This window comes from Lampetra fluviatilis, chromosome 56 (assembly GCF_964198595.1).
Source record: "Lampetra fluviatilis chromosome 56, kcLamFluv1.1, whole genome shotgun sequence".
Classification (NCBI taxonomy): Eukaryota; Metazoa; Chordata; class Hyperoartia; order Petromyzontiformes; family Petromyzontidae; genus Lampetra; species Lampetra fluviatilis.
The window spans coordinates 2,657,298-2,801,476 of NC_136330.1; the positions used below are offsets into that span (position 1 = coordinate 2,657,298).

At 46.4% G+C, this 144,179-nt stretch overlaps 2 protein-coding genes across 3 annotated transcripts in view; one reads left to right on the forward strand and one right to left on the reverse strand.

Moving 5' to 3' along the window:
* The first annotated feature begins 11,272 nt into the window (after window positions 1–11,272).
* On the forward strand, window positions 11,273–88,137 carry MRE11 (MRE11 double strand break repair nuclease). Its single transcript, XM_078880099.1, has 19 exons — window positions 11,273–11,554; window positions 13,531–13,663; window positions 18,988–19,148; window positions 23,574–23,661; window positions 28,150–28,291; window positions 31,807–31,921; window positions 43,044–43,229; window positions 44,832–44,997; window positions 55,652–55,732; window positions 58,614–58,740; window positions 68,206–68,309; window positions 71,070–71,240; window positions 76,737–76,796; window positions 77,594–77,786; window positions 83,895–84,005; window positions 84,386–84,459; window positions 85,358–85,440; window positions 86,222–86,315; window positions 87,712–88,137. The coding sequence occupies exons 1-19, from the start codon at window positions 11,544–11,546 to the stop codon at window positions 87,736–87,738; spliced, it is 2,127 nt and encodes a 708-aa protein (XP_078736225.1). The 5' UTR covers window positions 11,273–11,543; the 3' UTR covers window positions 87,739–88,137.
* A 24,919-nt stretch (window positions 88,138–113,056) lies between these two features.
* The window catches only part of GPR83 (G protein-coupled receptor 83), a 51,732-nt gene continuing 20,609 nt past the window's right edge, over window positions 113,057–144,179 (reverse strand). Inside the window, exons 3-6 of one of the 2 annotated variants that reach the window (XM_078880100.1) lie at window positions 139,980–140,113; window positions 135,715–136,351; window positions 129,225–129,271; window positions 113,057–116,763 (exon numbers count right to left, since the gene is read on the reverse strand). In XM_078880100.1, coding sequence (XP_078736226.1) covers window positions 116,757–116,763; window positions 129,225–129,271; window positions 135,715–136,351; window positions 139,980–140,113 — 825 coding nt within the window. In that variant the 3' untranslated portion in view covers window positions 113,057–116,756. The remainder of the gene's footprint in view (window positions 116,764–129,224; window positions 129,272–135,714; window positions 136,352–139,979; window positions 140,114–144,179) is intronic. The other variant, XM_078880101.1, reaches the window with a different exon arrangement.

Below are 144,179 nucleotides of genomic sequence, written 5' to 3' on the forward strand. Positions count from 1 at the left end.
GTGATCAGCTGGCAGTGTGATCTGTGATCAAGCGGCTTGGGTTCCCAGCACGTTGCGCTAACCATCCCGCGGAAGCTATACTATTTGCTATTTAGAGTTCATCAGGTAAAGCCCACTGAGCTATGTAGTAGCTTTTTTCAGAAGCGACCTGTCTGTCACAAATGATAGCTCATGGAAATGTTTCGCAGTCAAATACTGTAAACACGTCGATTCTAAATGTGGAGGGAAAAACCGGAGGACCCGGAGGAAAATCCACGCGACCACGGGGAGAAAGACACGCAAACTCCAAATATACAGCAGCAGGCGTCAGGGTCGGGATCAAATCCACGACCTCCTGCATACCAGGCGAGGTAGTCAACATCTCAGCACTGTGGCACCCCACGGTGGCTAAGCAGGCGGTGAGCCTGGATAGTGCTAGATGGGCGACCAGTACCATGCTGGTTACAGGCGGATGCGGCTCTACGGGGTGGTTAGCCGAGGGCAGTGCAATGAAGGAAAAAAAAACACACGTCCATTGTAGATCTTAAGTTTTCGTGACTGAAATGTTCCATACTCTTTAGTTCTTTCGGTAAAGTCACGTAGGTATAAAATAAAATAAATTTGTTTCTTGCTGTGGTTGTCCCACCTGATGACGGAAGCTTGTGTTGCTTCCAAAACGTCGTGATTTAATTTATTTTTGATTATTTTTATTTTATTTTATACCTACGTGACTTTACCGAAAGAACTAAAGAGTACGTCCATTGTACTGTACTTTCTATGTTCCCCCAGAAAGTTGATAATCCAATCAGTTGTGACTGAATTCTTGCAAGCTGCAGCTCTACAAATCCTGGTCTCAAAGGCGCACGGTACAAAAATAATATGTTCACCACGTCTATACTCGCTGAATTCTCAACCAACCCGCTTGGTGAAGTATGACCAACGTGGTGAAGTATGGTTAAGTAATCCCTCTGTATTCGCATGTCGTGGGGAGTAGGCCTTCACATCACAGGGCTGTGCATGCATAACAGATTTATAGCCTGTCATGCGAAGGATCCCACTCTCCTTGCACAGAGGATCAACCTATTCACTCCTCGCTGTGGCTGCCGTTAACTTTCATGGTTCATTGCCTCGTTCTTTATGGCTACATTACCACAGTCATCGGAGCACATGCATGCGTCACACGTGCTTTTTTTAAATTACTGCGTGTAAATGTTAATCTCTCGTGTCATTGGACTTTTACAACCAGTCAGATCATATGTTTGTGTAGTTATCAAACTGAGATCACTGCCAGCTGCGTTGACAGTGGTGCGCAAACACAAATTGTACGTATGTATGTTGAACATCAATCGGACGAAGCCAACAGCGCTAATCGGAGGTGCGGGGGAAGGACAACAAACTATGGGTCTCTGTGTGAGTCTATGGGACTCTGTGTGAGTCTATGGTCTCTGTGTGAGTCTGTGCATCTCTGTGTGAGTCTATGGGTCTCTGTGTGAGTCTATGGGTCTCTGTGTGAGTCTATGGGTTTCTGTGTGAGTCTATGGGTCTCTATGTGAGTATGTACGTTGAACTTCTTTCGCACCGTACGTAACCAACTGTGCTAATCGGAGATGCGCGGAAATTACAAGATACCAACGCCAAAAGCAGTTCTAAAAAAATAAAAATTAGTTTTCAATCTGGATTTAAAAGTGCATAACGCCAGTCGCTTCCTGATATCGGAAGGAAGAGCGTTCCAGACGGCCGCAGAGGCGCATCTGAAAGCGCGCTGTGCCCGTCTGTGTTCGATGGCGGGCCAAAAGCCGCTGCTGCTGCTAGGATGATCGGAGTTCCTTGTGCACCGCTGCCAATTCAACACAATTCGACACACTCCGTGACCTTAAAGTGAAAATATTAAAAAAGCTGAAATGCTGAGCAACTTCCCCCTCTTCTAGATTTGAAGCTTTTGTGACTGCAAGGATTAATACTCTTAGTTTTTTCGGTAAAGTCACGTATAGATAATAATAGAAAATCACGACGTTTCGGAGGCAACACAAGTCTCCGTCATCATTCATTTTTTCTACCTACGTGACTTTACCGAAAAAACGAAGAGTATGATTCCTCCCCCTCTTCATAGCACAGGGGTGAATGTTTGGAGTTTTTAGATTGATGAAGGGTGCCAACCCTGTGCATAGTACAAGAACTAAGTCGAGGTAAGGCAAGCTTATTTTGTGTAGCGAGGTGCGAAGAACTCAGGAGACCAGGATAGCGGAGTCTCATGTGCAAGGGAGACCTGGACTTCCGAAATAATATTGTACAGAAATAAAGAAAAAGAAACAGAGAGTAAAAACAAACAACTGCATTACAGAAGAAATCGAAACGCTGCGGCACGTGCCGGCTGTGACGTTGGTATTACGCAACATCGCCGGCAAGCAAATAGCATTTAGTCCCTAGTTTTCATGGAAAACGTGATTTTTCAGTCAACAGTAATAATGGATTTCCATAGTGCAACCGCAAGATGCACCTCATATGCAAATCTGGTATCGAGAAACTTGATATGAAAATAAAAAAATGCTAAATCAGTCTAGTAAACAAGTAAAATTATCATTTCAAAGGCTTGCAATCCTTTCAGCTTCATAACTTTGATCTGTTCCCTCGAGCTCAGCCATGCAAGAGATCAACACAAAACCAGTTATCGTTATTTTTTATTTCATTTCAAAAGAGGTGCAGTAAATGTGTAAGGTACTGAAATGAAATATCCTTCAAACGCGAATAAGACGTGAAGCCATGCAATAAAAATACGAAATGTTTTTTTTTTTCCGCGCGCTGTTGTGCGCCTCTCCCAATCAAATTAGGAATTTTGGGTTGCTCGTTCTTTCGGATTGTGCGGGGAATTGGAGCTTGCATCGGGGGCACTGCAGACAGCCAGTCTGAGGTATTAGATCGGAGCCCTTGGTGACCTCCTTGGTGGAAGTGTTCTCGCGGTTTCCCCCTTTCTCGGTCACAAATAATAAAAGGCAAAGGCGCAACAGCCCCCTGCAATTGCCCCACTCACGCCACTGCCGATGGAAGGGGGTCCTCCGCTCTCTCTCTCTTGAATATCCCCCCCGCACCCCGACGTTGTCAGGTCAGCTCAGATGTCTTAGAAGAGGTATGAGGACCCACGCTTCACCTCAGCACACGTGACGAAGCTGCCGATCGACTGAGTGTGACGTACCCATCGATATTGCTCGGTGGACAGAAGCGGGGGCTGGGAGGGGCAGAGGGAGAGATTTAGGCGACTTTATAATAAAGGTTTTTTTGGGGGGGGTTTAGATCGCGTAAATATAAATGCGTCATATTCTTGGTTCTTTCGGTAAAGTAACATAGAAGGGAAAAAACTATTAAATAATAAAAATATAAAACAATAAAATGCTCACGACGTTTCGACTGCAACACAAGCAATCATCATCAGGTGTGAAAACCACAGCAAGAACATTTTCTTGAGAATTTTATTTTTTTATATTTTTTATAATTGTATTGTTTTTTCCCTTCTACGTGACTTTACCGAAAGAACCAAGAATATGAATCCCTGCAGTCACGAAAGCTTTAAATCAAAATATAAATGTGTCATTAAACCTGCCACCACCCGACGCAGCCGATTAGCAAGGTTTTGTCAAGTGAACCCACAACATTTACAATTTGAGTACGACGTTTTGCTGGTGATAACAGCCAGCTTCATCAGGTGATTTTCCATAATTGTTAAGAAGGTGATGTCACCAGGTGTGAAGATCAGAGGGGGGGGGGTTAATGTAGTCATATAAATTCCAATTGATTACACGACTAAATTAACACCCCCTTTGAGGGTTTACTCTCCAACGCTGCGGTGTGCTGAAGCCGTAACTAATTTGTACGTTTTATTTACGTGACAAACCTTACCGATTGGCACGCGGCACGACTGGATGGATGGCAAGGGACTTCCCGACCCCTCGATGGTTTTTTGAAGTTGTCTCCCCGTAAGCACCACGGAAGTTCACTCAGAAAATTCAGTGCTCTCAGCAAAAAGACAAAGATCCACCTTATAGCCTTAACATATTGTTTGGGCAAGTGCCGCTGTCAGCGTGTATTGCACCAATTAAGTCCGACGACAACGGCACACAAAGGGGTGGGTGGCCAACGTCACGCCCGGCCGCCTTTGTCTCCCTTCATGGTGATGTTTACACACCGCACCAGGTACACTCATTTTAGGCTGAGTCGACCTAGGGGAAGCGCCACTGCTACCCCCACTCCCGCATCACTCGGCACAGATGGGTGGTGGCGGGTTAACGACACATTTATATTTAGGCCATCTAACCAAGAGATACAGGGTGTTTCAAAGAATTGGACCCGATTTGAAATCGCTATATCTCTGCAACCACGAACCGCCCATGAATGAAACTCTTACCACTTGAAAGGGCGGGGCATAGAGAGGGCGGGGCGTAGAGAGGGCGGGGCGTAGAGAGGGCGGGGCGTAGAGAGGGCGGGGCGTAGAGAGGGCGGGGCGTAGAGAGGGCGGGGCGTAGAGAGGGCGGGGCATAGAGTTTCAAATGATTACCGCTCGATGCCTCTCCCAGCGCACAAACAGCCCCTAGCCTCAGTCATTCGCAAGACACGCTGCCTCACCGTTGGATAGGTCGCATGGGACCCCCCCCAAGACTTGGCGCTACACTCTTGGCCCCCAAGATCCCCAGACATCACCGCACCCTGCGACTTTTTCTAGTGGGGATACACGTCAAAGACCCGTGGTGTTTTTGTGCCACAATTAGCGACTAATCTGGATGACCTCAAAAACAGAATCACGGCAGCGGTGACTTCAATGGAAGAAGACACTTTGAGAGGCGTTTTGGATGAACTCACCTATCGTCTCGATGTTGTCCGTACAGCAGGTGGAGGGCACATAGAGCATTTATAAAATGGTTAGTAAAACTTGATAACTCATTAAACCGTTTGTAACTTTTAGTGTAACTGTAACATGTTGCCATCGTGAAATATACTGCTTTGAAATTGGGTCCATAATTTTCAAACACCCTGTATATTGGCCGCGAAACCCTACATGGAGGGATGATGGGCTGATTCAACCTCCAACCAATGAACGAATACATTTTATATATTCTTGGTTCTTTCGGTAAAGTCACGTAGAAGGGAAATAATATAATAATATAAATACCATGAGAGGTTCGTTCATGAGGCTATTCACATATACAAACACAGAGACAATTTCAACCGAGAAGATGGATTCTGGCTTAGCAATCATTGGAAGGATTTGATAAACCATTTCAGGTCTTAATTGATTGTGTTCACGCTTACGTGACTTTGAGGCCGCATTCCATTTTCTGCTCCCCCCTCCTCTTTTCTGAATATAGATGGACTCGTCCATCTGACCAACTGCCAAATCGCTGTCCTTGGTGCTGACGTTAAGACAAACCGCCACTTTTTTTTCAAATGTTCTTGCTGTGGATTTCACACCTGATGATGATTGCTTGTGTTGCAGTCGAAACGTCGTGAGAATTTTTATTGTTTTATATTATTTTATTATTTCCCTTCTACGTGACTTTACCGAAAGAACCAAAAATATGAATCCCTGCAGTCACGAAAGCTTTAAATGAGAATACATTTTAGGTCGCACTCATTCCACACAAAGTGCTTGCCACGAATGAACCACACAAATGAACCTTGCTGATCTTGTCAAGCTGCATAAACCATCACGCGAACTCCGGCCACCATCACAGCAGCAGCTTTTCCCACAAACATGTGTGGTTGCTGCAGACTTGATGCCTTGCAAAAGGTATCTCTTTGGTGTTTGAACATCTTAACACCTCCTGTTTTATTGCCAGAAAGGGTAGAACCTATTCTTACTTTTCATAATTTTGATACATGAAAAAGAGGTCCCATAGATACATCGAACAAAGACGGTCACCATATCGCGCGTTTTTAGACGCGTTTCTGCAGCCGCCTGGAATTGCTCTTCCCTCCGATATTACGAAGCCACTGGAGCTTTGCACTTTTAAAATCATGTAGATTGAAAACTCATTTCTTTATAACTGCTTTTTCTGTTTAGTTTGTTGTCCTTCCCCCGCAGCTCCGACGAGCTACATACGGTGCGAAAGAAGTTCAACGTACATACGTACGTACATACAACCAGGATTACCCTCTGATTGCGAACCACTCGCTCTACCGTTGAGCCGTCTCACAGGATTATGGACGACGCACACCCTGAAATGAAATAACCCACTGGCCCGCCGTAAGGCCCCTTTTTCCCTGACGTAGCCTTTGTTTTCTGACCCGGCTCGAGGGGGAGAAAGTGCAACAGGATGAATCACCCAGCGGCTCGCTGTAAAGCCATTATTTTTAACTGGCTGCCATTTTATCCGCACTCACATCCATCAAATCGTACGGCAGATATGTGACAAACTGTGGTTGGGTTCTGGGTATTTGATGATAAAAGCATGAAATTTGGTCGCAGCTAGCGGAGGTACCAATAAAGATGTTTTTGGCACCTAAAACCATGCAGATTGTCCTGTGGTGACTTTGGCAGCCATAAAAAAAATAGCACTAATAACTGCCAAGAATGACATATTTGTGATGTCGTTTTTAGTGAATCTTACACTTTTCATTTTTTGATATTTCTGTTTTAGAAAGCAACAATAATAATGATGATTGTCCACACTGCCATGACGCTCCTGGAGGCTGACAAAAGCAAATCTCCCACATGCGACATACACACAGCCTGAGGTTTGATTATATAGCCAAGCAAATAAACATGCTCTAATTTCAAATGTGAGTATTTTGTTCACGAACATCCATTGCTGAACGCGTTTAATGTAATGCTTAGGGCAGACACAATGGCCATGATCTATCCACTGATGTACGAAGGCAAGGCACCCGGCACACTGTTTAGAAAAACCCACAACCTGAACTGCGTGCAGTATAGCTATGAGGTATGAAGTTACAGAAAATTGAACGAGCCCTTTATGGCCCAGGAAACAACAGTAACATTTCTGGCTCTATACAAAAAGTGGCAAATTTCCAATGACAATTTGTCAATCGTAACACATTTAGAACTTGCTCCTCGTCAACTAAAACCCGGTTTTGTATTCAAACAAATTCTGAGAGCCGCATACAATTTCCTCAATCAATTTTTTAATTCTACTTATTCCGTGAATTATTGTTTCCAGTTTAAAAACAAAAATCTGTGTCTTCGCGGTCATTACAAATATCAGTACCGTTTATAAACATCAAAAGGCTATTGCACAAAACGTCGACCATTACATACCATTAAAATGTTTAAGGACACAGTGTTTGTGACGAGCGTATTGATTCCCAAGAAATTAAGAGCGTCGTATTTAATTTTTTTACATCCACGTGTAACTTCAGCAGCATAATACGAATCTTGAAACAAGCCGGCGGCAACTTGCCAACGCTGCCGCCTTCGTGGGCCAGGTGGCTCTTGACGTGAGAGCCGTTCAGCTCAATAGGCCTTGCCTGTCTCAATTAGGGTCCTGTGTCTGATGGGACAATTCAAATCGTCGCTTTGAAGAAATTATATGAAAGCTGAGCAAAAAGCTTGGTCATCTGCGGACGACGACACTATTATTGCACGAGTACCACAGGTACCACTCGCCTATGCTGACTCTTAATTGTGTGCGTTATATGTTATAAATATCATTCAATTTCCTAGAAAGCTAATCAGTGGACATGAATGGGCCCGATCATGTCTGATCTCCGAAGCCAAGTAGCTTTGAGCCTGGTTAGTACCTCGATGGGAAATTATCTGGGTGTTGTAGACTTGCACTGGGAGGTGGTCATTCCAGAAATGGGTTCTTTAATCGATCTGTGCAAAGCTCTGAACACACTGTGCGCAGCAGAGCTTTGAGGATGTTGAGTGTTAGTGCAGAGGCTTACACAACGTACTATGAAACCGACAACTTGAGTTAAATTCCTGTCTGTCGCTAACATAATTAGCACGGCTGCCTACATACGGTGTGAAAGAAGTTCAGCTTATAAACATACATAATAGTAGTAGGTTTTTACCCTTTTAAACTGGTACAAAACTGACACCTTTATTCAAGGCATCATGTTTGCAATAACCACAACACAAGTAGTCAAAAAAGCAAACAAAAAGAAGCAACTCTGATAATGATAATAATATGCACTGTCCTTGAAGTTGATTGGTCCACACCCGAGACGGCTTTCTTTAGAGCCTAGTCCCCATTGGTGTTGGACCAGATGACACCAGAAGGCCTTATTATTTTATTACTTCCCTTCTAAGTGACTTTACCGAAAGAACCAAGAAGATGAATCCCTGCAGTCACGAAAGCTTTAAATCGAAAATGATCAGAGTTGCTTCTTTTTGTTTGCTTTTTTGACTACTTGTGTTGTGGTTATTGCAAACATGATGCTTTGAATAAAGGTGTCAGTTTTGTACCAGTTTAAAAGGGTAAAAACCTACTACTATATTTTGCCACTGGTAAAAGAGATCTCATAGTGTAAACATACATATTGTGCAGAGCTTTCTACGTGGACTTCCTATGGGTGCTCTGGTATTATTTCTTAGCATGAAGATTTCCTGAAAAAAAAAACAGGACAGGTCACAAACCCTTCTTTAGTCTCCCCAAGACTAGTTAACCAAACCAGTGTGGTTGAATATGGTAGGTAAAAATAAAACAATCCTATTACCAACACAGTGACTGGAAAAACACATTTCTGTTGTTGAGATGTATTCCCAGCGATGAAACCAATGGGCTGTCACATTGATAATGAGCGTGAAATTGGACCTCAATGAAAAATTAAGGAAGGAAATTACTTTGATTTGTCACTCAGCTTCATTCACAATTCCCAACGCATTGCTTTGATGTTTTCCCCATAGGCAAATTAGCGCACAATAGGACGTAATTTTTGGTCTCTTATATTTCCTTTCAACAATCATGACTCAGTTAAGATTGAGCACTCGTTTGTCGTGCAGACACATGTAACTATAGATACGTAATTACAGTTTACTGCTGCAGTTATGGGTAAGTTTAGAACTTTTCATTTGGGACACAATTAGCGGGGATAATACAACTCATCCACCCCATGTCGTACATGGACCCAGACCAAACGTTGCACTTTGTTGCTACCATCTGTGCTAGAAAAGCTTGAGATGTACCAAGATCTTCAAATTGATAATCAAAGTTAATTATGCAATTATGATGATTGCTTTTGTTGCGATCGAAACGTCGTGATTTAATTTATTTAATTCTATACCTACGTGACTTTACCGAAAGAACCAAAGAGTATGGATCCATGCAGTCACGAAAAACTCAAATCTAGATTGAGGGGGGGGGGGGGTCAAAAATCGTCCAAAATCGCGTGACGTCATTTATGGACGGCCGCCAACACGGCTGTGAGATATTTACACATTTGTTGCGTCTGTTCAAAACTTGTGGTTTTCCAGCCCACGCTATATTTCATTATTTACAGATTTGATTGAAGTCTCAAAACCAAAACTGTAATATAACGGGGTCTTTAATGTCCTTTTTTTTTTCAACAGAGTCTGCGCTTGGGCAATTCTCAGAATAAAATTATCCGGTAACTCTGGTGAGAAACAACTTAAGTTTAACATGTAGGCTCGCAACCAATACTAACCATAATGGAGGTTTTTTGGGGTTAGATCGTGTAAATATAAATGTGTCGTTAAACCCGCCACCACCCGACACAGCCGATTAGTAAGGTTTGTCACGTAAACAGAACGTGCCAATTCGTTACTACTACAGCACACCGGTGTGTTGGAGAATAAATCCACAACACATTCATGGCTTTATATTCTTGGTTCTTTCGGTAAAGTCACGTAGAAGGGAAATAATAAAATAAAATAAGGAAATATTATTTTATTATTTATTGTTTTTTCCCTTGTACGTGACTTTACCGAAAGAACCAAGAATATGAATCCCTGCAGTCACAGAAGCTTTAAATCAAAACATTCATGGCTGCCGCCTGATGAGGCTGGTTGTAATTACCAGCTAAACGTCTCGAATTGTAAATGTTGTGGTGGGTATTACTCTCCTACGCACCCGTGCGCTGAACTAGGTGGTGGTGGGTTTAACGACACATTTATATTCACGCAACCCCACCGTTCTATTCTGGAGAAATGAACTATTCATTAATTCCAGATGGCTCAGCAGTACACCATGACCTGTCCATGCTTTCAGTTCTACCTCGTGTGCAACTTACAGGGAGGGTGTGGTCCAGATGTCCTGTGACCCAAATTTAAAAAAAAATATATTGTTTAAAAGTGAGATTTATTGAATACAGAAATTGATATGCAAAGTGAAAAACAAATGTGAGGATCAATTAATTGGGCAGGGGGGGGGTGTCACAAGACATCTGGACCACGTTGTGTGTGGGGGGGGGGCAACAAGGCGCAGCCCTGCATTTGCTAACTCGTGCCCCTGCTGGCGGAAAGGGACATCCACTAGAGCAGGGAGTTGTAGACGAGCCTCTCTGGAGGGTACATTGGTCTACTCTTCCACGCGACCATCATCTGCTTCATCAGTGTGTTGTGTTGCGAATGATTGTTGTGCATTTGAATAAGGGGCCGTCTATAAATGACGTCACGCGATTTTGGACGATTTTTGACCCCCCCCCCTTATCGTCACACGGCGTCACAAAAAGTCAGACCCCCCCTGAAATATGACGTCACAAAGCTCCGCCCCCCCCCCCCGCCAAAAATAAAACATGCTTCAAATAGCTTTAAACTATTAAATGTGCCGCTGCACTCTGATGTTGTAGGAGAAAACATGTATTAAAAAGTCTATTTAATTAAGTAGAACGTGTTGTCTATATTTATTTAAAGTTGCGCATTTTGATGTGACGTCATCTTTCTCAAACCCCCCCCCCCTCGTCACACATCGTCACAAATGTCTAACCCCCCCCCCCCTTAGGTGCGTGACGTCATTTATGGACGGCCCCTAATTGCAATTGCCCTAAAAAAAACTTTGCCTCATTATATGCATATTTTATACATTTAAGGCTGCCGTATTTATCGACGGATGTGTTGTATTATTGTATGACGGCCACAGTTGTATTTGTTTGCTTTTACGAAACGCGATCTCACTGCTCTGCGGCTTCCGTAGCGGGCTTCGCTCTTGAGACGTCTCTCGCAAATACCCTACAACGGATTAGCATAGAGGGGTCTCCCCCCACTCGGCCATTGGTCAGAGCCGACCACGTGGCGGTGGCAGCGTGGCGCCCGATTGGCTCGTTGCGCTCCCCCCCGTCCGTTCCCGCGCTTTTTGCTAAACCACGTGGGAAATCTAAACCGCGTTGCGCGCCCCCCCTCCACCGCTCAAAGCCAAACGGGAAATTCGAGCAAAGTTTGTCGATTTGTACAATTATCGTTAAAACATTTAAACATTTAATTTTATTCCCCCCCCTCTCTCTCTAAACCGTACTACCTGAAGGTGTTTTGCAAACCGGTGAAGAGAATCGTGTACGTTGTGCACCCAGTATGTGTTAGGCTCCTCGTCTTGCGATTGACTGGCGGTGAATGAATTGTCAACACGATTTTGGAAGATTTAAAGAAGCGGGCTTTTACAATGGGCGACGCGTAAGTTTCTCTCGTTACCGGCGATGCTCACGATTTCTCTGCACCGCCTCAAGGCCTCCCACGAGTCGTTGCCACGATCTCTGGCCCTCGATAGTTGCAGCAATTCCACGTCTCGCTCCTCATACCACGAGACTGACCTCATACCACGTGACTTACCTCATACCACGTGACTGACCTAGCTTCTCATACCACGTGACTGACCCCGCTCCTCATACCACGTGACTGACCCCGCTCCTCACACCACGTGACTGACCTCACTCATACCATGTGACTGACCTAGCAGCTCATACCACGTGACTGACCTCGCTCATACCACGTGACTGATCTCACTCATACCACATGACTGACCTCGCTCCTCATACCACGTGACTGACCTCGCTCCTCATACCACGTGACTGACCTCGCTCCTCATACCACGTGACTGATCTCGCTCCTCATACCACGTGACTTATCTCGCTCATACCACGCGACTGACCTCGCTCCTCATACCACGTGACTGACCTCGCTCCTCATACCACTTGACTGACCCCGCTCATACCACGTGACTGATCTCGCTCCTCATACCACGTGACTTATCTCGCTCCTCATACCACGTGACTGACCTCGCTCCTCATACCACGTGACTGACCTCGCTCCTCATACCACTTGACTGACCCCGCTCCTCATACCACGTGACTGATCTCGCTCCTCATACCACTTGACTGACCCCGCTCCTCATACCATGTGACTGACCTCGCTCCTCATACCACGTGACTGATCTCGCTCCTCATACCACGTGACTGACCTCGCTCCTCATACCACGTGACTGACCTCGCTCCTCATACCACTTGACTGACCCCGCTCCTCATACCACGTGACTGATCTCGCTCCTCATACCACTTGACTGACCCCGCTCCTCATACCATGTGACTGACCTCGCTCCTCATACCACGTGACTGATCTCGCTCCTCATACCACGTGACTGACCCCCGCTCCTCATACTACGTGACTGACCCCGCTACTCATACCACGTGACTGACCTCGCTCCTCATACCACGTGACTGACCTCGCTCCTCATACCACGTGACTGACCTCGCTACTCATACCACGTGACTGATCTCGCTCCTCATACCACGTGACTGACCTCGATCCTCATACCACGTGACTGACCTCGCTCCTCATACCACGTGACTGACCTCGCTCCTCATACCACGTGACTGACCTCACTCCTCACACCACGTGACTGACCTCGCTCCTCACACCACGTGACTGACCTCGCTCATACCACGTGACTGATCTCGCGCTCCATCTCCAGATGTTGGACATAGGCTTTAGGGCGGGCAAGCTTTCCAGGTTCCATCGGCCTCAGAGTGCAATGCGCTCACCGCTTTGCTTATTCCGCTCCACACCATTGTACATATATACACAGTAAGAATAACTACTGTAGCTGCATTTAATTGAAACGTGTTCGATGTTATACTTTGTTGTTGCTGTTTCCCTTCTCTGCATGAACTTATCTTCCTATTTTAACGGATGATATATACAGTAGTGCCTTATCCAAGGCAAAGATTTAACAGCGGTACAACAACATGCGAATGTAACGGTGCAGACGAGGTGAATGAAATAGATGAGGAAGCAATGGGGGGCCAATCTGTGATACGTGAATTCGGTGACAGTGAAATTCATGACAGTGAATGACGAATGAATTGCATGAATGAATGGGGTTAATGAGTGAAAGCCGTTTAATGAAAATATGAAGAGGGGAACAGTGACGGTGGTGGTTATGAGGGGCGAAGATTAAGGGGTCGTGGGGTGAGCAAGGCAACAATGCATGTGAGTTGTGAGGAGTGGGACCTTAGCGAGCGAATGCGGAGGGGGAGGGAACAGATAGAGAGAGAGAGAGACAGCAAAGATTGAGAACGTAGTTGAGCGAGAAGACACATCAACTCTTTTCACAATGCTCTCACGATGTCCCCCAACCCACCCCTCTCCCGTAGAAATGAAGAGGACACGTTTAAAATATTGATTGCCACCGACATCCACCTGGGCTACATGGAGAAGGATGCAGTGCGTGGCAATGACACGTTTGTGACGTTCGACGAAATCATGGAGATCGCGCGCTCAAAGGACGTACGTACACCTCACGGCCGTCACAGCTTCTACTCGTGCCACAAACACACCCCGAATCCCCTCACAGGGCCGGAACACATTCCTGCGGAGGGAGCTGGTAGGAACGTTGGGTTGCTCGGTCAATGGCCAGGGTCAACGGCGGCGTGGTGTATTCCGCAAATATGCCCGACTGCGAGGGCGGGCACAAGCCGGCGTGAGTAGGTTAAACGTTGAGTTTTATAAGGGCACCACGGAGTGAGCAGCCCCTCCCCACCCATATCCACCCCTCCCACCCCCTACCCAGCCCCACCCACCCTCCCCACCCAGCCCCTCCCCACCCTCTCCTCCCCACCCAGCCCCTCCCCACCCTCCCTCTCCACCCAGCCCCTCCCCACCCTCCCCTCTCCACCCAGCCCCTCCCCTCCAATTTTTGGATGCACGACAGACGGACACAATAATCCCCTCTGGGCTGGTAGAACCAGGTGGTTCCTACCAGTATTAAGGTTCTTGTAGACCCTAGGCACTTGTTTTTCGCAGGCCTCCAGTGATTAGTTTCTACAGCTGGTACTGCTGCTGCTGCTGCCCCATGTTACAACTACCGTCGCTGTCACTCGATTGTTTCACGCGTACTTCGTCCGTAGGACAACAACGCCGCTTTATCTTCCTTTGCACCCTCAATTGAGAATGAGATTGTGCGAAAAATTATATTTGAATATGTTTTTGCTAATTTTGCAATGAAAAAATAATGTTCATCTCCGGTGTTAATTTCTCTTACCTTATAAAAAAAACGATTGACATGACTGTGCCTAAATTTTTATTTAAAGCTTTCGTGACTGCAGGGATTCATATTCTTGGTTCGTTCCATTTAATGGGCGCGAGTCTTCTGCGCTGGAGCAGGAAAGTGTTATCGCGTAGAGATCTGCGTAAAATGCATATTTTTGGATTATCCGCGATTTTGATATTATCCGCGGTCGTCCTCCCCTTCATTAGCGCGGATAATCCAAAGTCTACTGTACTCAAATTTGGACTAGAATTAATTGGTATTTAAAGGTTGTTTCGGTTATAAACCACCTCTTGAGTTTATACGATTTGTGGAAGAGATGGTAAGAGCCCATTTGTACAGATACCGCCATGACTCTACCTCAAGTAACTTCAGTTACTACCAATATTATCCATAATATAGTTTTTTGTGGTTAAATTACGTAAATATAAATGTGTCGTTAAACCCGCCACCACCCGACACAGCCAATTACTAAGGTTTTTCACGTAATTTAAAACATGCCATTTCATTACTACTTCAGCACACCGTTCTGTTGGAGAGTACATTTACAATTCGAGTAAGACGTTTCGCCGGTGATTACAACCAGCCTCATAAGCCGACAACCAGAGTTATGGGGAAATCCTCTTTCGGTCTTAAGTGACCTCGCATTACATTTCAGAGTTGAGAAACGCCGATTCGGGTCAACTGCATCAGAGGTCAAGAGCTCAGGCCTGGCACCGTTGAGATTCTGGGTTTCTGTCCAACATAGACATGTGATTAATAAGCGGTTCTCAAGCGTAGTGGAATGGATGGCAAGTTAAGTTTAAAAGTACAAATTGCACAGCATCAATCGTTACACTCTCAACAGGTACCCATTTACGGCTGAGTCGACCTTGAGAAAGGCCCAGGACCGGTTCTCCAATGCCATTTAAAAAAAAATCTTGATTTTGATCGAAGCTCTGATTCCAAGCTCAGAATTCATAAACCGAATTGATTGCCATTCCATTTGCACGGTGAAATAGGACTACCCACATATGCTGTTTTGTTGGATGGGGAGAAAGCCCACTTTGGCGTTTAGAACCCTTTCATGCACCTCTGGAAGGCTCCCATATCAGGACCCTCAGGAGGCTAAGGTCATCGCAAATGACTGCTCACATTCACTGAGTTTCCCGTCGCTTTGTGCTTGTGATGGTACCATTAGCAATTACGATTCAAAGCAGCCCCTGCAATACATGGCTTATAACTAAAGCCAAAGAACAGAACGTGTGTGAGAGAAAGCCCACCGGGGGAGAATGAGACACGAAGCCGCACAGTGTTCATTCTCTCTCCCTCGAAGAGTAACCACACTTTACCCCACCACACGTGACCTACAAATTGACTACACTGGTTGTGTACTCATTTATATTGCTGAGGTTTTTAGTACTTTTATATCTCTCGGAGAAGAGATAGCGAACGGCTCGGAGATGACCGACAAGCGGCCAGAGACGAGCGGGAAAGGTAGCCGGGCGGTGAGCGGAAGCCAATTTCCCTGCCAGTTACTTACCCAGGGAAGCCCCATGAGTGCGTGTCCAAAGACTCTCTTAGGAGGGGGTCCTGCTTTGGGATGTTTAGTTGTTTGGCATGTGTTGTACCCCTGAGATAATGCCGACAGTGCTCCACGTTGTTGTCTCCTGGTCACCTTACAGCCCCGCGCCTACATCACATTACCAGGCGATCCACTGGTAGAAAGCCAGCCACTCATCCACGAATTAACCAGGCTCAAGCCTGCTTACCTACCCAGATATTGGGGGGATCAGCCACATTTATGGTGATTGTGTCATACGCAAGTATTATTGAGTGAAAGCAAATGAGTTCTCGTTTTATTGTCCTCCCCGTGGTCGCGTGGATTTCTCTCCGGTTCCTCTGATTTTCCCTTCCACGTTTATAGCATTTGGCTGCGATAAATTTACACATGAAAAGCCACTTAATTGAGCTTTCATTTGTGGCCAGTTGCTTCTGAAAAAGAGCTATGTAGCTCAGTGGGGCCTTACCTGGGGAAATAAAAAGGGTAAAAAAATACAAAATATAATATTGATGCCAGGAAGAATTGAGTAGACGCCCCAACCATTTCCTTCCAGTTGTGAGTTGGACACTGGCTGGTTAAGTTCGAAAAGAAAAAGTACGCAATAAATATCTTCATCTGCTTTCTGATCAAACACTACGTGCGATCCATCACAATGAACCTCGTCCGGGGACAGAAATTGGTCTCTTCCACAAAACGGAGCCACCGATTTTGTTTACTTCAACAAGGAACGCATGGCCCATTCACTCTACAACCGGTTCCAGTTACACAGTTTGGCAATAGTGATGTAAATAAATGGATAAGTACAAGAGAGAAGACATACAATTGCACGAGTGCTCGGAAATTACACCACCTTGCAGCTGCACACGGAGAGCAGCAATTTGGCTGATTTCCCAATTTTCCTGGCAAAAGACTTTTGATATAATTTATTGGCTTTATAACGGCTGGACTTAAAATTCCTGAACATTCAAAGTGCTCTAACCCAGCGTGTGATGCCGATTTATATTTATTACGAGTGCATAGCCCTGCAGTTTTTGATTAGTTATTTATCATGATAAGTTATTGTTTCAGAACTAAAATACATTAATACAAGTACATTTAACAATGTCAGGCAAACTCCAGTGATTTTACATAGTATGTATGTTGAATGCCTTTCGCACTCTACGTAGCCAACCTTGCTAATCGTATGTGCGGGGAAACTCTGCTTCGATAACGGTGCATCCCCGCAAGTTCTTGCTTATTCTGCTGCTGGCTGAAAGGGCCTCAATTATAGGGAACTCTAGAGATAGTCCCTCTAGATCAGGGGTTGGCAACCAAATTAACAAGCAGAGCCATTTTTTTCGAGTTCGGAAAAAAAAGTCCTTAAATAAGAGCTGCGCGCGGCTACGGAGCTGCAGGTTGTCGACCCCTGTTCTAGATGTCTGTAAAGTAACTAGAGAAGTTACACTTTACCCCACCACACGTGACCTACCTTTCGACTAACTGTTGTGTACCCATTTCTATTGCTGAATTTTTTTTAATTATTATTTTTGCTTGTGCACCACTGGGTGGACAGTGGCAGAGGGATTTAATAAACTTGGCCCATTGTTTCAACTGACGCGCCGCCGGGAGATCGAACCGGCAACTTCTTCCGTACCGTACAGAGCCAACTGCGATTATTGGAGGTGCGGGTAGGACACAACAAACTAAACACAAAAAACTGTTCTAAAAAAAATGTGTTTTCAATCTAGAGGATTGAAAAGTGCATTGGTCTGGTGGCTTCCTAATAACGGAAGAAATAGCATTCCAGACGGCCGCATTATAATGCAAAATATACACAACTTTAACAACCCGATTTGAAACTTGTTGATTATCACTAGGTAAAGGGAAAGGCCAGAGGGGATAAGCTATTATATGCAAATGCATTCCCTGCTTGTGAAAACTGACACATTTAAGCCATGGAGCTTGTTTTAGTTCTTCTCACTTTCAATGTGATCATTATACAAGTCAACTGCTTAAGGTATACCTTTGGAATCCTTAATTACCATTCTGAATTTGATTTGACTTGGCAGCTGCAAAATTGTGTTTGTGCCTCCGTTTCTGAGTCTGTCTGAAGTTGTTACACGGTGACAATTCTCTGCCTCTTATGATTCCGAATCAAGATTATTTTTCAGGTGAATGCCTTTCCCTAGATGATGAGTGAATTATTGATGTTGTCTTGTCATATTTGTTTTGTTTTTTACGTGCATTGTAATGTTTGCAGATGAACTTTCATGAATAATATGCAGTTTTTTTTCTTTCCGGGCCGTCAATATTATTCAGTCATTGTATAGTTTCAGTGTGTGACAAAATTTCCCAGAACCCTCCTGGTTCTCGTCAGATCTCGGAAGCTATGCATCATCGAGCCCGGATTCTGCATGGGTTGCTGTGACCGCTGTGACCGCTGTGAATACCACGTTGTTGCAGACTGCTTTGGAGCCGTGTGGTGTAGGGGCCAGAATAGCATTGTTCGACTGTACTTACGATGCTCCCACTTAGGAAGCCACTGGAGCTTATTAAGAAAGCCACTGGAGCTATGCACTTTTAAATCAAGATTGAAAACTGCCTTTTGCGTTTAGTTTGTTGTCCTTCCACCCACACCTTCGATTAGCACGTTGGCTACGTACGGTGCGAAAGAAGTTCAACATACATACATACTCTTCTGTGCTTCCCACCATCACCCAGCAGCATCAACAGGTCCCCCACTTTCTTGATCGGCGGGCCGCGTGTGGTGGGCTAAAGTGTGGGTACTGCCACCTCCAAGACGTGTGGCTGGCGTGAAAGAGTGGACAAAGGCACCTTCTAGAGGGGCTGTCTAGAGTTTATCTGAGTTATGGATATTCGTACGCTGAACTTCTTTCATACAGTACGTAGCCAACCGCGCTAATCAGAGGTGCGGGGCAAGGACAACACCTGTGGACAACAGTTCTGCCAGCAGTGGCACGAGCAAGCAGTTGCAGTGCTGCACCTCTATCACCTTTATCAACAGTGTCGTGTTGCCCGCAGGTGGACTTCGTGCTGCTCGGCGGAGACCTGTTCCACGAGAACAAGCCATCCCGCCGGGCGATGCACGCCTGCATGGAGACGCTGCGCAAGTACTGCATGGGCGACCGCCCCGTCACCTTCGAAGTGCTGAGCGACCAAGCGGTGAACTTCGGCGGGAGCAAGTACGCGGCGCAGACCTTGCATCGGCCGACATCGCAGTTTTGTCCCTGGGCTCGTAAGCAGCGATTGGTGTCGCCTACTAAGGTGGACCCATCATCGTGACGACACAGATGTGGCATCGGCCGAGATCACAGTTTTGTTCCTGGGCTCGTAAGCAGCGATTGGTGTCGCCTACTAAGGTGGACCCATCATCGTGACGACACAAATGTGACATCGGCCGAGATCACAGTTTTGTCCCTGGGTCCCCAAGCAGCGTTTGGTATCGCCTACTAAGGTGGGGACCGATCATCGGGACCTCTGGTGCGGGGCGTGTTGGTCGCTCGACTATGGGGGGTTTTCGCGGTTCGGCTCCAGCAGGCCACCCCCGGTCGATGCTGCGGCTGTAACGGCCGTGGGACTTTGAGCGCCGTTTTCTGTTTCAAGGTGGGACGTTGGGGCATCTTGCGACGTCCTTGGAGCAGGAGCGTGGCGGCGGTGACGGCGTGGTCCAAAGTTTTGCCAGGATTTAAACGTTTGCTTGAGACGGATTTAATTGGGAAACAAGAGGCACTTGTTTCTCCTTGTTTGCAGTGAAAAAAAAACTTAGCAGGGCCCACCCAAAAACGAGCCTTGACACTCAGTCAGGTTTTCCCGAGATAAATGAAGGGCATTGTTATTACTACTCAGTCGTGAGAGCATTTGTCCTCCTGGAGGCTCAGCTGACTTTGGCAACTGCATTGCTTTAGGGGTCCGACAACCTCAGAGCAGAGTCGCCGCCCCAAGCCACCAATTTTAGGTGACGTTTCAAAGTGATTTTCTGCTCAAATTGATCATTGAGTTGGTGCTTATCTTCCGTTTCCAGGCTTAAGCCAGTGGTGGAAATTCTGCATTCCTATAGCAGGGAAGAGCTTATCCATAGGACTGCTACCGTTGACCTGCTCACAAGGTGGTACTGTTTTTTTAATTCCTCCCCCGAGGGATGATGGACTGAGTTAACCCCCAACCAGGATTTGAATTTGCGTGCCTCCAATTGTGAGCCACTCTGCCTCCTACTCACTTTACCGCCGAGCCTCCAGGCCGGTGATGATTATTCCCTTTTTTTTCCTTCCCCATTTCCTCGGATTTCAGATAACAAAGTTTGCTGGCAAAGTGCAGCATTCAACGGCAGCGCGCTTTCAATCGTTTAAGCGTCGGGCTCGCTGTCCCGGTCTCCCCAGCGAGTGTGACGGGATTTGGCCGCTGATTGTGGAGCGGAGCGGAACTATTTTCTCTCCGGTCCTCCTGAGCCTAATTTTCTCCAGCGCCTGAGCACAGGAATGTCTCTTGTCAGCATCTCGCTGTCATCAGTTTACAAAAGATTTGGATTTTATTTTTTCCGCACGATCCTGCTGTACGGCTATTTATAGTTGTACATGAATTGGACACTTATTGGTGCCAATGTCTTGCCACTTTCTTTGACCCAATGCAACGTCGGCACTTCCTGGCCAAGCACGTTGTGCTTTCACTACGTTGTCCCCACCTGAAGAAGGACGCTTGTGTTGCGCCCGAAACGTCGTGATTTAATTCAGTTGTTTTCATTTATTTTATTAGATTTTTTACCTACGTGACTTTACCGAAAAAATAATAAAAACAAAGAGAATGCATTATTAATACCAATGCTTTTTAATCACTGGTATTACAGTGATTACGTTTATGGAATAGTCGTTGCGTTATTCGATGCCAGATTAACGTGGTGACACCATGAATATATGCCGCCCCGACTGGACATCTGTGAAAACGAGCTTTATAGCTCATCGGATTCCTCCAGGATAAAAAATCTAATTCTGATTGTGAATATGTTCGCAGGGCCCTTGTGTAAAATCTCACAATCTGAAAGCAACTCTTTTATCAGCAACTGGGCCCTCCCACTCATCACAGACAAGAGGAGTTAGACAGATGTGGTTGATGGTACTACTTCAAGATTGGCTGATGACATTGTTTTTGGTTTGGAAATGTTCACCACAAGATTGATTGGAATCACTTGGAGACTTTTAATTTGCAATTTTATTAAGGGACTTTATGTTGTTGTCTTGGTGTGGTCTGGGACTGTTCTTGATGTTGTTTTGCTGCCTTGCCCAAGCTTGGGAGTCGGTGTACTTGTGCAATTTGAAGTTATATACTTCATCTGTTTATCTTCTTGGTTCTTTCGGTAAAGTCACGGAGAAGGGAAATAATAAAATAATAAAAATTAAACATAATAAAATACAATTCTCATGACGTTTCAGCCACAACGCAAGCAGCCGTCCTCAGGTGAAGAACAGGGCTGTCGGAAAGACAGCATCTGAATGAACACCACCAAGCTTGGCAGCGTATATTTAAGCTGGGTTAGAGGAGGAGGGAGCCTTGACAAAGGAATTTGCATATAAACATAGGAATTTAGCATATTTATGGCAAATACAGATATGGGATTAGTCACTACTTGTGAAATGTGTAGGTGATGGGGGGGGGTCTCAAAGTCATATTATGCTCGTGTATTATGTATTATTTTATTATTTCCCTTCTACGTGACTTTACCGAAAGAACCAAGAAGATGAATCCCAAAAATTAATCTGTTTATTTTTAGTGATTTGATTCCTTTTCCTATACTTTCCACTGATCGTTTTTTTTGTTTTTAGTTTTTTTGTTGTTGTAACATTCTGTCCTGTCCCTTCTGTGACAAAGAGCTTTGTAGGTTATCAGATTTCTCTAGGATAAATAAAGATGCTGATGCTGACGTCAGGCAGCAGAGTAAACGTATATTTGCCAAAGACATATGGAAGTAACAAACAGGAGTCTTCAATGTATTCAAAGTAGCAAACGAAAGACTGGAATTCTGGAAGGCAGCAGGTGTCTTCTATTCATGCTTGGATCATTGAAATAAGGTGGCCCAGAGATGCTGATGCATCTGCATAAGCTGAAGCTGAAAAAGATTGGGGAACAATTTTCAAGGTTCTGGGGAAGTATTTTATTCGCATACGCTTGCATTATTCAAGTGTACGGCTACATCTAGGGAAATATGTTTACTAAGCCTCCCAGGAGAGGTGCTTACCAAATATTTGTCCAGTAGGATCAATAAATAAATAAAAATCGCCGGCCTGGAAATGCAGTGGTTAACTGAAGCTTCATTTAAGTGTCAGGCAACTTACGAAGGTGTTTTGCTAATAATATATATTTTCATAATATAGTATGATGGTACGAGTATAATGATATTATGGCATGAGAGCATATCCCGCACATTTGCGTGGGATACACATCTGGGATGGAGGTGGAGGGTGGGGTGGGTGGAGGCCGTGACATCAGTGCGACGCACGAACCTGGTTTAGCGCTGTTGGACGCTGATGACGTCACCGTGCAGACTTACGCGGTGATGTCACCACACACGCACGGCGGGTGGTGACGTCACCATGCAGACGTACGTGGTGATGTCACCACACACGCACGGCGGGTGGTGACGTCACCATGCAGACGTACGTGGTGATGTCACCATACACGCACGGCGGGTGGTGACGTCACCATGCAGACTTACGCGGTGATGTCACCACACACGCACGGCGGGTGGTGACGTCACCATGCAGACGTACGTGGTGATGTCACCATGCAGACGTACGTGGTGATGTCACCATGCAGACGTACGCGGTGACGTCACCATGCAAACGTACGCGGTGACGTCACCATGCAGACTTACGCGGTGATGTCACCACACGCACGGCGGGTGGTGACGTCACCATGCAAACGTACGCGGTGATGTCACCATGCAGACGTACGCGGTGACGTCACCACACACGCACGGCGGGTGGTGACGTTACCATGCAAACGTACGCGGTGATGTCACCATGCAGACGTACGCGGTGATGTCACCATGCAGACTTACGCGGTGATGTCACCATGCAGACGTACGCGGTGACGTCACCACACACGCACGGCGGGTGGTGACGTCACCATGCAAACGTACGCGGTGACGTCACCATGCAGACGTACGCGGTGATGTCACCATGCAGACGTACGCGGTGACGTCACCACACGCGCACGGCGGGTGGTGACGCCACCATGCAGACGTATGCGGTGATGTCACCACACGCGCACGGCGGGTGGTGACGCCACCATGCAGACGTATGCGGTGATGTCACCATACGCGCACAGCGGGTGGTGACGTCACCACACGAACACTCGTGGGCACGGCACCCAGCCAGACAAGAATTAATCAGCCCAGGTAGCCAGCCAGCCAGCAAACTTTTGTGTAATATAGTATGTAAATGGGCAAATTGTTGGTTAAGAAAGATGATTGTTGTAATGACTTATTCAGTTGTTACCAGCTTTTACTGCTCCGAATGAACTAAAAAATCGAGCAAAAATTACGTTTACCATTTGCTGAAAAAGCGATTTAATTGTGTTTGATTATGGAACATGCTTGTTTCTCTTATTTGTTGCAGGTTCCCTTGGGTCAACTATGCGGATCCAAACCTGAACATCTCCATCCCTGTGTTCAGTGTTCATGGGAATCATGATGACCCTACAGGGGTAAGACAGCGTCTTACGGAAATACGCGTGTGAATTTAAACGTACAGAACGAGCGTTATCAACCTCGTCACGAAACGTTTTTGAAACCAGGTCATCCGAGGTTCCAAAAGATTCCATGTTGTTTCGTCGCATCTCAGTGGGTTTATTTCACCTCCTGGTTAAATGAAGGATTCAACAACAACAGCACCAAAAATTATCCCCCCCCCCCCCCCCCCACATAAAAAGTAAGCATCAAAATTAGCATCATCTGCACATTAATGCAGTCACCAAAGTTGTTTTCCAGAAAGATTGTGAATTTGTACAAACTCTGGCCTAAATTGTGCATTTTTTGCACAGTTGCTGAACCACAAAGCCCAAAAGGCCCATCACATCAAACGGCCAGCAACAAGCGGCACTGTTGTGTAATAGATAGTTGAGTTGAACAAGGTTATACGAAATTGGAAAAACAGAGATGATGTTGAAAAATAGACATAATCTTTCGAGCGCTTTGAGCAAACTGCTTGCAGACGGGAACTTGAAAGTGACGATTTATACGAGCACGTGGATTACATCCACTGAAGAGTCGTGTTTCTTTCCTTAAGTATGCGCCGAGTGATGTATTGGCCAAGGAGTAAAACCTGGAACTTCCACCTTGTGGTCTTGATCATCATCAATCATCAGTCATGGTCAGTCCACTGCTGGATGCAGTTGTCCCCAAGCTTTTACCATTCACTCAAATGCCATAATGTAACGAACCACACAGCACCTGCACACCAGCTGATTTATCCTCTGTAGATAAAAAAATAGCTTACTATTAAAATTCCTTCCCTCTATTACTGCTAACCCTACTCCCTCCCTTTGATGCTGCTAATCCTGCATACTGCATAATGCATGGGCATAATATGACTTTGAAACCCCCCCCACCTCCTACGCATTCCACAAGTAGTGACTAATCCCATATCTGCATTTCCCATAAATATGATAAATTCCTCTTGATATGCAAATTATTTTGTCAAGGCGCCCTTCCCCCTTCCAACCCAGCTTAAATATACGCTCCAAGCATGGTGCTGTTTCATTCAGACGCTGTCTCCCCGACAGACCTGGTCTTCACCTGATGACGGCTGCTTGCATTGTGGCCAAAACGTCGTGAGAATAATTTTATTATGTTTTATTTTATTATTTTTATTGTTTCCATTCTACGTGACTTTACCGAAAGAACCAAGAAGATGAATCCCTGCAGTCACGAAAGCTTTAAATCGAAATTTAGACCACAGCAATTTGAGAATCCACTTCTGGACGAAGACGTTCCCATGCCATTCATCGGCCGGTCACTGATTTCGTTTGACAATGCTTCACCACGCTGGTCGTTGCGAGTTTGTGAATAGTCGGTGGTGGGGTGGTCGGGGCGCTGGACTGGTCCAGACTCGCTTGACGTTAGCCAATGTCACGAATCAAATCAGGTCGTCTGGGTTCATAACACCGTGTGCCCGCTGCTCTACCAAGTCTTATCATACCGCTGTATCTTATCCCACGGGTAATCTGAGATTACCCACGGACCAATCTTTCACTTCGTTTTCTCCTCCGGGGGCAAGGGGACCTTTGCTGGCTTTGCTGGCTTTACTGTTGTGCGTGGATGCCCCGGATAATACACTTTTTTTTTTGCTTTAACTTCATCAATCTCATCTGCGGGCTTGTGCAGGTGAGATCGGAGTTGGACAAAGTTTTTTCTATCAAAAAAAAAATCATCCATTACAACTTTTTCATCCACGGCTGTGTGTGTTTGTGTTCACACCCTTCCCGTTGACGGTGAATTTGTGTGGAATAGGAGGAGGCTTTTCACGAATGAAAATATGGATTGCGAATTAAGCTCACCCTGCAGATACGATTGCCACAGATAAAATGATGTTCGTTTGTCAACCCACTCTTGTCAATCCACTGCTGGAATGAAGGGCCCTCCCTACGCCATGCGGGTTATGGCTTTAATATGTTTTTTAACCAATGCATTACCACACTGATCAAGTTCAATTGTCAAGTTGATTCTGTTAAACCAGGCAAGAACGCTTTAAGAGACCAAGAGTCTCATTTGCAAGGTTGACCGGGGTCACCGAAATGTGACAATGCAAAGTTGGTGAAAGCACAGAGTGTCAGACGTGGCAGCATAGGGGTACAGTACCACAATTTATTTTGCTGCGTTGCCATCTGCTGCCACCACGTAGCCCATCCGCTTACAACATGCTGCTGCATATGGTTGGTTACCCATCCAAGTGCTATCCAGGCTCAACGCAGCTTAACTTCTGCGAACAGACTAATCGGGACGCATTGCTAGTGATTCGGGCAAATGCCAGTTGGGGTTTATAATTAACATTTCGATTTAAAGCTTTCGTGACTGCAGGGATTCATCTTCTTGGTTCATTCGGTAAAGTCACGTAGAAGGGAAATCAATACAAATAATAAAATATAACATAATAAAATGATTCTCACGACGTTTCGGCCACAACGCAAGCAGCCGTCCTCAGGTGAGCTAATCTTGCATAATGCACGGGCTAAATATGACTTTGAAAACCCCCCGCCCACCTCCTACGCATTTCACAAGTAGTGACTAATCCCATATCTGCATTTCCCATATATATGCTAAATTCCTATTGATATGCAAATTCCTTTGTCAAGGCGCTCTTCCCCCTCCAACCCAGCTTAAATATACGCTTCCAAGCCTGGTGGTGTTCATTCAGACACTGTCTTTCCGACAGACCTGTTCTTCACCTGAGGACGGCTGCTTGCGTTGTGGCCGAAACGTCGTGAGAATGATTTTATTATGTTTTATTTTTATTATTTTATTATTTCCCTTCTACGTGACTTTACCGAAAGAACCAAGAAGATTTATAATTAACAGTTTAAACACAAATAAAGGGCAACGTTGATTTGCATATATCTGATCAGACCAAGCGTCTGCTGGGAGGCATAAGTAAAAAAAAAAGTATTATATTCACTGGCAGTGTTGTATTCTGGTGTTTGTTTGTTTATTCTCAAGGGCAGTGCACTTTGTTAATTGCCGCTGCACTGGGATAAACTCCCACAGTAATGATGCCCCCAAGGAGCTGCATGATGCTACGTTTGCATATCCCACAATTGATTGTTTAAAAAAAAAACTCGTTCTCTGGCTAACCCTTACCTAGCCTCATGAGCAGCAATGAAATTGCACACGCACACACACACACACAGCAAGCGCCAGACAGATATTGCTTGTGACGTAAGTAAATATTGGCAGTATCGCTGGAGTGTATGCCTCTGTGTCGCGCCATGTCGGCAGTGTTATTGCGTTAAAATCTCGGTCAGGGGTTGATTTGGCTCCTCCATTCCTCCAGGGTGGATAATGTGAGAGTGTCAAGACGTCAACAGTGGTTGTTCTAAAGAGCCTGGATCACTGCTGTATTTAGGCACCCCCTCCCCCACCCCATGCTCTTAAGCAAGCTAGTGCATTGCTTCGATTTCAGGTAAGAGGCCAACTTTAACAAGGAAGTGTGCATGGGCAGCTGGAAGGGATGATGGCCAGTGGTCGAGACTAACAAAGTCGCAGCCAAAGGAGGGAACGCCTGCAGGGTTGCAGGGATGGAATCGGCACGTGGGCAGGAGCCCGATGGTTTGTTGCATCGCAAGACCGTCACACAGCAGTGGCTTGATCATGGCTGCTGATGATGAGACCGACTGATGGCAGCAGACCAACTGATGATAATCATAGCCTCGTGTTTAGCATGCACACCGAGTCATCGTTTATAATGGGCCACTTTGATTAAATTACCGATTTGTCTTCAGGACTGTTTGACTCCATTACTTGCAAAAGAGTAGTGCAAATTGTACCGCAGCTGAAATCCAGAAAGCAAAAATCCCGTACTTTATAATTGTCCACAACAGAATCCTGCATAAGTGTCGCTCGTGTGTTCAGTGCTGCAAAATGATTACCGGCGCAGCCTGGTATGAATCTTTGCTGCTGTTAGAATTAAACTTCGATTGTGCGATCTGTGGCGCAGAGATCAGAGCCCTGAGCTTGGACCATTAAGTTTCGAATTCAGGTTTCGTCCGCCTGTGATTAAGCCGGGTTCTCAAGGGTAGCAAGTTGATGGTGTCTGCCCAATCACCAATAACTGCACAAAAGCCATCGCGTTACATGTGGTTCTATACTTAAGTTAGCGAAGATCCAGGTCTGAAAATGTGAATATTGGTTTGACGGTCATGCGACAAACAGTACAATGATGTGGCAGAGTGGGTTGGGAAAGCGCTGCCCTCAACTCTGTGTGCACCAAAGGTTCACTTGAAGGGGTCTCAGAGGCATCCACGTGATATCCCATTGCCGTCAGTCGTTGCCTAAGACGAAGGGTTTCTCTTCTCTGCGTGAGATCTGGGTGGATTCTTTGCTTGGTGACACGACACCGAAAGCAGAATCGAAATCAACTTGGGACGGAAAATGACAAGAGCTTCACATAGCAGCATCACGTGGTCTCTGCTTGTGTTCAGGCGGAAGGGCTGTGTGCGTTGGACCTACTCAGCTGTTCCGGACTCATCAACCACTTTGGCCGGGCGACGTCCTTGGAGAAGATTGAAATCAGCCCCATCTTGCTGCAGAAAGGCTCCACCAAACTGGCTCTCTTTGGATTGGGTAAATGCACACGGCATGTACACACTGATAATCAGAATGGTATCTACGGTAGGCTCTCGATTATCCGCGCTAATGATGCAACGGATAGCTGCGGAAAATTCGCAATCGCGGAAAATCCAAAAATGTAACTATTTTCCGCAGATCTCTGTGCCAAAAACCACTCATCGGTATCAATAAAATTACTCAAAATTAATCACAACTGACGATTAAACCGCACGCAGATAATCTAGGATTGAAGCTTTTGTGACTGCAGAAATTATACTCATTGTTTTTTTCGAGTGCGGTCACGTATCTAGAAATAAAATAAAATTTAAATTAAATTTAATTAAAGAAATCACGACGTTTCGAACGCAACACAAGTGCTTGTGTTGCGTTCGAAACGTCGCGATTTATTTTTATTTTATTTATTTCAATGTTTTTTTATTTCTACATACGTGACCGCACGCAGATAATTGAGAGTCTACTGTATTTGTGTTTCGATGATCTGCTCTCCTTATGCCGAGGAGTCTCCAAGCACTTGACACGCGATGAGTGACACGACTCATCTGTTGTTGAGGTTGGGTGGCTCGTGGGGGTGGTGGTAATCGGCGTTGTACTGTACTTTATATGGTCCACTGCTATGCTCCCAAAATTCGCCAAGCCACGCCAACACAATGCGTTTTAAGTGTGGTCAAATAACCCCCACGACCCGCGTGGCAAGGGAAGGCCCTAAGCCAGCTGTGAATTGTAAACAAGGCCGCACAATGTGCACACGTGCAACATGCGCACGCGTGTACGCGCCGGAGGTGCGCAAAGCTATAAACGATGCACCGTTGCATCTTCCAATTTTCTCATTCAAGAGCCGCGATTGTAAATGAGATGCGGTTGCATTTAGACGATTTATAAATTCAAGATTACGTGATATAAACGGACGCATTTGCAAATGAGTAACCCCTGAAATAAATGGTAATGAATTGCGATTTCATCAAATAATCTCTGCACTTTGTTTTGAGTCCCGCTATTGATGTGGCTCATTATTTTTTTTGTGTACTTCGGCTGAATACGTAGCGTGTACCTGCTGTTCTTTCGGGAATAATGTATTCCGCGCATTTAACATAACCATTTTGAATACATGCATTACTCTGCCACCACTTAGGGAAGTATATACACATTAAAACAAATGTCTGGCTGGCATATAGCTCGAGTGAAGGTTTAAAGGGTAAAGGATTGTCGATAAAAACTGCATTGTGAGATGATTGTTGTAAAAAGCATGCGGTTACTGTTGACAGAAACCCAAGCCCCTTGTGCAAAGTTTTCCCGGTGTCTCATCTGGTTTGAACTTGAATCTTGAATTTGTTTGAGCTGTGCCAATGCACTTTTTTCTTAGATGCTCCCAACGCAATTGAAGTTCATGCCATATATTTTTCTTCCAATATATTTGTGATATCTTTATGATGGAAAAGTCGGTTCAATTCATTCGTTATAAAAATAAGAGTGCGCGATTTTTGTGGTTCAGCGTGTGGGGTTATTGGAGTACTTTAGGCATTTAAGCAGACAACGCCTAAAAGCCAAAGTGATTTCCGGCTCAAATGTCTACCAAGGCATTGATGCTCCTCTCCTGTATGCAGCCCTGAGCCAACGGTGTAAATTCCACGTTCCCATGGCAAGGGCGAGTTTAACCATAGGACAACCGTTGTTGCATTCCTCGCAAACTCGTACTCATTTTATCAACCTCAGCCATGATGGGCCTGAGTCAACCCTCCATTCAGAAATCCGATTGCCTCAGGGTTACTGGAAGCCAATTCTAACATGTTGATGTTTCCAGCCTGCACGATCTCTGTTTTGTCTGTTTTCTCATCACTTATAGAGAGTTACAAGTCAGTGATTGTTGAAATTGGGCACAAATACATGTTCCCAGCCGGTACATACTTTATCTCCTGTTCAACTTCCCATCACTTACTGAAAGTGATGGAATTGCAAAGAAACCGCAGTTTTCAGCCTTCACACACTTTTCCATCTGAACGATGTGATAACCATTTTCAGAGAGCGTTAGAATTGGTTAGAGATGAGCTCATGGTGTCTTTGATGATGTACCTGCACAGCAGCGCTTCTCAACCTGTTTCATTCCATGGCACACTTTCGAGCATGCCCAATCTTCGCATCACACCGAGTCAAAAAAAAACTATCGCAACTTTCTGTGCTATTACTCTGCCGTGAATGAATAAATGACTTGATGAATTATACAGAACGGGATGAGAACGTTTCATGGGCAATCTTGATTTGAAGCTTTCGTGACTGCAGGAATCCATACTCTGGTTCTTTCGGTAAAGTCACGTAGGTAGTAAATTAATAGATCACGACATTTCGATCGCAACACAAGCAATCGTCATCAGGTGGGACAAACACAGACAGCAGGAGAACTGCTGATGATGGTTGCTTGTGTGTGATCGAAACGTCGTTTCATGGGCATTCAATAATTTCATCTTGGTTTTATTTGTGTCAATCTGTCTTTTCACCTTATTCTGAGAATATATTTTGCTGCCTTATCCAATTTTCCCCTTTCTCCTCCCCACACCCACCACAACTCTTTAAACTCACTTTGCAATTTCCTCAAACCTGCCTCTTTTTTTTCCCTGACCACCTGTATATTTCCCAAGATCCTAAGTTTTTCCCCTATTATATTTGTCTGCTTGTCTTTCTTTTCGGATTGTCCTAATAAAAATGATTCTCTCTTTCCTTCTCTTCACCTCTCACACCTCCACCGCGACCATTTTATTTCTCCTGCGTCTCGTAAATGTTTTGCTCTATGTTCACCGAAGCATCCGTGCGTTGTCCAATCTCCTTAGTTTTATCTCTATTTCTTTTGCATGTCTGCCTGTCACTTTTTACCCTGGCCTGCGAATGTATTTTGTTGTCAAGCTCATTCACGGTTCTGGCCTTCCCTCTGCTCGCCTTCCATACAACAACTTCGAAGAAGCTTGACCCAATTTATCAATGATCGATGGCTTGTGCATCAGATCTTATTTATTCACGATGTACTTACAAAAAAATCAGCAGACTACCTGCTGGATCTCCTCACTGTTTAGAAGAACAAATGTATCCTAAAGTCCTCGCTCATTTATCAGCTTCACATTCCTTATTGCCGTACAAATACTGGAGGAAGGGCCTTTGCTGTTGATGCCCCAAGGGTCTGGAATGCTATCGCCAATAAACTGGAACTTGGATCACTACCTGTGAGATCTGCACTCAAAACTGCTCTTGAGGAGCTATACCTAATAAATAAACTTGAAATTAAACTAAATAAACTTGACGGTGACATTTTTCATCTCATAATAAAAGTTATATTGGCTTAGATCGTGTGAATATAAATGCGTCATTAACCCACCACTACTCGCGATCTAACCTAAAAGAACTTTCATTATGAATAATATCACTCGCGAAAGCTTAAGTGCTTTTTCATCATCCCACCTTCGTGTTGCTGACATCCGACTCCTCTCTCGAACCCCCCCCCCGCACCCCGCTGCGTCTTGGCCCAGGTTCCATTCGTGACGAGCGGCTCCACCGCATGTTTGTCAAGGGCGACGTGCTGATGCTGCGGCCCAAGGAAGACAAGGACGAGTGGTTCAACCTTTTCGTCATTCACCAGAACAGGTGACGTTGACCGCCGAGCTATTTGAGCTTTTTTTCTTATTCTGCTCTGCATCTTAAGTTGAGTCGAGTTTGTTCTGTTTGACACCAGAGGCCAGGATGAGTTTCATTTGCAACTGTGACCTGGGGTATTTGTCATGCCAGTAGGCGATCATCGCCCCTCTACTGACAGACTCATGCCCCAGGTGATTCTTGCAATTGAGACTTTCCTGGTCTCTCGGCATCCTCACCTGGGTAAATAAAATGTATGTATGTTGGAGTTGACACCTTTTGCAAGGAATCATGCTTACATTAACCACAATACTTGCAGTCAAATGCAAACAAAAAACAATACTCTGATAATTTATGCATTGTCTTTGAAACTGATTGGTCCACACCAGAGACAGCTTTCTTTAGAGCCTGGTCTCATATGGTGTTCGACCAGATGACGCAAGTATTGTGGTTAATGTAAGCATGATTCCTTGCAAAAGGTGTCAGTTTTGTTGCCAGAAAAAAGGGGAAAAACCCTATTAGTATATTTTGGTACTGGCAAAGGAGGTCCCATGATATATTGGAGTTCTTTCGCACCGTATGTAGCCAACCGTGCTAATCAAGCTTGAATTGACTACACGGATCACCGGGTAAAACATGTTACCTTGTTCGGCAACAACCACACAACATAGCGTCACGCATCTACATCTGAGACACTTTATTGCAATGCGACTTTGTCAATCCTCCGGCGCCTCCATGAACATACAATTACATGAATGCTTACGCCAAACTTGACCATTTAAGGAGTGTGTCCAGCAGCTGAACAAAACGTCAACGAAACAGGAGAATAAAATATCGAAATTACAGGAGAAATGGGGAGAAAAAGAGGTAAAAGCCGCGTCGCGACTTCAGTAAAAAAATGCATTTGGTATCGGACGGAAGAGTATGTATTTTTTTAAAAATATACTACATCCTCTGCTGAGCTCTTGTATAAATCCATGTCGGTGAGTACTTCAGAGGACGTTGGACCAAACCTTGGGATTTAAACTCACGGTGGCTGGTTCAGCCCAGAGTTGTAAGCATGCTCATCATCATGGCAATTTTTCTGCGGTCGGCAATATGATTTCTTACACAGCCTTCATGGAGATTTGTGCAGGAAATCGCCTTAAGTGCAGCAAACATTAAAAAGCTGGTGGCGTCATGATCATATGCAAGAGTAGATAATTTTGTGGGTTTTTTTAAATAACCAAAACATGTGAAATTTGCCAAATTACCAGCAGTGTCTCTAGATGGCTATAGATTGGCTCAAAACCCGTGTTTATTCTAAACGTGGAGAGGAAAACCAGAGGACTGTGCAACCACGGGGAGAGACACATGCAAATATCCAGCAGCAGGCGTCAGGGTCGGTTTCGAACCCACGACCTCCTGTATACCAGGTGAGGGAGATAACATCTCCATTGAGTGATTGACACAGAGCATCTTCGCCATTCACCCACCTCGCTTCCATGCATCTCATATTGCGATGCTGCCGCAAGACATGAGTAATGAGGTCAGATAATTTGACAAAAAATTTAATCACGTTTACTCCTGGGTGATTTAAAGTTGAAAACTGCCGTAATAATCTCTTTTTATAGGATTAAGTTTTAGACTTCATGAAGGACTGATATGGTGATATTACGGTGTTATGATATGACTTTTGTATATGGGATGAGTGGCATTATTTGTTCCTCTTTAAACCTGTAAATCCAACATTAAACTCATTGGCCACTGCCAGTTATACTCAAGTAAATCTCAACACTATTATATTCGTATTTTGAACAATGGTGGGAATTCATATGATTAGTATTAAATTTTGGGCCAGTAAATGTTCTTATGTTAATTCAATGTTTTTTCATGTGTAGGGTTGTTACGGGAGGGCTGTAGGTGCATGGGATCCAACGGGGAATAAACACAGTGGGCGGAGCTCCGGGAGTACACGGGGGGGGTGCCCGCAGCGACGTCCGCATCAGGCAGCCTGGAGGGTTGTGATCCTGACGGGGGGTATAAAGGGGGAGGACAGAGAGAGCTCGTGGCTGAGTCTGGGAACGAAGGAGGAAGAAGGAAGATCTGCTAGTTAGAAGCCCTGGACTCCCCTCGACGCCGCCCTTGTAAGGGCTGCGGAGGATCGAGCCAGAGGCGTGGTTCCGTGAACCAGGGTCAGTACCCTGGGACTCCGGAGACCGTAGCCCGACTCACCAGTGTCGGGCCAGTTAGCCTCCCCTAGCCCGTTAGTGGAGGACTTGGGGTTAGGTCAGGATTAGCTAGGGTGTATCCCCAGTTATCCGGGTGAGGGGGCCGCTACCCCCTCTAGTGCTGTCCTGTACCGACAACTTGTAATAAAGATACGTGTGCCTCAACCTGGGTGTCCAGCGTACTTACCGGTACTTCACATGTATAGCTGTTTGCCAATCCACTGCTGGATGAGGGCCTCCCCACACCATGTAAATTGTGGTGGTTATTGTGGTGGTTATATGACCATGCTAAATTCCTCTTGATATGCAAATTCTTTTGTCAAGGCGCCCTTTCCCCCCCTTCCAACCCAGCTTAAATATATGCTCCAAGCATGGTGCTGTTTCATTCAGACGCTGTAGCCTTGACAGACCTGGTTTTCACCTGAGGACGGCTGCTTGCGTTGTGGCCGAAACGTCGTGAGAATTATTTTATTATGTTTTATTTTTATTATTTTATTACTTCCCTTCTACGTGACTTTACCGAAAGAACCAAGAAGATGAATCCCTGCAGTCACGAAAGCTTTAAATCGAAATATATGACCATACTTCACAAAACTGGTCAGCGCGGGTTGGAAACAGCTGAGACCATATACATGGAGTCATAGATTACAGAACAGCAATGGACTTTGCTGCAATGCCAACTACTAATGAACTCTGCCGCAGCCAATAACACCTGTTTGATGCATTGGATGGTGTTGACCCCATCGAAGCATTTGCCAGGCACAACAGGGCTTAGTTCTGAGGTCTGAGGAGGTTGTGCCATCGGTCATTGTGCCCCATTGCATTCTGATTGTGACCGCTTTTTTTTCAAGGGTTGTAATGGCAACGAATTAGAATGCAAGCACAGCCCTCTACTCTGCGTACACAGGAGTTCAAGAGCTCTTGCAGGATCTCAGCAAGTCGATAATTAACAGGTGGGCTGGAGCAAAGACAAACACCCCTTGATAGCCTTTCATCGACTGTTCTGCCAGGTACTCATTTCAGGCTAAGTTTGCATAGGGGAGGGTCCAGGACCGGCTGAAATATTCACCACTTGTTATTGGTCGTGAGCGAGAATCGTAACTCGGGTCGCCAGGTTCGTAGCGCAGCGCGCAAAACCGCTGCGACACTGCTCCCCATAACGTGAAATATCGCACACACATGCAATCAAACACTTTGCAGGTGGATGGCATGCATTTGTGAAACTCCATAATCGGCTGGGTTGTGAATTGGCCAGGCGATAGTAGCACAGACAGTAGGTTTTTGAATCCTCTGCTGAGCTCCGAGTGTTATTCTCTCGTACGTGTGGTGCGTCTCTTGCGGGTTTCTTGCCACGTGGATTCAAACACTGCTTCATGGAATTGGATAAGCATCGCAAAAATGCAGCTCCACCCTCCTTAAAACGAGTCTGTGGGATCCATTGAGACTTCCATCGGTAATTACCTGGCATTATTATCGGTAATTGCAAGCAAGAACATGCACATCAACATAAACCCACACACAATTGATCGTATATTTAATTGTCCCGTTATGTTGTGTACTTTCAATTAAGGTTGCCTATCTGCCCACATGGCAGCTGACAATGATGCCCTGGTTCAGCTGTTCTGGGCAGGCTGACATTGCCGTGCGCGGGGTTGGGGAAGTGAGCGGGTTTGGGAAAATAGGTAGGTAGGTTCACTTGGGAGGGGGGGCTGGCGGGGGGATTTGTTCGAGTGTGCAATATTGACTTCGTGAAGAATCTTGCACGTACGTATGTTGAACTTCTTTCGCACTGTACGTACCCGAGCATGCTAACTGGAGGTTGCAAGGGAAGGACAACAAACTAAACACAAAAAGCAGTTTTAAATAAATCAGGTTTAAATATAGATTTTAAAGTGCTTAGCTCCAGTGGCTTCCTAATATTCGAAGGAAGAGCGTTCCAGACGGCCGCGGAAACGCATCCGAAAGTGCTTGATGCAGTGTAAATAGAGCAACAACTATAATTTTACATTGAGACGGTTGATTCAGACGATGGCGTCAGGCGTAGCGGAGTGTATCTCTGTGATGATTCCCCTCCCTCCTTCGTGTTTGAACCGGGCATGGAATCGTTATTTGTTCCACAGTCTGTTCCGCAATGGAGAGTTACAAATATTCCATGTGTGCATCAAATGTAATATTTTGTGCATCAAATGGAATATATTTGTGTGCGAATATGGCTTAGGGGTTCTGGCCCCAGCAGCTTCGTTGAAGATGTAAGCCAGAGATATTCTCACTCTGGGTCTTGTTCGAGTTGTTTGTGAGTTCTTGTGAACTCCAGTCGGGATATCCCCAGGAGCACACAGCCGAGATCGAGGTTCGTGCATAAAAGGGCACCATCGGTAGATCTTAAAGACCACGAAGGGGCCCGTACGATTGAATTAGCTACCGAATATGAAGTGACTCTAGGGCTCGTTAAGGCCTCAAATGCGAGCAACGTGATATGAATTTCCACTCGTCTAGAGACACGAAGCCAACGCGTATGACGCGGTAACATATAATCAATATCTAAATTATATACCATGTTCTCCAGACTTTAAGATGCTCTTGAAATTAAGACGCACCCCCAAAACGTCTGCCCGATGTCAATAAAGCTTTACGCAACTGGATTGTGAGATGCACCCCCAAACTTTTTGCCTCTAAGGTACAAGATGAAAACAACGTGTGTTTTGTATTTTAGAAAATAACGATAAATGAATTCTCAACAATCCTAAGCTAATGGCTTTCCAATCTGGAATTGGGTTCCACATAATGTTATTTGGCTTGATGTCCCGACTAGGTTGCTGCTTCCATCAGCAGCTGAACTCAGTTCCTGATGAAGTTTTCAGGTACAAATTACGATACATCAATTCTCAACAACCCTATGCTAATGGCTCTCCAATGTGGATTTGGGTTCTACCTATTCTTATTTGGCTTGATGTCCCGACAATTTGCCGCTTCCATCAGAAGCTGAACTCAGTTCCTTGCGAGGTTCACAGGGCGTGGTAAATGCAACGGAGAGCTGTATGCAGCACAACCCTGAAGACCTTCGCAAGTAGTAGTACAACCCCTAAGCTGACGCTCATTTCTGTTGTCTATGATGGCAATCTGTTCAGGAGATAAATGCCAATGTTGAGGTCTGCTAGCCAGGGCGAGAGGGTTTAACATAGGAGAGTTTTTGCGTAGGTTTTGCTACTCTGTTGAAGGAGCGCAGACTACGGTGGTCCATTATGTGGTACATTATGTGGTCCGTAGTTTCGGTTGCTTGGCCGCAATCGCACGACTGTCGCTTGTGTCTTTAAATTTTCTATTTATGAAGAAGATAAAACCACGTGTTGAATAACCTGGAGGGAGTCTGCATTTGAAGACGCTCTCCGTGTAATTGATGAAAATAACTTTTAGTTCCTTATTGAAACGTTACATTTATTATTTCACGGCTGAAACTCTCTATCCTAAATGGTTTTATGATGAAAATGCAAAGAAATCTAATCAAATATATGGAAAAATAATAACTGTGTCATCATCCAATCACACTCCATCACCCTTACATTTTACCCGTTGGTTTGATGCTCACATTTTCAAAGAGGGATGGAAGTACATTTCTAATAATTTCCTTAAAATGTTAAAACTCTCTTCTTTGTGCGCCAATAATTTGCCCATCGGAGCTCGATTCGTGGCTATGATTGACCATCAGTGGGGCCAGGACATTGCACAGTAAATGTTCATCGCAGAATTCAAATTGTGCGCGTTCGGATTGAATGTGTCATCCTTCCGCCAGTCCCAGATTCTGAGACGCTTTATATCCAATACCCGTGGTCACTATCGATCGCGCGCTTTCAGATCCGCTTCTGCGGCCGTCTGGAACGCTCTTACGATGTTAGGAAGCCGCTGGAGCAATGCAATTTTGAATCTAGATTGAAAACGAATTTCTTCAGAACTGCTTTTTGTGTTTAGTTTGTTGTCCTTCACTCGAACCCTCCGATTAGCATGGATGGCAGCCTACAGTACTAAAGGAGTTCAACATACATTCATACACGAACGTGATGAGCAATCGTTTGTTTTTATTTATATGTTTTTTGGACAAACAAATGATCACGTTGATCAATTATCTGCTCGCCTTTACACTTGCCAGCGACGTACTAGCAGGCATGAGGATAAGAACCGGCTGGGTCATCTTTTCAGGCAAAAAAGTTATTTCCATTAGGTCCATTGCTTTATATCTGCTAACATGCACAGGTGCCAATTACCATTGGAGAGGCACAAATTGATGAGTAACGTTTTAGCCAAAATGTCATTACCGGCGCTGGTCAAGTGGAAGCTAATTTTGGGATAATTTTTTGTAAAGACTAAATCAATTAAAACCTGCAGTTAGGACATAATTTTACAAACGGTTGAATAAACACCCAGCAGGGATGCGCACGTCTTTGTGTTTTTAAATCGTCATTTTCATCAGTCACGGTCGATCCACTTTCTGAGTGAAGGTCTCACTAAGCCGTTGCCACCTCTCACAATCCTGCAATCTAACTAGTCCATCCAACACCTGCGCACATGATCTGATTTCATTGATTCTAGATTTGAAGCTTTCGTGACTGCAAGGATTCATACTCTTAGTTCTTTCGGTGAAGTCACGTAGGTAAAAAATGAAATTAAAATTAATAAAAAATAAAAACAATAAAATCACGACGTTTCGGAGGCAACACAAGCTTCCGTCTTCAGGTGAAACTGTCACAGCAAAAAATCGGTATTAAGTAGAGAGAAGTCCCAAGAGGTACGACCTTATATACTGATTAAGGGGGGAGGAGCCAGGAAGGGCCGCGGGAGAGGAGGTGTTGTGAGATGGTCAGTACTGCTGCTGGAACTGAGCTTTTGTAATGTAGATGGCATATGTAGATAAGCCAGCTAGGATTAATCCGCCTTTTGTTATTCTGCGTGCCCTGGTGGGCACGCTCTCTCGGGCGTATTCTGTTCCCTTGGCTGTCGCTCGCGTCACTAATTCCTGACCATCAGCCCTCATCCCTTCTAGCCACCACGTGGCCCTGCCCAAAGCACGCTCACTTTTCCTTTTCAGTTTGAATTATGCCTCCAAACTTGTGACTGTTCTCTAACGCATGCCCTTCTCTTTCTGTCTCTATCGGTGTATTTCCGAGGATGCTCCTCTCCATGTTTAGAACACATTCCTGCGGGGGGAGCTGGTAGGAACGTTGGGTTGCTCGGTCAATGGCCAGGGTCAACGGTGGTGTGGTGTATTCCGCAAATATGGCCGACTGTGAGGGCGGGCACAAGCCGGCGTGAGTAGGTTAAACGTTGAGTTTTATAAGGGCACCACGGGGTGACCAGCCCCTCCCCACCCAGCCCCACCCTCCCCACCCAGCCCCTCCCCACCCTCACCTCCCCACCCAGCCCCTCCTTCCCCACCCAGCCCCTCCCTGCACGACGGACAGACGGACACAATAATCCCCTGTGGGCTGGTGTAACCAGGAGGTGCCTACCAGTATCAACATTCTGATTCTGATGCTCCTCTGTGCACTCTTGAGCATTTTCCCCATGTTCTTTGGTTGCGCTGACAGTGTCACAGCTGATAAAAAAAACTTTTTTTCGCGACAATTTTTATCTGTTGCTTTTTGTTCAGTGCTTCAATTTGTTCGAACTTGCTTTTGTCTGTTGAAACGATTTTCGATTCCATTGCACATTCAGTGGCTGTCCCAAGTGCACATTATCGTCTGTGGGTGTTTCATTGTTGACATGTGGTGATTCTTGTATATGTACATATAAAGCTACACCTTTTAGAGGTGGCCAAGTGATATCACAACTCAGAATTCATGGGTTTAAAATGTGAGCGGGATATCGAACCCTGGTGCCTCGCGATTGAGTCAGCGTCTCGCAATCGGGAAAAAGCGCACGTTCAAATTCTGGTTGGGTGTTTTTCCTCGGCCCCGTTGTCCGTCCCTCTGTAGTTGATGAACAAGTGCCACTTTTGTGCCGGAGTCAATATTGTTTGCCCTATTGATCGACTAATCCTCCATCATAGGAATGTCGAATTTCCTCCACTGGCTCAGAGCCTCAATGCTCAGCAGAAAATGACTTTGACATTTTTTTTACTTTAACACAGGGATTAAAGAAAATCGACAGCTTCTCCATGCGCGAGCAAATTCTCATCTCCTAAGATGGCTTTAATCCATCCTGTGGTGGAAATTCTCTATTTTCGCGTAGGTGGTTGCAGTTGTGTTGTGTAGCTGCCCCGAACTCATCCGAGCGCATTTATATATTATTATTATCACCACTCGAGAAGTTAGTCTCTTCGCAAAGGCTGAAGATAACGTTTGAGGATATAGTCCCCAAGGAACAAGCCGGGTACAGGAACGGACGAAATGTCCGCGAGCAAGCGACATTGAAGACAGGCTTTGAACGTCGTCCCAAAACAGGGGCAGCGTTCGATGGCCTCTCTTCGGCAGATGATACCTCATAGCGGAAGGGTCTGCCGCTGCAACTTGCGACGGACCGTGCCTTTGCCGCCCGACAATCCGACTTGTCGCCGACGTGCCGAGCCAGCGATAGTTCACCGCATCTATTTCGGTGAAGCGGCCAGCGACACACGGAGATTGATAGCCGACTCCCGGTAAGAGCCGACTCCCGCAGGGATCTGCTCTTGCCCCGGCGCTGTTCAACCTCAACGCCGGCGGGCATTCCAGCAACATCCTTCCGCGGGTTCACGTACGTGGACGGCGCCGCGTGGCTGGCAACCCAAGCCCCTGGACGAGAGAGGACACTGGGAAAGTCCTCGAGAAAGATGTCCAAAAATCGGAGAGGCGTACTTCAAGAAGTGGCACCGCCATAAGCCAGACAAAACAACCTCGTTGAGGAGCTGACTGTGAAAGCGCCGGGCCTTGTCTCTCCTACGTGGAGCCCCCGCTAGACCACCCTCGAAAGACAACATTGGGAGAAGCACGTACACCTTGCAGCCGCGGGATTGACAAATAACTGGCGGTTATTGTTATTGTAATTTTTTTATTAAGTTCTTGAATTAAACTTGGATCGCTCAAATGCGGCTTGGTCAAAACTCTCATATTTTTGGCAATAAATGTTGCACGACGCTACTTTCTATATTGATATTTGTCACGTTAGTTATGCATGAAAAAATTATTCTGATGAATTATGCATGTGCGGGTCTGTGGGTTTCTATGCATGCATAACTCATGAGACAACAGACAAGCGTACCGATGGTGAACAATGCAGAGGTCGCAAACGGGTTTTGATTCCTTACCCGTACCCGTACCCGGCCGCACCAGAGTCGCAAACGGGTACCCGTACCCTACCCGATACCCGGCTACCCGTACCCGGCCGGGTATCGGGTAGGGTACGGGTACCCGATTGAGACCTCTGGGATGAAGCCATGTTGCAGGCGCGGGTGGGTTGATTCTATGAACTTAAATTGTGAGAAGAGACAAGACGTTGGGAAATGAGTGACAAATGGTTACTCACCAGTGACTCACGGCCTACCCGTACCCGTACCCGGCTGCACCAGGGTCGCAAACGGGTATCCGTACCTGGCTGGGTACGGGTAGCCGGGTATCGGGTAGGGTACGGGTAACGGGTACCCGATTGCGACCTCTGGAACAATGTCAGCACCAGAGGAGTACTTCAGCACTGCTAAGATTTTGGTTTTAATTCTTAGCACTCATCCAAAGCAAATCACATTTCCTGAGATTAGCGAGTCGGATGTTATAATTAAACTCACAAACTCACGGCCAATCCGCCCACCACCTTTACAAGTGGGAATTCTTGGAAAGCCTGGAGTGCATGGGTCTCTGTGTGAAATCGCACAGTATTGTATGACTATGAACTCTGTGTGAGTCTGTGGGTCTCTGTGTGAGTCTGTGAGTCTCTGTGTGAGTCTGTGGGTCTCTATACGAGTCTGTGCGTCTCTCTGTGAGACCTCACTAATTGTGAACCACTGCAAACTATGAAAATTAACTGGATGCAATGAATCAATCCACCACCAAATTAATTGAAGCAATGTCCTGGTCTAAACTAATCAGGACATCGACTTATGAGTTGCTATTAATCCATCCGTACGTGAATAAAGATGCATGTCACAAATTATGACACAAGGAGACTACATGCCTCCGTTGAGGAGGAATGATTGCCCTGTGAAAAAGTGGCTAATAGTCGGTTTCCAGGAACCAAAGCTCTGGGATGTCATCGTGACCCATGCATTAATTTTGTTACCATAGCTTTGTGGGAAAGGATCCATTAGTGTGAGTAATGCAGATTTGTATGCATGCACAATGTGTAATCTTGCACCCTTTTATGTGTGTGCAGGCCAAAACCACCGTATTTCAGAGTCCACTCTGTCCGTCTGTAAATGCACGGAATGCAGGTGTCTTTTAATGAAAGGTGGTAAACACCAAAGTTGTACCCACGATTTTATCTCTACATCACAGCGTTTGATTCTGTATAGGAATCCAATTTAGTTTATTTTTTATCTTGTTGGTCATGTGGTCAATGTGGGTCTTCAAAGACATTTTCGAGTCCAGGATAACGCCGAGATATTTAAAGTTGACAAACTGCTGATTAAAGTGCGCTGACCACGATGCCACCGCTCCAAAGACAAAGTTCAGCCTGTTGGGGCAAGTGCTGTTAGCGAGTACCTATGAAGGCCCGCACGGAACATGAGGAAGTGGGTGGCCAGCACCGCACTCCCGACCACCTTTACCTCACCAGTGGCAACATTTACAACACACCACACCAGGTACTCATTTGAGGCTGAGTCGACGTAGGGGAGGCCCAGAACCAGTTTAGATAATCGCCACTGGCGTTAGCCGTGAGCGGTAATCGAACTCGGGTCACCAGGTTCGTAGCGCAGCGAGCTAACCGCTACCCACCCACTTTCCCACGCACGCACACACACACAGGTCCAAGCACAGCGCCACAAACTACATTCCGGAGCACTTCCTCTATAGCTTCCTGGACCTGGTGGTGTGGGGCCACGAGCACGAGTGCCTCATCAAGCCCGTGCGCAACGAGCAGCGCTTGTTCTACGTCACGCAACCCGGCAGCAGCGTCGCGACCTCCCTCTCTCCCGGCGAAGCAGTTGCCAAGTGAGCGGCGTTCGGCGGACGCGTGCACAACAACGACAAATATCCCCTGTGCAGCCTTAGACTGTTGGGGGTAAGTGCCGTTAGAAAGCGGCACCTGCGAAGGCTGCCCACGGCGCACGAGGGGGTGGGTGGCCAGCACCACGCCCGGCTGGCCTTGTCTCAGAGGTCGCAAACGGGTTTTGATTCCTTACCCGTACCCGTACCCGGCCGCACCAGGGTTGCAAACGGGTACCCGTACCCGTACCCGGCCGGGTAAGGGTAGCCGGATATCGGGTAGGGTACGGGTATCCGGTACCCGATTGCGACCTCTGCCTTGTCTCCTCCATGGCAATGTTTACACATGGCACGAGGTACTCAATTGAGTCGACCTAGGTGAGGGTCAAAACCGGGTTTGGGTTGTTGTTGGTCGTGAGTGGGAATCGATCCCGGGTCGCCGGGTTTGTCACAGACACGCGCACACGAACAGATGCGCACAAACGCACACACGTCCCCATAGGGAGAGAGAACCCCATAACCCAAGCACGGCTACCCATAGCACATCATCATTAGCCTTTTAATATAGCTAAAGGCAAAAGTGCACCCCTGCCATTGCTTGGTCATGCATCTGCCGGCCAATGGGCCTCTACCAGATTGCACTTGGCCTACTCTTCCACACTGGCCAGACGTCTTGGAAGAGGTGGGCTTACCCACACTTTAACCCACCACACGTGACCTTCCGATCAACAAACTGGTGACCTCTGGATGGCAAGTCCAGTGTACTGGCCGTTACACCCCTGTGGCAGCATTGCAAAACTGGTTCATAGTAATCAAAGCTGCATGATGTAGGGGGGAGCAGGGAGAGCTGTCGACAAATGACTGCTGGTGTACACACGTGTGCAAAGCATGGACTAAATGACCCTTTAAGCCACAACTTTAACATGTTGCGGCTTCAAAGATTCGTTGGTCTATGATAATCATAAGTAATATTTGTGATGCCAAATGTATGTCTTTATGAACGTATTGGCGGTACACCGGTGTGCAGTTCTAAATAATAATTAGAACGCTTACAATTATTTTATTTTCTCACCATTCGCAACCCCGCTCAGAAAATCTTGTGGGGTCGTGCATTAAAATCAGTTCTCGTGATGTCGAAGCAGTTGTAAGACGAATGTCAGTTCAAATTGTGATTATAGAGACTGTTTTATGAGGACCCCGGTGTGTTATGCTGCACCGGTGTACCGCCAATACGTCCGTATGTTGAACTTCTTTCGCACCGTACGTAGCCGACCACGCTAATCGAGGTGCGGGGGAAGGACAACAAACTATGGGTCTCTGTGTGAGTCTATGGGTCTCTGTGTGAGTCTATGGGTCTCTGTGTGAGTCTGTGGGTCTCTGTGTGAGTCTATGGGTCTCTGTGTGAGTCTGTGGGTCTCTGTGAGTCTACGGGTCTCTGTGCGAGTCTATGGGTCTCTGTGTGAGTCTATGGGTCTCTGTGTGAGTCTATGGGTCTCTGTGTGAGTCTATGGGGTGTCTGTGAGTCTATGTATGTTGAACTTTTTTCGCACCGCATGTAGCCTACCGCGCTAATCGGAGGTGCGAATGATGCTGTTGCGTCTTTTAAAGGCACGTGGGCATCCTTCACGTGCACGGGAAGCGCATGAACCTTCAAAAGATCCCGCTGCAGACCGTTCGGCAGTTTTACATTCAGGATGTGGTTCTGCAGGACACAACCATCAACCCTTCTCACCCCAAGGTCACTCAGATGATTGAAAACTACTGTTCTGAGAAGGTAAATCTGGTTACCCATGCAAACCGTAGCCTCCGTGTGTGCTAACTGCTGACGGGAGTCTGTCTGCTTACCTTACGTAACCTTAAATTTCGATTTAAAGCTTTCGTGACTGCAGGGATTCATCTTCTTGGTTCTTTCGGTAAAGTCACGTAGAAGGGAAGTAATAAAATAATAAAAATAAAACATAATAAAATTATTCTCACGACGTTTCGGCCACAACGCAAGCAGCCGTCCTCAGGTGAAAACCAGGTCCGTCGAGGCGACAGAGTCTGAATGAAACAGCACACGAGCTTGGAGCATATATATAAGCTGGGCGCCTTGACAAAGTAATTTGCATATCAATAGGAATTTAGCATATTTATGGGAAATGCAGGAATGTGATTAGTACTACATATGCATGTGCATTATGCAGGATTAACAGCATCAAAGGGAGCTGCAGTTGCTGCTGCTGCAGTTGCTGCTGCTGCAGTTGCTGCTGCTGCAGTTGCTGCTGCTGCAGTTGCTGCTGCTGCAGTTGCTGCTGCTGCAGTTGCTGCTGCTGCAGTTGCTGCTGCTGCAGTTGCTGCTGCTGCAGTTGCTGCTGCTGCAGTTGCTGCTGCTGCAGTTGCTGCTGCTGCAGTTGCTGCTGCTGCAGTTGCTGCTGCTGCAGTTGCTGCTGCTGCAGTTGCTGCTGCTGCAGTTGCTGCTGCTGCAGTTGCCCCTGGACATTTTCTTCTTATCATGGGACCTTTTTGCCAGTATCAAAGTATGAAAAATGAGAATAGATTTTATCCTAAAGTCGTAATAGGGTTTTACCCTATTAACTGGTACAAAAACTGACACCTTTATACAAGGGATCATGTTTGCAATAACCACAACACAAGCAGTCAAAAAGCAAACAAAAAGAAACAACTCTGATAATGATAATGATATGCACTGTCCTTGAAGTTGATTGGTCCACGCCCGAGACGGCTTTTCTTAGAGCCTAAAAGCTGTCTCGGGTGTGGACCAATCAACTTCAAGGACAGTGCATATCATTATCAGAGTTGTTTATTTTTGTTTGCATTTTGACTGCTTGTGTTGTGGTTATTGCAAACATGATCCCTTGTATAAAGGTGTCAGTTTTTGTACCAGTTGAAAGGGTAAAAACCTATTACTATATTTTGCCACTGGTAAAGGAGGTCTGATAGGGTTTATCCTTTTTGGCAATGAAACGGACAATGCATATATTATCAGAACCTGTTCGTGTGTATGTGTACCACACACACGTGTGGTTAATGCAGACGTGTTTCCTTGTTTGAATATCTTAACGCCTGTTTTATTGCCATAAAGGGTAAAACCTATTCTTATTTTTCATAATTTTCTCTCCTCTCTTCTGCATGGGTTTCTTCCCATCGCTAAAAACAACGGACATTGTAACTGCAAAAAAATAATTTGTGTCTTTGTAGAAAATATAAATAACAAAGTGTATCATTTTTTTCAAAGAGTTGTTTTCGGATGGCTAATGCATTGGGCACCACAGCAAAATCTACTTGATTTATGCTGTGACCTTTATACAGACAGAAGGGGGACTTTACATTTATTTACAATACACATACCTGTCAACCCATATGATTTATCCGTATTCTTGTACAGGGAAATTGAGTACAACATTATTTTTTGTGTTTCTCCCTTGTAATGGTTTTTTGTAGGATGAATGATGAGAATTATAAGGTCATGGGGTGCCCAATAAGGTCTCAATTTGTCTGTAATAAGGTAGGCACTGATAAGCGGTTGACAGGTATGAATACATCACACTCCGTGTTGATGAGATTTAATTGGCTAGAGGATCTAACATTTGTTACTTTGCTTCTTCATGCCTCTGGTCATCCTGGGTCAGTTAGCTGTGCCCGTCGTTAATTGATTGAGTGCCGAGTCGAACGGCCCCGCAGTTAATCGAGTTAATTGATTGAGTTGACGGGATTCTCTTCTTGGGCACGCACAATCCATGAGTGCACCTGGTTCTCCACGGGGGCTCCAAACTGTCGTTAGTGGGGAAAAAAAAGGGGCCTTTGGAATCCTCCTTACCCATACTTCCCATTACAAAATATCCCTTCTCATTACGCCCAACGTTGCGATCGCGTTGCCCTTCAAGGTTTCTCTCCTCCACTTAGGTCTGTGAAACGTCCCCCACAATGCCCCCCTTCCCCTCCCGCCTTGCCCATTGGCGTCACCCCAGCCACTGGCAAGACCCCTTTTTTTGTTGTACGCTTTTATTGAACATGCACCGTTGTCTGTTTATATTCTTTCAAATCTTTGACGCCTAATATCCTCGGATCTACGAAGCCGAACGAGCTGAAATGTTCTACACTGACTAGTCTCGCACGACAATTCAAGATTTCATTAAACAAAAACGGTCCAGGTCCCGCCGGTCCTGGGCCTCTTAACATTTGTAACTTTACGTAATTAATGCTAATCAATTCCGCCCCCCATTTTAAATCACAAATGGTCGCGGGCAGCATAGATGTTTAGTACAACTGTATTTGAACACAACAGGGCTCCTGCAGCCCTATGACAACCTGTTTGTGCATGGTGGACATCCCTTCTAGGCACTGTCCAGGCTCAGAGCTGCTTGGCTTTCGAGGACCGACCAGATCGGCCGCATTTCAATTCGGGGTGATTTGTTCATCGGCGGCGTTGAGGGTTATGGTGTTGCTGTTCTTAACAGTTAACACCTCGCGGTGCCGAGATGTTAATTACATCGCCTTTTATACAGGAGGTCGTGGGTGCGATCCTAACTCTGCCACCTGGATATTTTGCATTTGCTTGTTCTCCCCCTGTAAATCCGCTATTCGATTTGTATATACATAGCTAGAGAGATGCAAAGTAATTTGATTGCTTTGTTGAACTTCAACATTACATAACCTTGCTGTTTGCAAATTACCATAATTTACGTTCAAGTCTTATTTAAGTAAATGACTATGATATAACAAAAGTATTTTAACACAAATGCTACTACTATCTCTACTCTTACCTACTAAGTTGCCAATTTAAATGATTAAAACTTTTACAAAATGTGCATGTTGCCAACCAATTAACTTCCTTTCAGTTTGAAATAGCCGTTGAAAATTAAATTTAAAACAATACAAAAATAGAAACAAACTAGTTGTTTAATGCACACACTTTTATTTGCACTCAAACGTAGAAATTAATTATTTTGACCCCAGAATTAATCAAATTTGATGTTCTCAATAAAAGTGGGTGGCTTGCATAATACAAACAGAATATGGCGAAAGGAAACCACCCACTTTTATTCAGAACATCAAATTTGATGAATTCTGGGATCAAAATAATGAATTTCTACGTTTGAGTGCAAATAAAATTGTGTGCATTGAAATTTTTTTTTTTTTACCAATTAAAAAAAAATATTTTTTTCCTTCTGCCTCATCGTGGCTCTTCCTCTCTTTTTCCTGCAATCTCCCCGTTCAAAATTCTGTACGATGCTTCCCTCCACCGCACCACTTGGCCCAGTGCGGCCCCGGAAGACAGCGTCTCTGTCGGGAAGACAGCGTCTCTGAGACCTGTTCTTCACCAGAGGACGGCTGCTTGTGTTGTGGCCGAAACGTCGTGAGAATTGTATTTTATTATGTTTTATTTTTATTATTTTATTATTTCCCTTCTACGTGACTTTACCGAAAGAACCAAGAAGATGAATCCCTGCAGTCACGAAAGCTTTAAATCGAAACCGAACAAATATGTTGCTCCGGTTAATCCGAAATCCACATGACCGCCTCTACAGTACAGGAGTTGCATATCTTTACAACAGTGGGCGGAGTTTAATTGGTTTTGATTGGCGTGGCTCTGCTATCCACTTACTGGGCAGGCGTTTTTTGCGTGGGAACGGGAAAGTGTTATCACATAGTGATCCGCGGAAAATTGATATTTTTGGATTCGCGATTTTTAATTATCCACGGCCACCCTCCCCGTCATTAACGCGGAAAATCGAGGGTCTGCTGTATTTGCTATCACCGTCATCATTAGCCATGATCAGTTCACTGTTGGATGAAGGCCTCCCCAATTGACTGCCACCTCTCAACATCTTGTGATGCAGCAATCCATTCAGCACCTCACCACTCCCATCTCCTCGGTGGACGTAGTCTTCGACACGTTCCATCCTTTGGCCGCGACTCCGTTATTATTCTTATCCAGAGTCCCTTCCAGCGACGTGTCCTGCCCCAAGACCACTTGCCTTTCCTCAAAGTCTCAGCACATTCGTCTGTAACACTGTGGCCTTCAAAGAAAAAGCATATAACAGGCGGAATGTCGGTAAATTACCCTCCTTCATAGCCAATGAAAGGGAGAGAAAATTCTTGCTCTTCTTTATTTGCAATGAAAAAGGGCCATTGCCTGAAACGTTGCATTTTATATATAATTTATTTATAAGGCAGTGCTATTGACAGATGTGTTGAGTTGTTATTTGTGCACTGCCATTGCAATTTCACCAAATCGTTATTTTCTCCGTATGTTTTATTTATCTTTGAATATTTTTTTCAATATTCTGTGCTTCCTGAATTGAGATATATTTATCTGTACGTTGACAAGGCTGACCCAAGTAACTAAATGTAGACGGGAACATTTACTCATATATTATAACGTAAAGGCAAGAATTTTAGCGTGGCGGTTTTTTTCCCTCTTATGTCTGAGAATCTAACGATGATCATTCCTGCACAGATGGTGCATTTTGTAATTCCTTGCGGCAGCCTAATGGGTGACCGAATGCTGGAATCGAATTGCGAATTCCAAATAAAGCGGCTCATTAGTTTGTGCACTAACCTCCAGGCTTAGCAACTGCCCAAAGTAAGAATAAAAAAATGTCTGAAACACGCGAAGACGACAACCGTGATGTCGATGGACACTTTATCCGCTCCTAGCGATTAATTTTAACCACTTTGTCCACGTCAGCGTTGTCAACCGTTTACGGCAGTCAACATTTTCATCATACGTTTCAATGATGGTAAGACGTATAAAAAAAAATGTGTCCGTTATTCACATTTTTCCACATACATCTTCAACACGGACCATTTGGTTTCGGGCGACTCGCAGTAATATATTTTGTTTCGGTGCTCTACGCGTAATTTGTTTTCTTTTTTTCTTTTGTTCTTTTGGTGTCCTGCGTCACTCTTGCAAATGAGACACTTTGGGTCTCTCGGAGTGCTTGCCTGGTCAATCAAAATAAACTTGAAATGACGTGGCACGTCATACGCAGCTGCCGCTGAGTAATGGTGAACACACTGCACCTGCCCTCTCCCCGTGAGATTTCTCCTGGATAAACCAGTGGAATAATGATCATTACCCATAATCGAGGTTTTTGGGTGAGAACGCGTAAATATATAAATGTGTCGTTAAAACCCGCAACCACCCGACACAGCCAACTAGTAAGGGTTGTCACGTAAACAGAACGTGGCTAATTCGTCACTAGTACAGCACTAGTGTATAGTGTAGTGTATAGTGTAGTATACTAGTACAGCACTAATGTGTAGTGTATTGTGTAGTGTACTCGTGTCGTGTATAGTGCAGTGTATAGTGTAGTGTATAGTGTAGTATACTAATACAGCACTAGTGTATAATGTAGTGTACTATTGTAGTGTACAGTGTAGTGTATAGTGTAGTGTATAGTGTAGTGTATAGTGTAGTGTACTAGTGTATAGTGTAGTGTATAGTAGTGTAGTGTGTAGTGTAGTGTGTAGTGTAGTGGTATAGTAGTGTATAGTGTAGTGTATAGTGCAGTATACTAGTACAGCACACTGGTGTGTTGGAGAGCCAAGCCACAACATTTACAATCTGAGTACGACGTTTCGCCAGTAATTACAACCAGCTTCATCAGGCGACAGCCAGATTTGTGGAGAAGTCCACCTGTTTCATTCCTTATATAGAGGCGTAGATGTGTTCACCACACAGCTTGTGCTCTTGCACAATGTGTGGGGGGGGATTACTGAGGCAACGCATTATGCGAGCCCTTTGAATTTGTCCTTCCTGTCTATTGTGTTTATTAAAACGGTAATCCCTATTGAAGTACACTGCCCTTTGTAGGCAGGCATTTAAATCATGTATTTTTTGATGATTCGCTTTCACGCAGCACTAAGGCGAACGGTTAAAGTTATTTTGATTTCTTTCAATTTCGATAGATCCTCTAATTAGTCTTGACCAGTAGTAGATAGTTTTGCACAAAACTTCAACATTATCAAAATCAATTGAGTGTCCTTGTTGACACGCATGCTCTCCTACTGGTGACAGTTGTATTTGTGAGTATTTAATATTTGTTTGATGTTCTTTTAGTCTCGTGCTGATCATTCGTCCTGTTTGCCCAACATAACATTCACCACATGTGCAGTTAATCCTGTACACACCTTCTGTTGATCGCTTCGGTAATACATCTTTTGTATTTTATGTACCGTGCCAAATCTGGCGGGTTTTAACGACACATATATTTACGCGAAGATATTTTTCGCAAAAGCCTACGTGTTAAAATGATAATTACATCGGTCTCACTGCAACTCACTGCATCATGTTCTGAAATTTCTACCACCGTGCCACTTGTAATATAAACACTTTGTTTTTTTTTATATATGGACAGCTGCTCTTCTAATTCCCAATTACCCGGCAATGAGACGTTTTACATATGAAAGACGCGTTAAGCTAATTCGATGTGAAGGCAGATGATGACGGGGATGATGATATTATATTTCAGTTATATTGCTAAATAACCTAATGCCATCGTTATAATGAGCTGCTTTGCCCCGCGTTGATCGTTCTGTCACATCATATTAAAAGGTTCATCTTCATCGAGGTGAATCAAACAAATACTTTGCTTTATTCTCCCTGCAAGTTGTATGCTGCACGTGCACTGCCGATGTGGATGAAGGCCAAAGAGAAAGGAAGAAGGGCAATTTTAAGATCTGTTGGGACAATAAAGTTCCTTTAAGGAATAGAAGCGTGGATTTCCTTTCCATATGTTTGATTTTTGACGGCATATCATCAACTTATTCAATATAAATTTCGATTTGAAGCTTTCGTGACTGCAGGGATTCATATTCTTGGTTCTTTCGGTAAAGTCACGTAGAAGGGAAATAATAAAATAATAAAAATAAAACATAATAAAATATTATGTTTTATTTATTAAAATATTATGTTTTATTTATTTTCTTTTATTATTCCCCTTCTACGTGACTTTACCGAAAGAACCAAGAAGATCATCAACTTATTCGGTAAAGTCACGTAGAAGGGAAATAATACAAATAAAACGTAATACAATTCTCACGACGTTTCGGCCACAACACAAGCAGCCGTCCTCGGGTGAAGAACAGAGCTGTCGGAAAGGCATTAGGATGCTTTCGTCTTGAAGACAGAAGCTTGTGTTGCCTCCGAAACGTCGTGATTTAATTTATTTTTATTTTATTTTTTACCTACGTGACTTTACCAAAAAAAACAAAGAGTATATCTATTTTCGACAGCGTATTCAATCATTTTCGAGAGTTAAAAAACTGCATATTGCACATGTTAAAATAACTTATTAATCATCTGTGTGATCGGTGGCAATATAAAATAATTTACACGTTTGACAATTGAGGACACATCAAATCCAGAGCTGTTGAAACATATGCTGCTTTAAAATGTCGTGCATTTTTCCTCCGCTTGTGATCTTCCACTGCTGAATTGACTATAAAATACACAGACATTTTATATGTGTGCATATATATTCAATTCTGGTGGGATAGAGTGTGAGATGCATTCGTCTGGTTTGGCTATGGGCAGTTAGCCAGGCCCAGTCAGAGGCAGAGGCCGGAGATTGCAGTCAACCAAGCAGGCCACTCTAATGCCAGCTAACAATTCAGGAAAACAGGCTTTAGAGGTAGGCCTGAAATTATTACCACCAGCATTCAATAATGAAGTAATCGAAAGCAAACAACTGTAATATTTTCCTCACTAAAGTAACGTTTTTTTCGACATTCATATGGCCGAATGCGTGTTCTTTTAAGGATTCAACTTTGCACGCACACTGGGGCTTCTAACCAAGACAGGCGTCCTGATGTGTGGATGGTAGGTAGGTGGATCTGTGGCTGTAGACAATATAACAATAGAGTTATTGTTGGAGTGGAGGGGAGTTCAGGCTCTGGGGAGCTCATGCTGCAGGAAAACTCGAGGCATCGATTATATTTTAAGTTTCACGTTCCTCCCAGGGCAATTTACTCCTTGTTTTGTCCAAATTGGAAGATGGAAACGGTGTTCTAAAGCCACTCATCGAATTAAACCACTCGTGAATTTCAAGTGTATGAAAGTTATGATACTAATCTTTTAAATGATGCTTTCAATCGGACGAAAACTTATTTGTCAGTCGTTACGGGTCACTAAGTGTTGAGGTTTGGTTGTACATAACGATTACAAATGAAGTGGCGGCTACAGCATTAGAATTGAATAAAGATCCACGTTGGCTTTTTTTTCTCCGTCTCGAGATACCATTGTGGTTCAACAAAGCATGCAAAGCACTTTGTCCCGCATTAGCATTCTGTAAAAGTTATTTTTGGTTGAGTGATTCATTTAAAAAAAAGGTCAGAGTATCCCCAGTGAAGCCAATTCAGTACCATTACCATATCCCACACGCCTTCATTTGAAAATGATCTCCCAATGCATGAATGTCAGCGGGTACACAGTAGTCCCTCGGTTAACAGTGACATCATCGGTTAACGTTTTTTTTGGAAACGTTTCGCCTCCCACATGACCCCACATTAACGGCACGTTTACGTTATGCGCACGGGCGACAATTTCGGCCAATCCGTGCGCTCGAACACGGGGCAGAGCCACGTCCTCAGCCAATCAGCGACGCTCGTTTATGAGCGTTTCGCCCTCAACTGGCGTTGCTTACATTATTACGTTTTCTGTTTTTGGCATTGGAAAACAGCTCTCTTGCAGACTCAGTGATTCGGCGAACAGTTATTTCGGTTAACAGTTTTTGTGGAAGGGATTAAAAACGTTAACTGAGGGACTACCGTACCTGGAATGAATCTGTAGACATTATTTCAGATTCTTTGACTTGTTTCCGTACCTCGTGTTGCTTGGTGCGACGTCGGGACATTTCTCTCTGTGTGCTGGGAGCTTCTTCAGCAACTTGGTTCTAAGCAACACGCTATAAAGCACAACCGCCAAAACCCACGCGGTATTGTTTAAAACTATTATTTAAGTGTTGTTGATTCAAACGTCAGTCCTTTACTGTGCATACCAGTACATTTGAACTGAAGCAACTTAACTACAGAAACTTAACTTGGTTCCAAGCAACTCGCTCTATCTCCAACACAACTCCCAAAACCCACATTCCAGTATTGTTTACAACTGTTCCTTACAATTGTAAGTAGTATACGTAGCGTATTATCGTGTCCATTCTTGACTGTGCATACGAGTCAAATTGAACTCAAGGAACTTCTCGCACGATGCGCTTCCGGACAAGCGAGTGAAACGTTGTATTTTTTTGCTAAAACGAAATGTGTGGTCACGTGACACGCACGCTGACTCGTCGTTGGAAATGTAAACAGTGGCTTTGATTTCCAAACGGCTTTCGACGTCTTGGGGAGCGGAGGTCAGGGAGATGAAATGTCATGAATATTAATTGCCGAGGTGGCCGGAAAGCATCGATCCTCGGGTTCAAATCCACGCAGGCATCTGTGATTAAACCAGAGACTCGGTTATAATGGATTCATGGTCTCAGCCAGGTTCACCGGTGATTATAGTAAACAAAAAAAACATTAAGTTTAGTTCTGCATTTAATGTGGCTAAATTCCCGCTCTGAAAATTGTTACATTTTTCAAACATTTTCTTTGTCATGCGTCAAACGTTAATCTGACTGGCGAAGCGAAGCAGATGGGAAAGTGCTGCCCCTGCCTTGTTGGCCATAAGTCACTTGAAGAGATCTCTGTGTTGGTACCTCTGTGATATCCGCTTCTGCGGACCATTCTCATCTCATCGCATGAATCTGGTACCTCAAGAAAAAAATTTGTGGGAAAAGGTAGTCAGATGTACTGTGTATATATATATCAATCTATTTTATATGAGGCTGTTTTAAATGAAAATGTTTATATATATATTTTTTCAACTTAAGGTTGAAAGCATTTAACCATTTTCTATGTTGGTCTGTAACAAGGGCGGGTGGGATGACACAACAACTCTTGTAAAGATGATCCAATAGCAACAGAACTTTAATGTAAAGCTGTGTTGCAATTCAGGAAATTACCCGATTGAAAAATGGCCAAATTTATCACAGGGTTGCCCAAAACTTGTTGCTGAAAACCAGCACTAAAATATCTCTTTGCAAATATGCAAAAACTTTATTTTAATGTTTTTTGGTTTTTTCGGTAAAGTCACGTAGGTAGAAAAATAAAACAAAATAAAAATAAAATATCACGACGTTTCGATCGCAACACAAGTGGTCGTTCTCGGGCAGAAAAAATAATCCAGCAGTGGAACTGCTGAACCGGCTACCCAACCAGCATGTGTGTTGCTAATTAAATGCTTCTTGTGAAGGTGTATGTGTGTATGTTGATCGTCTTTCTCACCGTACGTAGCCAACCACGAGTTGGAAAGTGTTAAATGATCCGCGCGTGTGCACGGTGTTTTTTCTAACTTTTTTAAAATTGGTTTCTACCCACAGGTGGAAGACATGCTTGAGCAAGCCGCAGCTGAGCGATCGGGACACAGCAAGCAGCCGGACCGGCCTCTGATACGTTTGAGGGTAAGCCTGCAGCCACTACAAGTTTTCATCACTTGTTATCATCATCATCGTCGTCGTTGTCATCATCGTGTGAGGATACCAGCTGTGGGAGAAAACCAAAGAACCCAGAGGGAACAACCTTCTGTAGGACGTGGATCAGAGGTCGCAATCGGGTACCCGATACCCGTACCCTACCCGATACCCGGCTACCCGTACCCGGCCGGGTATCGTGTACGGGTATGGGTACCCGTACCCTACCCGGCCGGGTACGGGTAGCCGTTTGCTGGTGCGGCCGGGTATGGGTACGGATAAGGAATCAAAACCCGTTTGCGACCTCTGACGTGGATAGATACATATAGACGACAAACAGAGAAGCACTCGAGTGACAGATGTTCTTACTGTGAGGCACAGGTGGTGGCGTTGTGTCTAATAGCCCCCAGCCCATAGACTTCAACATCGGCTGTGTCACCTTCCTCGGCAGCATTAGACTCGTCAGGGACAGCAGCAGCAGCATCATAATCATAAAATGTTTGTCAAGTAAAGCAATGCACCATACTTGAGTAAAGAGTCACAGTGAGTTCCTGCTCCAATGAGCATTGAAGCTGGGCTCATCCGTTATTTCCAGCCTTGAACCAGTCATGGAGATTCAACATTCCTCCGATTACCTCGGCTGGCTGCGTACGGTGCGAAAGAAGTTCAACATACGTACATACATACATGTCGAATAGGACAACCACTTTTTCTACTTCCCCACAAAAGTGGTACCTGTTTAACTGACCCCCCCCCCTGTTTAGTAGACTGCTTCTCACAACGCCACCACTGACAGTGTCATAACTTGCGCTTCAAAATCGGGAAGAATAGTTCGGGAAATTCTTTCAAAGAATTACCTCCTGAAGTGAAGCATTGACTTAATAATAATACTTTGTTCTAGATTTGAAGCTTTCGTGACTGCAAGGATTCATACTCTTAGGTTTTTTCGGTAAAGTCACGTAGGTAGAAAAATATAATGACAATAATAATAAATGAAAATGACTAAATTAAATCACTTTTATTAATTTTTATTTATTTTTATTTTATCATTATATTTTTTTACCTACGTGACTTTACCGAAGAAAACCAAAGAATAATACTGATATTTTATGCTAATTGCATTCTACTTGTATTAGTATTATCGTTTGCACAATAGCATCCCATAAGGCTGTAAATTAATTTTATGTATCAGGACCAAATCCCATATAGAGCCACTACCAAGCAAATCAAAACCCGACGATGCGAAGTGTCCCTCAAAAGAAATGAATAAACAAAATTAAGAATTGGCGTCAAAACTAAAGGGTACAAACAAACAACAACAACAAAGTTATCGCAACAAAGAATTTGCACTTTGGGTGAAAACAAATCCATCGGCGATGACGATGGTGTCACCACCTGTCCAGCTTTCATGTGGTCACACATCAATATTCTCATCACACCTTTCCATCATGTGACATTGTCCTTCTGTTGTGTTTCCATTTTAAGTCGTTAAAACAGTTGAAACTCCACGCATAACGATTTTCTCTCCATTGCCTTTGATTAATGAAGGTGCATAGAATGCTAAGTGTCCCTGTAATGTGCTGCTCCTCACTAGGCCATATGTCGATCTACTTGTGTTTATCTTTAGCCTATTGATCCTTTCTGGGCAAGTTGCCAAGTTAACTGCGGTGAGAGCCATTCGCCGAAGAGATAGGCAAACGTGTGAAATCTTTACTTAAAGAATATGAAATTGATGAAGTAGATTTTTCACTGTTTTCACTTCGCCTCCAGCTATCAACGTCTTTCACGGTGCGCTTTCTGTTTGCCTGCAAGGGAGATTTTAATTTAGCCGTTCCCGATTTACTTTATTTAAAAAAAAAAGTTTACCGTGAGCGGATTGTCATTTCATGTCATCTTCTTAGTTTTTTTTAAATCTCCACGTATCTGATTCATTTTGAATGTCATACTTTTGTTCAATTTTTTTCACGTGCACGCAACACTTGAGTCAAAGAGTCACGAGCGATTTCCTGTTCTCATGAACGTCGAGGAGGTGGTCATCTGCTTACAGTGCTGAGCCTGCGGGAGAAATGCCCCATTCCTCAGGGAGTGAGTCCTGTATCCATAGGTCAACCTGACAAGCAGAATTCCAACTCTCAACCTACCGATTGCGTGCCACTCGCTCTTCCTGGCCCATCATTTTGGCCGATCATTTTGGCCGCGCCTGGGATGTCAGGTTGTTTACCCATACTTCACCACGCCGGTCAATGCGGGTTGGTGACAGGAAGAGTTCAGATATAATTCGCCGCTGACGTTAGCCATTGGGGGGACTTGAACTCAGGCAGTAATGTTTGCTGTGTATAATAATCCCAATTGAGTTAATTTACGGTGTCAAAATTGAACCCAGACGCACGGCACGCAATGGCCTCCTCTCTTGCGAATGATGTTACGGGCCCTTTAGTCTTCTTGGTTCTTTCGGTAAAGTCACGTAGAAGGGAAATAATAAAATAATAATAAAACATAATAAAATAATTCTCACGACGTTTCGGCCACAACGCAAGCAGCCGTCCTCAGGTGAAGAACAGGTCTGTCGGAAAGACAGCGTCATCCCTTCTACGTGACTTTACCGAAAGAACCAAGAAGATGAATCCCTGCAGTCACGAAAGCTTTAAATCGAAATTTGGGCCCTTTAGTGTTTTCTGTGAAGCAGCCAGCATGTAGTATTTATACGGTTTAATGCACCGGCAGTTATAATGAGGGGGGCCACTGGATTCGAACCGTGAACCTCTGTGTCAAAGGTCGAACGCGCTACCGCTAGGCCATGTCACTGCCTACAAGGTGCTGACGAAGGTATTGAGGTGATGTTTGTCCGTGCACCCTATTCTGTTGTTTGCAGATTGACTACAGCGGAGGCTTTGAGCCGTTCAACACTCTGCGCTTTAGCCAGAAGTTTGTGGAAAATGTTGGGAACCCGAAGGACATCATTCACTTCTTCAGACAGAGGGAGATGAAGGCCAGAACAGGTTTGCTCTCAATCACGTATTCATTATGATCATTCTGTCACCTTCACGGCAACAACATTTCGCTGTGGCGAGATGTTGACTCCTTCTCACATCCACGCGACCACGGGGAGAGAATGAGAGGCACGCAAATATACAGCAGCAGGCGTCGGGGTCGGGATCGAACCGACGACCTCCTGCGTAGCAATCGTGGTCGTCAACATCTCCTAGCCACCGCGGCGTATTGCGAGAGACCCACGCTTTAAGATGTTCTGTGTTCATATTTTGTTTGTTGCGGTTGCACCCGACTTAAGAGCCGCATGGCTCACAGGGCTATACCTAATAAATGAAACTTGAAACTCTCCTCGCATGCAGGAGTTCGTGGGTTCCATCCCAACGCTGACGCCTGTATATTCGGGGTTTTCATGTTCTCCCCGTGGTCGCGGGGATTTTTCTCCGGTTTGATGCCCCCGCATTTTGAATCGACATGCGTTTAGAGTATTTAGCTGCCGCTATAAATTTCCACGCGATAAGCCACTTCGTTCGGCTATCATTTGTGACCAGGTCACTTCTGAAAAATAACTATATGGCTATATGGCTACGTGGGCCTTACTTGGCAAAATTCAAAATAGTTTAGTTTAAGTTATGGAGCTTCGACATGCAAGCCCCCGACGGGCTTCATAGAAATTAATTTAAAAAAAGACATTACATAGATAAGTTCGAAGTAACGTTGATCCGATTGAGTTCAAATGAACACATTCAGCCATATGGCCAAAACAGTTGATTTAGATTGCGATCATTTAGCTCACTCTTTTTACGATATTAACTTTGTACGTATGTATGTTGAACTTCTTTCGCACAGTACGTAGCCAATCGTGTTAATCGGAGATCCTCAAACATTTCACACCGTTCATCGCCATGTTCATCAAAGTATTGCATTTCTTGTTGAATTATATAAAGCGCCGCTCAAAATTAATGTTTTCTTACTTTCAAGTTTTATGCGCCTCCTGGTTTTGTTCATTAAACTTAAACACCGTGAATTCAGAGACAATCCCGTCGATGTTTAATGTTTGCTCAACAGAGTTCAAACGTAATGCATGACATCGATAAACACAGAGTCGTTGTGTAGAGAGCGCAGACGCACAGACGATCCTGAGCAGACTGAATAGGAATGGATTAGAATGAGATTCTCGGCTGTGGACATGAACATCAAAAGTAACAAATAGAGAGGGTTTAGTCTCTCTGTTCTATATTCGTATTGAGTAGCACCGTATTATTCAGTATACATTTTGCATCCTAAACTCTTAATCCACATTTCTTGTTCGCCATACAAACCTGGGAATCCGTCATTCTTGCCGTGTTACACTGATCCCAATGAATCTCGGATTTCTCAGATCAAGGACGATGCGAAATGTCACTTGCGAAAGCAGTTTGAAGCATTTGCATGACCGTGCCAATGGCTTGTACAACAACAACAATTGCCGCCATTCGCCACTAAGTGACGGTGACATCTCCATGGCGCCTGTGCAAGGCCAGGTGCACTTTGAGGCCACGTGACGTGTCAAAGGCTTGCTGACAGGAGGTTAAGGGACAGACCCAGGTGCCATGGGTTTACTGACTCAGATGACTGGCAGATGCACCAACTGTGCCCCCTACTGTGCCAACTTACTGCTGTTTAGCCGCCCGGCTCTCCGCTCGCTGTTGTGTGCGTCGCTCCTCTGATTTCCGTTGTTGTTGGAGGGCGACTGCCTCCAACTGCCCAGTAGCATCCTTCACGAGCCTTCTCCACAGAGGCCGATCTTGACACGGCTGGTACCAGTCTGTGGTAATCAGCGCAGATTGCCCCAGACCCTAAACGTGGAGTGCTCCTCTAAAACAAGAGTGGACAGTCTCGCCTACTTCACATCTCTCCAGAGACGTAGATGGAGTGAAAGAGTAATTGCACCTCTCTGAAGAAGTGGTAGAATTAGCCATAGCCGTTTTAGGGTTGCTGCTTGTCCCCACCCGTTAACGCCGCAAAATAAATGGTGGCAAGTCTCCTGTTCCCAGTGCTGCCCGATAGACCCCACGACTCGCAAATCTAAATCGCAGTGATCTTCATCTCATTGTCCTGATGGTATTACTCCTCTGTGTCATCACCCCCATGCTATCGGTACATTGGTCGCCTTTTGTAGTTCTGTGCTTTTACAGGATGGCATGTGGATTGCCACACAGATAGGACGGATTTTACGTATGGAGATTGAGGAAATTAGCTCCACATTTAATTTCCACCACAACTTTTCACCGACACGCCATTCAGCCTCGTGATTTTTAATTGCCGTAATGGGACCGACAAACCGCAGTCTTAACATCTCGTCAACAATAACATTTTATATTTCTGTATCACACGATCACGAGAGGTTGCTGTGAATTTGGCCTTCATCCAGCAGTGGATTGACCATGGATGATTATGATGATTGCTATATTAGTGCTTTTAATGATAGTGCATCACTGATTGCTTGCTGCTGCCGGAAACAGCATCGCCGAATAATTTGTATCAGAAATGTACGGGTAGTTATGGAAATGGTGATTGGGCTCGGGAAATTTGTTTCATCCTCTGCAACGCAATTATAATGGCAGTCAAATTCCTTGTATTGAGATGGTAATGGAGCCCAGGAATCCACCGCCAAGGGGTGGTTATGCCTTGTTTGTCCTCAACCAGAATACATCTTCCCACAATGCATTGTGCCAGCAACATTTTACAATTCAACTTTTAATATTGATTCGTTTATTCAGTCATGATTTTCGTTATTAAAGGGTGTTGTCTGTTACTAAATAGCTACGGTTATGCAACTATTCATATGCCCATTCAAAAACTGGTCATGAGAAAGCATGAAAATATTTTAAATTCTCATTAGGCCCCGTGTCGTATTAAGTGCAGACTCTTTCTCTGGACTCTCTGTGTATGTGCTATGAATATGGGTCAATGCCTGCTATGTTGCTGATTTTAAATATTTTTAAATGTAATTAAGGCCACAGTGTTGTTTATAAATGCGTTGAGTTTTTTTGTTTCCATTATTTGTGCTTGTGCACCACTGCCAGCGCGGAAGCTACGGCAAATAAAATGTATCATTCTCCCGAATCTTAATTGAGCCGACCTAACGATGTTCGCCCACAACACAGATAGGCTCATCTTCCACGTGCTCGCTGGTGACACTCATTGCTTTCATGGCTTTATTTTGGTGATTTTCGAACAGTTTTTTGGTTTGGCCATGTTTGTTTGTTGTAGTACAGAGTTAGACTGATGGCCTTAATCTAAGTTGTCTTGTGGTTGTTGTTGTTTGACTTGCATCCCACTGGGATTTTTGCACACAGTGTTGGTGTACGGTGCTTTTTCTGCAATATTTTGCTGTCTTTTCTTGGATTTTCTGTTTGCACATAGTCACTTTACGATGTTGTCTTGTTGATGTTTTTGTTGTCTGTTTGTTGCGGTTGCACCCGATTCAAGAGCCGAATGGCTCACAGGGCTATACCTAATAAATGAACTTGAACTCACACTTTTAACCCTCTTGGGGTCCAATGAGATCAGGGATGCAGGGCAACTATCGCCTATAGGCATGACAGTCAGAGCACGATCATCATCATCTGACAAGCGTAGGCGACGAAGACCCTTTGGTACCAACCAGAGTTGTGTATCCATCACGTGTCAGGACCGATCTTATCAACGAACCCACAAGTCCGGTGGATAGCCCAACGGATGGTGCCATGCATTCAATCGAACGGACTTTTTTATTATTATTGTTATTATTATTATTCAAATACCCAGTAAACAAAAGTAGATTTTTCGAAGAGGAGGGAGCAAATTAACAAGTGACTTGTGCCAAACTCAAAGCGATACACACCTCACAATGGGGGACCGACTGGGGCATCCGGGCTCGCTGCCCTACCGCGCTAGGGGTAACGGTCGGGAGCGGTACCAGACGTGCATTTCTAACGCCTGATTTTTCGAGTCAGCCTCGGCCACGTTCTTCAATGTCCCTCGATTGGACACGACCCCAGTGTGTTCGAGAGGGCAGAGGGACACGGTTGAATCTTAGTCACGAGTTCTATACCATAGGAGTTCTATGGTGTGTCAAACTTGCATCCATTACACTGGTCAACACACTTTTTCTGGCATAAAGTATTCCAACGGTTTTAAAGTAATTTTGGGGTGCTGATTCCAAATCTGGCATCAGTTTTTGTCTATCACATCAGGTTTTTGAGATATAAAATATTGCATTTTCAATAAAAACTGCAGAAGAAAAATATTAAATAAATGTGGATATCTACATAAAATGCTAATATAAACACACTATCCTAAAAATACAGCACCATATTTTAACACTAAAGCAGTCACTGACTCGCAACAACTTGCAATCATAAGTGACAGAGTTAATTACGGGTAAAATCAATGAAAATGGGGTATGCCGATAGCATAAAAATGAGATGTGATAGAGCAAATCTGAGATCAGATTTGGAATCAGCACCCTGAAATTAGTCTAAAACAGCTGCAAAAGTCCAGGCCAGAATTTTTGTTGTTGTTGACCAGTGTTATTTCTCTCACCTCTCTGTGCATGTGTACTATGAATAAGTGCCATTGCCCAAAACGTCACCCGTTACATATTTATCCTTCTCAGGCCACGGTGATATTGACGAATGTAATGAATTTTCTTACATATATATAGAGAGAGAGATATAAATTGGCAAAGCAGTGGTGCGATGCATTCTTGTCTCAATACCCTGGTCTTAGCAAAGATGCTTCCTTTGGGAGGGCCTGTGTGGGGGAGGCCTGCTCTCTTCATCTGTGTCACCATCTGTGGTACTTTTGCTAATTTACATTATAAGGAAGGTTCCTGCAAACGGCGGAACTGGCCTGAAAAATAAGGGTTTTTTTCAATGCACGAAGGTACACGAAACTAATTTTCTTCGGTCCAAATGATGGTGCGATGATGTGCGATGGCTCTTTCCTTGAGATGCAGCTCATTACCGGGCAATCAAATCACGCGTTACCCCCCCCCCCCATGCTGAGCAGAACATTAACGGCTGATGTGTCCCCGCTAATGTTTATCGAATCGAAATTGATCGAGGCTTCTTAAAAGTCATAATTAGGGCATTGACCAAATTTTCCTCCCCAGCCCTCTTTGCAGCAGATTTACGCACAGCCCAAGCAAGTGTCAGTATGAGAGGTGTCACTATTGACTCCTGTCCCTGCTCAGCGATTTAATTAATTTTCTCAAATCGGGGTCACGACTGTTAGTGGTAAAGGTGCAGTCCTGCAGTATTATCCATCTGTGCTACCGCTGGCCGATGGGACTCCACTGGAGGGTGCCTCACAAGGCGTTTTTGGCCTACTCTTCCTTTTTGGCGTGATAGCCTGGAACAGGTGAACGTACCCACACTTTACCCCACCACATGCGATCCCACGATGCTGGGTGGGCAGAGGCTGGTGGTGGGAGCGGGGATTTAAGTAACTTGCCCAGCCGTTGCAACTGCCGCATCATTGCCAGATCGAATTGACCTGGCGACCTAGGTTCAAAGGCCAGTGTGCTAACCTTTACACCGTGGCAGCGTCTGTGATGATTGTAGTGGCCACTAATGGTCGCAGGGTTCACATGAACCCATTGCGAGAAACATAAATAATATAACGTGGATTCTGTCCGCGATGAAGTTGTTTGGGGTTGATCGTGGAAATGTATTATGTATGTATGTTGAACTTGTTTTGCACCATACGTAGCCAAGCATGCTAATCAGAGGTGCTCGGGGGAAGGACAAAAAAATAAAAACAAAAGCAGTTGTAAAGAAATGAAATGTCATTATAGATTTGAAAGTGCAGTGGCTTCATATCGTAAGGAACAGCGCTCCAGATGGCCGCAGAAGCGCATCTGAAAGCGCGTGATGCGGTGATCGTGTCGTACACCCACCTCCACCCGACACAGCCAATCAGTAAGGTTCGTCACGTGAACAGAACGTGACAATTAGTTACTATCGGTAAAGTCACGTAGGTAAAAAATAAAATTACTAAACGTAATAATAGAAGTAAAATAAAATTATTTTATTTTTTATTTAGTAATTTTATTTTTTACCTACGTGACTTTACAGAAAAAAACCTAAGAGTATGAATCCTTGCAGTCACGAAAGCTTCAAATCTAGAATTAGTGACTACTTCGGCACAACCAGTTGTGTGCTAGGGACTTAACCCACAACAGCATTTGCAACCAATATTTTTCTTTTCGATTTAAAGCTTTCGTGACTGCAGGGATTCATCTTCTTGGTTCTTTCGGTAAAGTCACGTAGAAGGGAAATAAAAAAAACGTAATATTTATTATTATTCTTTTATTATTTCCCTTCTACGTGACTTTACCGAAAGAACCAAGAAGATGAACCAATATTTTGCTGGTGATTACAACCATGGATTCTGTTGCACGTGTGATTTACACACGTGGGTGTCACGAGCTTAACCGTCGATGCGAGTTGACAATTCAACATTGCATTGTGAGACCCCAATTGCGACGTGAGCTTGTGCCCGAGATGGATCACAGCAGCGCAGGATTGGTGTCCGTGCTTTTTGGCTGCAAGTGGTGGCTTAGTGGTGCGTGCTGTGGTCTTGGTGACCCCTGCATTCAGTTCTCTTTGCAATGCGTAACATCGGTGACGGTGCGCTTCGACCTTTTACGTACGTCTCTAAAATAGAGCTCTGTTTACTCGTTCGGTGTCATTAGCCAGGGGGAGGCAGATGTAGCCGTGGGGCACGCTCGCCGCACAAAGAGCCACGCGTGTCCCCTTGTTCCTGCGATGACGCTTCGTTTCGACCTCCGTCCAAATTGAGCACTTTTCGGCGTCTCGGCGTCACTGTCAGGTGTAACCGGGTCACGCTGGCCGCACAATCCACTCGCGTGTTCTGATCCAGTCTTCTTTTGTAAACGGCGCGTAATTAACATTGGCACATTGTCGTAAACATGCGCTTGTGCAGTGTCAGAAAACTAAAAAAGGAAAAGGTTTTTTCTCGAGATCCACAGAATTATAAGTGAAGTAAACAGCATTTTAGGAGTGATTGCAGCCATTTACTGCCGATGTCACCTCGCCTCGCATATAGCCTCCGTTTGCTCGATGCCGCAGCTGTTGCAGTTACAATTCAGTGTCAAAGGTGTCACTGTCAGGTGTAACCGGGTCACGCTGGCTGCACAATCCACTCGCGTGTTCTGATCCAGTCTTCTTTTGTAAACGGCGCGCAATTAACCTTGGCACATTGTCGTAAACATGTGCTTGTGCAGTGTCAGGAAACTAAAAAAGGAAAAGGTTTTTTCTCGACTCCACAGATTTATAAGCGAAGTAAAGAGCATTTTGGGAGTGATTGCAGCCATTTACTGCCGATGTCACCTCGCCTCGCATATAGCCTCTGTTTGCTCGATGCCGCAGCTGTTGCAGTTACAATTCAGTGTCAAAGGCCTGATCTGAAATTATCCAACTATCTCGGTTTGGTTTAGGCCTTACCTTTGGTCGCTTGTCTCTGGGTATCCACTACAATTTTTATTTTTGCAGTCACTTGTGGCCTATTGATTGAGGCCTATGGCTTGGAAACGATCCGCAAGTAACATTTATTCTTCGCTGCAAAGATCGTAGCCACCCTAATCGAGTACTAGAGAGCACTGCAGATTACCCAATGCCTCTGTGTCGAGGCCTTAAATAGAGACAAAGAGAGAGGGGGGGGGCAGAGAGAGGTGGTTCTGCTGGAGCAGAGAAATTAGCATGTCAATGAATCCACCCCGAAGCAACCGAGGGAAAGAAGATCGAATGGCCCTATGAGAGCCTGGTACATTTTAGAGAGAGAAATAGTTTGAGAAAACAGAATTTAGCAAATATTTTGAAAATGTAATGTAATGCCACACAGAGAGTCGGCTAACACACAGTTAACGCATAGCCTGCTCGATTACGATCTCCAAAGATGTCAGATTGTTATATTAGGCCCTCAATAAGGTGAAATCTTCCCCCACCACTGGTACGAATCGTAGAACTATACAGGCCGGGCATGTAGAGGAGTGGTTCTTCACCTTTACTTTTGCGGCCTTGCATCCCTTTTGGTTCTCAATTGTACAAAAATGTTAGTAAATACATAGGTTTAAAGCTTTCGTGACTGCAGGGATTCATCTTCTTGGTTCTTTCGGTAAAGTCACGTAGAAGGGAAATAATAAAATAATAAAAATAAAACATAATAAAAGAATTCTCACGACGTTTCGGCCACAACGCAAGCAGCCGCCCTTTACCGAAAGAACCAAGAAGATAAATACATAGGGTTTGATGAAACAAAGTAGTTGTACTTACATGCCCGTGCCTAATTTGTGTTTCGATGATATACCTTCGAACAAAAATTTGACGATGCCTCGCACCCCAAAAAGTGCATCTCGCACGCCCAGGCGGTGCGTGCACACCAGGTTAAGAACCACTGATGGGGAGCATAGACTACCTAAATTAGTGAGGAGAAGCATGTCTGAGGCTCGCATTGTCTGCTCCTGAAATGCCCCAAATCTCGTTTTAATCACACCTATGTGCATTTTTTTCCCCCTATGGAAGGTTACCATTGCGTTGAACGTGAAATTCCAGTTACTTATTTGCAAATTACTTGTAGTACAAATGCTCTCACCTGAGGATAATTGGCCAAAGCAGTGGGCATTCAACTGCCTCCCTCAAAAATATATATTGGCCTCCCATGATGCAGTTCTGCAATATCATACTTGACCACGCTGGTCAGTGCGAGTTAGTGAAGGACCGTTACGCATGTATGTGTGTTGAATCTGTTTCGCACTGTACGTAGCCAATCGTTCTAATCGGAGGTGCGGGGAAATCGGTTATAGCTTTGTCCTGGCAGTCGAACTGAGGTCGGTTGAGTTCATAGATGGGCGCTAACCGCTGCCTCGCTACAAAACCCCGCATCATGTTGATGCACGTTCGAATTTCAATCAATGCACGTGTCCCATTTTTTATTGTTTAAAAGGTTTGTTTACTGCTCAATATCTGGTAATGGAAAACCATTCATACTCGCATGCCAAATGAGAACTGTCCACGTGTCTGCGTGCTTCAAATGTTCTGTACACTTGAAATGTGTTTCCAAGGCACCGTCACTGCAAAGTGCATCAGTCAATCCTTGTGCCCTTTCTTCTCCGAATAAAGGGCATTTCTTGAAAATGTTACCCGGTTATATTTTCTTTTCGGAGGCAGCGTCGTAGCGTTTTGCACATTCAAACTCGGCCCATTAACATTTTTTCACCATTCACGTACGTTGTGTCGTGCCAAAGAAATACCAGTTTCACAACAGACAGGGATATGCACCCTGGTATTGTGACATTACACACCACACAAAAGCAGACCACTCTGTGTGTCACGTGCACTCGGCACTGAACCACATGTTGTACTTGAGCGAAAATGAGGACTGTGCACCCGCACTGACATCGGTTTTGCTGTTCTAACTTCTTCCAGGGGACGAGATTGATTTCGGCCAGGCATTCTCACACGCGGCCCACGGGGAGAACACGCTGCGGGTGGAAGACTTGGTTAAAGAGTATTTTAAATCCGCCGAAAAGGTAAATTATTCAGCAGACAGGGGCGTCACACGAACACCTTGCATGCCTCGGGTCATTTAAGGAAATTGGGTAAAAGGGTGCGGCCCTGAAAATGCATTGCTCATTTTCCTGCCTGCACGCAGGCCTGCTGCACGCGAGGGAGCTCTAGAGAGTTGCTTTAAGATTGCAATTGGCCTACTTTTCCACACTGGCCAGTTGTCTTTGAAGAGGTGGGTGGATTCCGACAACACTCGACCTGCCGATCAATCAACTGTGGTGTTCCCATTCGTTCTGCTTGGTGGACAGAGGTGGGGGGGGGGAGTTTAAGAAACCTACCGATCTTTTCCACTAGTTACCTACGCATTGCAAGTTCACTGCCGCTATTACACCGCAGCAGCATACCCCCTTCCTGGGAAGTCATTCCAAGTGGTTCTGTCCCTGATTTGAACTCCGTTCCCACCGTACAGCAGGGCTGAACACTGCTGTTGTAAAGTCTCTACGGGTGCCTGAAGCATGCAGCCTCTTAAACTCACATTCTGTTGCCATGTTTGAAGGTCTCAGCTCCTTCTAGATTTGAAGTTTCCGTGACTGCAAGGATCCATACTCTTTGGTTCTTTCGGTAAAGTCATGTGGGTGAAAAAATAAAAAATAAGAATAAAAATAGAAATAACTAAATTAAATCACGACGTTTCGATTGCAACACAAGCAATCAGCATCAGGTGTGACAGCCACGGCAAGAAATTGTTACTGAAGTGTTTCTCTGAAAGTTTAATAAACACAAGATTGGCATTCCCTTCTCTTATTCTGTTCCTCCTTTTGCTTGTCTTCCTCATGCCTCCACACAAGTCTCTCTTTGCAATCTCCCCACCAGTCACCTTGAATGACATCACGACTGTAATCTCCAAGGTTAACCCTTTCCCGTTACGATGACGTACATTGTTGTGAAAGCCTACGTGTGAGATTAGATTAAGAGGTGTTTGGCTATTTTAATAACTTAATGTCATAAGCTGCGCTCACCTTCAAACATCTATTTGAACTGACTCAATTATCTGAACCGAGAGGTTTAAACAAAAAATCTTTGATATTTTTGAGCACGTAAATGTTTTTTTTTTAAACAGAAAAAAAATCTGCCTCCAATTTATAGAATTTCTGCCACATTAAAAGCAGTGCGTGGGGTGCAAGTGATTTGTCTCGTATTGATAATTGCCTCCACAGTAAATCCGATTTCATGTCTCGAGTGTGTCGCTACATTCGTAGTTTCACACTTGAAGAGATAATCCTGACTCGCTTAATTGTGCTTGATAATACGGGTGCTCAATGTGTGTACGGAACAGATACGTTCAAGAAAAGTTGCCTGTCAAACGAAATTCCATACACCGAACCCTATCTTCCCACCGACCTCCATTATACAACTGTAGATGCATAATAAAATCACACTTTGGGATGCAGAAAACCCTCTTTAAAATACAGTATTTCATGGAAAAATCGAGAATTTTTTCTGATAAAATAGTGATAAATTTTAATATCTCAAAAAGAAGTCGCAAAATAAATAAATAAAATACCTTACAGTACTTAACACGCAGGCTGTCACGACCAATTTGACGTTAATGTAGCCCTCGCGTGAGGTCTGTCCCACATCGGGAAAAGTCAGCTGCAGTGCAAAGAAGAAATGTTAATCCACCAATTAGTCCACGACGTGGACTTTATGGAAGCCAAAGAGTTTTAGTTCATCAGCCTCGTTACTTTGCATACATTTTCAACTTTTCTTAACTTAAGTTCGACTAGCGAAGACGCAGGAACATCTGCTCTGCGACAGTAAAATTCTGGGTTCCATTAAGGCCCCATTTGTGATTTGGGCAATTTTTGTCCAGAGGGGAATTATTCCGCAGAGATGTACACTCGGACAAATGCACGTTTCACGAGCGCACGGTGTAACTCTGCTCATTCGATTCTATTTGTGGGGGCCACTGTAGACAGATCCTGTTATCCGTGTCTATTTGCATAAATTACTCCTCTTATCCGCACAGGAAAGTGCATATAAATATGCTTAATATGACGACTTTGTCAACACGTATGTGTCACTCCTCTTATCCAAGCAAAGTCTCTGATGATTATAATATTTTGCTACTGGCAAATGAGGTTCCAATGGTGTAAATGCTTACCCCGAGCTCTCATACTCTGATAGTGCATTGTCTTTGAGTTGTGCGCCTTTTGGCGTCATCTGGTCCAACACCGTGTGAGACTCGGCTCTAAGAAAAGCTGTCTCGCGTGTGGACCAATCAATTTCAAGGATAGTGCATACATTATCAGAGTTGTGTTTTTTTGTTTTCATTCCGACCGCCGGCATTGTGGTCAATGCAAACATGACTCCTTGTAAAAAAAAGGTGTCAGTTTTGTTGCCAGATTAAATGGTAAAAAAAAACAATTATCTCTGATGATAATCGTCTCGTGGATAAGATTTCTTGACACCAATAACAGCAGTGTCGTATAATAATAATATTAATAATAATTTACAGGCCTTTTTGAGTCCGCTGATGGATGAAGGCCCTCCCGCATGCCGTATCGCTCATGGGTGTTGTTTGACCATTCTTCACCACACTGGTCAGTGCGGGTAGGTGATGTCAGCCCCTGGTCCGGGAATTGAGCTCGGCTTGTCGGGATCGCAGAGCGGCGCGCTAACCACCATGCCAACCACTCCACAAATCGGATAATGGGTGTACGGACGAATAACAGTGAGCAGCGCTCTCCGTTAACGCGTTGTGGCGCGCGTGTTTTATTCAGAACGTGCAGCTGGCGCTGTTGACGGAACGAGGAATGGGTGCGGCGGTGCAAGAGTTTGTTGACAAGGAAGAAAAGGAGGCGATCTCGGAGCTGGTCAAAGTGCAGCTCGCGAAGACGCAGGAACATCTGAAGAAAACGGAGGTGTCGTCAGTCGATACCATTGGTGAAGAGGTCAGGGGGCTCGTTCTGTCTCAGATTCGCATCCAGGTTGCATCGAAACGCTGACCTACCGCGGTGTTAATTTCTCACGCGCACACGTTTTATCACTTGTTTTGGCCTGTTTTTTTGCCTGTCGGCGTGTGCTCTTGAAAAGTAGGATGCAGATTGAAGCGTTTTTCACTCACTCTCCGCCAAGGCCCGTGACAAATCGCAGCGCTATTTTGCTCACTTTGTGCAATTAATTGGTAACGCTGTAAAAAAACAACTACCTTGTACGTGATGATAATCTCGGCATCATTTATAAGCAAAAAAAGAAATTTCTTCGCAATGATTATTAGTCTGGTATAATGCGTTGGCGCGGCGGTTGATGTTCTGGGCTCTGAACCCGGTGACCTGAGCCCGAACAGTTTTGCCCCCCAACTCTCCCTTTACCAACTCGAATTTACCTGCGTGGTGAAGTATGGTCAAACGATCCCTACTACTACCGACGTGGCCTGAGAGGCTTCCATTCAGTAAGTGGATTTACAAAAGTGGCTGCAAATACATTTTAACGTGATTTTTTTTTTTACAAATAATACTTATTTAAAATTATTATAAAACTGCTGTTCATCAGAGATAATCTGAGCCTTTATTAAGACATAGTACATCTTAATTCTTAGGAGGCATTTTCCCAGTTAAGCGTGAGACATGATTACATGGTTGTCTTTAACCCTCACCTTCACTCCCTTTGCATCTTATTTCCATTATTATTAGGCTTGTTTACCCAGGAAAGCCTAATTGAGTCTCAATACTCATTTTTTATTCAGACGAGGTTTTGCCAAGTTTACGCAGCAGGGGGGCGATGTTTCTCAGCGCAATTCCAGTTGAGTAATTCGCAGGATTCTTTTTACTGCATTGGGATATTTTTGGGCTAATACCAGTTGCACTGAAGTTTTTTTTGCATGCTATGTGGGGAGCAAACACCAGAGAACCTTGAGAAAAAACCCTTGCCGAACAGGGGAAGGACATACAATCTCTGGACATCTGTGAAAAATAACTTTATAGCTCATCGGATTCCTCCAGTATAAATAAATATTCTGATTCTGATCACCACACAGAAAGGCACATGAGTGAGGAATGGAACCCAGGACTTTCTTGCTGTGAGGCCCGAGCGTTATCACTGAGTCGCGCTGCCGCCTTTCTTGCCTTGTTGCACCAACAATCCTTTCTATTGCTAACGCCATACGCCGCTTACCCAATCAAAGCGTACACCCAACATTATCCAGATCTCCCAATGCCATCCGTAGCTGGCCTCTTGCATGTGTCACCGCTAGCCAACTCCTTAACGCGCCCACTACCCAGACAAACTTCCCGATTTATCGCCACGGCAATTCGAGGGTGCCTCATAATGCACGACGAAAGGGGGCCCACCAAATTGCACGTTCCTAACGAGTAATGTAATTAACGCATCGGGGGGGGCGGGGAGGGGGGGCTTTTTCGGAGCCTTGCCTCCCACGGACTGACGACACGATTTGTGATATGTGAGGAGCAGCGGCGGCGTAGAGAAGATAGGATTTCTGCGACGCTTCATTAGCTCGACCTGCGTGGCGGCTGCTGAGTGTTGCTGATGGCGACAGGCAAACGCGAGCCGCACGGTGAACGTGCTCGCCGCGCCACCAAACACAATTGTGGACACATTTGGTGGTTGCGCCATTTTTTGGCGCCGCTGTGGCGAGATGTTAACTCTACCTCGCCTGGTATGCAGGAGGTCGTGGGTTCGATCCTGACCCTGACGCCTGCTGTTTTTTTGGAATTTGCGTGTCTCTCTCTCATCATCATCACGGTGGCGAGGAGATGTTAACTACCTCGCATGGTATACAGGAGGTCGTGGGTTCGATCCGGACCCTGACACCTGTATATTTGGAGTTTGCGTGTCTCTCTCTCTCTCATCATCATCACGGTGGCGAGGAGATGTTAACTACCTCACATGGTATGCAGGTGGTCGTGGGTTCGATCCTGACCCTGACGCCTGCTGTATATTTGGAGTTTGCGTGTCTCTCTGTCTCCCCATAGTCACATGGTCCTCTATTTTTTTGCCACCACATTTAGAATCAAACATGCGTTTATAGCAGTGGTTCTTAACCTGGGATGCACCCACCCCTTGGGGGGGTGAGATGCCCTTTCTGAGAACTAAAAGGGTGCAGGCTGCAGTGGTTTAGAGTGTTTGGCTGCTACACATTTCCACACCATCAGCCGCTTCGTTGAGCTATCACATGTGGCCAGGTCGCTTCTGAAAAGAGCTACATAGCTCAGTGGGCCTTACCTGGTAAAATAAATTTTTTTTAATTAAAATCTCTGCATGGCCGAAAAAGCTCCCCCCACCCCACCACTGATTCTTATTTCGTATGGCCCATGTAGAGCAACCATTAGGGATTTGGTTGTAAGCGATTTAACCATTCGATTGGTTTGTTCCAGAGTTGGTGCTTTGCGGATACAAAGACAAAGATCCCCCGCATAGCCTCAACAGACTGCTGGGGCAGCGAACACCTACGAAGGCTGAAACGACACACGAAGGGGGGGTGGGTGGCCAGGACCACACCCGGCCACCTTTGTCTTCCCAGTGACGATGTTAACACACTGCACCGGGTACTCATTTGAGGCTGAGTTGACCTAGAGACGGGTGGGAGCATTACTGGTGTTCGCCGTAAGTAGATTTCCAACTCGGGTTTCTGGGTTCTTACCGCAGCGCGGAAACCACTACACCGCCCGCCCAAGCATCTTTAAAACCATAATATAGGTTTTTGGGTCAGATCGCGTTATTTATAAATGTGTCGTAACTCTCCACCACCACGTTTTTCAAAGGACAAAATAATTCACTTCTTTAGCCCACCGGTGTGCTGAAGAGAAAATCAACAGCATTTTATAATTTGAGTAGTACGACGTTTCGCTGATAATTACAATCAGCTTCATCGGGCAAGAATGGAACGTCGTACTCAAATTTTAAAATGCTGTTGATTCTCTCTTCAGCACACCGGTGGGCTTAAAAAGTTTATTATTTTGTCCTTTGAAAACGTGACACATTTTTTACTGTTTGGCCGTGTCGGGTGGTGGAGGGTTACGACACATTTATAAATAATGCGATCTGACCCAAAAACCTATATTATGAATAATATTGGTCGCGAAAGCCTGCTACGTGTTAAATCTTTAAAACCCTCCGCCTCCATCCACCGAGCAGTATAAATAGGTTACGTGTGGTGGTGGGGTAAAGTGTGGGTACTTTTTCAAAGACTTCTGGCCACCACGGTAGCAGCAGCCACATATCCTGAAAAGCCAATTATAGGCCCTATAAGGCTGATGCTCTATAAGTATTTAATACGAAGAGATTGAAAGTTGTTTGTTTATTTTATTGTGCATATAATATTTGGTTCACTGCGCAGCTGGCCAAATAAAACGCGTTTACTCGGCTTAATGTCTCTCGGAGCAGATTTAGTCTATGCAAATGTGTTCAGCGCGCTATTAGCATTAAACATGCAGTGCGCACACAGGACGGTTCACCGCTCGGTCGGCTCCAACCTGAGATACGTCCCCCGTCACCAATACCAATCATCACCACCATGAGGGTGAACGCAGCGTGATTTATCCGCGACCGATGACTGTTATCGCTTTGTGTTAAACATTACTTAAGCGCTTGTCACCGTTTATGTTACAGTCATGCTGTCAGAATATAAGCACAGAGTAAATCTTTTTTTTTATTGAATACGCCTACAAAGACAAAATTGCCCCTGAATGCGTCCTATTTTGTTAGTTAAGAAAGATTTTTTTTTTAGCTAGGAGATACTGAATGGGGGAGTGTAAGGTGTTTTAGTTTCTGGTTGCAAGGTGGTGTGGAGATGACAATTTCATCACCGCTTTTCTTGAATCATCTTCTGTGTAGCGTTTTAAGTCTTCCTGAATTGTGTAACAGAGTCTTTTATACCTACTGCAGATTTCCTTCCTTTATGCCAAAGCACTCGTGAATGTAATTGGTCACACTGCCCAATGAAGGGACCCAACTTGAAAAAAGAGTCTTGAGATTCATGAGCCTTTATTGGGTGAATAATTATGTCCATTATATCAGGAACATTACAAAATGAGCCACATGCAACGTTGGAAAAAAAATTGCTGAAAAGTGCGCAGAGTATGCTTGTGGTTGAGCAACAACGCGAATTATAAAACATCGTCGTCGCTAAATTTCGATTTAAAGCTTTCGTGACTGCAGGGATTCATCTTCTTGGTTCTTTCGGTAAAGTCACGTAGAAGGGAAATAATAAAGTAATAAAAATAAAACATAATAAAACATCGTCGTCGCTGTTAATAGAATACGTTGGGCTTAGGCGAGACGCGTCGCGAGTAATGGATGACGGCCGGTAGCCGCCCCCCCCTCCCCCTGTAAGAACGCGTGCCAGAGAACATCCACCGCGGAGATGGAGCAATGAAATCGGCTCAGATGCCAGATGGATTGTTGCATCATGAGATTGTGACGGGATGGGGGGGGGTCCTAAAGTAATATCACATCTTCTGGAGGCTGTGCTTTGGTTGTGGTTCGCACGCTGTTTGCTTAACGAGTAATTGTTGTGCGGAATCTGCTAAGAATGTCAAATTTAAGTGCCAAAAAACTAAATTTTACACAGTGGCGATTTTGTTCAGTCATTGGTGGCCGTGGACAAGACCATGAACAATGCCATTTTTATCATAACACTTCCGTTATTTAATTTGGAAAATATTTTTCATGTTCTTGTCGCTGATAATATTTTCTTTATTTGTGTTATGCTTTGGTTTGTCTCCATTATATTCACCTCCAGTCTCCATGGCAACCTATGCTAATCTACGAATAAGTCTCAGTTCATCCCTGCGTCTTGCAATCCGGAGAATGCATCGTCTTCCAGAAGACTTCCCGAACCTGATGCTTTTAAATCACCGCGTTTGCAACCCCTGGAAGACGGCTCCATAAAGTACCACATTCCTCCTATTCTAAAATTAAGTTTTTTTTTAACCAAAATGACTCCAAAGTACATCTTACTATTCCTGAGCATCATTGGAACCTCATTTGCCAGTAAAAATATGATAATTGTTTTTTTACCCTTCTATCTGGCAACAAAACTGACACCTTTTTTACAAAGAGTCATGTTTGCATAGACCACAATACCTGCAGTCATAATGCAATCAACTTCAAGGACAGTGCACATTATCAGAGTTATGTTTTTTGTTTGCATTATGACTGCAGGTATTGTGGTCTATGTAAACATGACTCCTTGTAAAAAAGGTGTCAGTTTTGTTGCCAGATCGAAGGGTAAAAAACCAATTATCATTCCTGAGTATCTTAAACTTCTCGAGAATTTAATGCAGTCCCGTCACAGTGGATCATTATCTTCCGTGGTCGATAGCGGAGCGAACGAGCAAACGAGTCACCCGAGCTACTACACGCCCAGCTCGTGCGCTGCGTGGTCTGGCCATCGTTGCCCTCGCTAAAGACGCCTCATCCCGTTGCAGGTGCGTCACTTCCGTGAGTCCTGCAAGAAAAACATGCAGGAGGACGAGGACATCAAAGAGGTATTATTTTGATAATTGTTTTTTTTAAATCCTTTATATTAAGTTCGCTTGCGTACGTGCTTGCTTGCTTGCGTGCTTGCTTGCTTGCTTACGACCGTGCAAATCTTTCGGTCGTTTTTTAACCCACTTCCCGTGATCCAATCGAGCTGACATTTTCCACACAGACTCGTTGTGCGAGACAATTAATGTTCGTGAAATTTTTTTTCCAAAATTTTACACTGTTTAGGGAAAACAAATTAAATATTTAATTACCAATTGCTTAATACTGGCAGACAATCATCTGATCCATAGGTGGCAGCCATCTCAAGCCAGAGGACGAGAAGACTCTAGCCGCCACGCATATAAAGGATTTATAGTGAAAAACTTTGTTTTTACGGGTTTATTTTTTACCCTTTTATCTGGCAACAAAACTGACACCTTTTTTTACAAGGAGTCATGTTTGCATAGACCACAATACCTGCAGTCATAATGCAAACAAAAAACATAACTCTGATAATGTATGCACTGGCCTTGAAGTTGATTGGTCCACACCCGAGACAGTTTTCCTTAGAGCCTAGTCTCACATGGTGTTGGACCAGATGACGCCAAAAGGCGCACAAATCAAAGATAACCATCAGAGTATGAGAGCTCGGGGAACCTCATTTGCCTCCCCACCCAGCCCCTCCCCACCCTCCCCTCCCCACCCAGCCCCTCCCTGCACAACGGACGGACGGACACAATAATCCCCTGTGGGCTGGTGTAACCAGGAGGTTCCAACCAGTATATTCTCTCTTCTCTTGTCTTGCCCCGTCCTATAGGCAGTGAGCCGCTCCCGAGCAATCAGACCCACTGGGGAGACGAGTGATCGCGACGATGACGACCAAGACGACGAGGAGAGGGCGGACGAGGTCCATACTTCTACGAGCAGGGGTCGAGGCAAGGGCAGCAGAGGTCGGGCCAGAGGTCAGGGGTCGGCGGTCACAAGGGGCAAGACGACGAGAGGAGGTCGGGGTGAGTCGTATTCCGGGGCTGGGTGCCTGTCAGGTGATCCGTGGCGGCTAGCTATTTAGGGCCTCTGTGTGTCTGTGTGTTTGTCTCTCTCTGTGTGTCTCTGTGTTATCTCTCTCTGCTTACGTGTCTGTCTATGTGTCTCTTGTTCTGTGTTTAAGCTCTCTCTTAAATTTAGCAATCTTTGGAAGAGCGTAATCAACCAGGTAGGGTGTTGACTGTTGTGTTAGCCGACTATCTGTGTTGTATTACATTATATTTCTAAGTTTACTAGGTTTTGTTTTCTCTTTCATTTGTACCTGATGATGGTTGATTGTGTTGCACTCGAAACGTCGTATGCTATTGTTTAATGTATTATGTTCTCTTTCTACGTGACTTTACCGAAAGAACCAAAGAGTATTTAGGGCCTGCTCGTTACAAAAATGGTCCACCCTCAACCACATCGACTGCATAAACCGTGGCAGCTGATGCACAAATGTTAATCAAAATACTCTCCAGGGTGCGACTTCTTCTCATCCAGAACAGACCGTGCAACGTGTAACGACGCAATGCCCGATCCACGAAGGAAACATCGCAGCGATACACTCTGCTACTCCTGACGCGTTTATCTGGCTTGACCACCTGAACGTGAAATTGTAGTTGTTGCTCTGCATGTACATCTGCCATACGAAAGAAGATTATAACAAGTATAACCCGTAAAAACAAAGTTTTTCACTATAAATTCCTTATATGCGTGGCGGCTAGAGTCCTCTCGTCCTCTGGCTTGATTGCATTGCACCATTAAGCAATTGGTAATTAAATATAATATTTTTGTCCTAAAAAGTGTAAAATTTTGAAAAAACATTTTTCACGAACATTAATTATCACGCACAACGAGTCTGTGTGGTAAATGTCAGCTCGATTGGATCACGGGAAGTGGGTTAAAAAACGACCGAAAGATTTGCACGGTCGTAAGCAAGCAAGCGAACTTAATATAAAGGATATAAAAATGATAAGCTGCATACGCAACTGGCCTGAGCCTATCGGTGCATTCCAGATGAATTTGGTCATCGACATCATACGGTACAGGAAGTGGGTATTCATGTCGCTCGATTCCGTGGAAGAAGACCGATAGTTTCTCATGACAGATGTGGCCCCCTTTTGTGCTTCATACACCCCGAGGATGTTTTGTCAGTGGGAGCCCCCATCAGAGGCTGGAAAAAAAATTACCTGGGTAGACTCACACCGGAGATTTAACCTGGTTGAGTAAATTAACGATTGTTTAAACGCTGATTTAAAGCTTTCGTGACTGCAGGGATTCATATTCTTGGTTATTTTGGTAAAGTCATGTAGAAGGGAAATAATCAAATAATAAAAAGATAAAACAATACAAAATTATTACGACATTTCGACTGCAACACAAGCAATCATCATCAGGTGTGAAATCCACAGCAAGAAAATTTGGTTATTTCGGTAAAGTCACGTAGAAGGGAAATAATAAAATAATAAAAATATAAAACAATAAAAAATTCTCACGACGTTTCGACTGCAACACAAGCAATCATCATCAGGTGTGAAAGCCACAGCAAATTTTCAAATTTTCTTCCAGTAGAAACGTCGTGAGAATTTTTTTATTGTTTTATCTTTTTATTATTTCCCTTCTACCTGACTTTACCGAAAGAACCAAGAATATGTTTAAACGCTGTTTGCCACTTTTCATGCTGAGCAAGGTAAAACGATATACGTGCAGCACCGCAGTATTTTAGCTCGCGCCATTGGAGGCAGAAGGACCTTGGGGCTTTGGCCTACTCTTCCACTCTCACCAGACCTCTTGGAAGAGGTGTGGGAGCCACCCTCCCTTTACCTCCCGACTAAGTTGGTAGTCTATAAAATATTAAAAAATATATTTTTTTTTAAACACGCTTTAATGAAATGTACTGTCCGAGCTGCCCCTCCCCCTGCCCCCTTCCCCCATCGCCCCTCCCCTCCTTCCACATCCCCCGCCCCTGGGCGTGACTCCCCGAGGCTTGCCGTGACGTAAGGGACCACGTGGTGATTTACAGGCAACTTGAGTTTAGCGTGGACAATTAGAGCCGTAAAAAAGATTGTTTACATTTTTTTTTTCAATGATAGAATTTAGTATTGTCATCAGTATGACATACCTATGCCAAGTTTGCAGTCGATACGACATTGGGAAGACGGTTGAAATTGAGTACAAGATTTGAGGATACAACAGACAGAGTGAGTTAAATAAAAAAGCGTGTAAAATCTTCTTGGTTCTTTCGGTAAAGTCACGTAGAAGGGAAGTAATAAAATAATAAAAATAAAACATAATAAAATAAAATAATTCTCACGACGTTTCGGCTACAACGCAAGCAGCCGTCTTCAGGTGAAGAATGAGACACTACCAAGCTAGGAGCTTATATATAAGCTGGGTTGGAGGTGGAAGAGCGCCTTAACAAAAATAATGTGCATATGAAGAGGAATTTAGCATATTCATGGGAAATGCGTAGGAGGTGGGTGGGGGGGTTTCATAGTCATATTATGCCCATGCATTATGCAGGATCAACAGCACCAAGGGGGGGTGCAGGGAGTAGCATTAACAAAGGAAAGGAATGTTAATAGTATGTAGCTGCAGTTACTAAACAACCACGTAGAAAACTAAAGTATAAACTACATAAAAAACTAAAGTATAAACTGCATAGCACCATCAGTATACTTACTATACTCTACAATAAGCTGATCCTGCATAATGCATGGGCATAATATGACTATGAAACCCCCCCACCCACCTCCTACGCATTTCCCATGAATATGCTAAATTCCTCTTCATATGCACATTCTTTTTGTTAAGGCGCTCTTCCACCTCCAACCCAGCTTATATATAAGCTCCTAGCTTGGTAGTGTCTCATTCTTCACCTGAAGACGGCTGCTTGCGTTGTAGCCGAAACGTCGTGAGAATTATTTTATTTTATTATGTTTTATTTTTATTATTTTATTACTTCCCTTCTACGTGACTTTACCGAAAGAACCAAGAAGATGAATCCCTGCAGTCACGAAAGCTTTAAAGCGTGTAAAATGTTTAAAAATATATATTTTTTAAAATTATAATCATAGAATATAGTCTTGTCATCAGTATGACATAAGTATACCAAGTTTGCAGTCGATAGCACATTGGGAAGTGGGTAAAAATTGAGTTAGATTTTTTTTTGAGGATATGATAACAGACGGAGTGAGTTAAATAAAAGCGTGTAAAAACCGGCAAAATCTTTGCAAAAACTATCTCCTGTCCCTGTAATGGCCGATATTAGTTGCATAATGTCTCACCCTCCCTGCTGTGCAAAGGATGAAAAAACAATCGTTCGCTATATTTAAGCCCGTCTTGAAAACTTAGCTCTTAAAATTGGCCTTTAATTCCCTAGGTCTGGCCGTGTACCTTTGCAGGTTCTGTTTATTTCCCACTTTCCGTAGACGGGACGCATTAGTGGGATCTACTACGGATGAAATGCGCCTTACAAATCTACATTATTATTGTTGTTGTTACAGCTCGGATTTGTTATTCTATTCAGGTGTCTATTTGTTTTGTCTCAATTTTACCCTGTAACATGCATTTAGATGTTCTCCTCTCTTCTGTCCTGTTCTCTCTCGCCATTAGCCTTAACACGTGTAAACATTCGCGTACAATTTGCATAAATCATGAATAAACGTGTGTGTTCTCAACGCGCACGCAATTCGATGCGCCTATCATGACCAGCATCGAACGGCTGAAACGTTGCATGCCGAGTACGCGCGGAATCCACTTAATGGCTTTGAGGGCTGAATGTTCAAAGAGTCGATGTAAGCAGAGTGGGAAATAAATGACCTCCGGAGAAAAAGTGCTTCTCCCTCGGGCCACGTATGCGGGGAGCAGTAGCGCAGCGGTTAGTTCTGCACTGTGTGTGTCTGCGCGTTAGACTGCTTGAGCGTTTGTGTTAGGGCAGCGGTTCTCAAAGTTTGGTTCCCGGACCACCAGCATCATCAGCCCTCTCTCGTATTTCCTTAGAACTGCTTTTTGTGTTTATTCTGTGGTCTTCTGCCGCCCCTCCGATTCGCACGGTTCGCTACGTGCGGTGCAAAAGAAGTTCAACACACGTACAGCAAATCGGCGCACACTTTCAACTGTGTGCTCTCCGTAAACGTAGCACGACTTGCGTGCGCGCGTACAATGGGAGTGGCCGGTCTCATTCATTAGCACAGCTATTACACGAAGCAGCCAAATAGGCGAGTTGCATTAGTAACGCATTAGCCACGAGTGCGTGGCTGAGACGCAATGACCTCAGGTGTGACCGATTTGAATGCCGTTAGCATTGAGCCGCTCTGCGTAACGTACGTTTCTGTTAACGCCAACACTGCCCTTGCATCGCTCTTCCCGTTCACGTGCAGATGAGAAAGTTTCTCGTCCACTCGTCGGCAAGAAATTACCTCTGTCTGTTCCAGTATATGGCCAAGCTCTGGTTTCTGTTTTGACAGGAGGTTGATTTAGCAATCAGGTTAACTTTACATTTGGTTGACATTGAAGTAGTTGAGGAAACTGTCATGTTATCTACGTGGTCCCAATCAGATGTTCACATTTTATCTGTTAATGATAAGTGTGATTGAAAGAGAGTCTTGTCTAACAAGATTGTTATCAATCAGAGTAACAGTCCAATTTCCGACAGCCTAAAATCGGTACTCGCTAAAGGGTTCAATTTCGCAGTCACCCCAAAACACATCCCAGGTGATGACATCATTGCCCAGGTCGACGTAGCTCTCAAAAGTTTGGGACGCATTCCGGCAGACGTTGCAAGATCTGAAATCGCTGCTATCCTCAGAAATGCTAAGAAACCCATTAGCAACATCAGCAAGGACGAGCGTTTTGAACTCGCTCAGTTAAAAAAGAGAGATGACATTGTCATCCTCTCAGCCGACAAGGGCAATGCCACTTTCATCATGGATAAAACCACTTACAACAACATAATTCACGACCTTCTTAATGATGGCAGCTATACCAAAATCAATAGAGATCCTACCAACCGCCTGGCTATGAAAACCAACAATATCATCACAAAAAATTGGAAATGTTGTGGATTTACGCTTCAACACACCGGTGGGCTAAAGCAAGGAACTATTTTGTCAACGTGACACTTTTTTTGCTGATTGGCCGTGTCGGGTGGTGGAGGGTTACGACACCTTTATAAATAACGCGATCTAAAATCCAAAAACGTTGATTATGAATAATATCATCACTAATTCGACTTCTCTAATCGAACCGACCAAGCAGCTCTCTATAAAACCTTCGGCTGCTGGACCACCCAGATTTTATGGCCTTCCAAAAATCCATAAAGAAGGTACCCCGCTCCGTCCTATCGTCTCCACCATTAACTCACCCACCTTTTGTCTGAGACCCTGCTTCCTGTCACGGGCAAGTCCACCTCAGCTGTACTTAACTCAGCTCACTTGGTTTCTCTAATCAAGGACATCTCACTGTCTCCAGATGATTTGCTTGTCAGTTTCGATGTAGTCTCGCTGTTCACCAAGGTACCTATACCTGACACCATTGCAATCATTGAAGAGACTTGGTCCAACAGGGACTGAATCCTGATGTACCAACTTTGGTGAGGCATTGCCTTACCAACAATTACTTCACCTGGAATGGTACATTTCTACAAACAAAATGAGGGTACCCCAATGGGTTCTCCCTTATCACCTGTGGTAGCAAATGTTTTCATGGAGAAATTTGAGACAGACACCATCCAGACATCCACCCTACGTCCTTCTTTGTGGAAGAGATACGTAGATGACACGTTCGTTATCTGGCCACATGGCCTGCCAGCACTGAACCAATTTTTCAACCACATAAATTCCATACACCCACTCCCTCGTGTGAAGTTCCGGCCTTCATAGGTGCTGCCCGCTAACAGCACTTGCCCCAACAGTCTGTTGAGGTTACACGGGGGATCTTTGCCTTACTTTTTGTTTTACTTCTGTCGCACCGTACATAGTCAGCCGCGTTAATCTGTGGTGCGGGACCTGACCCGGAAGGCCCGTACCGTGAGCGTCCACTGACCGTCGACGCCGTGAAACGTCGTCGTTTGTGCGAATGCGTCGTTGCAGGCAGCCGCGGCAAGGCCGGCGGGTTAGGATTGGACTTTCACAATGAGCCCCCCCCCAGTGCCAGACGCAAGGCCCCGGCGGGCAACGTCGCCCCACAATCCAGGATTGACGGTGAGAGCACACGCACGTTGGCCTGGTATGCAGGAGGGCGTGGGTTCGATCCCGACCCTGACGCCTGTTGTATATATGGAGTTTGCATGTCGCGTGGATTCTCCGAGTCCTCTGGTTTTTCCCTCTCTCTTTTGAATCATGCGGTTAAGAGTATTAGGCTGCTATAAATGCCCACTTGGTAAGCCACTTCGTTGAGCTATCATTTATGGCCAGGTCTCTTCTAGTTTGTAAGTTTAGACCATTGAGCCAATCAGCCACCAATATATTCTCCATCCGTGTTTAAAAAAAAAATCTGTTAGAAATTCAATGGAATATCACAGCATAACCTGTGCATTTTGTGGAGAATACTGCTAATTTTCCTTTTCTTGTGTGTGTGTAAGCAATGTTTACAACTTCGACACAAAAGCCTTCCAGGTCGACATCTGTTGCGAACAAATACAACCCGCCCGTACAGGTAAACACGACAGCAGGGGCTGTTTGCATGAATTATTCTCATCGTATATGGACATGAATTGAGTAGCAGTTATAAACCAATGTCTTAGTTGTTAATCCAGCTGCTGGCTTTAGAGTTGGGTGAGTTTGAACCCCGGTCATGCCCTCGGAGAACACTCACAGTGGACACGAGTTTACACAGAGACCCAGGGACTCGTATAGATACCCGTATACTGTCATAGAGACCCATAGACTCAAATAGAGACCCGTATACACACACAGAGACCCATATATTCACATAGATACCCATATACTGATACAGAGAAACATATTCACTTAGAGAGCTGTATACTCTACTCACACAGAGACCCATACACTCACACATCGACCCATAGACTCACACAGAGACACATAGACTCACACAGAGACCCATAGACTCACGCAGAGACCCATAGGCTCACACAGACCCATAGACTCACACGGAGACACATAGACTCGCACAGAGACTCATATACTAACACAGAGACCCATACACTCACACATCGACCCATACACGCACACAGAGACCCATATACTCACACATAGACCCATATACGCACACAGAGACTCATATACTCACACAGAGACCCATATATGCACACGGAGACACGGAGAGTAGTGATTCTGTACGATTGTCGTGCGAGGAACATTCAGTGGTCGAGCGGGTAGCAAAGTGCTGCTCCCTACTGTGCGACGTGATGTCGACAGCAAGATCGGGATACAGATGGGAGCAAAACATGTTTTTGTTTAAACTTAAGTCAAAAAGAAGAGCATATCTCGGAGGGTCGGTGTCAGTTGCTGCGATGAAAATGCGTTGTGACATCGACCGCACTGGCCATGATGACGTCTTAACCTCGCCATGAAATGTTTAATGTTTGCAGATAAGTGACAGTGAGAGTGAAACGGAGCTGCTTTCTGCATCTCCAAAGAGAAGCAGCGAGAGGAATCGAAATGAGGTCACCGGGTTCGTAGCGCAGTGCACTAACCACGACACTAACTCTCATGTACATGTATATCCACTCACAAAATAATAATAAAGAAGTATATTTGGTGTTCACGCCCTTCTTATAGCATCATGAAGGCTATGGAGAAGGGGCTGTGTTTTTTTATTTGTGAGCTATACAGAATATCTCTGCCATGAGTCTACCGCATAACTGGCTATAGCTTTGTCTCGTGTAGCATCAACATATACATATACCTTCTTGGTTCTTTCGGTAAAGTACCGTAGAAGGGAAATAATAAAATAATAAAAATAAAACATAATAAAATACAATTCTCACGACGTTTCGGCCACAACGCAAGCAGCCGTCCTGTCTTTCCGACAGACCTGGTCTTCACCTGAGGACGGCTGCTTGCGTTGTGGCCGAAACGTCGTGAGAATTGTATTTTATTATGTTTTATTTTTATTCTTTTATTATTTCCCTTCTACGTGACTTTACCGAAAGAACCAAGAAGATGAATCCCTGCAGTCACGAAAGCTTTAAATCGACATATAAATATACGTATATGCGTTAAAGATCCCATGATGTAATTGGCAAGATTAGGCCATTGTGTTACCGACATCATGGCCTAAAGTTGAAAAAAAATGGTGACATCATATAATTTGCGTGTGCAATCATTTAACCAGTCGACAATCCGTTGTTACACGCTTGATTCGACGCTCATACCCTTAGCGTAGGAATCGAATTGGATGGATGAATCTGACGCGTGTCGTTCAGACGCCTAATTTTCATTCCGCCCCACAGTCCCGCGGGACGCTCCAGGGCGCCTTCTGGCTCCTACAGGACGAGCTCGCAGAGCCAAAGGGGCGTCATGTTTGACGACGACGACAACGACGAGGTGAGTCACGTTCCGCGATGAACCTGAAGGGACCCGGTGACCTTTCGTTACTTTTCTTACACGCGAGGTCAGCCAAGTTGCCCCGTCAGCCAAGTTGCCCCGTTAATTGAAAGAGATGCTAGGGGTCGCTGAAATGCAAAGCATTGTACCTGCTATTTTTTAGACCATAGGTTCAAAAGGTGGCCGAGTTGGTTCAGAGGTCAGTGCGATAATCTGTCACCGCTGAGATGCCACGGTTTCAAATTTACATGTCAACTGCCTCTGCATTAAGCCGGCAGCTCGAGTGCAGTGAGGTGATGGTCTAAGGCAGATCACCCATGACTGAACTTATCCCCTGGTGGTGTCATTAAGATGCATTTCTTTTAAAGAAGTCTTACTCATTCTTAACCTTTTCGCTAACATATGTTCACTTGCGAACTGTCTATAACCTTGTTATTTTCATTATCTTGTTATTAAAAATGAAGTGGAGTGTCTTAGCAAAACACCGTTTTGAACACATTTAACGTGCCCTGTTTTCTGTCTAGATTATTTCAAATCTTTGATGCTTAATATCTTCGGGTTTACGAAGCCTAACTAGCTGAAATTTTCTACACAGACTCATCTTGTGCGACAATTGATGATTTCAGTTTAAAACCGGTCCCTGTCCCACCGATCCTGGGCCTCTAAATGTTTTAACTTCATTTTTTATTGCACTGTTCCAAATATATTCGAATTATCTTGAAAATAATGAACTATTATTATTGTCTGGATTGAGATCTTAGAATGAATATGTACATGTACTTATTATGTTTGCAATATTAACATAAAACACTTAAACTACAAATACAATTTTAATTTACAAGCTTCATTTTAAAGGGTTTCAACAAATCAAATTTGATTAATTCTGGGGTCAAAACAATTGAGATGTAATTGATTTTTGAGATATTTTCAAATTCAAAGCATTCAACCAATTCCCGTTAAATCTGATATTAAATGTGGATATTAATCAACGGAGAGATGAAGAGGCTACTTTTCTTTCTTTGCTGGACTTCAACATCACTGAAAATGACCAGAAATTACGTCCAAGCCTTATTGAAGTAAATGACAATGATACTAAAACGTAAAAATAAAAAAATAAACAAATTTACATTTTTTTACACACACTTTTATTTGCACTGAAAAGTAGAAATATAGTATTTTGACCCCGGAATTAATCTAATTTGACGTGCTGAATAAAAGTCACTGGCTTGCATAAAGAAAATTAAATATATTGTGATTCATTCTGGGATCAAAATAATTTATTTTCGACTTTTGAGTGCAAATAAAAGTACGTACATTGACGAATTTATTTCTTTACCAATTTTTTTTCTATTCTTAACACAGGTCAGATGGATAATTATCAAATTTATTTTCACAGGATGAAGACTATAATCCTTTCAAATAGAAGCGGGACAAGTCGAAGGAAGAAATTGTTCAGTTTGAAATCCGCGTTAAATATTTTCCTCTGCATTATAGCCTTGGGTATGAGGGTGGCTGGCTGGGGCTGCTTGAGGAGCTTATGAAGGCAACGTTTTGCCAGGGTCCCAGATTCACATCAGGCTGGCCATTGGCGGTTTAAACGTTCACACGTGGGGAGTGTCGATCGCCTTTATCTGATCACCAAATGTCGGCGGAAGAAAGAAAGGTGAAAAAAAAAACACCGTGTGATTTTTTTTTCTCATCGCTCAAGGTTCGAAAGGCCGATGTGTCCTCAATCAATCGGATTAAGTAGGGTGTGACACGTGTCATCGAACGTCAAGGCGTGTCACCCACCTTGTACCACCTGGCACGATCTGATGCTGCGCTGAAGGAGTCTCAAGATGGGAGGGAGGGGGGGGGAGTTTTCTTCTCCTGGTGTGACTTTTTTTTTTGACCCCCTGACCTTGACCCCTTGATACGAAATAATCGTTTGCGTCGTTGTTTGGGAATTTTTTATGACGGAATAAATAAGCAGACGGTATGTCTCCACATATCCGTCTTGCCACGTAAAAAAAAAAATATTTCTTACACAACTCATCAGCCGCACGGCCTTCTGGGAGTGCATCATTTAATCGGTATTGTTTCAACATAAGCAAAAAGTCTGGACCGGTTTTAACACCCACAGTGTGCTGACTAATTGGCGATACAACCGCTAATGTGACCCTCTGTCTTGCATCATGCCCACTCTGGTGGAGCTGCTACGACTTGTTGTCATTTAATCCTGTCCCATCCCTTTCCCATTTTGATGACGTACGTGTACGTACGTGTACGTCATCAGAAGAACTAAAATAAATTAACTGTCGGTACATCATGAGGTCGGAAGACGTAGCGAGGCTCCCACAAGGCCATGCGGGAGGGCGCGTGGCACAGTTTGGCGCCAGCTATCGTAGAGTTGCGGTCGTGTCGCTAGAGTTTTCTGCGGAGAGTACAATGTCTTTTCAAAACAGCGGCTTCTCTAAATAAAATTAACGCTCAACCACTTGCGCGTTCAATGATTCAGCGGCGAACGGAACCGACGCCCATCCTGCAACTTGCAGACGTCTTGGAAACGCTAAAGGGTTAAGCTCGCGCCCTCGCACACAAGCTGTGTAGCTTGGTGGTGCCTGCGGTCCGCTCTCCACAGGACGTCAATCTGTTCGGCGTGTTAACAGGGTGCTGCGGAAACTGTTGAGTAAAGCAGAGATGCTCGCCAATCATATTCCCCGTGGCCCGGTGGAAGCTCATTGTCCGCTGCAGCGAACGTGGCCCCAATTTTGTGAATGACGTGAAACGTTCATTGCGGCTTCCTTTGATTGCGATCACATTAAACCCAAGGGAAAGTGTGCTTGGTTTGGCTTTTAATAATTCATGTGTGAGAGAGGAAAAATTTTTTTTGCAAAAGCAAACTTAATTTTCACCAAAGCTCAGTTATCTGCTGTTTTTCACCATTCTGTTCCTCCCCCATGTGCCTTCACATTTATAATCGTTGCTGCCTTTTGTTATTGCCGTTTAAAGGTTGGCGCTGGTCCCTGTGATTGTGCACACATCAATGTTATTTGCCTGCCTGCTGGGAAAGTTGTCAAATGTGGGTTTTGTTGCGACGCATGAGACCACAAAACTTAGGTAAAAAAGATTTCACCCTTAAAAGCGTGTGCGCGGAAAAGCGTGCTTCATATTGTTACGTGGTCGGAAACTATGATTCTGGTCAAAAGTTGAGAATGGAGTAATGTAAATGTCTCACGAGAAAAGGCGAGGACTTTGTCAAGGAAGGTCATGGTGTCCGTGGAAATCGTGAATTTGAATAAAGGCTTAAGTAAAATCTTTGAACGAGCACTTCCAGCCCTCATTATACTCTGTGACTGTTTCATGAATTGTGTTCCCCCCCCCCCCCCCCACACTTTGGCTATTAATTTTGCATTTAGAAATACCGCAGGAATATGAAACTCACCTCGTACGTTAATAACATTATGACCTTACCAGCAAAAAAGTACAAATAGGTGACGTTCTGGGAAAAACTGTCCTTAATTGCAAATCTATTTTCATTCTAAGTGTTATCCATGAGTATTCGGAATATAACGGTGGTTAATAATGAAACAATGTAATCTAAATATGTAATTGATGGAAAGGTTGGCCACTTTATTGGTGGTACATGCATAGGCCTTTGTCCGCTGCTGGATGACGACCTTCCTTTGCCGTGTGAATCATGGAACGGGGAGGGTGGGAGGTGATGATTTGACCATACTTCACCGTGCTTGTCATTTCCGGTTGGCCAATGTGGGGAGCATAGAAGTACAATACCTCAGTGGGTTTCCCTGCACCGTCCTCCGCTCCACAATGTTATGCATGGCGGTTGCACATACAATCAATATTCAGGCTCAATCAAGCTTAGCTTCTGAGATCCGATGCGATCTTGCACATTCGGGAGTGATTGAGGCATAAGCTTACCATCTGCCTCCAGAATGCGCAATTAGGACATGGGTCACGCTGCTCTGGCGTAGTAACAATAACTGGCAGAACTTGATAAAAAGAACAGGTAATCGTGTGATGTTCCTTACAATTGATGAGTAATTTGCTTTGCATTGTCCTCGGTTAATGGTCATAGTCACTTATCTTTGAAAGTAAAATTCCTCTTAGGTACAACGAAAATTGATTTGCCATTCAGACGTGCTGATTTTGCATTCAGTGTTTCCAATTAAAACGCAGTTTGGAGGCGACCTTTTTGGCCCAGAGGTCAGTGCCGAGCTGGCACCGTTAAGATTCTGGGTTTGAATCCAGCCACCCACCGTCCGATGGTTAAACGGGCGTCTCGAGTGGCCTCGGCCTCGTCACCAACGAACCCGCGCGCGGGCCAAACAGAAAAAACCCCGTTAAATTAAAGTTCGTTCTTCTTGAGAATTAAAATACATCGGTTAAAGTCACGCGACGAAACGTCAACTCTCGCATGCAGAGTGGGTGGAAGAGTGGTGCTCTTTGCTGTGCGTACTAGAGGACCAGAAAGCACACAGCACCACGTTCCCTTCTCGATCATTCCCGTAGTCACCAGTCCCTTCACACTCACAGCTGACTCCCCTGTCATTACCTCCCGTGGCCACCAGTCCCTTCACACTCACAACTGACTCCCCTGTCATTACCTCCCGTGGCCACCAGTCCCTTCACACTCACAACTGACTCCCCTGTCATTACCTCCCGTGGCCACCAGTCCCTTCGCACTCACAACTGATACCCCTGTCATTACCTCCCGTGGCCACCAGTCCCTTCGCACTCACAACTGATACCCCTGTCATTACCTCCCGTAGCCACCAGTCCCTTCACACTCACAGCTGACTCCCCTGTCATTACCTCCCGTGGCCACCAGTCCCTTCACACTCACAACTGACTCCCCTGTCATTACCTCCCGTGGCCACCAGTCCCTTCACACTCACAACTGACTCCCCTGTCATTACCTCCCGTGGCCACCAGTCCCTTCACACTCACAACTGACTCCCCTGTCATTACCTCCCGTGGCCACCAGTCCCTTCACACTCACAGCTGACTCCCCTGTCATTACCTCCCGTGGCCACCAGTCCCTTCGCACTCACAACTGACACCCCTGTCATTACCTCCCGTGGCCACCAGTCCCTTCGCACTCACAACTGATACCCCTGTTATTACCTCCCTTGGCCACCAGTCCCTTCACACTCACAACTGACACCCCTGTCATTACCTCCCGTGGCCACCAGTCCCTTCGCACTCACAACTGATACCCCTGTCATTACCTCCCGTGGCCACCAGTCCCTTCACACTCACAACTGACTCCCCTGTCATTACCTCCTGTGGCCACCAGTCCCTTCGCACTCACAACTGACTCCCCTGTCATTACCTCCCATGGCCACTAGTCCACTCACCACATGTCGACTCTACTGTCATTACATATATATGGGACTGCAGAGCTTTAGAAATTATTGACTTATTCTCTCTCTTCGAGAGTGAGCGAATACCGTGCAGTGCATTTCAAGTTTAAATGACTACGGTCTTAATGAAAAAAATAAACTACCCACACATTACTCAATTGGGATTATCCATATTAGCAAGCGTCGCCTCGTAAACCAACTTGGTACCACCCTCCAGGTTGATTTTTTTTCTCACCGCAGGTTGCCGAGCCCTGTCGCTGACGTCACAGGCAATGGACGAATCGAAATGTCCGTTGGTGACGCTGTTTGTCGTCACAGCGTTCTGAATGACGTCGCACGCAATGGCCGCGTAGTCGTCGTAACGAGATACAGAGTAAAATTTCGAATCAACATCGCCACGTGTTTGGCTGCTGTACATGTCCACACGATGACGACGATGACGATGATGAGAAGTCACGTGGTTGAGCCGTCATTTGTGATCGTCAGGTCGCTTCTGAAAGAAGAACCACGGATCTCAGCCAGCCTTCCACAAGGTCAAATTAATCAAAACTCTTCTTGGTTCTTTCGGTAAAGTCACTTTACCGAAAGAACCAAGAAGATGAATCCCTGCAGTCACGAAAGCTTTAAATCGAAATTTAATCAAAAATCCTTGAGTTGACAGTGTCGATTTAAAGCTTTCGTGACTGCAGGGATTCATATTCTTGGTTCTTTCGGTAAAATCACCTAGAAGGGAAATAATACAAATAAAACAATAAAATTCTCACGACGTTTCGATTGCAACACAAGCAATCATCATCATCTGTAAAAACCACAGCAAGAAAATTTGAAACAAAAAATTATTTCTGTGGTTTTCACACCTGATGATGATTGCTTGTGTTGCAATCGAAACGTCGTGAGAATTTTATTGTTTTTATTATTTCCCTTCTACGTGACTTTACCGAAAGAACCAAGAATATGAGATACAGATTAGTGAGATAAACAGAGAGAGACCTGGAAACGAGATACAGATCAGTGATTACATGTACGGACGTGTCATCACGACGTCACGTGACGGGACGATGCATCGTTGCATCCTAGTTATGTGGCCTGCCAGACAACATAGGGACCGTCCATAAATGACGTCACGCGATTTTGGACGATTTTTGACCCCCCCCCTCGTCACATGGCGTCACAAAATTTCAGACCCCCCCCCCTCAAATATGACGTCACAAAGCTCTGCCCTCCCCCCCAAAATAAAACATGCTTCAAATCGCTTTAAACAATTGTCATTGTAGTGCGTATTTAATGTGGCGCTGCACTTTGATGTTGTAGAAGAAACATTTATTAAAAGTCTATTTCATTAAGTAGAACGTGTTGTCTATATGTATTTAAAGTTGCGCATTTTTATGTGACCTCACATTTCTCAACCCCCCCCCCCCCATCGTCACACATCGTCACAAATGTCTGACCCCCCCCCCCTAGCTGCGTGACGTCATTTATGGACGGCCCCATAGTGGCGTAGCTAGGATATTTTGCGTCCGGAGACGAACTATAAAATTGGCGCCCCCCACCCGTTTAATCACATACCAAAATGTAATTACATGACAAGTAGGCTGTGTGTGGCGGGATATATAAACTTTGAGGTTGAAGTGTAGATTTGTGCAGTAGTTTCAGGCTGCCGCGCCCGCCGCAGTAAGTTCTAATGTGACGTTGTAAGCCTCATTTTGGCGCCCCTTTACCTTGGCGCCCGGGGACATATGTACCCCCTGCCCCCCCCCCCCCTAGCTACGCCTCTGCCCCATAGACGTTTGATTTAATCTGGAAGAATCCCACGATCTATGGAGCTCGTTTTCACAAGCGTGCAGCCCAACACTGATCGGCAATGGTGAAACACTCCACTCCAGAGGCAGTTACGTTGACATTATACAATTATATGTAAACGTCGAAGACACCAACGGAATCATGCTATTATATCCGAACAATAGAGCGTGCAATTGCAGGCCTGCATCTTTATTATTCAGAGCAAGTGTAGGGGTGTTAGAGAGAGAGCCCGTTATGCATGGCAGCCTATGGTAAACAAACACAGTAGGCGGGGCTACATGTGTGCACGAGCAGGTGCCCTCTGCGACGTCCGCGCCAGACACCCTGGGGGGTCGATTCGGTCATTATGATCCCCCGGGGCCCCACCCCTCAGGGAGGGGTTGGGTATAAAAGGGGAATGTATCGAAGGGCTCGGGAGTGTTGTGTTAGCTAAGAAGAGAAGACGGAAGACGTCCTAGATAGAGCCCTGGTCTCCCCCTGGCACGCCGTCCTTATCAGGACCGCGCAGGCTCGAGCCAGTGGCGTGGTACCAGAGCCAGAGCCAGTGCTGGTCTGGACTCTGGGTACCGGGCCCGACTGACCAGTGTCGGGCCAAGATAGCCTCCCCTAGCCCATTAGAGGAGGACTCAGAGGCAGGCTAGGGTTAGCCTAGAGGTGTGTCCTCAGATAGACGGGTGAGGGGGCCGATACCCCCTCAGTGTGTATGTCACAACGTGTGGTGTTAAATAAACAAGTGTGCCTCCAACTCCGGTGTGAACGAGTCATAAGCGTTACTACATCTGGCGTCAGAAGTGAAACAAAGTACGAACATGGATACACGCCGGACGACTCGAGTCGGGGTACCAGAGGCAGAAGACACCACTGCAGTCGGAGGGCCCGAGACGGCTGAAGATGCCATCGACCAGCCGGGGCTGGGCGCATCCACGCCACAGCAGCTGGAGGAAGGGGAGCCGTCGATGGAGGGGCTGAGGGAGGCGCACGCGAAGCTGACCGAGCTGCTGTACGCCGCAGCCGCCATGCTCGACACCATCACGCAGCTGGGGGCTGCGGGACCGCCACGGGGCAACGGCAGCCGACGATCACAGCGCCTTCCCGCCATTTCCACGGAGCAACATTTTGAAACTCCCGCCATCGCCGCAGCTGCTGTTGAGGGCGTGGCCGCTCTAAGCATCGCGTCCAACGGCGGGAGTACAGTACCTGCCGCGTCACCACCAACGGGCGGAACGTCACCACGGGTGCGACCGGCGATGCCATCGCTGGTTCGTGCCGACGCTGACTTGAGTGAGGCGGACGAGGGAGTGCGTTCTTCCTCTGCAGCCGCTGCCTTACATCAGCGGCTACCTCCACTCAAGGAATTTGTGGACGAGGATGGCGACTGGGGCGGCTTCCAGCGGCGCTTCCTCGCTCACCAGGAGATGGCACAGTGGACAGACGCCGAGGCTCTCCGCGCGCTGCCAGCACTTCTCGACAGCGACGCCCTCGCCACTCTAACATCGGCTTCGAAGGAGAGGCGCTCCACGCTGCGGAAGGCGATGCAGGTGCTGTCGGCGGTATATGGTCCACCATCGGACTGTCGCCAACTCTTTTATGATCGCCAGCGGGGGACGAAGGAGTCGCCCCTGGCGTACCGCACAAGCCTCCTGGCACTGGCGAAGGAGGCCTTTCCACGAATGGATGACGAGGGTGTCGACGCCATGGTGACAGAGAAGATACTTTTGCTGGCGGACGACTTAGACATCGTCATTGTCGCACAGGACGATGCAGAGATGTGCTCCCTCCAAGCGGCCCGTCTTCTCCACGCAAACCTGTCCTCTCAACGACGGAAGGCCAGCAAGGCGGCGAGCGGGCGTGCCGTCGCTGCAGCCACCCTCCCGGCGGAAGAGGTTTGCGCCATCGACCATCAACGGCAGCATGGAGCGGGAGTACGGGAGGACCGGGCCGGTTCAAGCCGTCTACAACATCCATCGTCGTCACCAGCGCTTCCACGCTGTTACAACTGCGGCATCCGGGGCCACGTCGCCTGGGCAGCGCAGGACGACACCTCAACGGGACGCCGGCCCTCGTCACAAGCTCCACCATCATAATCCGGCGAGTCGCGGCACCCCTCATGCTTGGCCCACGCACACGCCCGTCACACACTCAAACACCGCAGCGAAGGGGGGGCCAATATCGCGTACCATGGCACCAACACGCACCGCTCTGGGTACTCAGATTGAACCCAGCCAGTGGTCCGTGTTGGCCCATCGGGTTGTAGCCGCGTCGTCAGGGTCGTCGGCCGTTGTGGGCCACATCGATGGGGTCGAGGTGCGCATCCTGGTCGATACAGGAGCATCGGCGACCATTATTTCGGAGTTGATTTATAACATTCTCCCTGCCCAAAGCCGTCCTTTGATGCCTGTTAACGTGCCATTCTTTGCTGCTAACGGGGGTTCACTTGGCATCATCGGACAAATTCGTGCCCAAATTTGTGTCGGGGATATTAAATTGTCTGGGCCGATTTTTGTTTCCTCCTCGCTGGCGGTTCCGTGCCTGCTGGGGACGGACTTCCTGGCCAAAATGCCGATTAGGATATTAATCGACCAGGGATGCATTGAGCTCCCATCGGGCCGACGCATGGCGTTTCTGCCATCCCCCGCTACGAGCCGGACGGCGTTCGCGACGGTGCCGGCGTTCGTAGATAGAACGGTGCGCGTTCCTCCGGGGGCGCAAATGTTGATTCCTTTGAAACTTCGGCGGCCCTTCGCTAAGGGCATTGGGGCTCAAGGGGTTCTGTTGGGACCGTCTAGGGCCGGGGTCAGTGGACCTGATTTACTCCCGGCCCAGACCATAGTGAGAGGGGAAGGAGAACCCTTCATCGCGGTCCTCAATGTGGGCTCGCAGACGGTGGTGGTCCCACAGGGGACCGTGCTTGCTCACGCAACGCCGGTGCCCTGTGAGGAACCCGTCGCGAGTCATGTCGGCGCTGTCCCTGCACCGCGACCACATTCGGACAGCGATGAAGGGTGGCTCGAGGCGCTTTGTGCGGGATCGACGGACCTGTCAAATTTAGAGCGTCAACGTCTTAAGACACTACTAAGGGAATTTTCCGACGTTTTCAGTCGGGATAAATACGATTTGGGCTGCACTAATCTGCTGCGTCACCATATTGATACGGGTGACAGCGCGCCAATACGCCAGAATCCTTTTCGGTTGAGTCCCGCCGAAAAGGACCATGTCAAATCGGCTGTTGATGACATGCTAGCCGCCGACATCATTTCTCCCTCCAACAGCCCTTGGGGAGCGCCGATCGTCCTGGTTAAGAAGCAGGACGGTTCGTTGCGGTTTTGCGTTGACTTTCGGCGCCTTAATAAAATTACGGTTGCCGACGCATACCCGCTCCCACGGATGGACGAATCGCTTGACGCCTTGGCGGGAGCGCGATTCTTCTCCACATTGGACTTACTTTCGGGATTCTGGCAGCTTCCTCTGGACGATGATTCAAAGCCTAAAACTGCTTTCCGTACTCCGCACGGCCTGTTTCAATTCAACCGGTTGCCGATGGGCTTACACTCAGCGCCGGCAACTTTCCAGCGGTTGATGGAATTGGTTTTGGCTGGATTGCAATGGGAGTCGTGCCTGATTTATTTGGATGACGTTATTGTCTTTGGCAAAACTTTTGATGAACATCTCCAGAGGTTGCGGGCGGTTTTCCTAAAGATGCGGGCTGCTAATTTGAAATTTAAGCCCCAAAAATGCCATTTGTTACGCGAGTCGGTACGTTATTTGGGGCACATCGTGGGACGCTCAGGTATTTCTACCGATCCCGCCAAAACGCAGTGTGTAAGCTCCTGGCCGACTCCCACCTCAGTGGGAGAGGTTAGGAGTTTTATTGGGTTTGCGTCGTATTATAGACGCTTCGTCGCTAATTTTGCGACTATAGCAAAACCCCTACACGCTTTAACATCAAAAGGGGTTCGGTTCTGCTGGGGTCAGGAGGAGGAAGCTGCTTTTTGCTCCCTTCGGGACGCTTTGGTAAACGCTCCTCCCCTGATTTACCCTGATTTTTCAAAACCATTCTTGCTCGACACCGATGCGAGCAACACGGGTATTGGGGGCGTGCTCTCCCAGGTGGTTGACGGCGTGGAACGTGTGGTTGCGTACGGCAGTCGGGTGTTGTCTCCAGCGGAGCAACGATATTGTGTCACCCGTAGGGAACTGTTGGCAATTGTCCATTTCATCCAACAGTATCGCCCATATCTGTACGGTCGGCATTTCACCGTCCGCACAGATCATGCGGCACTGCAGTACGCCCTGAGGGTTCAACAGCCATCGGGACAATTGTCCCGATGGTTGGAGGTCCTCCAGGATTACGATTTCCAAACCACATACCGTAAGGGCGTTCGCCACACCAACGCGGACGCTCTGTCGCGCTTGCCAACCACCTCCGAGTGTGCATGCCTCCTGGGGTCTGGACGTTGCAGACCTCCAGGGGACACATCGGTTCCTGTCTTGGCGGCCGCCAACGACGACGATACAGTAGTTACTAATTCGATCGAACAACAGGGCAAAGATTCCCTGTTGGGGTTGCCCGTCATTGACTGGGGGCGCCTCCAGATGGAGGATGTGTCCCTCCTCGGGTGGCGACGTCGCGTTGGCGGTGCGGCGGGGGGAAAAAGAGGTGGTTCCGACGCATGGGAAATGTGCCAAGGCCTGCTGATGCATTGGGACGGGAAGTCGCGTCGACATCGGCTGGTGGTCCCTACTGGGTTGCGGGGCAGGGTGGTATGGGCCGCTCATGAGCGCCTCCTACACCTGGGGACCCAAAAGACTCTCGCCTTGCTGCAACTTGATTTTTATTGGCCTGGCATGACGAGGGATGTTGGGGATTTGTTGGGATCATGCCCTCGATGTGCACAACGCAAACCGCCGGCACGGGAGTCTAACCCGCCCTTGCAATCGATCAAAGTGTCCAGGATAAACGAGCTGGTCGCTCTGGACATTTTGGGACCATTCCCCGCCACCCCCAGGGGGAATAGATATTTGTTGACTGGTGTCGAGTATTTTACACGCTGGCCTATGGCCTGGCTTCTGGCCAACCAGTCGGCAGCAGCCATCGTGGAGGCCTTTGTTCAGGGTTATGTCCTGGACAAAGGTGCTCCGGAGAGGCTGCTGACCGACCAGGGCAGAAATTTTTCCGGTAAACTACTCAGACAAGTCTGTGATCTCCTGGGCACAAAGAAAATTCGGACCTCCCCATATCACCCACAAACTGACGGGATGGTCGAACGGTTGCATCGCACCATCACGTCCATGTTATCACAACAAGTTTCGGACTCGCAAACGGATTGGGACCTACAAATTCAGGGGGTCTTGGCGGCGTACCGGATGGCACCCCATGCAGCTACGGGGTTTTCTCCCTTTTACCTCATGTACGGCCGAGAACCAGACCCGCCTGTTCGTGCCCAGTTGCAGATCCCCGTGCCGCAGGGAAAAACTAATCTGGCTGACCACGTTAAATTTAATCTGGACAAATTGACCGAGGCACGGGATGCTGCAATGCAAAACTCTGACCTCCGTCAGAAGGCGAATGAGCGCCTCAGATTGAGTCGAGCGCACATGCTGCAGTGGAAGCCGGGGGACAAGGCATGGCTGCACTGCCCCCAGGTGCCACTGGCAACCTCCTCTAAATTGGTGCGGCCGTGGCGGGGCCCTGTGGAAGTGGTGGAGGTGTTACGACCGCAGTGCGTGCGCATCAAGTGGGGGAAGCGGCGATGGTTCGTGCACCCCTCTAGGTTAAAACCCTTCTCTGCGGTACACAATCACACTTCACACACGCGTGGCCAAGCATGTGGGGGGTCGGCCGACTCGCTGGGTCCGTCTCCGTCGCTCTCACCTAATGCCTTGCCGGCTGTGCCACCTTCAGGTGCATCAGGAGTGACGGGCTCACGCCCAATCACCCCTCCTGCGGATACCGAGGGTCACGCGGAGTCGGATGAATGCTCACCCCAAGACGGACAATTGCCACCTGATGGTCCGCCACGCGCGGTTACCCCGTGTGAGGGGCCCGCTGCAAGGACGCGCGCTAAAATGCGCAAACTGTTGTGAGGCCGGAAAATGTGTACATAGCTGTTGTGTTCATTGGATGTTGTGTGGGTGGTGTGTTCCCCACTCCTCGGATGTACATATGTTGGCTTCACCGTGTGTTGTGTGTGCGTGGTGGGTTCCCTGCTGATTGTATATAGGCTGTTTTTTTTACGGAATTCGTATTTATTCGGGGGGGGTGCGACGGGTTGTTTTCTCATCTTGCTGTTGCGTTCTTGTTCTGGTTCCTGTTATTGTTCAAAAATAGTGAGGCACACGCGCGGTCAGGGGGTGAAGGCACCTTTATTGTCAAATTTTTGTATGTTGGCAGCCGGGACGGCTGCATGCTATGCGGGGGGGAGTGATGTAGGGGTGTTAGAGAGAGAGCCCGTTATGCATGGCAGCCTATGGTAAACAAACACAGTAGGCGGGGCTACATGTGTGCACGAGCAGGTGCCCTCTGCGACGTCCGCGCCAGACACCCTGGGGGGTCGATTCGGTCATTATGATCCCCCGGGGCCCCACCCCTCAGGGAGGGGTTGGGTATAAAAGGGGAATGTATCGAAGGGCTCGGGAGTGTTGTGTTAGCTAAGAAGAGAAGACGGAAGACGTCCTAGATAGAGCCCTGGTCTCCCCCTGGCACGCCGTCCTTATCAGGACCGCGCAGGCTCGAGCCAGTGGCGTGGTACCAGAGCCAGAGCCAGTGCTGGTCTGGACTCTGGGTACCGGGCCCGACTGACCAGTGTCGGGCCAAGATAGCCTCCCCTAGCCCATTAGAGGAGGACTCAGAGGCAGGCTAGGGTTAGCCTAGAGGTGTGTCCTCAGATAGACGGGTGAGGGGGCCGATACCCCCTCAGTGTGTATGTCACAACGTGTGGTGTTAAATAAACAAGTGTGCCTCCAACTCCGGTGTGAACGAGTCATAAGCGTTACTACACAAGTAAGACTTCGTGCCGATCTTTTACGAGCTTCAAAATCCTCTCAACCAAATCATCCACAGCATCGCCTAAGACGCTGTACGAACATATGTCGTTGATAAAAGTCACGTCCTATATATATATATATTTTTTATATTTTGCCAGGTACTTAGCTGAATTCTTTATTTAATTCACAATAGAAGCAAAAGATAATGCTTATAGAAATAATATATTCTTCGCCTTGATCAACACAAAATCAATTTAACACCGCAACTTGCGTGCCAGTAATTATGTAGAGTATCGCAAACCGATTTATTTGTATAGGATTATGTTTTGAAATGTCATACCTTATTCTTGTAAATCCATTAGATTAGATTTTATTTTCGATAAAAATGAGTCGTCAAGTCATGTTAAGGCCATCAATTGCAGTCGCATGCATGGAATTATGAAGGTCGGTCATTATCCTTCACTTCAATTTCCCTTATCAGCCCATTTATGTTAAATGCTTGCATTTGCAATTTAGTCCATTTCAAACTCACATCATTCATTATTGGAATGTAATTTACTTGTTCGTTATTTAGAGTTCACACTTTTTTGACCGTGAAAGAATAAAATCACTTCTAGATTTGAAGCTTTCGTGACTGCAAGGATTCATATTCTTAGGTTTTTTTCGGTAAAGTCACGTAGGTAAAAAATTAAAATTAATAAAAATAAAATAAAAATCACGACGTTTTGGAGGCAACATCTGAAGACGGAAGCTTGTGTTGCCTCCGAAACGTCGTGATTTTTATTTTATTTTACTTTTATTAAATTTAATTTTTTACCTACGTGACTTTACCGAAAAAAACTAAGAATAAAATCACTGCCATGTAATTTTCCATTGAGGCAGCGCGATATTGGGAATTGTAATTGGATCGTGGCCGCATTGTACACTGAACGTCCATGTGGCGTCCTCTCATTCGAGTCGTCGGCGATGCAAACTGCTGCTCTTCAAGTCGAGGCAGTGGAGGGATTTAATACTGGTAGGAACCTCCTGGTTACACCAGCCCACAGGGGATTATTGTGTCCGTCCGTCCGTCGTGCAGGGAGGGGCTGGGTGGGGAGGGGCTGGGTGGGGAGGGGAGGATGGGGAGGGGCTGGGTGGGGAGGGTGGGGAGGGGCTGGGTGGGGAGGGTGGGGAGGGGCTGGGTGGGGAGGGGCCGGGTGGGGAGGGGCTGGGTGGGGAGGGGCTGGGTGGGAAGGGTGGGGAGGGGCTGGTCACCCCGTGGTGCCCTTATAAAACTCAACGTTTAACCTACTCACGCCGGCTTGTGCCCGCCCTCACAGTCGGGAATATTTTGCGGAATACACCACGCCGCTGTTGACCCTGGCCATTGACCGAGCAACCCAACGTTCCTACCAGCTCCCTCCGCAGGAGGGATGTGTTCATAAACTTTCGCCACCGTTTAAACTCCCACGTTGCGACACACAACCCAACCTGGCCACTGCTGCATCGCAAATCCGGCACGCTGACCTTCCAGAAACCAGCATATTTATTGTGTGCTGGAGGAATCCGATGAGCTATAAAGCTCTTTTTCACAGATGTCTCGTAAGGACGGGTCAGAACGTTACAACAGCAAACAATGCAAACACACTTCGCCACGCTGGCATTGGATGATATTGGTCGCGAAATCCTACGTGTTAAACACACTTCACCACGCTGGTATCGGATGATATTGGTCGCGAAAGCCTGCGTGTTAAACACACTTCACCCCAATGGTCAGGATCAGTTCCGATATCACTCGCTGGGGGTTGCCACCTCTGGTGCTGTCGATGTTAAACGTTCGGGGAACACTTAAACATTTCCCAGCGAAATCCGGACTGGTGGCAACGCCGCTCACCACTGATCATTGGCGCTGGGGGGTTTCAAAGCAAAGTTTAAGCCGCGTGATGTTAAACTTCCACACTGCTGTGCGCAGTGGGGAAGTAATGACTCCACTTGTCGTCCGTACGTTATCTCATTATGCGCGTATATTTGGGCATAGCTGGATGTCAATTATAATTTGTTCGGTTTAAAACCAAAAAAAAAACCGTACACGCTTTAATTGAAGCTTTGAAATGCGGACCCTTTTGTGTGAAATAATTGGCACACGTCGGATGACGTCCCGCGTCAACCGGTGTGTTTTGTTGTCGTCGTTGCTACGATGGCGTTTCAATTACATGTGCATCTGGTGCAGCCCATTAGCTGCTACCGACTTAAGCACTGCAAGAAGAGTCAACGATTTGATCCTTTGCCGCACAACTCTACACGGATATGTGTGTCACTCGACACTCCTGGACACGCTTGCAAATGTTCCAACTCAACGGAATATCCATGTGTAGGGGTTGTTACGGGGAGAAAGGCGGACAGAAACACAAGGGTGTCTGCACCCACACACGGGTGTCTACATCCACGTCCGCATCGGCTAACCCTGGGAGGCCATGGGGGGGGGGCGCTGTGATCCCCCATAGCCCCACCCCTCGGAGAGGATTCCTATAAAAGGCGTGGAGCCAGAGGGCTCGGGGACAGTGTGTTAGAAGCTTTACCAGTGAAGACTGAAGACCGGCAGAATAGGTCCTGGGACTCCCCTGGCTCGCTGTCCTTGTCAGGGCCGAGCAGGGCAAGCCAGTGGCGCGGCCCCAAGAGCTCCAGGACTGCTGCTCTTGTAAGAGCACGGCCTGGTTAGCTGGGTGCCGGGATCCGTGCTTGACCAGGGCCAGATCAGATAGCCTCCCCTAGCACTCGTAGCGGAGGACTGGGAATAGGACAGTCAGGGGATAGTGCTAGGGGTGTTTCCCATTGAGTACGGGTGAAGGGGCGTTACCCCTTCAAGTGTTGTTACCGCCTTTTGGTTAAATAAAAGAGTGTGCCTCAACTACGTCGTCTGTCTCCCTGGGAACTCACCACACATGTGTTGACAGTATTTTAAAATCCGCCGTGCTCTGTACGTATGCACGTCGAACATCGTTGGCACCGAACGTAGCCATCCGTGCTAATCGGAGGTGCGGGGGGAACGACAAGGAACTAAACACAACAACAACACCAAGCACTTCTAAAGAAATTAGTTTTCAATCTAAGAGTTAAATGTGCCGTAGCTTCCATTGGCTTCCTAATGCCGTTCCAGATGGCCGCAGAAGCGCATCTTGAACGCGCGAGATGCGGTGACCAGACGATATTCACCCAAAAGATTTCGATTTAAAGCTTTCGTGACTGCAGGGATTCATCTTCTTGGTTCTTTCGGTAAAGTCACGTAGAATGGAAATAATAAAATAATAAAAATATAACATAATAAATAATTCTCAGACTCTGTCTTATCGACAGACCTGTTCTTCACCGGAGGACGGCTGCTTGCGTTGTGGCCGAAACGTCGTGAGAATTATTTTATTATGTTTTATTTTATTATTTTATTATTTCCATTCTACGTGACTTTACCGAAAGAACCAAGAAGACACCCAAAAGTTGCTGCGGTGAATGAGCGCAGTGCGTGCGGTGGTGGTTTTTGCTGTTTGACGAGATCAGCAGCGGCAATCGCGAGGTACTGTGGCTCTATCCAGCCCGAAGATCAGAATCGGAAATGCTATTTATCCTGAAGAAATCCGAGTCTATGAAGCTGTTTTTCACAGATGTCCAGAAGAAGGCCCGATTCCCAAGCCCCACTGCAATTTCTGTCACGATCCGGCGATGCAACAATCCGTGTTGGCTCCGACCCCGTCATACCACCACCACCACCACCAACCACCACCACCAACCACCACCACCACCAACCACCACCACCAACCACCACCACCAGCACCACCACCAACCAGCACCACCACCACCAGCAGCAGCACCACCAACCAACCACCAGCACCACCACCACCACCACCAACCACCACCACCAGCACCAACCAGCACCACCACCAGCACCACCACCAACCAGCACCACCACCACCAGCAGCAGCACCACCAACCAACCACCAGCACCACCACCACCACCACCAACCACCACCACCAGCACCAACCAGCACCACCACCAGCACCACCACCAGCACCACCACCAGCACCAGCAGCACCAACCAGCACCACCACCAGCACCACCACCAACCAGCACCACCACCAGCACCACCACCACCAGCACCACCAACCAACCACCAGCACCACCACCAACCACCACCACCAGTACCACCAGTACCACCAGCACCACCACCAGCACCACCACCACCACCAGCACCACCACCAGAACCACCACCACCACCAGCCACCAGCACCACCACCACCAGCACCACCACCAGCACCACCAGCACCACCACCACCAGCACCACCACCAGCACCAACCACCACCACCACCTACCACCAGCACCACCACCAACCACTACCACCACCAGCACCACCAGCACCACCACCAACCACCGGCACCACCACCACCACCACCAACCACCAGCACCACCACCAGCTTCTGGGGTTACCCATCCTTCACGGAGCAAGGCCTCTTTGGCTGCCGCTCCGCTTCTGATTAGCGGCGCGCGCCCCATTGCTTGGGGATTCGTTATCAGAGTTGCCGTTTGTGTGGCCTCCGAGAACACTTTCAGCTGACGTGGAGAGAGAGAGAGAGTGAACCCAGCAACCAAAATGACAAGAAGAGACTTTTTTTTTCCTTCTAAATCGGTAAAAAAAAATTGAAAACCGAACTCAATATTTCAAGAGCCGCAATGCAAGCGTGATGAATGCCTGACGGCGGGGTCCTTAATCAATAAGTCACGAAGAAGCATTTTTTTAAGAAGTAATGTTAAAGGAAGTCATTTGTAAAGAAGTAATTTTAAAAGAATAGCTATTTTTAAAAGAAGTAATTTTAAAAGAATAACTATTTTTAAAAGAAGTATGTTTTAAAGAAATTATTTTAAAAGAACAAGTAATTTAAAAGTAGAAGTCATTTTAAACGAGTCACCGCATGCGACCCCGTAGCCGCCACTGGCCCGACCCTGCTTGGCCAGCCGCGACTGTTGAACGGAGTTGGTGACACCGCGGCGTTCGGCAATGGGTTGGTTAATCAGTGCCGGATGAAGCGAGTGCGGGCCTATAGCATGATGTTATAAGGGAGCTCTAATTTAAATAAAACACACAAATATAAAAAAAAATTATTGCGTAGTAAAGTAATGGTATTTTTTCATTTGTTATACAGCCAGATAATACGACAAATCGCTAACCTTAAACACCCGGTCGTTCGTAAAAGTTGAAGGCGGTATAGTACTATAGCAATAGAGCAAGTGCACTGTCATTGAACCGGAATTGATAACTTGAAAGCATTTAGCGCGGGGCCCTTGAAAGTGCGGGGCCCGTAGCTTATGTAGCTACTTGTGCTACGAGGTTAAATCCGGCACTGCGGTTAACATCGCAAGGTAGACGAGGTTGCGATTGTGCCAGGATAGGTGTTGCACGTGCGGGGGAGCGGTGGCGCAGCGGTTAGCGCGCTGGCTCGCGCTGCGAACCCGGGGTTCGATTCCAGCTCACGACTGCCAACACCAGTGACGATTATCTGAACCGATCCTGCTGCCCCCCCCCACTCCCAGGTGCTACTCGCTAACAGCACTTGCCCCGACGCTATGTGCAAGGCTACACGGGTGATACGGGGGATCTTTGTCTTTGTCCACAAGGTGTTCGATACACCAGCGCCCCCAGCCGTTGTACGATGTGATAACACACATCAGTCGTAACCGGCAAGGGATGTGATCATGTGAGCTTTGACATTGTAGACGTTTTGGAATTCGGATCGATGGTCTTTAGATGTATGATCTTCGGAGCTTTGAAGTTGAGAAATTAATCTCGCTGTGCACCGATGTGAAACGTCATTCGTGCCAACAAAAGTGACGTCACCGATGCCAACGCGATGTCGTCGTTGGCAGAAGTGATGTCACGTCGTGATGTCACGGTTCTTTTTTTTCTTCATATATAGTTACTAATTAATTTGATTCATTTGAACATTTGTTTCGAACTGCAAAGTGCATTTATATTCATATTCTAGCAAAAGTTTATGCGTATCGTGCCTGGGTATGCTTTTAATCATAATAATTTACATTTCTAAGGTGCATTTCATCTTTGATTCTAAATGTAGGATTGTATAGCTGTATGCCTTTTACTTGTGGTTGTACTTTAAAACCAACTTCATATGCATATTTTACCGAGCAAGGCTTTGTAATTTTATCAAGCTTCGTAAAGAGTGACATAAAAACAAAATATATACAAACAGCACGAGTGGTGTAGTATTTCATGCGTTATTGTCTGTACCTCTCCAGAGAGCCAATTCAAAATGTGATTTTTTTTTATCATAATGTTTGATTTTTACTGCATTGTGCGCTTTTGAATGCGCTTCTACGGCCGTCTAGAACGCGCTTCTTTCTGATATTAGGACGACACTGGACTGTATGCACTTTTATATCACCTAGAATTGACGAACGAATTTCTTTAAAACTGCTTTTTGTTTCGGTTTAAAGCTTTCGCGACTGCAGGGATTCATCCTCTTGGTTCTTTCGGTAAAGTCACGTAGAATGGAAATAATAAAATAATCAAAATAAAACATAATAAAATAATATAATAATGCAATATAACAAAGTAATAATATAATAATATAATATTAAAACAAAATATTTTATTATTTCCATTCTACGTGACTTTTCCTAAAGAACCAAGAAGACTGCTTTTTGTGTTTCGTTTGTTGTCCGGTGACGCGCTTGAGTCAGGAGATGCGGGAGCGCGTCACCGTGCTGCGCCCTTCGCCACTTGTCACTTGCGGATTGAGGCATCCTTAAACGTTCCCAGGGTCTGCTCCGAGTGGCCATAGTCGCACAATGACAGATACTTTTTAAAATTTTTATTTAAAGCTTTCGTGACTGCAGGGATTCATATTATTGGTTATTTTGGTAAAGTCACGTAGAAGGGAAATAATAAAATAATAAAAATATTAAACAATAAAAATTCTCACGACGTTTCGACTGCAACACAAGCAATCATCACCTGATGATGATTGCTTGTGTTGCAGTCAACATTCTATTTTTTTAAATATTTACATTATATTTTATTATTTCCCTTCTACGTGACTTTACCGAAAGAACCAAGAATAAGATACTTTTTTGTTATATATATAAAAAATTGCATCATCGTAATGATCAAGTATTCGCATCTGCTGCCATGATTCTCCGAGCCCTCCGGGTTTTTCACCCTCAACATTTAGAATCAACATGCACTATAAGAGTATTTGGCAGCTATGAATGTCCACGTGATGGCAATAAGCCACTTTATTGAGCTATCATTTGTGATAGCCAGGGTCGCGTCTGAAAATGAGCTATTGCTCAATGGGCTTTATCTGGTAAAAGAAAAAAGTGTTTTAAAATATATATAGTTTCATTTGTGCAAAATGTATTCAGTAATCAGAATGCACGTCCCTCCACTGCTTCCCAATCTAATTGCAGGTCAACACTCTGTCTGGTATCACTCCTCTCGATTTTTTTTTACTAAATATTTTATGATTGGACAACAGCAAAGGCAATAATCTCCGTGAAAAATTGCCCTGCAGGAGCTCCGCGCGAACGCGATTGGATTTCTGAGAATCCATCAATATATTAATCTACTCGGTTTTGTGGGAAATCTGGGGGGAGGGGGGAGGAGGGGGCCCATATAATTGACGTGCCACGAGAGTTTTTTTTGTTGTTGTGGCTTTAATGCCACTCCTGGAAGGGGCATCACCAAGAAAAGTCCTCTCTGTGTTTTGCCGACTCCTCGCCGCACGTGGGGTTCACACAAGGGGGCGTCCATAAATGACGTCACGCACGATTTTTGACCCCTCACCTTTCGTCACAAAAAGTCAGACCCCCCCTCAAATATGACGTCACAAAGCTCTGCCCCCCCCCCCCCCCCCAAATATAAAACATGCTTCAAATCGCTTTAAACTATTGTGATTGTAGTGCGTGTTTAATGTGGCGCTGCACTCTGATGTTGTAGGAGAAAACATTTATTAAAAAGTCTATTTAATTAAGTAGAACGTATTCTTTGGTTCTTTTCGGTTAAGTCACGTCTAAAAATAAAATAATACATTAAAATAACATATTACGACGTTTCGATTGCAACACAAGCAATCATCATCAGGTATAAAAGAAATAGCAACAAAAATCTAACTAGAAAACTATAGACAGACATACAAGCAGACAGACATCACAACGGCACACAGAGAGAGGACACAAATCGGCACAAAGAGAGGGATCGTTTCTGTGACGGTCCCTTTTTGTTGCTATTTCTTTTATACCTGATGATGATTGCTTGTGTTGCAATCGAAACGTCGTAATATGTTATTTTAATTTATTATTTTATTTTTAGACGTGACTTAACCGAAAAGAACCAAAGAATAATTCCTGCAGTCACGAAAGCTCCTAAATTAAGATTTAAGTAGAACGTGTTGTCTATATTTATTTAAAGTTGCGCATTTTGATGTGACGTCACATATCTCAACTGCCCCCCCCCCCCATCGTCACACATCGTCACAAATGTCTGACCCCCACCCCCCCCAGGTGCGTGACGTCATTTATGGACGGCCCCAAACGCGACCTCCCGAGGGCCTTGCACGTGACCGCCAACAACTCTCCCGGGGCCCAGGACTTCACATTCTCTCCACGCGTCCCTCCCCCTTGCGCTTACCCCCCACTCCCCCTTTGAATAGCCCTCGAGCCCCCCATTTCTCGAAGGTTCGCTCACCCACATTTCCCTCAGCCAATCACCGTCCTTCTCCAACGGTTGTAACCCCCCCCCTCCCCCCGACAGTCAAGCTTCGTTTTCCCCACCTTCTAAGTTTCAATTTCTTCCCCGCAATCGGTTTAATTCTCTGGCCTCTCACGAAATCACCGTGTGAGGCCTCCCTTGCACCCGACAGAGACCTTCGCAAAATTCCCGAGCGCACGTTGTTTTTTTTTTCGCACGCGCAATTTGTCTCGTGTAAGTGCTCCGTTGTTGTTTGTCGGTCTTTACAAACAAACAACAACAACACCTTCCGCTCCGCCCTCCCAACAGAAGCGTGGAGGGATTCACGCAAAGGGGATTGCATTGAATTAGGGGCACGCACGCAGCCGCATGACAACATTCACGCTTGTCGGAGAGAGTAAGCCGGGCTCGGGCAGGACACGGTCACGGCTAGGAGGGACAGTCGGTCAACCACCCCACCTCCCCTCCCGGGTCAAAAAAAACTAAACTGCCTATGTTTGTTCTCTCTCTCTATGTATCTCTGTGATATCTGTCTGCTTATATGTCTGTCTGTGTGTCTCTGGTTCTGTGTTTTATCTCTCTCTCTCAAATTTAGCATTCTCGGGAAGAACGTAATCAACCAGGTAGGGTGTTGACTATTGTGTTATCCGACTCTCTGTTGTATTACATTACATTTCTGAGTATACTAGATTTGTGTTTCTATTTCACTTATACCTGATGACGATTGCTTGTGTTGCAATCGAAACGTCGTATGCTAGTATTTAATTTATTGTTTTATCTTTATACGTGACTTTACCGAAAGAACCAAAGAGTAATTCCTGCAGTCACGAAAGCTCCAAATCAAGATTGACAACAAAAACAAATGGAACGGAGCGTGACCGAGAGCGCGTTCACTGGTAGGAGATGGAGCGAGACGACGAGCACCTTGTTGATTGTCGCCACTACAGGATCGCGAGATATGGTGACGGCTTGTTGGGATGGCCTTCATCCAGCAGTGGATTGCCCACGGCCGATGGCAATGGCTTGGGGTGGTCTCCATCCAGCAGATAATTGGCCACGGCCGATGGCAATGGCTTGGGGTGGTCTCCATCCAGCAGAGAATTGCCCACGGCAGATGGCAATGGCTTGGGGTGGTCTCCATCCAGCAGAGAATTGCCCACGGCCGATGGCAATGGCTTGGGGTGGTCTCCATCCAGCAGAGAATTGCCCACGGCCGATGGCAATGGCTTGGGGTGGTCTCCATCCAGCAGAGAATTGCCCACGGCCGATGGCAATGGCTTGGGGTGGTCTCCATCCAGCAGAGAATTGCCCACGGCCGATGGCAATGGCTTGGGGTGGTCTCCATCCAGCAGAGAATTGCCCACGGCCGATGAGGATTTACACACGCAATTGTTCTTAGACCCCTTAAAACATAAACATACGTAATATACTGTATTTTTGTGCGTGTGTTAAACACACAATTTACATGTCAATAAGTAAACAATGAATCTGCAATACAAACACTACCACAGTGATTGCATTAGTAACTTGCAAAGAAGTTAATTGCAGCACAATATATATATTTACGCGTATTAAATAGTAGCTTCCCTGGTGCATTTGCATGGGCGCTTTGTTGATGCGTGACTTAATGTGATAATTGAAATGTGTCGACAGTGGCTGGGACAATAAACCGACGGCAAAGAGACGATACGTAACATAGCAATACCGATTTAATTCTTGAATTGTTTTACCACAATTTGAATATCTCGGGGGCACGCCAAACAACAACAACAACATTACAATGCAATGGTGCAAAGAAGCGTAATGTGTACAATAAACAAACCTTGTCGTAGCGTCAAAAATATGAATCATTTATGGAAAAACACACGTAGGTTTACGTTTGACTTGGGGGTAATTGCATTCATTAAATGATCGGCAGTAGGTAGACGCAGCTCTTCTCATTATTGCGGTGTCAATGTGCGCATTGTTCCGTGAAGGCTCACTCACCTTGACAGTGATGAAGTCTGCAGGGCCACCACGTGACGACAAAAACCCCCATTTCGGCAGAGATGTCTTCAAGGACACATCGCGTATCGGTCGGTCGTTTTGTCTTTGGAACTGCTTCGTGTGATTAGTTCGTTGTCCTTCCCCCGCACCTCCGATTAGAGACCCATAGACTCACATAGAGACCCATAGACTCGCACAGAGACCCATAGACTCTCACAGACACCCATAGACTCAAATAGAGACCCGTATACACACACAGAGACCCATATATTCACATAGATACCCATATACTGATACAGAGAAACATATTCACTTAGAGAGCTGTATACTCTACTCACACAGAGACCCATACACTCACACATCGACCCATATATTCACACAGAGACACAAAGACTCACACAGAGACACATAGACTCACACAGAGACCCATAGACTCACGCAGAGACCCATAGGCTCACACAGACCCATAGACTCACACGGAGACACATAGACTCGCACAGAGACTCATATACTAACACAGAGACCCATACACTCACACATCGACCCATATATTCACACAGAGACACATAGACTCTCACATAGACCCACAGACTCACGCAGAGACCCATAGACTCATACAGAAACCCATAGACTTACACAGAGACCCATAGACTCACACAGAGACCCGTAGACTCACACAGAGACTCATAGTTTGTTGTCCTCCCCCCGAACTTCCGATTATCACGGTTGGCTACGTACGGTGCGAAAGAGGTTCAACATACATACACATGTGTGTTTGAATGAATCAATGGTAGACCAGGAGCCTAAGCAGTTTGGCAGGTGAACTTCTTTTTTGTTGAAACGGTCAACGGGGAGGCCAGGAAAGCGTTGCAATGTGTGATGGTGAAACCAAGGGATTTGGCTATGATGTATGTATGTTCTATGTATGTTGTATGTATGTTATATGTTGAGCTTCTTTCGCACCGTACGTATCCAACCATGCTCATCGGACGTGTGGGGGAAGGACAACAAACTAAACACAAAGAGCGGTATTCTTAGGTTTTTTCGGTAAAGTCACGTAGGTAAAACATCAAAATAAGGTAAAACATCAAAATAATGAAAATAAAATAAAACAAAAATCACGACGTTTCGGAGGCAACACAAGTCTCCGTCATCAGGTGGGACCGTCACCTGATGACGGAGACTTGTGTTGCCTCCGAAACGTCGTGATTTTTGTTTTATTTTATTTTTATTTTATTTTCATTAATTTTGATGGTTTACCTACGTGACTTTACCGAAAAAACCTAAGAATATGATTCCTTGCAGTCACGAAAGCTTCACATCTAGAACAAAGAGCGGTGTTTAAGAAATTACTTCATCGATCTCGATGATCATTTAAGAGTGCACAGCTCCCAATAGCTTCCTAATTTCGAAAGGAAGAGACCGTTCCAGACGGCCACAGAAGCGACTATGTGAAAGACGATACAGTGATGGCTCAACAAAAGCCGCTGCTGCTGCTGTCGGCTGCGAGGATGAGCTGAGTTCGCGTTGTAGTCGTTCGTGCTCCTTTGACGAAATCAGCAACGGGACATTGTGGTCACAAAGAGTTGGACATCCAACAGAGTGACGCAGAGACCCATGGAGTTACGTAGCTGATGTAAACGTGAACAGCTCCCGGTGTTGATTGGTCCACACCCGAGACAGCTTTCCTTAGAGCCTAGTCTCACATGGTGTTGGACCAAATGACGGCAAAAGGCGCACAACTCAAAGACAATGCGTCATCTGGTCCAACCCATGTGAGACTAGGCTCTAAGGAAAGCTGTCTCGGGTGTGGACCAATCAACTTCAAGGACAGTGCATATATTATCAGAGTTATGTTTTTTGTTTGCATTATGACTGCAGGTATTGTGGTCTATGCAAACATGACTCCTTGTAAAAAAAAAAGGTGTCAGTTTTGTTGCCAGATAGAAGGGTTAAAAAAAACAATTATCATATTTTTTACTGGCAAATGAGGTTCCAATGGAGCTCCCGGTGGCTCTCCTGCTGCCGTGAAGAAGAGAGCGTTCCAGACGGCCGCAGAAGCGCATCTGAAAGCGCCGCGCGATGGTCCAGTGAGCGCCGTCTGTGATCGATGGCTCAACAAAAGCTGCCGCAGCGCAGTTCGCGCGATGATGGTTTCATGGTTTTATGGTCCTTGACGAGATCGGCAGCGAGGTATGACGACGTCTGGATCTTGACGAGAGCAGTCAGTCCCCCGAGTTGTGACCGTAACGCGTTGCAACACAAAAGGCGGCTTTACATTTTATTTTTCAAAGATCTGACAACGAAAATCCGCGGCGCCTCCGTCCACCGCTTCAGCGTTGGCGACTGCTCGCCATGTACAACAACTCTTCCACAGGAGTGGGACATTCACGATGACCCCCCCCACTCCCACGGCCACAGATCCATAGACTCACACAGAGACCCGTAGACTCACACAGAGACCCGTAGACTCAAATACTCCCACGGCCACAACTCTTCCACAGGAGTGGGACATTCACGATGACCCCCCCCACTCCCACGGCCACAGATCCATAGACTCACACAGAGACCCGTAGACTCACACAGAGACCCGTAGACTCAAATACTCCCACGGCCACAACTCTTCCACAGGAGTGGGACATTCACGATGACCCCCCCCACTCCCACGGCCACAGATCCATAGACTCACACAGAGACCCGTAGACTCACACAGAGACCCGTAGACTCAAATACTCCCACGGCCACAACTCTTCCACAGGAGTGGGACATTCACGATGACCCCCCCCACTCCCACGGCCACAGATCCATAGACTCACACAGAGACCCGTAGACTCACACAGAGACCCGTAGACTCAAATACTCCCACGGCCACAACTCTTCCACAGGAGTGGGACATTCACGATGACCCCCCCCACTCCCACGGCCACAGATCCATAGACTCACACAGAGACCCGTAGACTCACACAGAGACCCGTAGACTCAAATACTCCCACAGCCACAACTCTTCCACAGGAGTGGGACATTCACGATGACCCCCCCAACTCCCACGGCCACAGATCCATAGACTCACACAGAGACCCGTAGACTCACACAGAGACCCATAGACTCAAATACTCCCACGGCCACAACTCTTCCACAGGAGTGGGACATTCACGATGACCCCCCCCACTCCCACGGCCACAACTCTTCCACAGGAGTGGGACATTCACGATGACCCCCCCCACTCCCACGGCCACAACTCTTCCACAGGAGTGGGACATTCACGATGACCCCCCCCCCAACACTTCCACAGGAGTGGGACATTCACGATGACCCCCCCAACTCCCACGGCCACAGATCCATAGACTCACACAGAGACCCGTAGACTCACACAGAGACCCGTAGACTCACACAGAGACCCATAGACTCACACAGAGACCCATAGACTCACACAGAGACCCGTAGACTCACACAGAGACCCATAGACTCACACAGAGACCCGTAGACTCACACAGAGACCCGTAGACTCACACAGAGACCCATAGACTCACACAGAGACCCGTAGACTCACACAGAGACCCGTAGACTCACACAGAGACCCATAGACTCACACAGAGACCCATAGACTCACACAGAGACCCATAGACTCAAATACTCCCACGGCCACAACTCTTCCACAGGAGTGGGACATTCACGATGACCCCCCCACTCCCACGGCCACAGATCCATAGACTCACACAGAGACCCGTAGACTCACACAGAGACCCATAGACTCAAATACTCCCACGGCCACAACTCTTCCACAGGAGTGGGACATTCACGATGACCCCCCCCACTCCCACGGCCACAGATCCATAGACTCACACAGAGACCCATAGACTCACACAGAGACCCGTAGACTCACACAGAGACCCGTAGACTCACACAGAGACCCATAGACTCACACAGAGACCCGTAGACTCACACAGAGACCCATAGACTCACACAGAGACCCGTAGACTCACACAGAGACCCGTAGACTCACACAGAGACCCATAGACTCACACAGAGACCCATAGACTCACACAGAGACCCATAGACTCACACAGAGACCCGTAGACTCACACAGAGACCCGTAGACTCACACAGAGACCCATAGACTCACACAGAGACCCATAGACTCACACAGAGACCCGTAGACTCACACAGAGACCCATAGACTCACACAGAGACCCATAGACTCAAATACTCCCACGGCCACAACTCTTCCACAGGAGTGGGACGTTCACGATGACCCCCCCCCCTCCCCCAACACTTCCACACGAGTGGGACATTCACAGTGAGCCTCTCCCCTCCCACGGCCAACCACCACCAGGGTGCAGTGACCTCGTCCACCACTCGAGCCGCACGGTGGACCCCACCCCACGTCAACCCTCTCCGGCGCGAGTCGCCCCGACTCGACAACTTCAACTCACCCCCCCCCCCTCCCTCCCACCATTCACAGCGGCTCGCCGTGACATGAACAGAACTATGACGAACGGGGGGGAGGGCGGGGTAGGGAGGTTTCTCAATAATAATAATTATTATAAAATAATAAATTAATTAGAAACAAAACCCAACTCACTCTTTTCGTTCCGGGCCGGTCTCCGTTACCCCTCTCGGCACGCGGATGTTTGCAGAGCGGCGAGCGAGCTTCGGCGATTTTACAGCGGTGGTCGTGGTGGTGCCCCCCCCACCACCAAGTGAGATGAGATGTCTCAATGACGCTCGTAGCGCTGGGCGAATTTTTTGTTTTAAAATTCTTCAAACAAAACTCCAAATCTTGAACGGGAAGAGGAAAAACCCTGGGGGGAGGTGGGGGTAGAAGGGGGAGGATGCCCAGGTGGTGACCAGAGTTCCACAAATATTGGTGAGAGAAAAGCAAAACAAAAAACACCTCCACTGAGAGGCACAGCTCCTAACGAGGGATGATTGATGTGGGGGGGGGGGGGCGACAACCCTGACCCCTCCCCCCACGGCATCTAATTTGGTGACCTCCGCGCGCAGGTCGACTCTGACATCACGTGGCGAGGACGACCTCCACGCGGGGCTTGGCAAACAGCGCCGTCTGTGGCGAGGACGTTGAAAGGACGAAAACATTTACATCTCTACGAGTGTGAGTGTGTGAGTGTGTGTGGGGGTGGGTGAGGGTGTGTGAGTGTGTGAGTGTGTGTGAGTGTGTGTGTGAGTCTGTGTGAGTGTGTGTGTATATGTGTGAGTGTGTGTGAGTGTGTGTATGGTAGTGTGTGTATGAGTGTGTGTGTATATGTGTGAGTGTGTTAGTGTGTGTATGAGTGTATGTGTATATGAGTCTGAGTGTGTGAGTGTGTGTGTCGTTCAAAAGACGGCCACGGGATGAAATGCGACCGCGTGAACGGAGCCTCCGGGGAGATGGAGCGACGGAATCAGTTCGTGTGCAGGCGCTGGGTGGATCGGCGGAGTCGGCGGCGGCGGTGGCTTGGAGAGGCCTCCATCCAGCAGCGGATTGAGCACGGCTGGCGGCGAAGACGACGGCTCGGAGGAACGGAAGCCGGCGACTGGAGACGACCTCACAACGTGCCTCGCCCCTCTGGGCCTAGATCCTGGAAGGGAGTGGAGAGACAACGTGGGAGAGAGACGTCGTGAGAGAGACAACGTGGGAGACAACGTGGGAGAGAGACAACGTGGGAGAGGGACATCGTAAGAGAGAGACAATGTGGGAGTGAGCGAGAGAGTGAGCGAGAGGTGGGGGTTTACATAAAGCAAAGTAAAAAAAAAATACGAAATGATGAACGAAGCAAAGTGCCGACTACACCGAGCATCTTCTTGTTTCCACTGATCGTAAAAAAGAGAGAGAGACAGGGAGCTTGTAGCCCCTCAGCCTCGTCATTGCCCGCCCCCCCCCCCCCCTCGTGTGTTGTACAGCAGTCACTGTGTTAGACCCCACTCACCTCACCCACCACACCTTCCTCCCTCCCTCCCTCACCTCCCTAACCTCACCTCCCTCACCTCCGTCCACTCACCTCACCCACCACACCTCCCTCACCTCCCTCCCTCACCTCCCTCCCTCCCCTCCCTCACCTCCCTCACCTCACCTCACCTCCCTCACCTCCCTCACCTCACCTCACCTCCCTCACCTCACCTCCCTCACCTCACCTCACCTCCCTCACCTCCCTCACCTCCCTCACCTCACCTCCCTCACTCACCTCCCTCACCTCCCTCCCTCACCTCCCTCACCTCACCTCCCTCACCTCCCTCCCTCACCTCCCTCACCTCCCTCCCTCCCTCACCTCCCTCCCTCCCTCCCTCACCTCCCTCACCTCACCTCCCTCCCTCCCTCCCTCACCTCCCTCACCTCCCTCCCTCACCTCACCTCACCTCCCTCACCTCCCTCACCTCCCTCACTCACCTCCCTCACCTCACCTCCCTCACCTCCCTCACCTCACCTCCCTCACCTCCCTCACCTCCCTCACTCACCTCCCTCACCTCACCTCCCTCACCTCACCTCCCTCACCTCCCTCACCTCACCTCACCTCCCTCACCTCACCTCCCTCACCTCCCTCACCTCCCTCACTCACCTCCCTCACCTCACCTCCCTCACCTCCCTCCCTCACCTCCCTCACCTCACCTCCCTCACCTCACCTCCCTCACATCACCTCATCTCACCTCCCTCACCTCACCTCCCTCACCTCCCTCACCTCCCTCCCTCCCTCACCTCCCTCCCTCACCTCCCTCACCTCACCTCCCTCACCTCCCTCACCTCACCTCCCTCACCTCCCTCACCTCCCTCACCTCACCTCACCTCACCTCCCTCACCTCACCTCCCTCACTCACCTCCCTCACCTCCCTCACCTCCCTCCCTCACCTCCCTCACCTCACCTCCCTCACCTCCCTCACCTCCCTCCCTCCCTCACCTCCCTCCCTCACCTCCCTCCCTCCCTCACCTCCCTCACCTCACCTCCCTCCCTCCCTCCCTCACCTCCCTCACCTCCCTCCCTCACCTCACCTCCCTCACCTCACCTCACCTCACCTCCCTCACCTCACCTCCCTCACCTCCCTCACTCACCTCCCTCACCTCACCTCCCTCACCTCCCTCACCTCCCTCACCTCACCTCCCTCACCTCACCTCCCTCACCTCCCTCACCTCACCTCCCTCACCTCCCTCACCTCACCTCATCTCACCTCCCTCACCTCACCTCACCTTCCTCACCTCCCTCACCTCCCTCCCTCCCTCACCTCCCTCACCTCACCTCCCTCACCTCCCTCACCTCACCTCCCTCACCTCCCTCACCTCACCTCCCTCCCCTCACCTCCCTCATCCCCTTGTCACCACCACAGCAAATTCCAGGAGCTGCCCAATGAGTTCGGACTGAGAACTCTAACGCGGCCGTCTGGAACGCTCTCTTCCTTCTGATATTAGGAAGCCACTTGGAGCTGTGGCACTTTCTTTTTAATCATCTCGATTGACAAACTCATTTATTTAGAACTGCTTGTTGTTGTTGTTGTGTTTAGTTTGTTGTCCTCCTACGACGTAGGGTGCGAAAGAAGTTCAACGTATATGGTGAATCGCCCTTCTTTTTTTACTGAACACATTTGTCAATAGTGCTACCTTCAAAGGAAATGTCTTTCTGTGTGCCGTGGAGGCCCGTTGCCCGAAACGTCGCCTGTTATACACATTTTCTTTGTAAGGCCACAGTGTTTTTGATTAATGTTTTGATATACATGTTGTTGTTGTTATTATTTGCGCTTGTGTACCACCACTGCAGCAGCATCACCAAATAATTTAGTTATTTATAGAGGGCGCTTCACATCCATAGAAGTGTCTCAGAGGGCATTTTTACATCTCGGAATATTTTCGTGAATGGCCGACAACCACATTTCGTCTCAAATAACCAATTTTTATTACACTCCTTTACCCAGGAGTCTCATTGAGTCCCAAGATTATTTTCCAGGGAAGATCCTGACAAGGGGAGCGATGTTGCCGCTGCTTCATCCTGCTGGAGATCCTAATCGATTAATTTGCAAGGGAAAAAAATTAACCCGTAAAAACAAAGTTTTTCACTATAAATCCTTTATATGCGTGGCATCGGTTTTATTTTATTATTAATTTCAGTTTTTCTTGAGTAAGAGTTTCATTTTTATCACATTGGTATTTTAAATTAAATATGAATTTTTTTTTCCTAAAAAGTGGAAAATTTTGGAAAAAAATGTTCACGAAAATAAATTGTCACGCACAACGATTCTGTGTGCAAAATGTCAGCTCGATTGGACCACGGGAAGTGGGTTAAAAAACGACCGAAAGATTGGCACGGTCGTAAGCGCGCAAGCAAGTGAACTTAATATAAAGGATTTAAAAAGTCAGCACAGGGTTATCAGTGAAAGCGTTTTGTTCCATTAGCAATATACAGGAACATTGTAAATACACATATATATTTTAAATCAAAGCTTTTATTAGACTACATCGACAGACGAGAGGGAGCTACGGGATCAGCTTACTGTGCAGATGCTGGGTTCGATTGTTTACATCGCATGAATCGTGAGAGGCGGTGGAAAACCGACACTGTCAATTTCTTGGTTCTTTCGGTAAAGTCACGTAGAAGGGAAATAAAAAAAATAAAAAAAAATAAACATAATAAAATATATTTATTATTGTATTATTTCCCTTCTACGTGACTTTACCGAAAGAACCAAGAAGATGAATCCCTGCAGTCACGAAAGCTTTAAATCGACACTGTCAACTCAAGGATTTTTGATTAAATTTCGATTTAAAGCTTTCGTGACTGCAGGGATTCATCTTCTTGGTTCTTTCGGTAAAGTGACTTTACCGAAAGAACCAAGAAGAGTTTTGATTAATTTGACCTTGTGGAAGGCTGGCTGAGATCCGTGGTTCTTCTTTCAGAAGCGACCTGACGATCACAAATGACGGCTCAACCACGTGACTTCTCATCATCGTCATCGTGTGGACATGTACAGCAGCCAAACACGTGGCGATGTTGATTCGAAATGTGGAGGTGAAAACCGCAGGGCCCGGAGAAAAATCCACGCTACCATGGGGAGAGAGGCACGCAAATATTCAGTTGTCAGGGTCGGGATCGGGATCGAACCCATGCCCTCCTGCATACCAGGCAAGGGACTTAGCATCTCGCTACCGTGGCGCCCTTAAAAAGAGAGACCTTCATCTAGCAGTGGATCGTTCACGGCGATGATGATGAGGATAATTAAGACTCAATTACTGGCTAATCCAGGCACGCGATCTCCTGCTGCTGGTGCTGAACCAGCAGCAGGAGATCGTCATACTAATTGAAGTTGTGAAACGTAACACAAAATATAATTTAGTGTTGCAAAATACATGAGAAAATTAATACAGTAGTTTGGAATATTAATGCATACAATCAATTTCTAAATATATATATAAACCAACGTGAATATCCCTTAGTGCCTTCTAATCATTCCTCGCTTATGGCGTTGCCAGCTGTCCTGATTTTCCTAGGAACGTCTTCTTGTCGAGGCAACTCTTCGTCGTCTTGAGACATCTCCAAGTCTTCCAGGGACATTGAACGTCCCATTTTTTTTGTTACTTTGTCAGTTGCACATCGATGATAATGATTACGAAAATAATTAATCATCATTATTAGAATTAATGCGTTGTGTTGAATCGTTCATAATAATGATCATAATGAAAATAATTTCTTTCGATGTCATAATTAGTACAATGAAAATAAATATTATTATGCACCATCCAATACAAACCTTGCTCACCTACACACTGACGGTGACCCCTGGAGGTCACCACCCCTACTCACTCACCTACACACTCACGGTGACCCCTGAAGGTCACCACCCCCACTCACTCACCTACACACTGACGGTGACCCCTGGAGGTGACCACCCCCACTCACTCACCTAAACACTGACGGTGACCCCTGAAGGTCACCACCCCACTCACTCACCTACACACTGACGGTGACCCCTGGAGGTCACCACCCCCACTCACTCACCTACACACTGACAGTGACCTCTAGCGGTGACCACCCCCACTCACTCACCTACACCCTCTCGGTCAGAGTGGCTCGCAACCCATGGCCCATTGACCCCTGGTGGCTCGCAAGATCTCTGGAAGTGGTCTTCAGCAGACCTGCGGCGGATACTCCAATTTTTTTTAGTTTTTTTTTGGTCGGAGCGCAAACGCACTTAATAATGTAGCGTAACTTACTTGCGCAGCACCGCTTGAAATTTCCTCATCGTGCATTGAAAATATGCGCGTGTGGATGAATACTAAAATACGCAGTGCGAGACATTAAGGATGAATCACCCTGTACTGCGGCAAGTGGTCACGTGTGCGCCTCGATCTCGATTTGATCTCGCTCTCTTTTTCTGGTGTACGCGACGTACAAGTGACATTCATCATCTCGTCGTCACCGCCATCACCACTGTCATCATCGTCGTCGTCACCACCATCACCACTGTCATCATCGTCGTCGTCACCACCATCACCACCGTCATCATCTCGTCGTCACCACCATCACCACCGTCATCATCTCGTCGTCACCACCATCACCACCGTCATCATCTCGTCGTCACCACCATCACCACCGTCATCATCGTCGTCGTCACCACCATCACCACTGTCATCATCGTCGTCGTCACCACCATCACCACTGTCATCATCTCGTCGTCACCACCATCACCACCGTCATCATCGTCGTCGTCGGCCATGATCCATCCACTGCTGAATGAAGGCCTCCAAAAGCCGTCGCCATCTCTCGCCGGTCCTACGATGTACGTATGCACAGTACGGTGAACTTCTTTCTCGCCGTACGTGCTAATCGGAGGTGCGCGGGAAGGGCACGAAACTAAACACAACAACAACAACAACGAGCAGTTTCTAAGGAAATTAAGTTTGTCAATCTCGAGGATTTAAGAGCGCCATATCTCCCAGCGGCGTCCTAAAATCGCGAAGGGAGAGCGTTCCAGACGGCCCATCCCGTGGACGTTTCCCACCGCACGGCAACCAATCGGAGGTGCAACGCTCCACAGTCGATCCCATTATTCCGCTCCGTCCCTCGACTGCCGCTCCGTCGCTCGTCTCGACACGTCACGGCCAGCGTCGCTCTGACAGCTGCGAGGGCGTCTCAGACCCGCGGATGCTCTCCAGTGCACGTGGGGGTTCGTCTTTGACGTCGCGGAGATTTCAAATGCGGTCCACATCACTCACGCTCGGAAATCTTCCAACTGCACCCCCCCCCAACACCCACCCCCCCCGGCAGTGTCCACCAGGATCGTCCACAGACCTCTCCCCTCCCCCTTTGACACCACCCCCCCCCTCTACCCCCACCACCCCCCCACCCCAAAACCACCCCCACCACCCCCCCCACCACCACCACCCCCACCACCCCCCACCACCACCCACCACGCCCCCACCACCCCCCCCACCACAACCCCCCCACACTCCCCCACTGATGGTGGGTGGTGGTGGTGGTGGTGGGTAGGGGTGGTGGTGGTGGGTGGTGGTGGTGGGGGTGGTAGTGGGGTGATAGTGGTGGAGTGGGGGTGGTGATGGGGTGGTGGTGGTGGAGTGGGGGTGGTGTGGGATTGATGGTGGTGGGGTGTTGATGGGGTGGTGGTGGTGACATCGGTCTGCAGGTCGTCTCAAGCACTCCCCGTGGGAAACTCGCGAGATAAGTTGCCCGTTGGGTTGGGTTCCGAGTCCATAGTTTGCAGTAAAAAAACACAAATGTTAAAGCTACACATCTATGTTTGCGCGATCTAACCCAAAATAACCTTTATTGTGAATAATATTGGTCGCGAAAGCCTACGTGTTAAACTTACAACTTCGAAATCGATGTTTGTGACTAGATTTAACTCCGTGTTTGCCCAATGCAGAACGAGTTTTCTTTATATATATATACATATATCACGTGAGCAAGAGTGCAGAATGACGGTTCATCCAGATGTAGAGTTCTTGAAATATATATTTTTTGTCGCGTTAGTGGTGACCTCGTGAATGAAAGTGGTTAAAGCTCGGTTAAGGTCACCTTTCCGACAATGTCCCTTCTTGCAATGTTCACTGCAACAACAACAACCACCGCTATTCACCACCGAGTGGTGGTGACGTCACCACGGCGCCTGTGCCAGGCTATGTGCACTGGCATTCTGCGGCCGTCTGGAACGCTCTCACTTCCGATATTAGGAAGCCGTTGCAGCTAAGCGCTTTTATATCATCTAGATCGAAAACTCATTGATCTAGAACTGCTTTTTGTGTGTAGTTTGTTGTCCTTCCCCCCGCACCTCCGATTTGCACGGTTGGCTACGTACGGTGCGAAAGAAGTTCAGCATACAGGTCATACTATACATAAGTGTGATATGGAAGAAGATTCATTGACTGAAACATAGCCTTTTATAAAATGTAAGGCCACATTGTTAATGGCAAATGTGTTGAATCTCCATATTAGAGATTTTTTGGGGGGTTAGATCGTGTAAATATAAATGTACCGTTAAACTCGCCATCACCCGACACAGCCAATTAGTAAATATTTGTCACGGAAACAAAACGTGCCAATTCGTTACTATTTTTCGATTTAAAGCTTTCGTGACTGCAGGGATTCATCTTCTTGGTTCTTTCAGTAAAGTCACGTAGAATGGAAATAATAAAAATGCATTATTATATTATTATGTTTTATTTTTATTATTATATTATTTCCATTCTACGTGACTTTACCGAAAGAACCAAGAAGATGAATTCGTTACTAGTTCAGCACTAACCGGTTGTGTGTTGGAAAGTAAACCCACTACAACATTTACAATTCCAGTACCGTGACAATTCGCCGATAATTACGACAACGACAACAACAACGACGGCTAGCAGCATCATCAGGTGACAGCCACAGAGTTGTGGAGAAATCCTCTTCCTTATTCTTAAATAGAGGGGGGAGGGGCATACATGTGATGTCGTCACTTGTTTGTGAGCCAATCAGATGGAGGGGGGTGTAAGCGTATAAATTATGACGCTGGTTGTGATTACTGGCGTAACCTCACGGCGCTCGAATTGTAAATGTTGTGGTGGGTTTACCCTCCAACACACAATCGGCGCGCTGAACTGGTAACGAATTGGAACGTTTTGTTGACGTGACACAAACCTTTACGAATTGGCTGTCGGGTGGTGACGGGTTTCACGACACACATTCAAATATTTACGAGACCTAACCCAAACTAACATCTTATTATGAGTTTAACACGTAGCAGGCTTTCGCGACCAATATTATTCATAATCAACGTTTTTGGGTTTAGATCGCGTTATTTATAAATGTGTCATAACCCTCCACCACCCGACACGGCCAATCAGTAAAAAAGTGTCACGTTGACAAAAGACAAATAGTTCACTGCTTTAGCCCACGCGATCTAAACCAAAAACGTTGATTATGAATCTTGTTATGAATTAGATTGGTCGCGACAGCCTCCTACCACAATGTGTTCGAATCTTGTTTTTATCTGTTCAAGTTCTACACTGGAAACACAGCTACGTCATCGTAAGCACAGAATATCATTGATGTGCCTACGAATCAGTGGGAGTAACCGTGTCTCCACCACACAAGTCCACGCGTCTCTACTCCCAGCATAATCTGTATGCATGTCGTATATATTATGCACGTGTCGGATGTATTATGCATGTAGTATGTGTTATGCGCCCGTTTGTAGTTGAGCAGACAGTGGTTGCAAGCACGAATGTGTGTGTGTATGCATGTGTATGTGTGTATTCATGTGGTGTGTGTGTATTCATGTGTGTGTGTGTATGCATGTGTATGTGTGTATTCATGTGGTGTGTGTGTATGCATGTGTGTGTGTATGCATGTGTATGTGTGTATTCATGTGGTGTGTGTGTATTCATGTGTGTGTGTGTATGCATGTGTGTGTGTGTATTCATGTGTGTGTGTGTATGCATGTGTATGTGTGTATTCATGTGGTGTGTGTGTATTCATGTGTGTGTGTGTATGCATGTGTATGTGTGTATTCATGTGGTGTGTGTGTATTCATGTGGTGTGTGTGTATTCATGTGTGTGTGTGTATGCATGTGTGCGTGTGTAGCGTGTGGGGAGCGGTGGTGTAGTGGTTAGCGGTGTTAACCAGTGACGTTTATCTGAACCGGTACTGGGCCTCCCCGAGGTCGACTCAGCCTCAAATGAGTACCTGGTGCAGTGTGTAAACATCGCCACTGGGGAGACAAAGGCGGCCGGGCGTGGTGCTGGCCACCCACCCCCTCGTGTGCCGTGCCAGCCTTCATAGGTGCTCGCTAACAGCACTTGCCCCTACAGTATGTTAAGGCTATACGTGGGATCTTCGTATGTATGTACATATATGTATTTTGTCAAGTATACCTTCACGTTGTATACATCGTAACTGATATTGTCAACATTGGCTTTACGAGCGAGCAGAGAAAATTCCACATTCCTATACCAGGGCCAGTCGTGCCATCGGACAAGTCACTGTTGACTTCTCAACAAGGTGGTACATATTTTATCGACCGGGAGAGATGATGATGACGATGTTGTTGAGCTGAGTCAACCCGCCAACCAGGATTCGAATTCGCAATCTTCTGTTTGTGAGCCGCTCACTCTGCTGCCCAGCCTCCGGGCCACAGACATAAGTGAATGATTTGACAAATGTGCTCCTGGAACATCGCCCTGTTGTTGTTGTTGTTGCTGTTAAACTGTTGTTGTTGTTGTTGTTAAACTGTTGTTGTTGTTGTTAAACTGTTGTTGCGTGCGGAGTACGAATGGCGGAGTGAGATCCACTGCGGCTGCTCTTTCATTCCACGTGGCGTTTCCTTGCAAAAAGCGACCCTAAGTAGTGACACGGATCATTCTCCGTCCGAAGAGAATTAGATCCCACCGGCCGTGGCCGTGGTGGCCGTGGTGGTGGTGGCAGAGGCGGTGGTGGCAGCGGTGGTGGCAGTGATGGTGGTGGTGGTGGCAGCGGTGGTGGCGGGTGTGGCGGTTGTGGTGGTGGCGGTGGTGGTGGTGGTGGTTGTGGCGGTGGCGGGTGTGGCGGTTGTGGTGGTGGCGGCGGTGGTGGTGGCGGTGGTGGCAGTGGTGGTGGTGGTGACGGTGGTGGCCGTAGCGGTGGTGGCGTTGGTGGTAGCGGTGGTGGCTGTTGCGGCGGTTGTGGTGGTGGCGGTGGTGGCAGTGTCGGTGGCGTTGGTGGTGGCGGTGGTGGCGGTGGCGACGGTGGTGGCGGTGGCGTTGGTGGTGGCGGTTGTGGTGGCGGTGGTGGTGGTGGTGGCGAGAGATTTGTTGACTACGTTGTGTACCCGGAGGAGGAAGCTCCGCCGGGCTGTCAATTTTATCGCAATTTCATTTTTTCCGTAAAAAAAAAATCTCTCTCGCGCGTAAAACACCACAGATTGGTTTCCGTTGTCACGCGAGCGGCGTATTCCCAGCCATGGTGATCATCGGTTGACGGCGAAATCAGAAGCCATCCCCCTGCCTGCGTCCTCGCTACCCTTCACCAACGCCGCAGAGGAGCTGGGAGAGTGCCCACACCGAGCCCCACCACACGAGGCCTGCCAATCGACGGGTGCAGGCACGCACGGGTCGTTTGATTCACACGAAAGTCTGTGGCGGGTTTTTTTTTTACCACCAATTTTTTTTGTTACCACTGTTTTTTTTACCACTGATTTTCTTTTTTAGCACTGCTTTTTTTTCCCACTGCTTTTTTTTCCCACTGCTTTTTTTTGTTACCACTGTTTTTTCTTTTTTACCAGTGTTTTTTTTTTTTAACCACTGATTTTTTTTTTTACTCGGTTTAACGCGTAGTTAAGGAGTTCGCGACCGATATTATTCATGATAAAGGTTTTTGGGTTAGATCGCGTAAGTATAAATGTGTCCGTGACCCTCCACCAGCCGACACAGCCAGTGAGGGTTGTCGCGTAAACATAACGTGAGCATTAGTTTACTACTTCAACCGACCGGTGAGTTTACAATTGCAAATGTTGTGGAGAGTAAATCCACAACAATTACAATTGTAAATGTTGTGGATTTTCAAAATATTGTGGATTCACTCACAACATTTAGAAAATGCACAACATTTACAAAAACCACAAAAATTACATTTGCAACATTTACAATTGCAAATGTTGTATATTTTCTAAATGTTGTGGATTTACTCTCCAACACACCGGTGGGTTGACGTAGTGTAACTAATTGGCACGTTTTGTTAAGGTGACAAACCTTACTGGCTGTGTCGATCTAACCCAAAAACCTTCATTATGAATCATTTGTGTTTGTTTTTAAGCGCTGTTTATTGATTTATTTATTGCTCATCCTGTTCACGGTAAGATGGCTTGGTTTTCATGTCAATAATTTGTTGCTGTTGCTGCTGCTTTAATTCGTTTGCACATGCCCAACGTCTAGCGTGCTGAGGCCGCCTCCACTGCCGATAGCCATGTGATGTGGTCGTCTCTCCGTGAAAAGAGCTGCGGCCGAAATAATAAAGTCTGAATCTGAGTGAGTACAGCAGTATGGTGAAAAATAAAATACTCAAACAACAACAACAACAACAAACCCATGACCGACGTGGCACGAAGAAAAGCCTCTATCGGCGAACTCAGAGTGGCTGGGAATCACTATGAGACCTCCTTTACCAGTGGCAAAATATAGTGATAGGTTTTTATCCTTTCAACTGGTACAAAAATTGACACCTTTATACAAGGCATCATGTTTGCAATAACCACAACACAAGCAGTCAAAATGCAAACAAAAAACAACAACTCTGATGATGATAATGATATGCATATCATTATGTATGCATATCATTATATATGCATATCATTATCATCATCAGAGTTGTGGTTATTGCAAACATGATGCCTTATATAAAGGTGTCAGTTAAATTTCGATTTAAAGCTTTGTGACTGCAGGGATTCATCTTCTTGGTTCTTTCGGTAAAGTCACGTAGAATGGGAATAATAAAATAATAAAAATAAAACATAATAAAATAATTCTCACGATGCTTCGGCCACAACGCAAGCAGCCGTCCTCAGGTGGAGAACAGGTCTGTCGAGAAGACAGCGTCTGTCTTAGACCTGTTCTCCACCTGAGCACGGCTGCTTGCGTTGTGGCCGAAACGTCGTGAGAATTATTTTATAACGTTTAATTTTTATTATTTTTTTTATTTCCCTTCTACGTGACTTTACCGAAAGAACCAAGAAGAAGGTTTACACTATGAGATCTCTTTTACCAGTGGCAAAATATAATGGTAGGTTTTTACCCTTTTAACTGGTACAAAACTGACACCTTTATTCAAGGCATCATGTTTGCAATGACCACAACACAAGTAGTCAATAAAGCAAACAAAAAGAAGCAACTCTGATAAGGATAATAATATGCACTGTCCTTGAAGTTGATTGGCCCACACCCGAGACGGCTTTCTTTAGAGCCTAGTCCCCATTGGTGTAGGGCCAGATGACACCAGAAGGCGTACAACAACTTCAAGGACAGTGCATATTATTATCCTTATCAGAGTTGCTTCTTTTTGTTTGCTTTATTGACTACTTGTGTTGTGGTCATTGCAAACATGATGCCTTGAATAAAGGTGTCAGTTTTGTACCAGTTAAAAGGGTAAAAACCTACCATTATATTTTGCCACTGGTAAAAGAGATCTCATAGTGTAAATGTTTACCCCGAACTCTCAATACTCTGATATTGCACTGTTTTTGAGTTGTACGCCTTCTGGTGTCATCTGGCCCTACACCAATGGGGACTAGGCTCTAAAGAAAGCCGTCTCGGGTGTGGGCCAATCAACTTCAAGGACAGTGCATATTATTATCCTTATCAGAGTTGCTTCTTTTTGTTTGCTTTATTGACTACTTGTGTTGTGGTCATTGCAAACATGATGCCTTGAATAAAGGTGTCAGTTTTGTACCAGTTAAAAGGGTAAAAACCTACCATTACAAGAAGAAGGTGTCAGTTTTTGTACCAGTTGAAAGGGTAAAAACCTACTACTGGCTGGGAATCGTTTCATTTTAAATTGCGATCGGGACGGGGGGAGCGGCCGTCGCCACACAACTCACCCCAGCGCTTGAGAATAGCGAGCGAAGGAGGTTGCACGTGGCTGGGACTTGCACCCACGGGACAGGAGGAGAAGGAGGAGGAGAGGGAAGAGGGGTGGGGGGAGGGGACAGCGTTAAACGGCGTTGGCTAAGTTCAGGCCGGCAGGTGCGAGCGGTGTGCGCAGGGCTCGACGCTTCGCAGCTGCGTTTACAATCTCTGCTGGGGGGGGGGGGGCACCGCAGCGTGAATGGTGTGCAGCTGTTGTAGCCCATCGCCCCCTCCTCCTCGTCGTCTTCGTCGTCGTGAAAACCAATCTGGCATCTATTGACGCCGCTCCGAACCAAAGCGCGCAAAACCGTGGCAGCAGATGCCCGAGGTGTGAATGGGAAATGAAATGAAACAAAAACTTCTAGATTTGAAGCTTTCGTGACTGCAAGGATTCATATTCTTAGGTTTTTTTCGGTAAAGTCACGTAGGTATAACAACAACAACAAACAAACAAAAACTCTCCGGCGGAGGCGTGCAACCGCGGGGTCATCCGAAACGGACTCTGCGCACAAAGGGCAACGGACGCGTTGCCCCGAACCACACAAATACGGAGCAGACATCCCAGCCGGCGATACGCTACGAATAATATCCCCTCCCTTTGATGCTGCTAATCCTGCATAATGCACGGGCATAAATAGTACTATTCACATACCTGCATTTTCCCACATCACATACCTGCATTTCCCATATCCCCCTCCCTTTGATGCTGCTAATCCTGCATAATGCACGGGCATATGCAGTACTAATCACATACCTGCATTTCCCATAAATATGCTAAATTCCTATTGATATGCATATTCTCTTTTCAAGGCTCCCCCTTTCTTCCCCCCTTCCAACCCAGCGTATATATATGCTCCAAGCGCGTGTGCTGTTTCATTCAGACGCTGTCGCCTCGACAGACCTGGTTTTCACCTGAGGACGGCTACTTGCGTTGTGGCCGAAACGTCGTGAGAATAATTTTATTATGTTTTATTTTTATTATTTGATTACTTCCCTTCTACGTGACTTTACCGAAAGAACCAAGAAGATGGACTACTAATAATCTCGATTTCAAGTTATGGATGCACTACGACTACTACTCCGCTCGCTCTCGACGCCGTGGTCTGGCTTGACCAGCTCAATGTGAAATTGTAGGAACCACTGAGCCCCAGGGGTCAAAGTTGAACAAATCACGGACATCCCTCGAAACAGATAGTTCATGAAACGTTTCCTCGAAATGCTGTGCGTATATCGAGTTGCCCTAGAACAGGGATCGGCAGCCAGAATAACAAGAGACATTTTTTTCCAAATCGGCAAGAAAAAACCCTCCATATTTCTCTCCACCATTCGTACTCCGCGCGCATCAACAGTTTAACAACATCACAGCGGCGATACAACACGACTGCTGCTCCACTGGATCTTGACGCGGTTGCCTGGCTAGCAGAGGTCGCAAACGGGTTTTGATTCCTTACCCGTACCCGGCCGCATCAGTGTCGCAAACGTGTACCCGTACCCTACCCGATACCCGGATACCCGTACCCGGCCGGGTAACGGGTAGGGTACGGGTATCGGGTAACCGATTGCGACCTCTGGGATGAAGCCACGTTGCAGGCGCGGGTGGGTTGATTCTAGGAACTTGAATTGTGAGAAGAGACAAGACGTTGGGAAATGAGTGACAAACGGTTGCTCACCAGTGACTCACGGCCTACCCGTACCCGTACCCGGCCGCACCAGGGTCGCAAACGGATACCCGTACCCGGCCGGGTACGGGTAGCCGGGTATCGGGTAGGGTACGGGTATCGGGTACCCGGTTGCAACTTCTGCTGGCTAGACCAGCTGAATGTGAAATTGTTGCTGTCGCTTTGCATCCACATCAGCTGCCGCACGGAAGAAAAAAACTGGCGCTCAGCGGCCCTTCCAACTACTTCCAGTCTGTGAGAAAATAACTTTATAATATCGGATTCCTCTAGTATGACTAAATATTCTGATTCTGAAACCGCTGGATTTCAGGGCAACGTGACAAAAATGCCGTTCGCTCTGCCGCTAAGCCTCCGGGGCCAGGTATAAGTTAATTATCTGATAAATGTGCTTCTGGTACATCACACTCTGTTGCTGTTAAACTGTTGGTGCGCGCAGAGTACGAATGATGGAGAGCTCCACTGAAAGAACTGCGGCTCAGTGGACCTTCCAACGATTGGAACAGCTGTAAAAAAAGAGCTTCATTGCTTCATTAGACATCCTTTGCCAGTACTAAAATATAATAATAGGGTTTTCTCTCTTTTTCCTGGCAACAAAACTGAAACATTTTTACGAGGATTCATGTCTGCATTAACCACAATACATGCAATCATAGTGTGTGTTTTTGTTTGCATTTTGACTGCAAGTATTGTGGTTAATGCAGACATGAATCCTTGTAAAAAGGTTTCAGTTTTGTTGCCAGAAAAAAGGGGAAAACCCCTATTATTATAGCTTCATAGCTTATGGGATACCTCCAGGATAAATACAAATACTGATTCTGAAACTGCCCGAACTCAGGACAACATGACACATGCCTATTCCTGCAACCCCCCCCCCCCTCCTAGTGACGGCGGCTAGCTCGGGTCGTCGGTGAAAGCGGGCCTGGAGTTGTACTTGCTGGGGAGGTGTGGGTATCGTGAGCATACCGAGCCGTCTGTACGAAAGCTCATTTGTTTAGAACTTAATTCTAGATTTGAAGCTTTCGTGACTGCAAGGATTCATATTCTTAGGTTTTTTTCGGTTAAGTCACGTAGGTAAAACATTAAAATTAATAAAAGTAAAATAAAATAAAAATCACGACGTTTCGGAGGCAACACAAGCTTCCGTCTTCAGGTGGAACCGTCACAGCCACGACAGCTGTATCAAGTAAATGAGCTGCTTTTAGTTTCGTTTGTTGTCCTTCCCCCGCACTTCCAATTAGCAGGCTTGGCGAAGTACGGCGCGAATGAAGTTCGGCATACATGCATGCATGCATACACATAACAAATGTAACGTACAATTTGCATAATTACGTCAATTCCTGCCGATTTGGCAACACCAAACGCAATCTTGGGCAAGGCAGCAGAACAAAAGCAATGGATTCTATCCGAATCGATTGACGATCGACCAATGCGGTGAACCCATTTAGACGGCCGGGTTGGATCGACGCGGGGGGGGGGGCGGGGCAGTGGTGGAGAAGGGCGGGAGGGGGCGGGGTGGGGAGGGGGGCATTTACGAAACGTCGCCTCGATGTTTCACCCTGCCGCGCCGAGAGATCGAACTGCAGCCAACAACGACATCGCGGGCGAACACGTGACGCGCAAGACCCGTCCGATGGCACCGCCCTCAAAGGAACACAACAATACGCACTGGCATTGAGAAGGGGGCCCAATCTTGTTTCGAAGTTTTCGTGACTGCAGGAATCCATACTCTTTGGTTCGTTCGGTAAAGTCACGTAGAGTAGAAAAAATAAAATAAATCACGACGTTTCGGGCGCAACGCAAGCAATCTCCGGCCTCTCTCCCACTTGGGTAAAATTACTTGCTGTGGTTGTCACACGTGATGATGATTGCTTGTGTTGCAATCGAAACGTCGTGATTTAATAAAAAAAAAATGTTTATCTTTTCATTTTTTTTACCTACGTGACTTTACCGAAAGAATCAAAGCGTACGGGGGCCAATATTGCTGAAAATGTCACGCGTCGCCTATGTTGATGTTAAATTTCGATTTAAAAGCTTTCGTGACTGCAGGGATTCATCTTCTTGGTTCTTTCGGTAAAGTCACGTAGAATGGAAATAATAAAATAATAAAAATACAACATTATAAAATGAAATAATATGAAAAATAATATAATATATGTTGATGTTTTCGCTGTTGTTGTCCTTGCAGTGTGGTGCTATTCGACGGGGGTGTCGAGTGGCCTTCTTGGCCTGCAAGTCCCCCCGGTGCGCTCACCGTCACGAGCCGCTGTGGCCGCAGCTCGTGACGGTGAGCGAGTTTAAGACGCAGTAGGCGGCGGCTTCTGGCCACCAATGTCATCCGCAATACGGGGTTTTGCTTTGGCGGGGTCACATCGCGAAAAAAACATCGGCATAATACAGGGGGTTGTTTTCTTTTTTTGGGGGGGAGGGGGGAGGGTGAGATCGCGTTAGATCGCGTAAATAATTTATATTTTGTATAGATCGCGTAAATAATTAATACGTTTCGATTTAAAGCTTTCGTGACTGCAGGGATTCATCTTCTTGGTTCTTTCGGTAAAGTCACGCAGAAGGGAAATAATAAAATAATAAAAATAAAACATAATACATTTATAAATGTACGCGATCTCACCCAAACAAGCAAACAAAAAACAAGCTGTACTTTACCGATGTGCGTTTGCTATTTTGGCGGGCGGTCCCTGCAAACATCGCGATCCCAACGAAGCCCTTTTGGAGACGGACGTAACGGATGCAACGTCGCTAGGACGTCGCATTTAGTCGCCCTTCGCTCAGCGACGGGGTCGTGGAAGGGGGGGGGGAGGTGGTGGTCACTCGTTCAACTCCCACTACTCCCAGGGTCCTGGAACTTCCTTCACCCCCCCCGCACGTCACACGCCGCGCCATCAAATACAAGCCGACACCCATTAGCCGCCACCCCTCGTACAACACCCGGGATGGAGGGTTGGGAGACAGGCAACCATGGACTAGAGGCCGACCGAAATTCGGTTTCGGTTTCGGCGCCGAAAGTTGGCAAATGGCTCTAGATTTGAAGCTTTCGTGACTGCAAGGATTCATACTCTTAGTTCTTTCGGTAAAGTCACGTAGGTAAAAAAATTAAATTAAAATAAATATAAAATAAAACAATCAAAATCACGACGTTTCGGAGGCAACACAAGTCTCCGTCATCAGGTGGGACCGTCACAGCCAGATTTGCTGCATCAAGTGAGGGAGGGGTTCAAGGTGTAAGCTCTTAAGTACCAGTTAAGGGGGGACGGGGGGAGGGGCTTTTGGCAAATGGCCTCTTTCGGCATAGTTTCTGTTTCGGCCGAAAGTATTTTTTTTACCATTGGAACCTCATTTGCCAGTAAAAATATGATAATTGGTTTTTTATCACATTTTTGGCAAAAAAAAAGGTGTCAGTTTTGTTGCCAAATAGAAGGGTAAAAAACCATCTTCTTGGTTCTTTCCGTAAAGTAAAGTAAAGTCACGTAGAAGGGAAGTAATAAAATAATTCTCACTCATTGTGAGAATTATTTTATTATGTTTTATTTTTATTATTTTATTACTTCCCTTCTACGTGACTTTACCGAAAGAACCAAGAAGATTAATCCCTGCAGTCACGAAAGCTTTAAATCGAAGGGTAAAAAAACAATTACCGTAAATTGTTTACTTTCGGTTTATTTTGGTTTCGGCCGAAAGTCAATTTTAAACTTTCGGTTTCGACCGAAACCAGAAATTCAGTTTCGGTCGGCCTCTACCATGGACCAAGGAGGCCATCCCCACGGCAAGATTATACGGGGAGCCGGATCCAGAGGAGTGCGAAAGATAAAAAAATAAAAAAAACTCGTTGAGGTCGCCTCTTGCGTTTTTATTTGATTCTCAATGTCAGGCGTGCTGTGGTTATATCCCACTCTCCTCTTGTCATCCCTTCCCCATTATTATTATAACAACACAAAATTGTCCTTGGTGGGACTCACCTTGTATGGTTTGGGGCAGCGAGACTGCTTCCTTCATCTTTCTACACCCCCCTGCTTTTCATAACGGGGTTGGATTCATGTTGACGGTGTGTGTTGTGTGCGTGTGTGTGCATGCGTCACGACGAGATGTATCGGGCCTGCACATGTGCCTCAATAAAAATGAATATTTGTAAAAAATACAACCGCGAGCTCCAATTTTGGCCACCACGGTGGCTAGGAGATGCTAACTACCTCGCCTGGTAAACAGGAGGTCGTGGGTTCGATCCCGACCCTGACGACGCCTGCTGCTGCATATTTGAAGTCTGCGTGTTCTGTCTCTCGGTCCTCCGAGTTTTTCCCTCCACATTTGGCTGCTGTGAAATGTCCACGCGAAAAACCACTTCGTCCGCTAGTTTTGATGATTGCGATGTCTTTTCCCCCCCATTTGAGTAGTTTGCAGGTAAATTTGGAAAATTCGAACTGAGTGGCAAAGAACGCATGGCCTGCTCTCTTTTACTCAATTGGAAACCTATCACATACCAATCATCTACCCCCCCCAACCCCCTCCCCCCCGTAATGCGAAAAAACCTGGCCAGGACCCTCGTGAAAAAAAGTCACGAGGCGCGGTCAATCTTTCCTCGGCGAAGCAAGTATAATAACAACACGCGACATGAACAACGTAACGTCGCACGACGTTGAAACGTTCCGCTGCGAACCGGCAACGGCGCGGGTGCTGTCCGCGAGACAGTGCAAACCGCGGCATTAACCGGGAGGGGGGTGGGGGGCCCTCACTGCCTCGCGGCACCACCGCTACCACCGCTGCCGCCACTCACAGCGATCGTGGGCTCCACCGACGACAGGTCGGTCTTGACCGTCACGAGGTTGCCCGTCGACCGGGCGCTGCTCGTCGACGGCCCGTTGAAGGGCCTCTGCTCGGCCCACGCCTGGCGCGACGCGCGGGGGATGACGTCCAGCGGGTTGCCGCCGGCATCCGCCGCCGCCGCCGGAGCCGCCCCCCCACGTGGCCTGCAGATGGTCACGAGGGCCTTGAGCTCGGAGCGGAAGCTCTCGTTGAGCCAGCAGTAGATGAAGGGGTTGTAGCAGGTGCTGCTCATGGCCAGCCAGTGGAAGGCGAAGTAGATGCCGTTGTTGGTCTGGATGGCCTGGCTGGAGAGCAGCACCACGTAGCAGTTGAGCGGGAACCAGCAGACGGCGAAGACCACCACCACGAGCATGAGCATCTTGATGGTCTTCTTCTTCTTGCGCCGGTGGGCCACGTACTGCTCGGTGGTGACGTCGCCGATGGCGTTGCGCAGCCACAGCTTCTTGGCGACGGTCACGTAGGCCACGGAGACGATGAGCAGCGGCAGCACGTAGAGCAGCACAAAGGTCGCCTGGTCCAGGGCCTTCCACACCACGTCGGACGGCTCCGGGAAGTCCGGCATGCACATGCTCCGGTAGTGCTCTTTGCTGGGGGAAGAGAGAAACGTCGCTGCCGTTGTTATTTTATTTCACGAGCCGAGCGGCGGTGGGTGACGCAGGCGGAAGGATACGCGTCGTTTGCGGAGGTTCGAACCCAGCGTCCGCCCTGATTAATACTGCGGGTGTACAGCAATGCCCAGGGTTTACGTCGCTTCCACTGTTGCTACGTCGTTTCGCGAATACGTCGTCACTTTGTTTTATTGACTCCACGGCCGGATTTGCGTCGCCTCGACCCCCCCCCCCACGCACACCCTCTCACGTCGCTGACGGCCTTGGCCCTCCGTTATCGTTCCACGTCGCCTATCAGCCTTCGGCCTCCACCACCACCTACGACTAATACTGCTACTACTACCCTGTAAATCGCTTTGATTCCGTACGTCGTTTCGACATTCGTCCTCGCACCTTTCAGGAACGCATCCCACCCCGATGTAAACCGAGGTGTTGCCGCATTAAGCGATTTTTAAAAATATATATTTTATATTTTACCAGGCAAGGCCCAATGAGCTACATAGCTCTTTTTCAGAAGCGACCTGGCATTCACAAATGATAGGTCAACAAAGTGGCTCGTCATCGTCACGCGGAAATGTAGGACAGCCAACTCCTCTAATCGCAAGTTGATTCTAAATGCGTCGGACTAAATGTCACGTGCACCGCCAAGAATGATTTAAGGGTGGCTGCAATTATTGAGACCGCGGGGAGAAAAGTAGACGACCGTGAACCATTAATCATCAAATCAAAGTTTCTGAATATGTATTCGTTCCGGTTGTTGCTTTTTGTCATCGAGCGTGCACCCTGAGTCCGTCCCGTCGCGCCCGATATTGAACGAGCGAATCTGGCGACAGCGGCGGCAGACAGCAGAACAAACTCACGGTTGCTCGCACACGAACGGAAAAAAATAATAAGTTAGACCACGATTCATTCATCCAAATGTCACTGGACTAAGAAAAGAAAATCTTCGTACTGCGGAAGCTCTAAATGTTTAAACTCGCCGATGGGAAAAAAAATGACCTTGTGTTCCAAACAGTTCAAATAAACAATTTCCTACACCGCTTTCAGATGCCAGGCGTTTTTAAATTCGTTATGCCACTGCATTGATGTCCAAGGCTCTGAAAGGTCACCATCTTTCCGCTCTTGAGCAACACTATGGGTGGACAAAAAGGATGTCAAATGGCAAAGGCGAACTCGCCGCTGCAATTCCGGCGCCTTTGAGTTGTCTGTATACGGATAGTTTCGCGTGAGCGCGGAGGAGCGAAGGCGCAGCGGTTAGCGCACCGCTCAATCAACGCACCCGGGCGACCCGGAGTTTGATTCCCGGCCACGGCTAACGATCAGTGGCGAGCGATGTCATGGGCAACTCATTCAACCGACCCACAATGACCAGCGTGGCGAAGTAGAGACATTCCACAAGTAGTGACTAATCCCATATCTGCATTTCCCATAAATATGCTAAATTCCTCTTGATATGCAGATTATTTTGTCAAGGCGCCCCTTCCCCCCTCCAACCCAGCTTAAATATACGCTGCCAAGCATGGTGGTGCCCATTCAGACGCTGTCTTCTCGACAGACCTGTTCTCCACCTGAGGACGGCTGCTTTCGTTGTGGCCGAAACGTCGTGAGAATTATTTTATTATGTTTTATTTTTATTATTTTATTATTTCCATTCTACGTGACTTTACCGAAAGAACCAAGAAGATGAATCCCTGCAGTCACGAAAGCTTTAAATCGAAAAATAAAACCACATCGTCGCGTTCGTCACGCGTCACGTTCGTCTTCTTCTTCCTCTCCGCAGCGTTCAAAAAGTAAAAGTGGAATGACAAAAAAAACGAACGCGTCTACGATTGTGTTTCTAAATTTGTAAAGACATTCCACGCCATCTGGAGGGAGGCAGGGGGAGGAGGGATGGTGGTTGTTGAGTGGATATATTGTGGATTTGTAAACACAGCCAACTCGTGACAGATCTCCCTCCCTCTGGTGTGCCTCAAACACACGGCCATCTGCTCGGGGTGGACCGGTGATGGGACATCAGCAATGCTTCTTGTGTTATTCATTAGACAGACAGTGGCGCTGCTCATAGCAATAGCACATTATTGGCTAATCCTTCGTCCCAATGTCATCCATAAACGAAACTATTTAAACTAAATTACTTTTAGATTTGAAGTTTTCGTGACTGCAAGGATTCATACTCTTAGGTTTTTTTCTGTAAAGTCACGTGGGTAGAAAATAAATAATATAATTGAAAAATAATAGAAATAAAATAATAAATCACGGCGTTTCGGAGGCAACACAAGTCTCCGTCATCAGGTGGGACCGTCACAGCCAGATTTACTTTCTCACTTGAAATCTATAGCGGCAGCCGAATTCTCTAAACGCGTGATGTTGATTCTAAATGTGGAGGGGGGGAAAACAGGAGGACCCGGAGAAAATTCAACACGATCACGGGGAGAGAGAGAGAGACACGGAAACTGAAATTATGCAGCAGGCGTCGGGGTCGGGATGAAACCCACGACCTCCTGCACACCAGACGAGGTAGTTGACATCTCCACACCAATTACGGCTATCGGTGTCACATCGTGAGCTCTTCTACGGTGAGGGTAAACCATTGAAAAGTCGATACGGATTAGGTAAAAATATATATATAAATACCTACTTGCAGTACTGCCCCTTAATCTAATTGTGTATTTTTATCGAGGACATCTTCACTCAACACGCTCTCTGACAGAGCTCCCAAGACGGTGATGGAGAATGGAAGGGCGTAGTTGGCAGGGGTCGCGCTGCGAAGATTGAACGCACGTTGAGCTATCTTTCGCGAGTGTACGTAGCCAAAATGATGAAACATAAGGAGAGGATTTACCTTCATCCAGAGGTGTTAAAGATGTTCAACACCAAATAGATATTCTTGGTTCTTTCGGTAAAGTCACGTAGAAGGAAAATAATAAAATAGTGAGAATTTTATTTTTTATTTTTATTATTTCCCTTCTACGTGACTTTACCGAAAGAACCAAGAATATGATTCCCTGCAGTCACGAAAGCTTTAAATCGAAATAAACTAAAGAGATAGTTTTTTTTGTTTACAATCTGAGTACAACGTTTCGCCAATAATTACAAATCGCATCCTCAGGCGACAGCCTAAATGCTTTCAAGCTATCAATTCCGGTTTAGTGATTCTGCACTTGCTCTATTACTATAGTACTATACCGCCTTCGACTTTTACGAACGACCGGGTGTTTACAGTTAGCGGTTTGTCGTATTATCTGGCTGTATAGCCAATGAAAAACTACAATTACTTTACTGCGCAAGTAAAAAATGTATGTGTTTTAATATTTATATATATTTTTAATGTAGGGCCCCTTTATAACAAATGCTACTGGCCTCGCACTCGCTTAATCCGGCACTGGGAAGGGGGGGGGGATGTGTCACTTGGGGATAACCCAAAGTGTAGGTGAGGCGTCTGTTTAATGCGGCATCCATCATAGGATCGCAATGCACGAAAAGCAGGACACAAAAACAGAACCAGGACCCAAACTAAGGAGGCAAGGCCACTTTAAAGAGATGGGGTTTCAAAGCAGACTTGAATAGGGTCGGGAGGAAGGGGACGGGAAGGAGTGGGGTGCTGTACCTGTACTCGAAGCTGAAAAGCTTCTGAAAGACGGCGTGGGGCAGGGAGAAGGCGGTGGCCAGTACCCAGATGACGGAGACGCAGAGTCCCCCCTTGAGCATGGACATGCGAGGTTTGAGCGGGTGCATTATGACCTGGGCCGGTGGCACAAGGCACGCGAATAAGACACACGGTCACGCGCTTTGAGCGGGTGCATTATGACCTGGACAGGTGGCACACGGCACACGAATAAGACACACAGCCACGCGCTTTGAGCGGGTGCATTATGACCTGGGCCGGTGGCACACGGCACGCGAATAAGACACACACACACGCACACACACCTGCATGAGCCGGGGGGAGGGGTGATTCAGGTGACCGCGTGCGCAACCGACGTCGTTCCTCCGATCGCCGACACGGAAAAGCGTTGACGAGGCCGCGTCTCGTTCCGCGCACAGATGAACCGTCAAGGGGCAGTCAACCATCGTCAACGCAGCAAGCAGCAGAGCAGCACCGGCGGCTTGTGGCTGGCCGTCACCGCGTCGCGGGGCGCTTTCGGAGGCGTTTCTGCGGCCGTCTGGAACGCCCCTGCCCTTCCGATATTCGGAAGCCATTTGGAGCGATGCACTTTTAAATGACCCGGATTGGCAAACGCATTTCTTTAGAGCTGCTTTTTGTGTTTAGTTTGTTGTACTTCGCCTCCGTTTGGCTACGTACGGTGCGAAAGAAGTTCAACAGACAAAGACAAAGATGCCCCGTATAGCCGTAACGGACTGTAGGGGCAAGTGCTGTTAGCGAGCACCTATGAAGGCGGAACGGTACACGAGGGGGTGGGTGGCCAGCACCACGCCCGACCGCCTTTGTCTCCCCAGTGGCGATGTTTACACACCGCACCAGGCACTCGTTTGAGGCTGAGTCGACCTAGGGGAGGCCCAGGACCGGTTCAGATAATCGTCACTGGTGTTGGCCGTGAGCGGGAATCAAACTGGGGTGGCCAGGTTCGTAGCGCCGCGCGCTAACCGCTACACCACCGCTCCCACCAATTACTGCATACACACACATATACACACATACACACCTATACATACACACAGACACATACACACATGCACACACACCTATACAACAACAACTGCCATTCGCCACTAAGTGGGGGTGACGTCACCACGACGCTTATACATACATACACATATACACACCTATATATACACACAGACACACCAATACACACATACACACACCTATACATACACACATATACATGGACACATACACACATCTATACATACATACACACACACACATATACCGTGTGTGTATGTATATGACGCTCGTACCCGTATCTGACATCGATTTATACAGCGGCGCCTTTGTTGCGAGGCGCTGAACGGCAATTATACAAATGGTGCATGAGACGATAGTGCTTGAGATAATTGAGCAGTCTGTGTGGGGGGGGGGGTGTTAAAAGTGTGGTGTCAGCAGAACGGGAGGGAGAGTTCGTGAAAGGCCCCGGTTAATCCGTATCCTGGGCGAGGTACATCCCCACGTCCGTGCCGTTTCTTCGGGGTTATATGACCATACTTCACCATTGCTGGTTGGCAAAGGGGGTCCCAAGACGGTCTGATATATCGCTCGCCTCGTGACGTTTAACCGTGGCTGGGAATCCAACTCAGGGGAGCAACCGGGAGGTCTCGGCGCAGTGCAGCCCATGGAGTTTGTCTTGAAATTCGTCCTGAACGGCGTTTCTCGAGCTCCGAGTTGTCATCCAACGCTATTTCGCCGTCGTTGCGTTTTCCCCTGATCACGGCATTCTGTGCATTGCCACGGTCGCTGGAATGTGGGGGCGAAATCCGCGTTGAAAATATTGAAGAGCATCAGCTGGGCTCGGTCTCCTCTCAAAATGCGAATTACTGCTGTGCGAGTGTGATGGAGGAATGTGAAATGAATCGCGTGCTATGCGGAGTTTGAAGTGTTATGTGATGGGGAGGAGTCGTTCAGCAGCAGCAGCAGCAGCAGGAATACTGGGTGGGGGCTTTTTCGCGGTTGTGCCAAATGCCTCTCCGACCGTGATTTTCGGCTCCTACTGCTACTATTCTTAGGTTTTTTTCGGTTCCACCTGAAGACGGAAGCTTGTGCTGCCTCCGAAACGTCGTTATTTTTATTTTATTTTTATTTTTTACGTACGTGACTTTACCGAAAAAACCTAAGAATATGAATCCTTGCAGTCACGAAAGCTTCAAATCTAGAATCCTACTGCTACTGTTGGGCATGACGTCCGACTTTGTTTTGCTCTTTCAGGAAACAGAATGGGCCCCACGGACGTAGACACAACGGAGCTACCTCCGAGATCACGTGACCTCTAGTCCACAATCACAACAGAGGGCAGCACCTTCCTGTCTCGCTCGTCACGTGGTACTCACCGATAAAAACATGTTTTATCTCCCTCGCCTGGTATGCAGGAGGTCGTGGGTTCGATCCCGACCCTGACGCCTGCTGTATATTTGGAATTTGTGTGTCTCTCTATCTCATCATCATCACGATGGCTAGGAGATGTTAACTACCTCGCCTGGTATGCAGGAGGTCCTGGGTTCAATCTCGACCCTGACGCCTGCTGTATATTTGGAGTTTGTGTGTGTCTCTCTCTCATCATGATCACGGTGGCTAAGAGATGTTAACTACCTCGCCTGGTATGCAGGAGGTCATGGGTTTGATCCCGACCCTGACGCCTGCTGTATATGTGGAGTTTGCGTGTCTCTTTCCCTCCCCCGTGGTCGCGTGGATTTTTCTCCGGGTCCCTCCGGTTTTTCCCCACCACGTTTAGAATCGACAATACGCCTTCAGAGTATTTGGCTGCTATAAAGTTCCACGTGATGATAAGCCACTTCGTTGAGGCTGTCATTTGTGATAATCAAGTCGCTTCTGGAAAAAAAGGCTACATAGCTCAGTGGGGCCTTACCTGGTAAAATAAAACAAAAAATAGTTTAAATCGAAGTTATTTGTCACATAACCATGAAATGTGATGGTATACTTGTTTTGGTGTAGCCATTGATGCCCAGGCTCAGACAGTCATCTCGCTAGACTCGGGAACACGCTTTAAATCGCAGGCAGTGGGCCGAACCCCGGATTCGAACCCAGGACTCTCAGCGGTGCCGTCTCTGACCTTTGACCTCCGATCTCTGACCTCCGAGCCATGCGGCCATCTCGCGTTCGACGATTTCTTAAGCGGCAGTTGGTTGGCAGCGAACTGTGACGCACTAAAAGTCAGAACGCGCGTGATTTGTATCCTCAAAAAGCGCCTCCTGTAGCGAATCGCAACGAAACGTTTGCGTTTAATTAAACTTCATAATTATTATGCGAAGGCGATGTTTTATTCTCGTGGTTATCGCGAGCGGTGCGGATGGCATTAGCCTCTGCAAGCGATCTGACGTGTGCTCGCAGTGCGCAGTTAATTCCGTTTAATTACACGTAACGAGCCAAGCGATGCCCAATACATCACCCTTTTCATGGTGTGCAGAAATTACAAAGCAAAGATCTAACATTCTGAATAATCCATGCACTGGGAACTACGAAACGTCCGAACGTCTAATTAAATTCTGCTCAATGATGTCCTTTAAGCAAGATGAGAGCCCATTCATTATTTTTTCTATTCATTATTGGTCAAGAGCTGTTCTACCATAATAAAATATGCTTTTTAAATTTTATTTCACCAGCAAGGTACCCAATGAGCTGCCGGGGGTTATTTCATGCGCGTTCTGCGACGGATTTTAGTTTCCATGCAAAGTGCCGGCTATCGTCATACCAGCCGTGCGCAAGAGCCCCTGTAAAGTGCCCCATGCCATGTAACGTGATTCTAATTCAGAATATGATCGCTACCGTCGTATCAGCCGTTTTGGCCCGGCTCGCTATTGAAAAAAAATAACTTCTGAGCTGAATGAGGCTTCAGCGGAGATAAAGCGACTGATTTAAATCTCGCAAGATCCTTTCTTCTTATTTTTCCTTTCACCCTCCCCCCCTCCTTGTGTGCTTCATCCGAGGGGGGGGGGGGGCGTGGGGATGTGGGGGCGGTGATGCGACCAAATACACACGTGCGATGCGAACAGCAGTAAGATGAGATGTGATGACCTTGTTTTTTACGTGGGGCAACGTAATATAGATTTAGTTTCTTTACTCTAAACTCAGAATCAAAAGGTTATTTTAGTTTTTTTCCCCAGAATAAATTTT

Excerpts from the sequence above, each read along its gene's own strand:
- MRE11 (XM_078880099.1), top strand. Across the intron at positions 28,292-31,806 it reads ACTGGCTCTCTTTGGATTGG|GTTCCATTCGTGACGAGCGG; the intron begins GTAAATGCACAC and ends GTCTTGGCCCAG. Across the intron at positions 84,460-85,357 it reads AATACAACCCGCCCGTACAG|ATAAGTGACAGTGAGAGTGA; the intron begins GTAAACACGACA and ends TAATGTTTGCAG.